The 121,896-nt window shown below is 44.0% G+C and overlaps 1 protein-coding gene across 1 annotated transcript; it reads right to left on the bottom strand.

Moving 5' to 3' along the window:
- Nucleotides 1–14,676: 14,676 nt before the first annotated feature.
- Nucleotides 14,677–71,444, bottom strand: BARD1 (BRCA1 associated RING domain 1). Its single transcript, XM_044303735.1, is given in 13 exon segments — nt 14,677–15,249; nt 17,479–17,576; nt 19,944–20,036; nt 20,260–20,392; nt 22,728–22,833; nt 35,003–35,175; nt 45,325–45,405; nt 55,607–55,955; nt 55,958–56,213; nt 56,267–56,644; nt 64,200–64,348; nt 67,653–67,709; nt 71,229–71,444. Coding segments are annotated over 13 exon segments (2,346 nt in total). The 5' UTR covers nt 71,366–71,444; the 3' UTR covers nt 14,677–14,913.
- Between the last annotated feature and the right edge of the window lie 50,452 nt (nt 71,445–121,896).

Genomic DNA, 121,896 nt, shown 5'->3' with positions numbered 1-121,896 from the left:
CCCGGGGTGCGCAGACCCTGCAATCATCCTTTTTCCTTGCCAACATGACTTTCTTCATCATTTGTCAAGTCATCCACAAGCACCCTGAGCAAGCTGTAATCAGGACAACCTCCCAAACTGCCATGCCGCCACCGCTAGTTACATCCCTGGTAAATAATTCAATACTCACTTAAAAGAAAACAAAACCATTACCATACTCATTACTCTTTATAGCTGCTCCTGGTTCTCAATGCAAGCGGATGGGGAGAGATGCATAAACTGTTGTACTTATTCCTATAAAGACACCTGTTATGTGTCTCTGCAGCTGGAGTCCTCGTCCGCTGCACATGGGAATGATCAAAGCAAGTAATGATCACAGCTCTCTTCTGCGGTTTTCTATGGATTAGACCATTTCTGTGGCGGTTTTATTTTTAATTCCATAGAGGCCAGATGCGCAAGTGAACAGACATGTATGTATGCACAGCCATTCAAACGCTGCATTTCTACGAATGGCACTTGTGTTAGGCTACAAGTACACGACCGCACTGTGTTTTGTGGTCCGCCCGTGTGCGTTCTTCAATGCCTATTCTTGTCCGCAAACCAGACAAGAATAAGACATTTTCTTTTCCCGGTCCCACTGAAAGGAGCAACGGATGCGAACAGCCCACGGAGTGCTGTCCGCATCTTTTGTGGCCCCATTGAAGTGAATGGGTCCGCATCCGAGCCGCAAAAAATGCGTCTCGGATGCGGAACCAAACAACGTTTGTGTCTAAGAGCCCTTAGTTGTGCAGCACGTTGATGGTGTGTTCTGTATGAGTTCTCCAGAGATGTATTATGCAGCGTATCAGCTATCCGGCTGGTGTTCCGCATAGCTTTTTCTGTGCATTTTTTTATAGTGCTTTGTGGCATAAAAATGCCAGTACTAGATGTCGCATGGGAAATATTAAATGCAAGAAAGGCTCTTTTTTCTAGTGCCATTTTTGCCATTTTGTCACCATTGAGGTGCATTTTTAGAATCAATGGCATTTACAAAAAAAAATCCAAGCATGCACTAGGTCAGGCGCGTTCTCCATATTGCCTGCATTTTCTCCCATAGACCTCCATTAGTTTGCTGTGCAATGTGTGTTGGAGGCTTTTAATGGCTTTTCTGCATGGTTTTATTATTATAATTTTTTTAAATCAATGCTTTGTTCCTCATGCAGCTCTCCAGAGTAAGTGACATGACGAGATGCTGGGGGCGTGGGGTGAACACTTTCCTCTAAACCAGGAGTGCACAACCTGCGGCCTGGGGGCCACATGCTGCCCTCGATACCATTCTGTGTGGCCCCCAACCATCTAGTAACAGACATATATGTCTATGTCTTGTATGTTTCATGTATTCTTCCATTAGATGGGAGTCCTAGAAGTGTAACAAGACATTCATGATATATACTGTGTGTTCAATATGCCATAAATACAGTATTTCAGTTGGTAATACCCCTTTAGGTTTTATTTTAGGCCCTTGGAATTGGTTCAGGCTGACAATGTTGCCCCCAACCAGAAAAGGTTGTGCACCCCTGCTCTAAAAGATTGGCATGCAGGTAAGCGCTCATGCACACGACCGTATGTATTTTGCAGGTCCGTAAAACACTGGATACGTAAAAAATACGGATGATGTCTGTGTGCATTCCGCATTTTTCAGAACGGAACAGCTGGCCCCTAATAGAACAGTCCTATCCTTGTCCGTAATGTGGACAATAATAGGACATGTTCTATTCTTTTGCGGAAAAGACATACGGAAACGGAATGCACACGGAGTAACTTCAGTTTTATTAAATTTTTTGTGGACCCATTGAAATAAATGGCTCCGCATACGGTCTGCAAAAAAACGGACACGGATAGAAAATACGTTTGTGTGTATGAGCCCTAATGCCTAAAAGAAACATCAGGTGCCAAAACACACTGGGGGAAATGTATTAAAACTGGTGTAAAGGTAAACTGGTTTAGTTGTCCATAGCAACCAATCAGATTCCAACATTTATTTTCCAAAGAAGCTCTGATAACTGAAAGGCGGAGTCTGATTGGTTGCTATGGGCAACTAAGCCACTTTACCTCTAGACCAGTTTGATAAATTTCCTCCATTATATGGGCAAAAACACCTCAAAAATCACTGATCAAGCTTGGCTGTTTTTAGGCTTTTTGGGTCACAAAAAAAAAAAAAAAAAAAACAAACGGGTGAGGACAGACAAAAAAAAAGTCGCACTTTACTACTCAAAACAGATGAAGAAAAGTAGACCAGCTCTGGAGGGGAGTAGAGATTAGACTATTTTTGCAAAAAATTGCGCACCTCCATGAATAGATAAAAAAAAAGTCACAAAAGTTAGAAAACTTCTGAATTAGTCAAAAAAAAAAAAAAATCTAAATAGGAGAATGAGGCGCAACTAAATGCTACAATTTATTTTTGACTGTCTAAAGCCTTATTCACACTTCAGTGTTTTACGGACGTGTGCGGTACATGTTCTCCACGGAAAGCACACGTCCCCATTCATTTTGATGTGTGTATTCAGACATCAGTGTTTTAGCACGGTCCGTGAGTCCGTGTTTTCAGCGCGGATGCATGGTCTATTTTGTCTGTGTTCACAGATCAATCACGTCCATTATAGTCTATGGGTCCGTGAAAACCACAGATGCAACACAGAAGCCATCCGTGTTTCACGGATCATTAAGAAGAGATGCTTTGAAAAAAAAAATTCAGCTGTTCAGTGTCAGTGAAACATGGACAGCATAAAACGGACACACGGACCCAACACGGATCCTTCACGGACAGCTTCATGGATGCATCACTGACCACCTGCTCACGGATTGGAGCACGGATACGAACGTGCGAATGAGGCTTTAGTCTGGGTTCACACGTGACTGATTAACTGCAGAATTGCTATTGTGGATTTTCGCGCAGTAAATTCGCAGCGTTGTACAGTACCAGCAGTGGATGAGAATTTCATAATTCTCATCCACATGCTACATAAAAAATGCAGCAAAAAAGCTGCGATATTGCGGATTTTAAATCTGCAACGTGTCAAATTATACTGCAGATTTAACCCTTTGCAATAGAAAGAATAAAACTGCGTCTAACGCTACATTCACACGAACGTATTTTGTTTTCGTGTCCGTTCCGTGTTCTTTGCGGCTAGGATGTGGACCCGATCAATTCAATGGGTCCGCAAAAAATGTGGACAACACAGCGTGCTATCCGTATCCATATGTCCATTCTGTAGCCCCGCAAAAAAAATAAAAAACAGAACATGCCCTATTCTTGTCCATTTTGCGGACAAGGATAGACATTGTTACAATGGATCTGCAAAAAAAACTGATGCTATACGGACGTCATCCTTTTTTTTACGGACCGCAAAACAAATACTTTCTTGTGAATGTAGCCTAATCTGCAGCTTTTCTGCAACAAAATCTGTAGCATGTGCACGCGGTCCGTGGTATCCTGGCCTGGCATCCTGCTGACAGCAGGAGCACACGGCGTCATTGGTTGCTATGACGCCGTTCGCTTCATGCCGCCGCTGCACTACAGTAATACACTCGTATGATCTATACCAGTGCATTACTGTAGTGCAGCGGCGGTATGAAGCACAATCAATGACGCTGTGCGCTCCTGCTGTCAGCAGGATGCCAGGCCGGGATACCACGGACCGCTTACGTCCGGGTTCCACGGCCATGTGCATTCGGCCTTAGAAGCAGAAATGCTGCAGAAAATCCACAGCTAATCAATCAGGTGTGAACCCAGACTAAGGGCTCATGCACACAGTGCAGTTCTGACATGCATTCAGGATGCAGTTTTCAATTTAGCCAGTTTAGCTGCCTTGTTAACCCCTGGTGTTCTGCATTGTGGGAACGATTTAAGTAATTTCAGCTAGCAACAATAAAAAACTGCATCCTGACTGCATGTCAGAACTGCACTGTGTGCCAGCACCCTTACCCTGGGTTCACACCTGAGCGTTCCTCAAACGCGCGTTTTACGCGCGTTTTTGTCGCGCGTTTTTATGCGCGTTTTTTGTAATAGTAAACGCGCGTTTGACGCGCGTTTGTGTCATTGACTGCAGTGTCCTATGGCCACAAACGCGCGTCAAAACGCCCCAAAGAAGCTCAAGTACTTGTTTGAGCGTCAGGCGTTTTACAGCGCGTTCGTACGCGCTGTAAAACGCCCAGGTGTGAACCCTTCCCCATAGGGGAAGCATTGGTTTTCATGTCTTAAGCGTTTTACAGCGCGTTTGAACGCGCTGTAAAACGCTCAGGTGTGAACCCAGGGTTAGGCCTCATGCACACAAGCGTGACAGATTGGCTCTGGATGCGTTCAGTGAAACTCGCACCATTTTGCAAGCAAGTTCAGTCAGTTTTGTCTGCGATTGCGTTCAGTTTTTTCTGCGCGGGTGCAATGCGTTTTGATGTGTTTTTCACGCGCGTGATAAAAAACTGAAGGTTTACAAACAACATCTCTAAACAACCATCAGTTCCGCAATTGCTTGCGGATGCAATACGTTTTTCCCTGAAGCCCCATTCACTTCTATGGGGCCAGGGCTGCGTCAAAAACGGGGAATATAGAACATGCTGCGTTTTTCACGCAACACAGAACTCATTGAAATGAATGGGTCAGGATTCAGTGCGGGTGCAATGCGTTCACGTCACGCTTTGCACCCGCACGGAAAACTTGCTCGTGTGAAAGGGGCCTAACTCTTCCAATTTGCCAATTACGTAGCAATATGACTCAGATCGAACTGCTGCACCCGCTTCTGGGAAATCTAAAGATTTCTATTAGGCCACTAAGTGCACACCAAAAGCTTAGGGCACATGTAGAATGTTTGAGCGCTGCCAAGTTCACCAGATACAAACTATACATAAGTTACTGTGGAATACTGGACAGTCATAGAAAAAGTATAATAAATGTAACTGTTATAGTAAAAGTAACCATCATCTTATACCAATACTGATTGTAGGAGTTGTGAATTGTTAGTCCGTGATATCGATAAATTAAAATGTGTAAGGCCATCATGTTTTTTGCCCGGATAAGATGCGGGTGCGTTGCGGGAAAATGCACGATTTTTCCGCGCAAGTGCAAAACATTGTAATGCGTTTTGCATGGGCGTGAGAAAAATCGGCATGTTTGGTACCCAAACCCGAACTTCTTCACAGAAGTTTGCGTTTGGGTTAGGTGTTCTGTAGATTGTATTATTTTCCCTTATAAGGGAAAATAATAGCATCCTTAATACAGAATGCTTGGTAAAATAGTGCTGGAGGGGTTAAAAAAAATTAAAAATAATTAAACTCACCTTAATTCACTTGATGGCGCAGCCCGGCATCTCTTCTGTCTACTTCTTTGCTGTGCACAGGAATAGGACCTTTGATGACGTCACTGTGCTCATCACATGGTCCATTACCATGGTGAGGGATCATGTGATGTGACGTCACCACAGGTCCTAAGCCGGCAGCTCAACATTACAGAAGAAGACAGAGATCCACAACTATGCGATCAGGTGGACTCGGTGAGTTATTTTTTAACCCCTCCATCACTATTTAACTTTGCATTCTGTATTCAGAATGCTATTATTTTCCCTTATAACCATGTTATAAGGGAAAATAATACAGATCGGGTCCCCATCCCGATCGTCACCTAGCAACTATGCGTGAAAATCGCACCGCATCTGCACTTGCTTACGGATGCTTGCGATTTTCACGCGGCCCCATTCACTTCTATGGGGCCTGCGTTACTGTGAAAAACGCAGAATATAGAGCTTGCTGCGATTTTCACACAACGCACAAGTGATGCGTGAAAATCACAGCCCATGTGCACAGCCCCATAGAAATGAATGGGTCCGGATTCAGTGCGGGTGCAATGCGTTCACATCATGCATTGCACCCGCGTGGAAATCTCGCCCGTGTGAAAGGGGCCTATAGGATCCCTAAATGAGCAAATTTCAGCTTATAAAATCAAATATTGGTATTCTGAAACACTGTAACCTGCATAAAAGACAATGCAACATCACAGACCAGTGAATAAAAGACCTTTGATTTCTCTCATTAAAAGCTCAATCTGTTCAGAACATCTTAAGGCGTTCACAATCCAATGATAAATGGTTATTGATTCCATGCTAATCGTTTGGAAATTTTTTCCCAAGTATGCCAAGGAATTTAGTTTATGTAAAAAAAAAAAACAAGCAAAGCAATGCCAACAGGTGCCAAAAAGACATGGAACTTTCCAAGTGCCACAAACACAGCAGATCTAACGACTGATCGTCACCAATGGAGAAACTACCACTGTAGTGGGTGCTACAGGAAACACAGTGGCAGGGGGCACACATAGTAAGGGTTCATGCACACGGCCACAAATCGCGGATCCACAAAACACGGATCCTGGCCAAGTACAAGGCACCATTTTTTGTCCGAAAAATGGACAAGAATAGGACATGTTCTATTTTTTTGCAGGGCAGTGGAACGGACGTGTGGACGCAGACAGCCTGTTCACATCTTTTGCGGTGCCATTCAGATGAATGGGTCTGCATTCCAATCAAAGCAAAAACCAAGGAGCGGATGCGACCAAAATTACGGCTGCGTGCATAAACCCTAATAATGATTACTTTGTGTGTGTGCTGGCAGGCGAAGGCAGAGCTGTAATTTATGTCTGTCATTCACTCCGGCCAGGACAACATTTCCCAGCCTGTGCTCTCCCATGCATTATTGTGCCCGATGGGCTGAGTAGAAGAGCGCACAGGCCGAGGATCATTCCTTGACATGTCCTTGGTCTGTGCACTCTCGGACTCGGCCCAGCATGCGCAGCAATGTCACTGCACTGTGCCTGCTGCTGGAGAAAGCATAATGTGCTTGATTCATCAGGGGAACGGGGCTAGGCGAGTATTAGTTTTTTTATTTACACCACAGGGGCTTCACTAATGTAAGAGGTGCACTGCTGTGTAAGGCATTAAGGGGTCATGACTACTGTATTGGGTGGGAATTAAGAGAGCATAACTACTGTGGGAGAGCACTATGGGTGCATAAAGCTGTGTGGGGGGCACTAAGAGGGCATAACTACTGTGTGGCGGCACTAAGGAGGAATAACTACATGAATACTAAGTGGAAAATAACTACTATGTGGGGGGCACTAAAGGGGTACAACTACTGTGTTAGGCTCAAGGAGGACATTCTACTGTGTGGGGACACAACTATTGAGTGGGTGGGGGATTGTATGTAAAGCGTGGGTGGTTTTGACTAGGTCCAGGTGGGGGTGTGGGGGAAGTTGCAGAGAAGTTGCTATAGGGCCCAGCCTTTTCTACTTATGCTCTGATGCGCACAGTGACGTACTTCCTCCAATCAGGTATCAGCGGCTAATCCGACTGAAAAACAAACAAGAGAATTGTGTCTTTATTTTTTGCGACCCATTTTATTGAGGGCTGTACCCTTGTCAGTTATATTTGGCCATAGTAGAATACCAATGTAAAAAAAAAAGGTATGAGTTTTAAGGGGTAGTCCAGAGGCATTAAATCTATTATATATGGTTCTCAGCAAGTTAAAAATAAAAAAATGAGGCATCCTCACATTCACTGGTCTGTTGCTTCTGCCATTCCAAAGATGCTCCGATCCCCGTTGCTCTCCACTTTCTGTTCCTGGCTCGACACACACAGGAAATGCCGGATCAGCCAATCACTGGTCAAAGCTGTAATCCACCTCGGCCAGTGACCGGCTGACCAGGCCTTTCCGGCATGTGAAGCCAAGAGCAGCAGGAAGGGGATCAATGAGTATGGGTTGTTATTTATTTTTAACCCACTGTTAGCCATATATAATATGCATAACCCCTTTAATTTTCAATTTTGTTCCCCCATGTAACATTTTTCTTTTTTTTAATCTTTTTTTTCAGATCCTTGATGAGAATATTGAGTCTGATGTTGGCTACTTCCAAAGCAGTTCTATGGACAAGGCAGCATCAGATGGAAAAGTTCACCATCTTCGATAACGTCTGTTACTCTCAGAGGTGGAGGAAACTGTGCAGGGACAAAAACTCTAGTGCAAACTCAATTTATCTTAGCCCATGTCCTCACATAGGTAATCAAAGGAAAGACTACTTCATCTTACAACACTAGGGAGGCTGAAGGTGTCAACCTCAAGGGAGACACAAAAACCACCTGGAGTGCCTGAATTGAGACCTACATACAAATTCACCGACTCCATATCCCTTTAGGCCCCTTTCACACGGGGGAGTATTCCGCGCGGGTGCAATGCGTGACGGGAACGCATTGCACCCGCACTGAATCCGGACCCATTCACTTCAATAGGGCTGTGTACACGAGCGTTGTTTTTCACGCATCACTTGTGCGTTGCGTGTAAATCACAGCAGGTTCTATATTCTACGTTTTTCACGCAACACAGGTCCCATAAAAATGAATGGGGCTGCGTGAAAATTGCGTAGCTTCAGCAAGCAAGTGCGGATGCGGTGCGATTTTCACTCATGGTTGCTAGGAGATGATGTTAGTAAATAGGGATGAGCAACCCCAGACCCCATTAAAGTCAATTAACTGTATTATTTTCCCTTCTAACATGGTTATAAGTGAAAATAATAGCATTCTTTATACAGAATGCTAACTAAAATGTCCATTGAGGGGTTAAAAAAATAAAAATAAAATAAACTCGCCTCATCCACTTGATCGCGCAGCCGGGATCCTCTTCTTTGTTCTTCTTGAAGGACCTGCAAAAGGACCTGTGCTGATGTTATCGTGCTCACCACGTGATGTCACAGTAGGTCCTTTTGCAGGTCCTTCAAGAAAAACAAATAAGAGGATCCCGGCTGCGCGATCAAGTGGATAAGGTGAGTTAATTATTTATTTATTTTTAACCCCTCAATGGACATTTTAGTTACCATTCTGTATTAAGGAATGCTATTATTTTCCATTATAACCATGTTAAAAGGGAAAATGATAAAATCTACAGAACACCTAACCCAAACCCGAACTTCAGTGAAGAAGTCCGGGTTCGGGTCTGGGTACCACATTCAGTTTTTTATCATGCGTGCGCAAAACGCATTGCACTCGTGCGGAAAAAACTGAACGGAACGCAATCGCAGACAAAACTGACTGAAATTGCGTTCCTACTCGGGCAGGTTTTCCGCAATGCACCCGCAACGCATCTGGACAAAATCTGTGATGCCCATGTGAAAGAGGCTTTAGAGCTAGTACTTTCTAAGGGCTCATGCACATGACCCTTGCCGTTTTTGCGTTCCGCAAATGGCATTTTGCAGAACGGAACGTCTGGTCCATAATAGAACAGTCCATATGCAAAAGTAGAAAAATGCAACGCTCACCTGTATTCGCTTAATGGGATGCACGGATCAGGGCCCGGATCTGGCTATACCAATATGAAAAAAAAAAAAGAGGAGAAATCCAGCGTCCCATACAAAACGATTTCTTTATTTCTTCAGCGGTAAAAACATATTCATGACACCAATAGTCTACGCGTTTCGGACATTAAAATCTTAGTCCTTAATCATGACATAATAGAACAGTCCTATACTTAGTAACACGGACAAGAATAGTACATGTTCTATATTTTTGGAGGCCCAAGGAAGTGCTGGAATGGAACGGCCAGCCCCTAATAGAACAGTGCTGTGTTCTATTCTTTTGCAGAACAGCCACGCGGAGAATGCACATGGAGTAATTTCCGCTTTTTTGCAGCCCCCTTGAAGTGAATGGTTCCCACATATGGGCTGCAAAAAAACTAAACAAAAACATGGAACGGACAGAAATAGGTTTGTGTGCATGTACTTAAGCCCTTCTGTCACCACTCATTAAACTGTTCCTGGTGCCTGTTTTGACATACACAGTATCCTAAACTTACCTTTATGTCTGATCGTTTATATTCTGAGCCCCTGGAAAACGTAGGTCCATATGCAAATTAGTTAAGAAAAGCCCAAGAGGTGGTCCCCAGCTCCTCCACTTGGTGCCTTATTGCCGCCTCTTCTGATTCCAATGTCATTGAGCCACCGGTTGTAATTTCGTGCAGGTGCACAGTTCACCTCTGTTTATGCCTTCAGTGCCCTTCTGTGGGAAGCAGCGACATCAGGTTCATTGCATTGACTGCAAAGATTTCCACCACCCCACTGGACCTTCACAGGTTCAGCGGTGGGGGTTAGAGGCCATGGTCTGTGCATTTATAAAAGTCAATCCTGGAATACCCCTTTAAACCACGTCCTGATGGTGTAAGCTATGGCTAAATTAAGAGATGCATGCTTCTTAAAGGGGTTGTCTCATGAAAAATATTCTACAATTTTCAAATCAGCACCTGGATCAGAATATTTTTGCAATTGCATGTAAATAAAAATGTAGTATAGCCACCGAGTTATTCCCTGAAATCTATCTGTATAGCGTCACCTGCGGTCCAGCTCACTGAGGTTGACCTACATGCTCAGTTCCGTCTTTCACGTGCCCCCTGAGCTGCCATTTTGAAAAAAATGTAGCAGAGCAACTGCAGCAATGAATGGGGAGATCTCTGGACCCATGTGAGGTACAGGGCTGGTTCTAGCTTTGTTAGAAAGAGGTTACCATGTACTGTATGATGTCTGATTTTTTATTTTTTACATTAGTCATGGGATATCCCCTTTAATAAATTTGGCACATCTTTTCCCTGTCCAGACAAAAACAAAAATGCAGGCAAAGATTCCAGCTATTATGTAGGCCGTGTGACAAATTCTAGTAAATCTGCAGTTTCCCACTTCTCTCATTGCTTGTTAAAAGCAGTGATGGTCAGTTCGCAGTGTTCGCCAGCGAACACATGCGGGCTGCCATCTTGACTCACCCGTCCGGCGATGCACAGGTAAGCCCTTACCTGTGCCAGTCTGAAATTAAATGCGGTCACCGGGAGCAGGCAGTTCCGAGAACAGCCGCCGGGGGCCTTCATCGGGCTGTTCTCAGAACTGCCTGCTCCCGGTGACCGCATTTATTTCAGACCGGCTCCCGGCACAGGTAAGGGCTTACCTGTGCATCGTCGGACGGGTGAGTCAAGATGGGAGCCCGCATGTGTTTGCTGGCGAACTGACCATCACTGGTGAAAAGCCTCAACAGAAGTGTAAAAAAATGCAAAAAGTAACTTTTTTTGATCAAATGTGGCAGCAAGATTTGCGACTTTTTCACACTAGTAAACTAGCGTAAATCTGATGCTACATTCCTCCTGTGTGTTTTCAGTCAAACGTCAGTGGCGATTATGAAAATAAGGCTACATGCACACGACCGCGTGCCTCCTGTGGCGGTATTGCGGCCCGCATACAGCGTGTCTGCAATACACGGGCACCAGCCATGTGCATTCCACATCACGGATTGCGGACCCATTCACTTGAACGGGTCCGAAATCATGGAGATGCGGAACGGAGGCACGGATCGGAACCCCACAGAAGCACTACGGAGTGCTTCTGTGGTGTTTTTGGGCGTGCCTCAGCACCGCAAAAAAGAAGCGCATGCACTACTTTTTTGGGGTGTGGACTGTCGGATGCAGATCGCGGACTCCATTCAAGTGAATGGGTCTGCGATGCGCATGCGGCTGCCCCGCGGTGTGTCCGTGCAATACGGAGCGCAATTTGCGGTCCGCAGCACGGGCATGGAGCCCTAACGTTCGTGTGCATGTAGCCTAAAAATGACAGTACGCCTATTCTTACCTTTAATGGAAGCAGAATTTACCAGCAGAAAACCCTAACCCCCTATTTAGTATGCATATCACTCTCCCTGTTTGCACACAATCACGAAGGCCATATTTCTCTAATAAAGGAAATTAGTTGTAGTTTTGGCTAATAATGTGCTAGTGATAATGAGTACCAATAATATACTACACACAAAGGTTCATCTTGCAATTTAAATTCTTTTTACCTAATGTCTGGATTGGGTCTAAGACGCCAGGCTAAACGCAGAAATAGCTAATTACATCACATTTAGAGATTCATAAATCAGTGCGTATTTTGCTGTGCTACAATACATATAAAGGGGTGACATGGAAAGGTGGAGTAGGAAAAAAATCAGATTGCTTGTTGCCTTGCATTAGTTTTGATAAAAAAAATCTCACCGTGTCCATCATATTTACGTACATTTTGTATTTTTGAGCATGTTTCCCAGCGTCTCTTTCTCCAATAAAATAAACGGTAATGTGACAATGTTTTGCAGCCTGTTGTCTTGTTTTAACCAATTCTTTGGGAGCTTAAGGCCCCTTGCAGACGAATGAGTATTCCGTGCGGTTGCAATGTGTGATACGAACGCGTTGCGCCCGCACGGAATCCGGACCCATTTATTTCAAGGGAGCTGTGTACATGTGCGTTGGTTTTCACGCGTCACTTGTGCGTTGCAAGAAAATCGCAGCATGTTCTATGGCCCCATAGAAGTGAATAGGGCTGTGTGAAAATCGCATCGCATCCGCAAGCAAGTGTGTTTTTCACGGATGGTTGCTAAGAGATGTTGTTTGTGTACCTTCAGTTTTTTATCACGCGCGTGCAAGACGCATTAAATCGCATTGCACCCGCGCAATAAAAACTGAACGTGATCGCAATTTTTACCGCACTTGGTGGGTTCACTTGTAGTGATGGATTTATTTTCATTATCTACACTGTGTCTGTTCTTTGAGAAATAGGAGTTAAATGCTATGGTCACCATTGCACTGATTTAATTTATTTTTTTATTGTTCATTTGCTTCCTAAAAGCTAAATTAAGCAACTTTCTAAACATTCATTAAAGATGCCCTACCATTATGCGACTGCAGAAGGGAATCTGTAAGTGGATTTGTACCTATGACACTGGCTGACCTGTTACATGTGCGCTTGGCAGGTGAAGGCATCTGTGTTGGTCCCGTGTTCATATGTGCCTGCATTGCTGAGAAAAATTATGTTTTAATATATGCAAATGAGCCTCTAGGAGCAACAAGGGCGTTGCTGTTACACCTAGAGGCTCTGCTCTCTCTGCAAATACTGCGCCCTCTGCACTTTGACAGGGCCAGACATGATAATGTTTTCACTACCTGGTCCTGTCAATCAAAGTACAGAAGGCTCGGCAGGTGCAGAGAGAGCTGAGGCTCTAGGTGTAATGACAACGCCCCCATTGCTCCTAGAGGCTCATTTGCATATATTAACACATCATTTTTCTCAGCAATGCAACACGGAACAACACAGATGTCTTCAGCCGCCAAGTGCACATATAACAGGTCAGCCAGTGTCATAGGTACAAAACTACTGACAGATGCCCTTTAACCAAGCTACTAATGCTCCCGAATCGGACATAAATCCAGTTCTGTCAGTGCTCGAGATACAACATTCTGCTATGTTGAAAGGGGATAGAGAATCAAGGAGGGCAGCTCATAAGGGCTGTAGACGGGAAGGAAGCACACAGGAGGAAGGCAGCAGGATCCTGGACACACAGATCCAGCATATATTACTTGGGGGGGGGGGGGGGGGGATGTCCACATGAGAAAAGTCTAAAACTAGGAGCATGGGGGCCCTGAAAACGAATGAATAAATGAAGATTGCAGGAATATGTGCAATTTATTTTACACTTAAGATAAACATTTTCACAGATTTGCCCGATCGCTCTGAATGAAGCTTGCAGAGATCCCAGCACATGCTGCAGCGCCATTCACATTCATGGAAGTGATTTTCCAGCCACAGGAAATTTCGGAAATCAAAATGCCCCATGTGAACAAACGTTCAACGTATTTCTGTAATGTACTAATTTGTGTAACTTTTTCTCAGTCCAAGTTGTTTCTATTGATATAGTCATGTGAAAAAGTAAAGGCACCTCCCGTTAAGTCGTTTTTTGTATTTTTATATATATTTTTTTAACATATGCAGAAATATCAGTATTTAATCTTCATTTAAAGGGAATCTGTCACCAGCGACCTCCCTATCCAGCTGTTCCCATAGACCAGGGGTCAGCAACCTTTCGTCACTCCAGCTGTGGTGAAACTACAACTCCCAGCATGCTCCATTTCCTTTCTTTACTGGATTTAGGAGAACAGCCAAGCAAGTGTGCATGCTGGGAGTCGTAGTTTCACCACAGCTGGAGTGCCAAAGCTAGCAGTGGTTCACCTGAGGGCATCACCGTTTCTCTTGTTGCGCCTAAGCTCTGGGGCCAACCCTTCCTTGGCTGCTTTACCACTGTCACTCAAAGCCACAGAAAGGAGAGGATCTTGGGTGCAACAAGGGCAATGCTGATGCCCTCATTGCACCAAAGGCCTAATTTGCATATTAAGAAAAAGTATCATAACTCGGGAACGGAGCCTTGGATCAACAAAAGAAAAATAGCGCTTTAATCAGGTGAACGACATCTATGTGCTATGCAAACTGTTGGATACAGATGACGCTGGTGACAGATTTCCATTAAACAGTATAGAAAGATAAATGTGATATAAAATACAATAAATTGACGGGAATGTTCTAGGTAATAAATTAGAAATAAAGTACACCTGTACTACCTGATGTCGGCTCTTGTGATAGAAACAACCTCTACCAGGCATGGGAGACCTTTAGGTTTCACATATCCTCCGATCGCTTCCGATCTCATAAGGAGGTTTTTCTAATCGATTCTGAATGTGTATATAAAATATATGAATCAGTTTGACCCCCACTGATCAGACACTGATGGCATATCCTAGTGACAATGTCTGTAATCATTCAATCCTCTAAAGACAATGGTTCATATACTTGCACATAGGCACGTTTTATTTTATTGTTAACAAACGATAGTTGGAGACAAGAATGGACAGACAACAAATGGTAGGCATTTGAAAGAGAACAGAAAAACGGAAAAACACGTCAAATGAGGGAAAAAAAGCAGCTCTGTTAATGAAGATAAAAGAATAATACAGCCAACTAAAGCATATAGAATGGCAGCAGGTCTAAACAAATGCTGTATCTTCAGGATATCTTGAATGTCCCAGGATATATTACGTTTGAGGCACTGGCAGCAGGTGAAAGCTGGTGATACATTCAATCAGCCAACTTGAGGGGGCAAACCAAACTTTCCCTTGGCGCACCCTGCCCGGGATGAATTTGGAAGACTTATCGTAGATGATGTATTGTGTACAGAATCTCTGGTCAGACTCGGCATCTGCATGGTATGCTACGGTGTTGATAGTTTGCGTCACATCACTATCCGGTTTTGGTTGGCGAATTAGGATTTGGCCGCCAGCAGCTTTGACCAGTTCAATTAGGTCTTCCTTTCTGTGTTCTTTGAAACATCCAAGGAAATAAAAATGACATCCGTCCAACAGGCTTGGCAGCTAAGTAAGACACAACATAAACCAAAGATGTAATGAAATCACTCAGACACCTACTGAGAGGAGAATCCATGGGCAGTGGGGAACACTGAACCGTGGGGCTGTGCTAAGAAATGAGGGTGCTTGGGGTTGGCCATGCTAAAGCCCGTAGATTTATGAAATTGGCCATCCCCTTTAAGTCTGCTTCTAAAGATAGCCACATTTGGATGAGGGCCTTCAACCCGCCATTCTGTTTAATCACCTGCCTACCGCCGCACAACTTTCTACGTCGCAGCGGTAGGCTCTTATCAGTAACCCGATGTATAAAAGAGTCGGGTTACATTGCGATCTGCTGGCGGCCCGGGCTGCCGCAGATCACTGTGACCACGCTGTCACAGGGAGGTGTGCCGTGGCCAGCTAGTACGGTCAGGCAGTAATACACACTTGAAGCACTCTGCTACACGCGTGTATTACATTGCAGAACCTGAAAGCCGTTAGGGGGCGCTTTTTCTTATGTAAGAGCGCCACCTGCTGGCTTTAAAAATGAAATTTCCCCAAGATGAATAACATACAAAAAGTCACTTTTGAAGGGACTTGTAGCATTTGGTCGCTGTACAAGATTTTTCTGGCAGGACGGTGCTATAGAACCAGCAATAGAAAAATAGGCCGCCAAAATCCAAAATGCGCTCCAGTCAAGTCTTGCGGCGGGCCCAACCAGTGAATAAATTACATTAATAGCGTCCATTTTCAGGGTACAAGCGTACGGGAATGGTTTCAGAAATGTTTTGTCTTGAAACCGTTTGTCATAGTTAGAAGAAAAAATTTATAAGAAACAGAAAAAAAAAAAAATCGTAATTTTCAAAATATATATTTTTTATATTATATTAATTATCTAATGGAACAAAAGAAAGGTCTAAGGTGTCCCAAGAAAAATAACATCAAATACATGTAGGCTGGCTCACAAATTCATCAGTTATTTGCAGTTAGATAGACGCATTGCTACAACTGAAAAACTGGCCTGGTAAGGAAGGGGAATAAACACTCCGGTAATTAAGTGGTTAATCAGACCTGCCCGGATTTGTTTGATTTATTACAGTTTGGACAAACAGTTAGCACATGGAGGGTTGTTGTTTTTCTAATATAGGGCAACCCCAAGCATCCCTAACACAGCATATGGACAGGGGGTTCTCCAACTCAAAAATATACCTACACTTATAGGAAATTTGAAGAGCAGCCCACCCCTTCAGTAAATTGCTAACTCATTCACAACACTGGGAGCAAGGAATTGTGCAAGGTCTTAAAGGGCATCTGTCAGCAGATTTGTAGCTATGACACTGGCTGACCTGTTACATGTGCACTTGGCAGCTGAAGGCATCTGTGTTGGTCCCATGTTCCTACATGTCCGCATTGCTGGGGAAAATGACATTTTAATGTATGCAAATGATCCTCTAAGAGCAACGGGGGCGTTACTGTTGTTACTCAAGGTTCAGCTCTCTCAACAACTATCACGCCCTCTGCACTTTGATTGACAGTGCCAGACATAATTACGTTTACACTGCCTGGTCCTGTCAAAGTGCAGAGGACACAGCAGTTGCAGAGAGAGCAGAGCCTCTAGGTGTAACAGTAACGCCCCCGTTGCTCCTAGAGGATCATTTGCATATATTAAAAGTTCATTTTTATAATCAATGCGGCACATATGTACATGAGACCAACACAGATGCCTTTAGCTGCCAAGTGCACATGTAACAGGTCAGCCAGCTCCATAGGGACAAATCTGCCGACAGATGCCCTTTAACTCTGTAATGGTTAGCAGGGACCACATGTAAATTAAGGAAGTTCAGAAGTTCTTATTTTATTGTTATATGTCTATCTGCCATGTAGGTTACAGGCGGTTATTATGGCATACCCAACTATGCTCTAACCACATGAATTAGGAAAATATAGCCCTGGGGTCCTTCAATCAATCCCGAATTGCCTTCCTAAATAAAGAGATGGACACAAATTATATCACACAGTTGTCCTGTGATGTGATCAAAGGGTTAGGGATCAACACTGTAGTGTGGTTATAGTCCGCAGTCACGCTTCCATGATCACTCCTGGTGTATTACTGTGCAGTTGTGCCCATATGATCTCAGTACCGCAATAGTAATACCGAAGCCAGCAGGAACACTCTCGACTTACAGAAAAGATTACATTTCCCCTCTCAAGTAAGAGTTTCTGATTTTAGAGACGTGAATGAGACTAAAAATTTACCATCTGTTCTCTGTTGAGCCGAGCTCGGTGAGGCCCGCCGGCTACTTCATGAAGTTCTTCTGGCTCTCGTCTCTTTGTCTCCAGGCATGTCTTTAGCCCTGAAACACAAGAGGCACAGTTTATGAATCGTGTAATGTTCTTACAAAATGCAAATACAGGAGTATACAGGTGAAACTCAAAAAATTTGAATATCGTGCAAAGTTCATTTATTTCAGTAATCCAACTTAAAAGGTGAAACTAACATATGAGATAGACTCATTATATGCAAGGCGAGATATTTCAAGCCTTTATTTGTTATAATTTGGATGATTATGGCTTATAGCTTATGACACCCCAAAGTCACAATTTTGAGGTCCCCTTTGCTCAGGGGGTATGGACTAATCAGCTGACTAGAGTGTGACACTTTGATTTGAGAATAGTGAACCTTTTCACAAAATTCGAATTTTAAGCGGCATTAATGCAATTCCTTTTAAGTTGCATTACTGAAATAAATGGACTTTTGCACGATATTCGAATTTTTAGAGTTTCACCTGTATACGCCAGTGTCTGAGCATGCCACATATACCAAACAAGGAGATCAGGATTCAACACACACACTAAGCGTGAACTGGGATACTGTGTGCTGAAAACCTACAAGTGATTAAAACACAGCATTGTACCCAGCTAATGTGTTGGCTTTAAGCATTTTGCATAAATATACGGGTAGTTAATGGTTCTCTACTGGGCTCCATTTAGAGGTACGGAGTCTCCAAAGTCATTAAAACTTAGCAGTATATCCTGAAGTAATTGAGATCCCCACAGTCAGAGCGCTCATTTGAGAAGCTGACTGCACTGTGAACATTTAGCTAGCTGTTACTGGATAGACAAGTATGATCCTGCTCTAGTGTAAGTACTATCTCAGGTAACATGAATCTATAAAACTGCCTAATACACAATCAGTGGAAATACTAATGAACAGAGACTGGCGAGATGCTGCATTCTTAAAGGGGTTCTCATACGATAGACATTTATGCAACATCCAGTGGATGATCAGAGGAAAATCGACAGAGCGCATTTCTGTACAGGCATCTGTGTACAGTAAGAAGTAATCAAGAGGACCTTGTATTAGGAGGTGTAAATGCCACACTTTGTTCACTTAGCAATCTACAAGTACGAAACCTATTTTATTGCAATGTAGCTTATGTACACTTAAAGACTATTTTTATGTTTGCATTCTACTAATTTTAGGCTAAAAATCTTTTTTTCATAAGGTCTTTATTAAAAATTTTCAGCCGTTTTTGAGTTACAGGGTTTAAAAATCAGTCTGTTTGCAGAGTTTCACTTTTCATGAGCCGTCAGCTGACGGGAATGAGAAGTCTTATCTCTGATCTCCTGACCTCATAAAACATTTAGAATAGGTTAACTCTTATAAAACTGATAATAATAATGAGGTCAGGAGATTAGAGATAAGAGCTACATGTGAGCTGTCAGATGAAAGGACTGAGAAGTGATATAGGGTTAAAAATCTGTTTGTTTGAACAGCATCTCAAAAATGGTTGAAAATTAAATAAATAAAAATGTTTAGCCCAAAAGGAGTAAGATGCAATCCTAAAGAATATGGACCCGAAGGGGACCATAGCCTTTAAACAGAAGCGCTAGCAGGAGTTGATCCAAAGACATCTGTATGCTTCCTTAGAGTATATGGACATCATAGAGGAGAACCCCCATCTGAGAAGAACCCCTAAGTAGGAGCAGCCACCATATTACGGGAGCTTCTGCTGGCACAACAGCTGATTTCTGGGGGTGGCAGAGGCAGTCATCTTTTAAATTTCATGCTCCGATGCTCTCCCTTGCCCTGCGCTGGATCGCACAGGGCAAGGGATCTTCCGCCCAGCAGTGTGTTCGGTGATGTCACCGGCTCTGATGGGCGGGCTTTAGCGCTGCCCTAGCCGCTAAAGCCCGCCCATCAGTGCCGGTGACGTCACCGGGCTCACTGCTGGGCGGAAGCTTCCGCCTGCCAGCCCTAAGGAGAGCCCGGTTCGTCACCTGAACTTCAGAAAAAGCCTTTGCCCTGGAAAATGGCTGCCGATGCTCTTGTCAGGGGGGCTGCCTGGGTGAAAATGGGGATAGTGTCCAGGTTCAGCTCTGAACCCGGTCAACCCCATTAAGAAAAGGTTGTCTTTGCCATACCAGCCTAGTAGGACCCACTAGGTCACTAATGGATTTGGCTGCCTGGTGGTCTGGATTTAGGCCTCAATCAGATGACCGTATTTTTGGTCCACATCCGATCTGCATTGTTTGTGTATTGATGTGGACTCATTCATTTCAATGATGGCCCCCCACCCCAATATGACATAGTGAAAGTCACAAGGATGCTAGAAGATACAAATGGCAATTGGGTTATTGTATGTCTAGAAATACGCTGCACATCATGCCACACGCTACTTCACAATTATTCTCACTGGGGTGTAGGACTTCACACTTACAAGCACATCGGAGGATCCAGCATCCAGATAATATTCCCATCATGCACTTCATGGTACGTAGCATAGGTTCTTCTCCAACTATAATGTGAGTAACTAATAATCAAGGAGACAAGCAACAGTTTTAGGATTTAGCAAAACTAATCTTTTCTGGACCTACTATTGAAGGATAGGGTTCCATGCTCACCACATTACACTACTACTTTCTCAAATCTAAAACAGATACCTGCCAATGTACAGCACAAAGCAATGAAAATAAATTACTTCAAGTAAAATGAGGAATGATCTTCTGCTACTATAACACATGCCGGGCACCTACCTGAGCTGCTGTAGTTGGTACAAATTTCTGCCTTGAATAATGACACAAGCTTGTTGAGATCAGTTCTCTGAGAGGTAGACAAACCGCTTGCTAAAATGATGAGGGATCCTTCTCTGCACTGGGCTACCTTTGGCTGTGAAGTAGAGAACGTAAAAATACACCATTATAATCACATGGCTTCCTGTAAGATAACCACCAATCCACCAAAAAATCATGGTAAACAAAAAAAAAAAAAAAAAAAAAAAAAGCACATTAGCACATCATTTATAGGAGGAGCTCCCGACTCCCCATGACTGGTTGTGTTGGGGAAGAGAAAGATCTGGTAAATAGATTTTTTTGCCCAATCATTTTGTTCTCCTTGGAGATAATCCATGGAGTCTGGCAGTGACTTTCTCCTCTCTGGTGCCTCTCTCCCACTTTGGCACCAGAGTTTTTTCATTTCATAGCGCCCCTCCTGCCTAATGGAGCCATGCTTCAGCTGCTCTGTGCATAGAAACTGCAGAAAACGGCTTCCCATGCTTCGATCTCATGATCAGCTGGTCCCAGAGGTAAGACCCCCTCTCATCATAAAGCGACTGAAGATCCGTGGAGTATGGCATCACTTCTTAAAGCAGAACTCTCATTTTATAAGGTTATAGGGGTTACCCAGGAAATGATAATGATAACCTATCCTCAGGATATTATTACATCGGCGGGTGTCCGAGTCCCAGAAGCCCTACCAATCAGCTGTTTCAGGAAGCCTGCGGTGCTCACCAGAACTCTGGCGAGTGTGACGGGCTCCCGGAAGCTCACCAAGTTCAGCACCGTAAATCGTATAGTGGTTGTGCTTGGTATTGCAGCTCAGCCCCATACATTTTAAAGGGGCTGAGCTGCAACTAGACCATGTACCGCGAAAATGAAAATATAGAAGATACAGCGGCTCACCCCCTTCCTATATGGATAAGGTGCACACCCCCTGGTCCCACCCTCAGGACAGAGTGTAAAATTGCGTCTATAAAACAGGTGTGGGGGGGGCACACTTCAAAAGGAAACACTAAATGGGATAGTGATGATACACTTTATTATATAAAAATTATATTTAAGAACATACCCCTAAAACATACATAAAATATGGTACATCAATCAATATGAACCAAGTAAGTGCACACTCAGTTGCAAAAATGAAAAAATTTAATATAACCGCCAAGTGGCTGTTAGTTGCAATTTCTGTTGTTATACACAATCAGCGGTGCTGTCCACAATAATATCCAGCAAATGTCCAGCAACTATTGTCAGTTGAAATGAATTGTGTCCCACAAGTATATAGAACGGATGTATACGTTTGCGTCCACTAGCCCACCAAGCTGTAAATGGGCCTATTCAGTCCAGTACGCTTCTGGTATACTGCCCGTGGTTATGAGCTCAATACCGCTTTTGTATAATAATATTTGTGCTCCAAAACGAGCCCGGTCTTACCCGTCACCGCTGCTGTAGCGTTGGTCCAGGAGGCCGCACACCTGCAGCGTCCCACGTGGTGTGCTTCTGCCTGTACGCGGCGTCCCACGTGACCTGGTAACCAAGGGGACCGGATGCAAGCTCGTATGACGTCAGTCTTGTGCGTCCACTTTCAATCAATGCTGCTTTATCTGCGTCTATTTCTTTCCTTGCCGGCTTTTCTTTACTATTAGGTGGATCAACGCTCACTCTAGACAACCGCCAGACGCGTTTCGGGGTCTCAAGCCCCCCAGGCCACTGAGGAAGGGGCTTGAGACCCCGAAACGCGTCTGGCGGTTGTCTAGAGTGTGCACTTACTTGGTTCATATTGATTGATGTACCATATTTTATGTATGTTTTAGGGGTATGTTCTTAAATATAATTTTTATATAATAAAGTGTATCATCACTATCCCATTTAGTGTTTTCTTTTGAAGTGTGCCCCCCCCCTCACACCTGTTTTATAGACCATGTACCGGTGGACGGTGATGTCAGATGGCCACATATCTCACAGAGTGCTCAGCCTCTTCTAACAGCTGATCGGCAGGGGTCCTGGGAGTAGGACCCCCGCTGATCTGATATTAATTACCTATCCTGAGGATAGGTCATCAATATTACCAAGACCTACTGCTAGGATATGCCATCACTTTATCATCGGTCAGACCGGTAGGACCACAACACTGGTGTAACGCTGCATCCTCTCCATTGTTTTCCCTGACAGTGGAGCGGTGAAGGGAACTGCAGTGCAGACTCTTTCAAGTGTGTGGTGCTCCTTGCCTCCCAAAGGTCTGGCTACCATCAAGTGATGGCATATCCTGGCGACAGGCCATGACTTTATAGAATGGGAAAAAGCCCCTTTAAGGGCATAGATTTCATTCACCACAAAGCGGAAACCCTTTAATAATTGTTTGTTTTTAGAATTAAAAAGGTCAAATAGCATCAAATTATGAACTACTAGATGTACAATGACAGTGATGAGGCAGATTCACTACTTACCGCAGGGCCCGGACTGTGCAGCTTCTTGTCTGTCCGTGTTTGCAGCAAAGCCGACTTGATCTCCTCTGTTTCGGCATAGTCTACCGGCTGCAGACCGAATATATTACTGGTAAAACAAGCACAGATGGGTTTTAAGTAAATACAATATGTGACTAGACTCCTAACTAGGTACATTAGCGAGAATCAAGTTTTATTTCCCGTGTCTTGTTTCTCTGTAGATTGGACTTTCAACACATACACAAAAACATAAGCCTTGGAATTGCAGGCAAGACAGATGGACCGCAGGCGGACAAGCTGCTGCATCAAAGACAGAAGCCAACGTCTCTCTCCTATCACAGCAATGTCTTCTGTTTTCTGGTGATACATGAACCAAGCAGCCTTAGGAAACCCTCCTGCCCACAGCCAAGCAAACGGCTCAAGTTTCCATTTCACAGAGCAAATCTCACAACGTAAAGTTTTGTATTCTCTCTTCCAAAAGGTTCAGTCACGGTCCAGCCCTAGAAAATCCAGTATTTTAGGGGATTTCGTTTTCACCGTCTATTCCTCATTAGACTACAACTACATCAAGAATCCAGAAACCACAGAAATGACATCTTTCCTTAGGCTGGCGACCCGCTGTCCTGCCGCTCCACTCTCCCTGTGTGTATTGGGACTAGTGCTCAGTGAATGTCCTTTCAGCACTGCGAGAGTTAAGCCTCATTCACACGTCAGTGTTCGGTCAGTGATTTCCATTTCCAATCTTATTTACGCATGTACTCAGCCTGCCCGACCTTGGACTGTATTCAGACTACATCTTTTGCCTAGTCCCTTGAGGCTTTTATTGGGGTCTCTGACCTCCGTGGGTCAGCAGCCAACTACGCCAGGACTACTCCACAAGGTATCGGCCTGGTTGGTTACCTACAGCGAAGTCCTGATCCCTGTACAGGGGTAAAGGGTGAAAACCAGGGAACCACCAGGACAACACCCTGGCAACAATGTGTCCACATCCGCTGTCTTTTACATTACCAGAACTGAACGTACAAGTTTTGTTTTTTGCATAAAATAGATCAAAATTGGGCGTACCCATGAGAACTGTTGGCCAACAACTTTCTCCCTCGGTCCTCCCATACATATGCACGATTGTCTAAGCATGCACATGTAGTCAATGGGCAGAGAGCAAAAAAAAAAAAAAAGGATCAAGCAGTGGAAATCCAACATGCCTAACCTCCTCCCATACCTATCAGCCATTGGGAGAACTCTGTAGTGCTTCTGTGGCTTTTCTGTCTGTGCCTTTTTTTTTTGTAGTGCGGACAGAACACGGACCCAATCAAGATGGATGCATCTTCCTGCGCCAGCCACAACGACTGTGCCAATGCATTGGGGACCGCAATTTGGGGTCCACAATGCACAGAACGGGCGGCACATGTTTGTGTGCATCAGCCCTTAGACATTAAATCCAGTTGTTAGGTGCACATTTAGCTGGTGTATCCAAGCCAGCAGCAAACAAAGGAACTTTTGGATCAGCTCTTTCTGGGACACCCTGATTAATTTTGCACTAATAGAAGTCCCCGGTTCTCTTGCATTAATAATGTGCTGGAAGCTGGCACTTTACAAATGCTCCAGATTAACGGATAATTGGTTCAGCCTCAGCGCGGCATCCGGGGAGTTCCAGCCCATTAAATACTGTCACGCTGCTCTGTTCTGGCATGCATCAAAGGGGCAGGTATTTGGTCCTTCAAAAAGCCAGCAACGTTCTTAGGTACACTGTACGGTCTAGGCTGGGTGAAAAAAAATGTATCCTATACATACACTATATATGTCAATTTTTGTTCATGCAACCTATAGTCTGCAGTCAGGGTGGTCCACTTTTCATTAGAAAAATAATGTTAAAAATATATTTTCTAATTTCCTCCTGTCTAAACCTGGGGGTGTCTTAGGGTCAAGTGCGTCTTAGGCCCCTTTCACACGAGCAAGTTTTCGGTACGGGTGCAATGCGTGAATTGAACGCACTGAACCCGCACGGAATCCTGACCCATTCATTTCTATGGGTCTGTGTACTTGAGCTTTGTTTTTTTACGCATCATTTCTTCGTCAAGTGAAAATCGCAGCATGTTCTATATTCTGCGTTTTTCACGTAGCCCTGGCCACATAGAAGTGAATGGGGCTTCTGTGAAAAACACATCGTGTCCGGATATAAAGTCTTTTTCACTTATGGTTACTAGGAGATGTTGTTTGTAATGCTACAGTTTTATTACATGTAAGTGGAAAACGCATCAAAACTCACTGCACCTGTGCGGAAAAAAACGGAAACACTGAAAGCAATCGCAGACAAAGCTGACTCCACTTGCGTGCAAAACCCATCAGATTTTCCTGAACAGATCCAGATACAATCCGTATCGCTAGACTGAAAGGGGTACACACAGACTTCACAATACTTCTGAAGGTGTCCTATCTGACACAAATAAGCAGCATATCCCTTAATTCTTGTAAGCTGAGGGGCGCCCGCTGTTTTTGGCACCTTATATGTTAATTTAGAGTATCGGTACAGGGAGGAGGAGACAGCTGGGTTTCTCAATGGGTGTCTTCCTGCCTGTAGTGCGGTCTAATTGCATCGGAGAGCGTCATAGCCAGGAAGAAAAAAAACCTTCCCCCTCGGTTGTGACGGAACGGGAGGGGTATTTAAAAAAATAAATAAAAAAATACTAGTTTCTAACATATAAACCCATATCATGGCAGATCAGTGTGCATGCAGAAACTCACTACTCTGGAGAAGATTAGGTGTTGATGAGAGGTACAGTATTTTTTGCTCTGTAAGACACACCCGATGATAAGACGCACCCCAGATTTTAGAGGAGGAAAATAAGAAAAAATTTTTTTTTTCATTAGACCTCATATCAGACCCCCATAAATATCAGGACATCACATCAGACCCCCATATCAGCCCTCCATGTCAGACCCCAAACAGACCTCAGATCAGCCCTTTTCTTTTAGGCGCCCATGAGCCCTTTTCTTTCAAACCCCCATCAGACCTCAGATCAGCCCTTTGCTTTCAGACCCCCATCAGACCTCAGATCAGCCCCTTTCTTTTGGGCCCCCCATCAGCCCTTTTCTTTCAAACCCCCATCAAACCTCAGATCAGCACTTTTCTTTCAGACCCCAGATCAGCCCTTTTCTTTCAGACCTCCATCAGACCTCAGATCAGCCCTTTTCTTTTAGACCCTTATCAGACCTCAGATCAGCCCTTTTCTTTTAGACCCCCATCAGACCTCAGATCAGCCCTTTTCTTTTAGACCCTTATCAGACCTCAGATCAGCCTTTTTCTTTCAGACCCCTATCAGACTAAAATAAAAAAAACTCCTCTTACCTCTCCTTCGCCACAGCTCCTCTATCTCCGGCAGCGCTCCCCTGTCCTCTCTGGCCTGACTGCGTGCAGTGTCAGGTCCTAGTGTGCGCACTACGTCCTGACGCTGTACGGGGCCCTAGCAAGAAGACCAGGGAGGGTGAGTATCGGAAGCGCTTGCACCGCTTCTTCCCTGCTCCCGACACCTAATGCATACTAGAGAGCGCTTCCATAATGTAAGCGCTCACTAGTATTCGCTTTATAAGACGCATGGCCATTTTCCCCCTACTTTGAAGGAGGAGTCTATCTTATAAGGCAAAAATGTTTACTACTACTACTAACCTCAAGATGATCTAAGTATACAGTACATTCCAGAATAGGATATGAACAGATATTATGAATGTTTTATGCAGTTACATGCAAAGTACAGTTCCACAAATTTTAATGGGATGCTACAGTACCCAGAAAAGTTTGTCAAAATTAGGGTTAGTCACTTTAGAAAAAAGACGACTGAGGGGAGATCTAACAACTATGTATAAATATATCAGTGGTCAGTACAAAGATATCTCCCATCATCTGTTTATCCCCAGGACTGTGACGGGGACATCCTCTGCGTCTGGAGGAAAAAAGGTTTGCACACAAACATAGAAGAGGATTCTTTACGGTAAGAGCAGTGAGACTATGGAACTCTCTGCCTGAGGAGGTGGGGATGGTGAGTAGTAATGAGCAGCAGGAGCAATATTCGAATTCGCGATATTTTGCGAATATTCGCCATATATTTGAGAATTTGTGATCTCCAGGCATTATTTTCTTGATTGCGAAAATTTCGCCTAAAAATCGCATAAACATTTGCACGAACTGGTATTTTAAAAAAATATTCGCGATTAGGAATATATTTTGCGATATTCTAAATATTCGCGAATTCTCGAAGTGCCGATATTTACGATTAAAATTCGCAATTCGAATATTCGTGATCAACACTAATGGTGAGTACACTGAAAGAGTTCAAGAGGGGCCTGGATGTATTTCTGGAGTGTAATAATATTACAGGCTATAGCTACTAGAGACGGGTCGTTTATCCAGGGAGTTTTTCTGGTTGCCTGATTGGAGTCGGGAAGGAATTATTTTCCCCCTAAAGTGAGGAAATGTGGCTTCTACCTCACAGGGTTTTTTTTTTTGTCTTCCTCTGGATCAACTTGCGGGATGACAGGCCGAACTGGATGGACAGACCATAACTTATTCTGCATCGCTCGTCCAACCCAACTTGCTGATTAGTCTGCAGCATGTCAGGCCGAGGTGCACATAGGTGCAGAATACAGTAGTAGGTACCCTCCAATTTATATACCTTCCTTTTTTTTTACCACAGCCTCCATTATAAAGGATATAGACGGAAAACAAACCTTTCTTCTCAATTTCAGAGAAAATGTGACGGATAAAGAACTGAAAATCGCAGGCCCTTAGATATGAAGTGCTTGATGCAAAGCTCCAATTTGTGTGGAATAAGTAAATCCCGACACACACACCTACCAGAATTTCATATCCTTAGTGAAAAGTGGAGAATGGAAACAGCTTTTGCTAATACTGGTCCTGCTGGGCATGAAAAGCAGGCAGGACAGTCCATTTCAGCTGAAGTGTTTATGAACAACTGTGAAATTGCAAAATGTGCAGATCTAATTTGTCAATGACTTGGCTGGCTGTGCCTAGGCCAGGAGGAGGCGCAGGAACTGGAGACTGTACACGAAGAAAAGCCGCTATAAAAATATAAATTAGTTCTGTGCAGAAGATTAACTTAAGGGAAAAAAATTAACTAGACCAGCGGGGCAATTAATAGGTCCAATGGTCCAGATCACATTTTCCATTTGCAGTTTGCTATCTTGCCTACACAGGGGGAATGCTTTGAAAGGAGGGGAGAGCAGCGGAGCTGTGGAATCTTAGAGATTTCAGACTTGGCACCTGAAGAGGACACCTCCTCGTCTCTTATGTGAAGATCTACACACAAAACATATCTAGACATACTTTTCATTAAGAAAGCCAAAGCAATTTCAGAAGACTAACGTTAGAGAATGCCATTAAGTGCTTAATTGAAACCTGCCGCAGAACAGATTTTATGCTGTCGGATTTACCTAAATTGAAGCTTTCCTAATTGTTTAAAGACAACCGCTCTCTCCTGATGATGATCCTGATGTTATGATTTTGCTTGCTTTTTCATGCATTGCTGTTTGTCACACCCAGTATTAGAAGTGGTATGAATAAAAGCTTTTGGATGACCCCCCCCCCTACATTCTTGATCTGTACAATCTCACTTTTACACCCAAAGGGCCAAAATCTAGGTTAACCCAGAGAACCATGACAGTTGTGCCCAACCTGTCGTTTCAGGGGTTTGGCCAAGGACAAAACAATGACCCCGTTGTCCTACCGAAGGGAACTGCTTTTTATTTAAATTGATTTCTAAGAATGAGTCGTTCCACAAAGTGTTCTCTTTTCTGAAAGTTTTTATGGAAAGCCCAAGAAATTTAAAAAGGGTTGGCCACTTTCTGGCTACTTGTGACCAATGTGTAGGCAAGATGACTATATGGCACTTACTAATATAGTCTTTGTTGATATTCTGAGCTGTTCGCTATACTTCATAAGCCATGCCCACTTGTTAGGCAACTCTTCTGTGCTGTCACATAGAGGTCCTGTCCATAAGATGGCTGCTGATGGAGGGTCATGTGACCAAACACACCAATCAGCCTCCTCCATTCTGACACCATGCAGCTGCACTAAACTGCTAACAGTTCAAGTGCAGCTGGATATTTGCCTGGTCAAATGACCCTCCATCAGCATCCATGTTATGGACAAGACCATGGGTGGACAGCACAAAAGAGCTGGCCAACAAGAAGGCATCTATTATAAAATATAGAAAATGGTGCCAATTTTTTTAAAAAAAGGCTATATTAGTAAGTGCCATATAGTTATCTTACAAATGCACTGGTTAACAGTAACCAGAATGTGGCCAACCCTTTTAAGGGCCACCTCTACTCAAATCCAAAGCTTGATAACAAGGTATATGGTTGAGGAGGGGGAACAGCCAGAATGAATAAAATAAATAAGATGCAGAAGAAATGATGGTACTCACCAATCCCCCGCTGCGCCTGATGCTTCTGGGTCCCCGGCCGATCTCTACTCTCTTGTTTTTCTCAACACACAGGAAGTCACTGCTCAGCCAATCCCTTGCGGAGGTGGATCACCACTACAGCCAGTAATTGGATGAGCGGTGATTTTCTGCACGTCAATTGAGACCAGGAAGTACAGACCAGCTGAGACCCATGAAGAACTGAAGGGGCAGACTGGGAATTTAAAGTGGCCGTGGGGAAAAGTAAATGTAGCCCCCGATGTTGTAGGCAGGTCTAAATTGATAGAAGTCGGGCCAAGACAAGTAGATGGGGACAACACAAGTAGGAGAGGTCGGCAATACCATAGTACAGAAAAAATACAGCTCCATCAGAACTAATACAGTGCAGCACTAGATACTGTCCCAGAAGCAGTCCCTCGTTGTGGCCATCAATAGCTGCACGTTCTGTCCTCCTCCAGTTGTCTCTAAACAAGATATGGAGCCATCATCAACCATGCCCCACTGCAGAATTCAATTGTATCACCGTCCTCAGGACAGCCATACAGTTGACTTCGGGAGGACATCTGCAGCCGCCGGCCGGATACATGAGTGCCTGTTAATTACCGCTGAGAGAATCACATCATTTTGTACTTGGCCAGAGGCCAATGGCAGGCGGTGACGGGAATAATGACCCCTCCACCCCCGGACACGAAGAAGCAGCAGCGGTGGTGGTGCGGGGACCAAGAGCGGCGCAGGGAGCCAGGTAAGTAGAATCAGCGAGCAGTGATGGTCAGTTCGCAGTGTTCGCCAGCGAACACATGCGGGCTGCCATCTTTATTAAGGTAGACTCACCCGTCCGGCGATGCCCAGGTAAGTCTGAAATCAAATGCAGTCACAGGGAGCAGACAGTTCCGAGAACAGCCCGATGAAGGCCCCCGGCGGCTGTTCTCGGAATCACTCCCGGTGACTGCATTTGATTTCAGACCGGCTCCCGACACAGGTAAGGGCATCGCCGGAAGGGTGAGTCTACCTTACTAAAGATGGCAGCCCGCATGTGTTCGCTAGCGAACACTGCGAACTGACCATCACTGTCAGTGAGGACCCGGCATATGGGGGAGCATTTGTTAGTGTCAGATAACCCCTTTAATACAGGATGGGGGCAGAGATGTGACACCGCCTCAGTGTTTTCTGTAATTATGGCAATAATTGAGACAATATAAGCAGTGTGGCAGCAAAATGGGTCACATCAGTGTGTGATATTTCGCCTTCACAGGTAAAGCAACTAGAGCGATATTTAGTGTAAGGTTACTGATACAAATATTAAAATATTCACACCATTTTTTTTTATAATAGTTACCCCGATTAAGCGGGAAGAATGAAGAGTAATTATGTGACATGTATGCATCTGTAGTTACAAAGAATTCTTATAATCATCATCCATGGTGCTTATGCTTGGTTCAGTCCAGCATTACATCGTGAATCTACGAGTGAATAAAGCTGCAACTGAAAACAAAGGAATCTGCATCATAATTATGGTCCTGATTAGCAAAAACCAAGTCAGTTATAAATGCTAGACCAGATAGATGCAGCTCCTGCTCCATGTCAAATCAAGGTAACTGGACTTTGTCTTCTTGAAGACCTTTGTTATTCATCAGACTGGCGTTCTCAATTAGAATAACTTGTACAAAGAATCTCCAACATTAAATACTAGTGACTGATGTTTCCATCAGCACATTCTGCTCATCACAATACATGAAATTAAGGACCTCATGGAGGTAATGCTGGATTTACACGGCCCAATATTAGGGCTGGTGATCGTAAACAAATGTTCCTACAAACACTTGTTCCCATTAATCTGCCCATCTAAAGGTGCCGCAGATCACCTGCTCTTTCATCGGGTGAAATGATCTCAGGTGTGGACAACTCAACAATCATTCCTGGGCAGCAGATTGTGGTGTCAAAACAGGATTCTGCTGCCCAGGAGCATTGATTTTGTACGGGGACGGGCACTAGCAGTAGTGATCACTCGTCCGCATATTGTGGAGATGATCGCTGGATGTAAATGCAGTGCTTCATCTTCACAAGCAGCTGATTGTCGGGAGGAATGCTGCCTTCACGGCAACCGGCTGCTTGTTGGATAGTGTAAATGTGCCTTAAGATGCTGATGATCATGACGTGTGCCAAGGACCTCCATGAGATACTTGACCTTGGGTTGATTATGATAATGCTGACTGAAGACTGAGTCATCAGTATTTAATACTGGAGAATCTACAGTCAGATGACTAGCAGAACGTCTTCAAGAAAAAAAATGGTTTAGTTGGTTTGACTACACATATACCATGACCTGGATGAATGAGAACCTTTACCGACACTCCTGCTCCTTATTTACCGACGACAAACCCAGCAATGTGCGAGGTAAGAGTCAGGAATGATTACAGTCACTGTCCCTTGCAGGATTCTCCTGAAAACTGGAGCAGATCAGGACTATTCAGCTTATTAGACGTTCCCAAAACGGCATTTTCTCACAGCTTGCACAGCCATGTCACTAAGAGAGGGAGCAGACGGACAGGACATTGCTCCACAGGGATGCTTTCTGAGCTCTGAACTTGCAGGTTCACATGCATGCATGCAAAATTTGCCAGCAACATAATGTAACCCACATGGTACACAAATACATGGTTTTTCTTTCCTCTTTACTAAACATAAATCATGTATCAGTATCATTAAAATTACTTTTTTTTGCAATGTCAAAGCAATTGCAAAACATGTAATAAAATAGAAATGAAACCAGCATACAATACACGTAAATGTGGAAATCTAGTAAGCAAGGGAGAGGAATGGACAGATAAGGCTACTTTCACACTCGCGTTTTGGCTTTCCGTTTGTGAGATCCGTTCAGGGCTCTCAAAAGTGTTCTAAAACGGATCAGTTTTGCCCTAATGCATTCTGATTGGAAAAGGATCCGCTCAGAATGCATCAGTTTGCCTCCGATCAGTCTCCATTCCGCTCTGGAGGCGGAAACCAAAACGCTGTCTGCAGCGTTTTGCTGTCCGCCTGACAAAGCGGAGCCGTCCTGGCACACGATGTAAGTCAATGGGGACGGATCTGTTTTCTCTGACACAATAGAAAATGGATCCGTCCCCCATTGACTTTCAATGGAGTTCAAGGCGGATCCGTCATGGCTATAGAAGACATAATACAACCGGATCTCTTCACGACGAATGCATGCGGTTGTATTATTGTAACGGAAGCGTTTTTGCAGATCCATGACGGATCCGCCCAAAATGGGAGTGTGAAAGTAGCCTTACATAATAATCAAGCATTCCAAAGTGTGCAGATCTCAGGTAAATCACAGTAACTTCCCATCAGTTTTTGGGTAATTTATACACACTTCTTTCCATTATTACAAACCCGCTTATGACACAGGGCTATATGGTTATATTTGAAGGAAATGTGTCACCGTGTTATCTATATAGATGTGTCATTCTAACATGCCTGGACTGCTAAGCAGATGCCTCTTTCACACTTGCGTTGTCCGGATCCGGCGTGTACTCCACTTGCCGGAATTACACGCCGGATCCGGAAAAACGCAAGTGTACTGAAAGCATTTGAAGACGGATCCGTCTTCAAAATGCTTTCAGTGTTACTATGGCAGCCAGGACGCTATTAAAGTCCTAGTTGCCATAGTAGGAGCGGGGGAGCGGTATACTTACAGTCCGTGCGGCTCCCGGGGCGCTCCAGAGTGACGTCAGAGCGCCCCATACGCATGGATGACGTGCCATGCGATCACGCCATCTATATGCGTGGGGCGCCCTGACGTCACTCTGGAGCGCCCCGGGAGCCGCACGGATGGTAAGTATGCTGCTCCTCCGCTCCCCGCTACACTTTACCATGGCTGCCAGGACTTTAGCGTCCCGGCAGCCATGGTAACCATTCAGAAAAAGCTAAACGTCGGATCCGGCAATGCGCCGAAACGACGTTTAGCTTAAGGCCGGATCCGGATCAATGCCTTTCAATGGGCATTAATTCCGGATCCGGCCTTGCGGCAAGTCTTCAGGATTTTTGGCCGGAGCAAAAGGCGCAGCATGCTGCAGTATTTTCTCCGGCCAAAAAACGTTCCGGTCCGGAACTGAAGACATCCTAATGCATCCTGAACGGATTTCACTCCATTCAGAATGCATTAGGATAAAACTGATCAGGATTCTTCCGGCATAGAGCCCCGATGATGGAACTCTATGCCGGAAGAAAAGAACGCAGGTGTGAAAGAGCCCTTAGCGGCCAGTGCAAAAACTGCAGAATGTTTTTTGTATATATATATATATATATAGATATATATATATATATATATATATATATATATATATATATCTGACATGGAAAATTTTCTAATAAAAGGGGATAAACACTTTTTGGCGTATATCTGTTGCAGATTGGGACGCAAAAGTTATTTGCGCCGCAATCTGCGACTTTTCCCTATTTATGCCAGGTCTAAAAAAAGGTGGTGTGGCATGCGCAGGGAAGGGGGGGGGGGGGGTGGCGTGGAAGGGAAGGGGTGTGGCATAAGCAGGGAAGGGGGGGGGGCGTGGGCGGGGAAGGAGCAGACCAGCAAGCCAGTCTCATTTATCATTTTCTATTTAGGCGCAGAAAATGGTCTAAGAGTTAGACAGGCGGTAGATACAACAAAGTTACGTAGAGGCCAGCACCTCTACAAAAATTTGGCGCATCCACTGCTAGCTAAAGGGGTATTAGGATCTAAAACGCTGGTCTTAATTAATGACCCCCAAAATTATTTTAGTATATTTTTAACATAAAATGTGATTGTTTCAATCAGTCATTTTCTGATGACACATTCCCTTTAACAGCCCATGATTGTATTAATGCTCCCAGCAGAAAACACTATAAGTTCACAGATGCCGGGGCCAATGCTTCACTGATGCGTTACTTAGGCTAGGGTCTCCCAGTACGAGACTGAAAGTAGTAAGAAATAATATTCAAAACACCATTTTTTTTTTCTTGATCTATAAGAAACAAGGATACATAGGAAGAAATGCAGGAGCAGTGAGATACGGCCGAGCAGAAAGCGCTGCTCACTATTGCCTCGCGCAGTCACACTGCAGTAGAGTCTGCAGCAGCCAAGTGACGGTACACCAGCTGCATACCTAAGCAGCAACACAGATCAGCCAGCAATCTACAGGGCACACCGGGTGACAATGGCCATGAAATTACACTTTGCTCCAAAATGCACACTCGTCTTCTCCAGGATGATGAGGGATGTGTGCCCCCCTCTCCCTGCATTAGCTCGCCCATATAGAAATCAATCATGCCCTGGATAAAGAAACTGTTGCAGGTGGTGGTATCTCTATATCATGCAGCGGGATCACTACTATTATTTCTTCTTCTATGTGAATACAGCATCTGACAATTTTATGTTTGCATGACATGAATGCAAGAAATGTAATAATGTGTGCGATACCCTTGGGACAAGAGACTTCACGGAAACAATAATCCTTTTTCCTAGGAAACCTACTCAAGTATTTTGCATTTCGCCACTTCTTCAACTTGCCGCAGAGACGAACCTTATTTTCAAGAGACAATTATGGCAAGAAACTAATGATTAAATCAATTTATGTTCAACTGTACGGTAAAAGTACAGAACAATTATGAACGCTTTCACGTCTCCGACAGTTTTAAAAACACGTTTTCTGATATAATTGCACAGAAGGAAGTCTAATTACCTGATAAGTATGTGTCTTTACGCATACAGAAATCTCACAAGCTGTGCAAACTAGATCAATCCTACCTACGACAGGCGCGCAACTGGCAACCCTATGTAATCAGGCTGGAGGATTTCGGTATACTTACACCGCATCTTGTAGAGCCCCGTGCTGGAGAAGAAGCCGGACGATGGCTACGTGACCGTTCTTTACAGCGTCATGAAGAGGCGTGTCGTTCTGGTACCCCGTAGTGTTCACTAGGGCATGGTGTCGAAGCAGCACCTCTACCACATTAGTGTGCCCGTGGTTACAGGCTTCATGCTAGATGCAAAAAAAAAATATATATATGGGATCATCAAAAATTTGCCTTGAGGCATTAAGGAATACACTACGTGCAGAATTATTAGGCAAATGAGTATTTTGACCACATCATCCTCTTTATGCATGTTGTCTTACTCCAAGCTGTATAGGCTCGAAAGCCTACTACCAATTAAGCATATTAGGTGATGTGCATCTCTGTAATGAGAAGGGGTGTGGTCTAATGACATCAACACCCTATATCAGGTGTGCATAATTATTAGGCAACTTCCTTTCCTTTGGCAAAATGGGTCAAAAGAAGGACTTGACAGGCTCAGAAAAGTCAAAAATAGTGAGATATCTTGCAGAGGGATGCAGCACTCTTAAAATTGCAAAGCTTCTGAAGCGTGATCATCGAACAATCAAGCGTTTCATTCAAAATAGTCAACAGGGTCGCAAGAAGCGTGTGGAAAAACCAAGGCGCAAAATAACTGCCCATGAACTGAGAAAAGTCAAGCGTGCAGCTGCCAAGGTGCAATACTCAGAGACATGGCCAAGGTAAGAAAGGCTGAAAGACGACCACCACTGAACAAGACACACAAGCTGAAACGTCAAGACTGGGCCAAGAAATATCTCAAGACTGATTTTTCTAAGGTTTTATGGACTGATGAAATGAGAGTGAGTCTTGATGGGCCAGATGGCTGGATTGGTAAAGGGCAGAGAGCTCCAGTCCGACTCAGATGCCAGCAAGGTGGAGGTGGAGTACTGGTTTGGGCTGGTATCATCAAAGATGAGCTTGTGGGGCCTTTTTGGGTTGAGGATGGAGTCAAGCTCAACTCCCAGTCCTACTGCCAGTTTCTGGAAGACACCTTCTTCAAGCAGTGGTACAGGAAGAAGTCTGCATCCTTCAAGAAAAACATGATTTTCATGCAGGACAATGCTCCATGACACGCGTCCAAGTACTCCACAGCGTGGCTGGCAAGAAAGGGTATAAAAGAAGAAAATCTAATGACATGGCCTCCTTGTTCACCTGATCTGAACCCCATTGAGAACCTGTGGTCCATCATCAAATGTGAGATTTACAAGGAGGGAAAACAGTCCACCTCTCTGAACAGTGTCTGGGAGGCTGTGGTTGCTGCTGCACGCAATGTTGATGGTGAACAGATCAAAACACTGACAGAATCCATGGATGGCAGGCTTTTGAGTGTCCTTGCAAAGAAAGGTGGCTATATTGGTCACTGATTTGTTTTTGTTTTGTTTTTGAATGTCAGAAATGTATATTTGTGAATGTTGAGATGTTATATTGGTTTCACTGGTAAAAATAAATAATTGAAATGGGTATATATTTGTTTTTTGTTAAGTTGCCTAATAATTATTCACAGTAATAGTCACCTGCACACACAGATATCCCCCTAAAATAGCTAAAACTAAAAACTACTTCCAAAAATATTCAGCTTTGATATTAACCCCATAGGGACACAGCCTTATTTCACCTTAAGGACCAGGCCATTTTTTGCAAATCTGACCAGTGTCACTTTAAGTGCACATAACTTTAAAACGCTTTGACTTATCCAGGCCGTTCTGAGATTGTTTTTTCGTCACATATTGTACTTCATGACAGTGGTAAAATGAAGTCAAAAAAATTATTTTTTTTGCACAAAATAATACCTAATTTACCCCAAAATTTCAAAAATTAGCAAATTTCAAAGTTTCAGTTTCTCTACTTCTGTAATACATAGTAATACCCCCAAAAATTGTGATGACTTTACATTCCCCATATGTCTACTTCATGTTTGTAGCATTTTGGGAATGATATTTTATTTTTTGGGGATGTTACAAGGCTTAGAAGTTTAGAAGCAAATTTTGAAATTTTTCAGAAATCTTCAAAATCCCACTTTTTATGGACCAGTTCAGGTTTGAAGTCATATTGTGAGGCTTAGATAATAGAAACCTCCCAAAAATGACCCCATCTAAGAAACTACACCCCTCAAGGTATTCAAAACTGATTTTACATACGTCGTTAACCCTTTAGGTGTTGCACAAGAGTTATTGGCAAATGGGGAAGAAATTTGAGAATTTCATTTTTTTGTCTAATTTTCCATTTTAACCCATTTTTTCCACTAACAAAGCAAGGGTTAACAGCCAAACAAGACTGTATCTTTATTGCCCTGACTCTGCCGTTTACAGAAACACCCAATATGTGGCCGTAAACTACTGTACGGCCACACAGCGGGGCGTAGAGTGAAAGGTGCGCCGTATGGTTTTTGGAAGGCTGATTTTTATGGACTGGTTTATTTACACCATGTCCCATTTGAAGCCCCCTGATGCACCCCTGGAGTAGAAACTCCCTAAAAGTGACCCCATCTAAGAAAGTACACCCCTCAAGGTATTCAAAACTGATTTTATATACGTCGTTAACCCTTTAGTTGTTGCGCAAGAGTTATTGACAAATGGGGATGAAATTTGAGAATTAGATTTTTTTGTCTAATTTTCCATTTTAACCCATTTTTTCCACTAACAAAGCAAGGGTTAACAGCCAAACAAGACTGTATCTTTATTGCCCTGACTCTGCCGTTTACAGAAACACCCAATATGTGGCCGTAAACTACTGTACGGCCACACAGCGGGGCGTAGAGGGAAAGGTGCGCCGTTTGGTTTTTGGAGGGCTGATTTTTATGGACCGGTTTATTTACAACCCCCCTGATGCACCCCTGGAGTAGAAACTCCCTAAAAGTGACCCCATTTTGGAAACTATGGGATAAGGTGGCATTATTTGGGGGACTATTTTTAGGGTACATATGATTTTTGGTTGCTCTATATTACATTTTTGTGAGGCAAGGTTACCAAAAATTGAGATTCTGAAATTTCATCTCCATTTGCCATTAACTGTTGAGGAACACCTAAAGGGTTAATAAAGTTTGTATAATCAGTTTTGAATACCTTGAGGGGTGTAGTTTCTTAGATGGGGTCACTTTTAGGGAGTTTTTACTCTAGGGGGGCATCAGGGGGGCTTCAAAAGGGACATGGTGTCAATAAAAAAGGCCATCAAAATCGGCCTTCCAGAAACCATGTCGGTCCTTTCCTTTTGCGGCCTCCCTTTTACTGATACAGCAGTTTACGACCACAAATGTGGCATTTCTGTAAACTGCAGTATCAGGGTAATAAATATTAACTTTTGTTTGGTTGTTAACCCTTGTTTTGTTACCGAAAAAAAACGGATTGAAATGAAAAAGTGCCAAAAATGGAGTTTTTGGCACCGTTTTCATTTTTTTTTTTTAACCGTGTTAATCTGGGGGGTTGGGTCATGGGATATTTTTATAGAGGAGATTCTTACGGACGCGGCGATACCTAATAAGTCTACTTTTTTTTTATAATTATTTAGGTTTTTGACTATATTATCCTTTTTGATACCCAAACATTTTTTTGGTATCTCTAAAGTCTAGGTGTCATTTTTTTTATTTATTTTTTATCTGATTATCTTATGTGGGGGCTCATTTTTTGCGGGACGAGCGGACGGTTTTTCTGGCACTATTTTGGGGGCTATATGACTTTTTGATCGCTTGCTATTAAATTTTTTGTTATGTTTGGTGACAAAAAAAAATCTTTTTTTGCACTTTTTTTTTTTTTTTTGGACCGTGTTAATCTGGGGGGGTTGGATCATGGGGTATTTTTATAGAGAGATTATTACCGACGCGGCGATACCTAATATGTCTACTTTTAATAAATTATAGTTTTTTTGGGTGTCTCAAGTCTGAGAACCCTTTTTTTTTTTATCCCATGTCAGTCCTAAATTGGGATATAAATTTAGTACTCCATGGAAGTGTGATACTCCCTGAAGCAACCAATAATGCAGAGGCCCGGATGATCGGGGCACGTGTCACATTGAGTTGTGGTGTCCTTCCGTATCCCCCTCCTGTGACACACTCTGCACCTTTTTTGGGTTCGTCCCTTCTTTCCAGTATGGGGGACCACACCTGGAAAGTGTTGGCCAGGGACGATCCGGGCGCCTCCAGTTCCCGAGGTACTCCGGCCTGCTCTTTCCCGGTCCGAAAAGATCAGGTCTTTGAGGACTGCCTCATAGAATTGGAGGAATGTCCCTGTGCTGCCAGCGCTTCGGGATAGTACAAAAGAGTTGTACATGGCAACCTGCACCAAGTAGACCGCAACTTTTTTGTACCATGCCCGGGTTTTGCGCATGGCGTTATATGGCTTGAGGACTTGATCAGAGAGATCAACTCCTCCCATATACCGATTGTAGGCGACGATACAATCGGGCTTGAGGACCGTTGCCGCGGTACCTCGCACAGGGACAGGGGTGATGCCGTTACCATGAATTGTGGACAGCATAAGGACATCCCTCTTGTCCTTATACCTGACCAGCAACAGGTTTCCAGTGGTAAGGGCACGGGTCTCACCCCTGGGGATAGGTACCTGGAGGGGGAGGGCAGGGAGGCCGCGTTGATTATTCCGCACGGTCCCACAAGCGAACGTGGATCTGGCGGCAAGGGACTGGAACAAGGGGATACTGGTATAAAAGTTATCCACGTAAAGGTGGTAACCCTTATCCAGCAGTGGGAACATAAGGTCCCACACAAGTTTCCCGGTAACACCCAGAGTGAGGGGACATTCTGGGGGTTGAATCCGGGAATCTCGCCCCTCGTATATACGAAATTTGTAAGTGTACCCTGAGGTACTCTCACAAATTTTGTATAGCTTCACGCCATACCTCGCTCGCTTGGTGGGCACATACTGGCGGAAAATGAGTCTCCCCTTGAACGCAATGAGAGACTCATCAACCGCGACCTCTCTTCCAGGTACATAGGCCTCCATGAATTTGGCCCCAAAGTGATCGATGACCGGCCGTATCTTGTACAGACGGTCATGGGCAGGATCACCTCGGGGGGGACATGCTGCATTATCGGAATAATGCAGACATTTCCGAATGGCCTCAAACCGGGAGCGTGTCATGGCTGTACTGTAAAGTGGGGTCTGGTATAGGACGTCCCCACTCCAGTACAGCCTGACACTGGGTTTCTTGACCAGGCCCATATGCAGCACGAGGCCCCAAAATGTCCTCATTTCGGCTGCACTGACCGGCGTCCAGCCACCGGGCCTGGCCAAAAAGGAGCCCGGGTGTTGAGCGACGAACTGTTGGGCGTACAGATTCGTCTGCTCCACCATCAGATTTACCAGTGGGTCACTGAAAAAATGACGAAAAAAGTCATATTCAGTGTAGCCCACTGTGGAAATCTGGATTCCTGATTGGCCTACAAAATCAGGAATCACGGGCTCGTATCGCTCTGGGCTACACCAGACAAATTCACCGGCAGGGTGCTCCGGTGGATTTAACTGGTGGGCCGGGAAACCAGTACGAGCCCCAGAGCTGCTCGTACTAGGCTGGGCCACAGGGTCCCTAACATGGCGGTCCCCTTGCTCCGCCTGGCGGCGTCTCCGCCGCCTTGGGGGCTCATCATCATCGCTAGATGATGAGGAGGATGCGGATGACAACAGGAATGTGGGGTCATCCTCATCCTCACTGGGACTCTCGGATTCGGAGGCAAGCTGGGCGTATGCCTCCTCGGCCGAGAACGTCCGGCGGGCCATAGGGGAGTGTGTGTCTGCGTGTATATGTGCGTGTGTGTAACTCTTTATTTTGTGTGCGTGTGTGTGGGGGCACGGGTGTTCACGAACTCACCCTAAAACTAAAAAAATAAAAAAATAAACTGACTAAAAAAAAGGCCAAAAAATGTGGAAAAAAAAATTCAAAACCGCTGATCAACCGTCCGAAGTTGATCAGCGGTGGGGTGTGCGATGCGCTAACAGTGGCCGGACACTAAGAGTGCCGGCCACAGTCAGCGTACACAAAAAAAAAAAAAAAAATCCTGCACCACAAAAAAGTGTGGGGGGGGGGGGGAGGGGGGGCAGGGGGGGGGGGGCAAGTGGCAGCACCCCTGGGGGGTCTAGGGTCACACAGCTGTGCTGTGGACCCCAGACACCCTAACTAGGGTGATGCAATGAAAAGTGAAAAAAACTAACTTTCCCTTTTTTTCCCTGCCTAACCCAAACTTTCCCTAGCTGTCCCTATGTACCTGATGGGGGGTGCTGGTGGCAGAGATCGGGTCCTGGGGGCACAGATCGGGTGCAGGCAGCGGCAGCAGACACGTGCAGGCAGCTCCTCTCTCCTCCGGCTCCGGAACACAAAAGGAGGAGGAGAGGAGCGCCTGCCTCTTTTGAATCTGCCGCCGGACCGCCCACTGACCAATCAGAAAGCGATCCTGAGTGGTGATGTCACCATCACCACTCAGGATCGCTGGATGGTGATTGGTGGAGTGAAATCACACGACCATCACCATCCTGTTCCGGGTTATCGGGTCTTCAGAGACCCGAATAACCCGGAAACGCAGAAAACCGCAGGTCTGAATTGACCTGCGGTTTTCTGCGATCGCCGACATGGGGGGGTCACAGGACCCCCCGGCGCATTTGCCCCAGGTGCCTGCTCAATGATTTGAGCAGGCACCGGGTTCCGATCACCGCCCGCCGAGCGGCGGTGATCGGAACCATTCATGACGTACCGGTACGTCATATGTCCTTAAGTACCAGGACATCATGACGTACCGGTACGTCATGTGTCCTTAAGAGGTTAATGAGTTTTTTGGGTTCATTGAGAACATGGTTGTTGTTCAATAATAAAATTAATCCTCAAAAATACAACTTGCCTAATAATTCTGCACTCCCTGTAGATCTACAATATAAGATCATATAAGTGCCTGAAAAGGCGTTGTCCCACGAAAAATATTCTACGGTTTTGAAACCAGCACTTTGATCTGAATGCTTTTATAATTGCATGTAATTAAAAATGTATTCTAGCTACCGAGTTTTTGAATGAAATCTCTCTGTATAGCGCCAGCTGCTGTTAGCACGTTATCCAATTTCTCTGTCCTGCTCATTGAAACGGAAGCAAGTGCTCAGTTCCGTTGATCAACTGCCACCAGCTGCAGCATAAAGGACATGCCCCCCAAGCTGCCAGCTTGAAATAAGTCCAGCAGAGCAATTGGAACAAGGAATGTGGAGATCTCTGGATCCATGTGAGGTGCAGGGCTGGTTCTAGCTGTGTTAGAAAGAGATGGTCATGTACTGTATGAAGTCTGGTTTAATGGTATACATCATCTGATTTCCAAAATAACCCTTTTACTTGTGGAACAAAGTCCATCGTTTTGAGATCATTGAGAATAAGAACTGATGTAAGGGCTCTTTCACACTTGCGTTCTTTTCTTCCGGCATAGAGTTCCGTCGTCTGGGCTCTATGCCGGAAGAATCCTGATCAGTTTTATCCTAATGCATTCTGAACGGAGTGAAATCCGTTCAGGATGCATCAGGATGTCTTCAGTTCCGGAACGGAACGTTTTTTGGCCGGAGAAAATACCGCAGCATGCTGCGCTTTTTGCTCCGGCCAAAAATCCTGAAGACTTGCCGCAAGGCCGGATCCGGAATTAATGCCCATTGAAAGGCATTGATCCGGATCCGGCCTTAAGCTAAACGTCGTTTCGGCGCATTGCCGGATCCGACGTTTAGCTTTTTCTGAATGGTTACCATGGCTGTAAGTATACCGCTCCCTGCTCCTACTATGGCAACCAGGACTTTAATAGCGTCCTGGCTGCCATAGTAACACTGAAAGCATTTTGAAGACGGATCCGTCTTCAAATGCTTTCAGTACAATTGCGTTTTTCCGGATCCGGCGTGTAATTCCGGCAAGTGGAGTACACGCCGGATCTGGACAACGCAAGTGTGAAAGAGGCCTAAGATGAGGACCGCTGCAGCAGAACCAAAAAAAAAATCTATGTTTCAGTGTACGTAGTTTTCCTAGAAAGTAATATTTCATGGCAGGTTTGGTCATACATGGTCCTCAGAAAGTAAGATCCAGTTGCGATCACTTCTCCTACATTCAGTTGTATAGACTCATAATCCCAAAACTGCTGTCAGTGAAGAGACTGTATAGCTGTAATAAGGTAGGTACTCATGGACAACCCCGATCTTCCCTATAGGTCACAAAGACAACAACATACCAAGCATATAAGGACTCTGTCATTATTACACTATGTTCACACCGTTTTGAGGAGCACAGTATATGTCTAGCGTAGCACACGGTCTTCACAATGCTCTGCACGCTACTGTAGGGCATACAGCCACATATACAGTACAGACCAAAAGTTTGGACACACCTTCTCATTCAAAGAGTTTTCTTTATTTTCATGACTATGGAAATTGTAGATTCACACTGAAGGCATCAAAACTATGAATTAACACATGTGGAATTATATACATAACAAAAAATTGTGAAACAACTGAAAATATGTCATATTGTAGGTTCTTCAAAGTAGCCACCTTTTGCTTTGATTACTGCTTTGCACACTCTTGGCATTCTCTTGATGAGCTTCAAGAGGTAGTCCCCTGAAATGGTTTTCACTTCACAGGTGTGCCCTGTCAGGTTTAATAAGTGGGATTTCTTGCCTTATAAATGGGGTTGGGACCATCAGTTGCGTGTGGAGAAGTCAGGTGGATACACAGCTGATAGTCCTACTGAATAGACTGTTAGAATTTGTATTATGGCAAGAAAAAAGCAGCTAAGTAAAGAAAAACGAGTGGCCATCATTACTTTAAGAAATGAAGGTCAGTCAGTCCGAAAAATTGGGAAAACTTAGAAAGTGTCCCCAAGTGCAGTCACAAAAACCATCAAGCGCTACAAAGAAACTGGCTCACATGCGGACCACCCCAGGAAAGGAAGACCAAGAGTCACCTCTGCTGCGGAGGATAAGTTCATCCGAGTCACCAGCCTCAGAAATCGCAGGTTAACAGCAGCTCAGATTAGAGACCAGGTCAATGCCACACAGAGTTCTAGCAGCAGACACATCTCTAGAACAACTGTTAAGAGGAGACTGTGTGAATCAGGCCTTCATGGTAGAATATCTGCTAGGAAACCACTGCTAAGGACAGGCAACAAGCAGAAGAGACTTGTTTGGGCTAAAGAACACAAGGAATGGACATTAGACCAGTGGAAATCTGTGCTTTGGTCTGAGTCTAAATTTGAGATCTTTGGTTCCAACCACTGTGTCTTTGTGCGATGCAGAAAAGGTGAACAGATGGACTCTACATGCCTGGTTCCCACCGTGAAGCATGGAGGAGGAGGTGTGATGGTGCTTTGCTGGTGACACTGTTGGGGATTTATTCAAAATTGAAGGCATACTGAACCAGCATGGCTACCACAGCATCTTGCAGCGGCATGCTATTCCATCCGGTTTGCGTTTGGACCATCATTTTTCAACAGGACAATGACCCCAAACACACCTCCAGGCTGTGTAAGGGCTATTTGACCATGAAGGAGAGTGATGGGGTGCTGCGCCAGATGACCTGGCCTCCACAGTCACCGAACCTGAACCCAATCGAGATGCTTTGGGGTGAGCTGGACCGAAGAGTGAAGGCAAAAGGGCCAACAAGTGCTAAGCATCTCTGGGAACTCCTTAAAGACTGTTGGAAGACCATTTCAGGTGACTACCTCTTGAAGCTCATCAAGAGAATGCCAAGAGTGTGCAAAGCAGTAATCAAAGCAAAAGGTGGCTACTTTGAAGAACCTAGAATATGACATATTTTCAGTTGTTTCACACTTTTTTGTTATGTATATAATTCCACATGTGTTAATTCATAGTTTTGATGCCTTCAGTGTGAATCTACAAATTTCATAGTCATGAAAATAAAGAAAACTCTTTGAATGAGAAGGTGTGTCCAAACTTTTGGTCTGAACTGTATATGTTCACCATATATGACAAGCATAACCATAAAGAAACAAAGTAATAATCGGGCACATTCCCCATTTTTCCAAGTAGATATTGTATAGATAAGGGGTCAGCAGCACCCTGCACTTGAGCTGTTGTGAAACTACAACTCCCAGCATGCTCCATTCATTTGTATGCGAGTTCTGAGACCAGCCAAGAAAGTGTGCATGCTGGGAGTCGTAGTTTCACCACAGCTAATGATCACTATAGCTAGCTGATGGCAGTACAGCATCCATACATCTACTGGCCCCTATGAACACATGGTAGAGGTTTCTGTGGAGCTGCCCTCTGACATATGGTTAGTTTCTTAATACCAAGATGAAAATGTAAAAGAAACAAGAGTTACCAAAGGAGTCCATCCAGCATTGTCTTTAATATTGGGGTTAGCGCCACTCTTCAGGAGCTCCTCCACCGTGTGCACCTCACCCTGTGTGCAGTTAAAAGACACATTAATCACCTTCGAAACAGAGGAAAAACAAGAATTCTAGCCAAAAAGGACATGGACATTTAGTAGCATCCAAGCAACACTTAGACAGTATTATATAAAACGCATGGATTTACCGGTATCAAAACACTGTACAGAAATGGGTCATAGTGAGAGAGAGATAAAATGGATGCTCATTGATCATGTTCCAATGCCGAGAAGAGGTGGTAACAGAGGCTTACTACCTAAAAACTGAGAAATCCTCTGGATTATGAAATTAAATACATTGAGACCAGAAGGGTTGAATGTTGAGTTCAGACCTTGGATATGTACGTAGTTGGCTGCTGCCCTCTGGGTGTTACCCTTTGCCCGGCTATGTCTACCTGCTAACTATATGTGGGGTGCCATTTATATTTTCTAAATAGTTTCCTTTGTTTTACTTACAGATGATGTACAGTTGGGCGTTGGGATGATAAGAAATAGTGATTGGGATCCCCGCAACACATGAAGAGGCTGGACAACTGCTATATATGAATGTAATGCCAACTGTATGGCATTGACAAGATCATACACATAATAACATTTTCTATATATGGAATCTTGGACTTAATTCTGTACGGTTTGTACCTAGTTCTGACTGGGATGAGTGGCAGACAATTACTATAGTAATAGGTGGATGTAAATTAAGTTGGCAGGAGCTACTAGCAATGGGAGCCTTGCGTACTTTAGACAGTTTGCGATAAGGCCGCCTGGTATCCGCGCTGACCTTGTTCAGAGGAATTGATATGGGGGCAAATCCGCAATGTTCTTACAGTTTAACCCAGCTCTTTTATAGGGGGTTGGCAGGCACGACGATACCTGCGCTTGGGGATAAGTGCGGTATGGCCTGAGCCGCCTACTGATACAACTGATGGCGTCTAGCGATGTCTTCCGATGTTGAAGACCCCTTTAGTGCAAATTTGTGATCTGCCACTCACACTCTGTCATCAGGTCATAAGCACTCAACTATTGTTTTTAATTATGTATGTACATGATCACCTGGGTATTGTTGAATACCTTAATTAGAATGAAATATGATTTAGAGTTGTATTTTTGTCCAAAATATGTTTTGGGATATATACTTGTGTCACATACAGATTACACATGTATCACAATGATTTTTGAATCATGTTTATCTGGCTTTACACATGAATTTATGAAATGCATCATGCTTTATACTTAATAGTGTTCACTAATTAATTGAGATGTAACATGCTATATATACACACTATATGCACCTCCACTTTTTGTATCACTGATTGAGAAAGGTTCCAGTGTGCGAACCGAAACTTTGCTGTTTGGTGAATAAATTACTTATTTTACGTAAGGAAGTGCCGTGGATTTTCTTTAATTTATATAATATATATATATATATATATATATATATATATATATATATATATACACATATACATATACACACACACACACACACACACACACACACAGCCTGTCCAAAAAAAAGATTACGGCACGCATTCGCTGTGGCATTGTTTCGATAAGCTTCTGCAATGTCCCAAGATTAATTTCCATCCAGTGTTGCATTCATTTTTCACCAAGATCTTGCATTGATGATGGTAGAGTCTGACCGCTGCACAAAGCCTTCTCCAGCACATCCCAAAGATTCTCAATGGGGTTAAGGTCTGGACTCTGTGGTGGCCAATCCATGTGTGAAAATTATGTCTCGTGCTCCCTGAAACACTCTTTCACAATTTGAGCCCGATGAATCCTGGCATGGTCATCTTGGAATATGCCCGTGCCATCAGGGAAGAAAAAATCCATTGATGGAATAACCTGGTCATTCAGTATGTTCAGGTAGTCAGCTGACCTCATTCTTGGAGCACATACTGTTGCTGAACCTAGACCTGACCAACTCCAGCAACCCCAGATCATAGCACTGCCCCCACAGGCTTGTACAGTAGGCACTAGGCATGATGGGTGCATCACTTCATCTGCCTCTCTTCTTACCCTGATGCGCCCATCACTCTGGAACAGGGTAAATCTGGACTTATCAGACCACATGAGCTTCTTCCATTGCTCCAGAGTCCAATCTTTATGCTCCCTAGCAAAATGAAGACTTATTTTCTGGTTTGCCTCACTGATTCATGGTGGTCTTACAGCTACACAGCTGTTCAGTCCCAATCCCTTGAGTTCCCTTCATATTGTCTGTGTGGAAATGCTCTTACTTCCACTATTAAACATAGCCCTGAGTTCTACTGTTGTTTTTCTTCGATTTGATTTCACCAAATGTCTAAGTGATCGCCGATCATTCAGGATTTTTTTTTTCCACCACATTTCTTTCTCGAATACGATGGGTCCCCACTATCATTCCAGTTTTTAATAATGGACAATTCTTAACCCAACTTTAGCAGTTTCTGCAATCTCCTTAGATGTTTTCTCTGCTTGATGCATGCCAATGATTTGACCCCTCTCAAACAGACTAATGTCTTTTCAACGACCACGAGAGGTGTCTTTCGACATGGTAAAGATATGAGAAGCAACGCATTGCACCAGTTGTGGTTAAATAACTTATTGCCAGCTGAAAGATAATCGCCCATGCAGTAATTATCCAATAGGAGGCTCATAACTATTTGCTTAGTTAAATTCAGGTGGCCACACACACACACACACACACATGTTTTTCTGTCCGACTGCTGATTCACAGACTGAAGCACTTTACAAATGTAATGACTAAGGGCTCATGCACACAAATGTATGTTTTTTTTACAGACTGTATACGGGCCCATTCATTTCAATAAGTCCGCAAAAAAAACTGAAGGTACTCCATGTGCATTCCGTTTGCCTGCATTTCCGTTCCGCAAAAAAAATAGAACATGTACTATTATTGTCCGCATTACAGACAAGAATAGTACTGTTCTATTAGGGGCTAGCTGTTCCATTCCGCAATATACAGAATGCACACGGATGTCATCCCTATTTTTTGCGGATCCATTTTTTGTGGACCGCAAAATACATACGGCCGTGTGCACGAGGCCTAACCCCCATGTTTTTATGTTCTTTCTTCTGCAGTCTGTATTGGAGGTGTGGATGACTCCATTGGTCGTGCACTCCTAACTAACCTGTCTGTTCCATAGGCTGATTTTAATTAGTGGAAATATAAAGCTGTAGTCTGCTCTCTCTGCATTTATTGGAGGCCAAAATACAGAGTGGGCTCAGCATGATGTGGAGCCTGCACTCCCTGAATTTAATGGAGGCCTGTATGGCACCAGAGGAGGTAGTATTTAGTGTAGGTTCCTGTCCTAAAGAGATCACCTTGCCCTTGACGGACAGGCACAAATAGTTTTGTACAAAATGTATTTGCCAAGAATCTCACATTTCTAACGTAGCATTAGCATTATAAGTACATTGGAATGATTGTATTTACTGTATTATTTGTGTTTGCAGAGTGCTGTTGTATTGTGTTTGCTTTTGTGCTTCCAGCCATAGCGATGTGCACCTGCACACTGGGATGTGCTGACTAATCCCCATTTCTTTCTTTGCATTAGTGAATATGGTGCATTAAAAGAAAGACATTGGGCGACATTTATCAAGACTGACGTTTAACCCCTTAGGCTACATGCACACGACCGTGTGTGTTTTGCGGTCCGCAAATTGCAGTTCCGCAAAAAAAAACGGATGACATTCCGTATGGCATCCGTTTTTTTTGCGGATCCATTGTAATAATGCCTATCCTTGTCCGCAAACTAGAAAAAAATAGGACATGCACTATTTTTTTAGCGGAGCAACGGAACGGACATACTGATGCGGACAGCACACTGTGTGCTGTCCTTGTTTTTTGCGGACCCATTGAAATAAATGGGTCCGCATCCTATCCGCAAAAAAAACGGATCGGACACTGAAACAAAATACGGTCGTGTGCATGTAGCCTTAGTGACCAGCCTGTTTTGGGCCTTACGCTGGGTTCAGACCTGAGCATTCTGAAAGGAGCGCTCTGTATGCGTGATTGTACTGACGTTTGCAATCGCGCATACAGAGACAAGCGAACGCCCATTGTCGCACGTTCCCGAAAGTCTATGTACGGGAACGCACGACAAGATGCCCCAAAGAAGCTCATGTACTTCTTGGGGCGTCGGGCATTTTACAGCGCAATCGTACGCGCTGTAAAACGCCCAGGTGTGAACCATTCCCATAGGGAATCATTGGTTTCTCCTTGTTGAGCGTTTTACAGCGTAGGAACGCGCTGTAAAACGCTCAGGTGTGAACCCAGCCTTACTGACCAAGCATTTTTCTTCCTTTCTTCATCTTTTCCTTCCCAGAGCTATAACCTTATTATATTTCCGTCTTTATAGCTGTATGAGGTCATGTTTTTTGTGGGAAAAGTTGTAGTTTTTAATAGTGCCATTTTGGGGTACACATAACTTTATGATTAACTTTTATTAACTCTTACTGGGAGGGAGATGGGGAAAAACAGCAAAACTGCCAGTGTTTTTAAGTTCTACATTTTACTGAGTTAATTTTTCGGTAAAAATAACATAATATCTTTATTCTCTGGGTCAGTACGATTACAGTGATACCAAATAATTTTTTATTTTATTTTTTAACGTTTTACTACTTTTTTGCAATAAAACACCTTTTTCTAAAAGGAAAAAAATAGTTTTGCATTGCCGCTTCCCAAGACCCATAACTTTATTATTTTTCTTTCTATGGAGTTGTGTGGGGGCTTTTTTTTTTCTACGGAGTTCACCGTAGGGGATAATATACATGATATTTATGTAGTCTGGGGGACAAACTATCACAAGAGTGATCACTCGTCCCTGTACAGAGGAAAAGATTGCTGCCTGCAAATGCCGCTCTCATCTCTTCTGATGAGCAGGCAATTATCAGGAATTAACAGTTCATGCCCAATAACTGCTGAGTTGGCGCATGTAAACGGGCCTTTAGTCCGATATTGGGAGGTTGAGCCAATGTACATCCAATGTGTAGTGCAGCTTTACTCCTTTTACCACACCAGGGTCCATTCACGTGTCCCAAAAATGGGTCCGCATCCGTTTCGCAATTTTTCGGAACAGGTGCGCACCCATAAATTTTCAATGGGGCAGGAATGTGTTATCCGCATCTGCATTTACGGATCCATACAAAAAAAATAGAACATGTCCTATTCTTCTCCGCAACTGCAGACAAGAAAAGGCATTTTCTAAGACTGTGCCGGTGATGTGCGGTCTGCAAAATGCGGAATGCACATTGACGGTGGCTGTGTGTTTTGCGGATCTGCAAAACCCATACGGACGTGTGAATGGACCCTAAAGGTCCCTTTACACTAGATGACACAGTAGCAGGTTGTCAGGAAGGAAGCGTTTTTTCCCCAAAAAAAAAATCACGATCGAGAGAATCAGCAATCTCCTCCACAGTATGCGGAGGAGCGATCGGTAATGTCATTATTCGTCCCCATAGAGACTCATTGTTTGCCGGCAGCAGAGCGCTGATTACACAGTATTGTCTGCTGTCAGCAAACGATTTTTGTGTCTGCATGAATAGCAGCACTTTTACACCGCCAGATAAACGCTAATCAGCGTTCCTATGTATGCTCATTAGTGATTATATTGCAGAATCTCAGCCCGGGGACCCGGAGCGGCACAGGGAGCAGGGCAAGTATAATCAGTGGGGGGTAGGAGGCTTTTTATACTTTTTAAGACCGATCACCGTCTTGCTTCATATTACATTTTTTTGTAGCCAAAAGCCAACCAAGATCACTGGTTATGATTACTAGAATGTGCACGAAAGAGTCAAAGCCAAAAACACTCATCCGACTTTCTGTGAATTTTCCGAGATGAGAAATTACTGCACCTTTTTTAGGTAAGATACCCTTTGCCAACATATATTTCTGGTGACTGGCTATAAATAAGATGTGGCATTTGCAAGCGGGGAGCAGGTATTTTTGCAACTGAAATCAGTTTTTTTTTTTTGCCAAAAGCAAGGTCTTTGCTAAGAAAAGATTATTAAATGAGATTTCAAACAGTCTGCACGGAAATGCTCTTGTGGGCCAGGTTATCAACTTTCATTCATCTTTCTTGCACGGTTATTGTCAGTCACACAATAGTGGCAGATAGCTTAATTGCGGCAGCTTAACATTTTTAGTATTCTCCTGGAGACTCTGAGCAGTTCCAGACCAATTTTCTTACCAATGGAGCATTTCCTGGAAATCGCGCAATAATCAAGCACAGCTCCCATCGCCTTCCAAAAGATTAAATTAACTCAAATCAGACGCCAAAAATGGAACTAATAGGCATCCAAGAACGGTCATAAAACGTGATAACTATTGCCGCACATAAAAGAACTTTAGATCCGACAGCTGGGAATAACTGCAGCACTAAAGCTCTGCGATAAAAACTTCATTGGGGATTTTTTGTTTAACCCGTTGTGATCTATAGAAACAATCAGATTCACATTTGCAGGATATCACTGAAAAGCGAAGCCTCACCGAGAAAGGGAAAGCCTAATGCCTCATTCACACGTCAGTGTTTGGTCAGTGATTTTGAGCCAAAACCAGGCGCGGCTCTAAACACAGAACAGGTGCAGATATTTCCTTTATACCTTATGTCTGTGGAGGCTCCAATCCTGGTTTTGGCTTCCAATCACTGACCGAACACTGACTGTGTGAATGAGGACTAAGGCCCCTTGCAGACGAGCGTGTCCGGATTTCTATCTTCATTCAGCAGGACCTGTGCCGATGTCACCACGTGGTGAGCGCGATTACCTCAAAGGTCCTTTGGCAGGTCCTGAAAGAAGAAGATGCCGGCTGTGCGAACAACAGGATGAGGCGAGTTAATAATTTTTTAGCCCCTAAAGCCGCATTTTAGTAAGCATTCTGTGTTAAGAATGCTATTACTTTCCTTTATAACCATGTTATAAGGGAAAATAATACAGTAAATTGACTTTTATCAATTTACTTCATCTTCTAGCAACCATGCGTGAAAAATCGCACCGCATCTGCACCTGCTTGCGATTTTCACGCAGACCCATTGATTTCTATGGGGCCTGCGTTGCGTGAAAAACGCAGAATATAAAACATGCTGCGATTTTCACGCAACGCACAAGTAATGCGTGAAAACCACCGCTCGTGTGCACAGCCCCATAGAAATGAATGGGTCCGGACCTCTTGCATTGCACCCGCATGGAATTCATCGGACTGTTCTCGGAACTGCCTGCTCCCGGTGACCGCCTTTGATTTCAGACCGGCTCCCGACACAGGCAAGGGCTTACCTGTGCATCGCTGAACGGGTGAGTCTACCTTACTAAAGATGGCAGCCCGCATGGGTTCGCTGGCGAGCACTGCGAACTGACCATCACATTACAGGGGTCCTCCCTAAACTGAATGATTACCCAATTAAAGGTTATGAAATGGTATGCAACTTTATAATATGCTTTAGGTTCTAAATCTTCACCATTGCAAGATCTCTGCTGTGTGTGAATAGGAACATTCTTGGTTACAGGAAGAAGAGGAAAACCTGTATAGACCCAATGCTAAAAGTTTGTTACAACTGTACCAAGTCCCAGCAATCCTCTGTGAGGGTACAGTCCCGTGTTTTTTTATGCAGTTTTTGAAGCCCAAACCAAGAGTGAATTCAAAAAAAGAGAAATTTTATCCATTCTTAAAGGGGTATTTCAGCTGAACACTGATGGCCTATCGCTAGGATATGCCATCAGTATCATAGGAGTGGGTCCCACATGTATCTCCAGAACAGGACGCCCAAAGTGAATAGAATGGACACCCACCCTCTCTATCCAGCACTATGGGCATTTGGAAAATAGCTGAGCACTGGCTCAGCTATTTTCGGCAGTCCCATAGAGGCGAACGCAGAGGTGGCGGTTTCCATTCACCGCTATAGGTCTCCCGAAAATAGTCGTGCACGCTCACCTGTAGAGTGCAGTGTGCTCCTCTTCACTTTGGGGGACCCTGTTCTCTAGAGGTGGAACCTGCACCTCTCTGACACGGATGGCATAGCCTAGCGACTGATGCGCCACGTTGTTGAGGTCACTTTCTGAGAGCATTTCTAAATGTTTACAGGCAGAACACATCTACCTGCATGGCCAGCTGCAGGCTCATCTCCACTGGTGCGTCAACAAAAAAAAACCCAATTATGAACACTACTACTCAACTGCAAGAAATAACAATATATTTATTGAACAGAAAAATATATTAAAAGCACTGCCGGTAACAGCCCCACAAATACAAATAGCACAAAGGACATTTAAAACCATAGCACCAATAATAAGCAGGGGGGACACAGCAGGAAAAAACTAATGTTCCATATTTAAAGGGGTTATACTATGACTAATGGAAAATCAGACATCATCTATTACATGACAATCTCTCTCTTACAAAGCTAGAACCAGCCCTGTACCTCACACGGATCCAGAGATCTCCTCATTCATTGCTCTGCTAAATTTATATTAAAGGGGTTCTGCACTTTGTTTAACTGATGATCTATCCTCTGGATAGATCATCAGCATCTGATCGGCGGGGGTCCGACACCCGGGACCCCCGCCGATCAGCTGTTTGAGAAGGGAGCGGCGCTCCAGCAGCACCGCGGTCTTCTCAATGTTTACCGCTGGCCGAGTGACGTCACGACTAGCATCAACTGGCCTTTCAAGGGAACAAAGCTTAGCCCTGCCCAGGCCAGTTGATACAAGTCGTGACGTCACTCGGCCGGCGTTAAACAGTGAGAAGGCAGCGGCGCTGTTGGAGCGCCGCTGCCTTTTCAAACAGCTGGGACCCCCGCCGATCAGAAGCTGATGATCTGTCCAGAGGATAGATCATTAGTTTAAACAAAGTGGAGAACCCCTTTAAGCTGACAGCTCAAGGGTAGTGCCTTTTCTGCTGCAGCTCAGGGGCGTGTCCATGCTCTCCCTATCACAGCTCAGGAGGCTATTAAAGGAAGAAACTGAGCATGTGCGGCCACCTCAGTGAGCAGGGACAAAGAAATAAGAAAATAAAAAAAACAGTAGGTGGCGCTATACAGATATATTTTATTGAATAAGCTCAGAGGCTATGCTAAATTTTACTTATATGCAATTACAAGAGTTTTCAGATTTGGGTGCTGGTTTTAAAACTGTAGAATATTTTTTGTGGGACAACCCCTTTAAGCCAAAGTGGACAAGGCCATAACAAGCACCACATTAAGAGCTCATTCACCATATTATGTGTCCGCCTCCATTACATGGCCCCACAATTGCAGACAAGAACAGGCATTTCTATCCTATGGCTTGGCGTGTGCGTTCCGAAAAAGGAGGAATGCACATGGCCGATATCAGTAGTTTTGCTGATCCGCAATTTGCAGACCACAAAACACATACTGGTCATCTGAAAGAGCCTTAAAGGGGTTATCCCATCTTAGACAATGGGGGAATATCGCTAGGGACCCGCACCTACAACGAGAACGGAGCCGGGGAGAGATGTGGCTGAAGGACCCCGGGTTTCCCAGGGTCCGTCCACCACCAGGCACAGCTCCCCACCTCTCCCATCAAAGTGAATGGGAGCGCACCGCGCATGCCCGGCCACCGCTCCCATTCCTTTCAATGGGGCCGACGGAAATAGCCGAGCCAGCGCTCGGCTATTTTCGGCAGCTCCATAGAAATGAATAGAGGGCGGCTGCGCCCTCCTCCGCTTTCTCCGCTCCGTTCTCCTTGTAGGTGCACCTATCAGACAATGGGAGCATATCCTAGCGATATACCCCCATTGTCTAAGATGGGATAACCCCTTTAAAGCTAATACGTGTACTCAATCTCACAAAAACAAGTCTCATGCCTAGAAAATGAATATATAGGTTGTATATACAGACCTGAATTGTCCATATATCAATGTAGTTCCTGCCGCAGCTCCACACCGCACCATCCAACACATGATTCACCAGTGCTTTTAATATATTTTTCTATTCAATAAATATATTATTTCTTGCAATTGAGTAGTAGTGTTCATTTAGTAGTAGTAGTGTTTTTTTGTGGTTGACACATTTATGAGCACCCTGTCATGTGGTTTAATGACTGTGTCTATATTATATACGTATTGGCCGTAGATCAATGTAGCTTTGTCATCTCCACTGGCCAGTGCACCACAGGAACAAGAACCAGCCCCAACTATCACAAAACTCAAAAAACAAAAACACAAACAACGTCAAGGTATACCTATACAGGAAAATTTTTTTACCTTTATGGAAGCAACATGTAGCATTGTCTCACCCTTATGGTTCTTCTTTGTAAACTGATAATCACTTGGGGATGTCTGAAGATTGGTTCCAGGTTGGCTCTTTCTTCTGGGTGTTGAAAAGGGCTTAGGTTTTGGCTCTGCTTTTGGAGAATTTTTTACTTCCTTGTTTCGGACTTTTCCAAGACCTGTATGATCTTCTGACTTGGAATCATCAGCCAGCTTTTCTTTTTTGGGGCATTTTGAGGCACGGGAATTAGGAGATGGAGTTGGGTGAGGTTTGCGTTTTAGAGGAGTTCTTCTTCGCTTGGTTTTTCCAGAAGATTCATTCTTTAGCTGTGTACACAATTTTTAGGACTGGGTCGATCTTCCACAGTTTCCTCTAGCTGACTTTTATTTTGTCCATTTTCTTGTGGTTTCGGTTCAAAGCTGTAGTCATTTTCTTGCCCAGCACCAGAAGCAGACTCGCCAGACTTCAGAATATCATTTTCTTTCGAGGTGTTGTTCTCAATAGTGTTTATTTCCCCATGATTTTCTAACCCCAGCTCCATCTTCTCTGGGCTATTATTTTCTAACCCCAGCTCCATCTTCTCCGGGCTATTTTCAATCAGTTCATTACATTCATCACTGCTTCTAGTACTTTATCAGGCGTCTGAAGAATATGTGGAGGGCTGCAAAAGGACACCGATCTATTGGATTCCTGGTTATTCACCTTGAAGCTATCAGTATTTTCACTAGGTGTCCCAATCCCCCATTTTTGGTTTATGTCCTCCAGTTGCTTCTTCTTCGTTTTCCCACGTTTCACAGTCTTCTTTTTCGCATGCTCCACAATGGGTGAAGAAGAGACAAAATCATAACTTGACAACATTGGCGCCTGTTCGCAGTTTGATGGAATCTGTTGGTTGTTTTCTTCACGTTCCAAGACATACCTCACCTTGCCTCTCCGGGGGCTAAACCACATCTTTATCTGTTTTTTCTTAGATTCTCCTTCTGCGGTGTTCTCTTTGAGTGATGCATGTTGACATAAATCCACTTTACTTCCTACAAGAGAAGTGAAAATTATAAGTCAGTCTCTGCGGTTTATGCAAGCACCATTAGTCCCTAATAGAAGCAATTGTTTTGAAATGTTACTCTTTTTAAATGGTGGCAAAATAGGGCACTCACGGGAATATATTTTACCTGCTAGGAGAGGATTGTCTTGATTTGGCAATTTTCAAGTACGGTTGTAGAACTTTATGGAGTATTAAAACAGAAAAAGCACATGGTACAAGACAGAGGACACTCAAACAGTGGCGCAAGGAAGTGGTCCTCCATATTTATGTGTAAACTTTAAAAAGGACATCCGTCAGCAGATCTGTACCTATCAAACTGGCTGACCTGTTAAATGTGTGCTTGGCAGCTGCAGGCATCTGTGTGTAGGCAGATGGCATACCATGTTCATATGTGCCCACACTGCTGAAAAATAGGATGTTTTAATATATGCAAATAAGCCTCTAGGAGCAACGGAGCTCTCTCTCTCTGCACCCCCACTTTCAAAGACTTAAAGGGGTTCTCCAAGAGTATAAAAATGTCCCCTCATGTGCCGGGCACCCCACGTGGAATATACTTACCCCGATCCCCACTCCTGGCACCACACCTGGTTACCGCACCGCCGCTTCTCCCTGCACACGGATGAAAACATCTGGTGTCGGGGGGAAGCAGCAAATGGCAGGCGGGGATGAGCCTCCCTAGCATCGCCGGTGACGCTACAGAGGGTCGTCCCCATCCCTGGCCTACCATTGGCTGCTCCTCCCCCGACAACGGATGTGCAGGGAGAAGCAACAGCGGCGGTGCGGGGAGCCGGGGACCAGGATAAGTATATTCCATGTGGGGTGCCCGGCACATGAAAGGACATTTTATACTCTTGTAGAACCCCTTTGAGGAGAATTCAAGGCCAGGCGTGATGACATTTACACTGCCTTGCCCTGTCCAAGTGCAGAGGGAGTGGTCGTTGCAGAGAGGGCTGATCCTCTAGGAGTAACGGCAACGCCCCCATTGCTCCTAGAGGCTCATTTGCATATATTAAAACAGCATTTTTCTCAGCAGTGCGAGCACATATGAACCTGAGATCAATATACATACCTTCAGCTGACAAGCGCACATGTAACAGGTCAGTCACTTTCATATGTGCAAATTTGTCCTTTAAAGGGGTTTCCTGGGAGAAGAATACTAATGACTTGTCCTCCGGATAGGAGAAACAGCCCAGCACTCTATTGTTAATGAAACATGCTTCCTCTTTATTGTCAGATGCGTTTCGGCTCAATCCGCCCCTTTTTACAAATATATATATATATATATATATACACACACACACACACGTTTGAAAAAGCCTCGGATTGAGCCAAAACGCATCCCAGATTTGTCACTAATGTGACAATAAAGAAGAAGCATATTTCATTAACAAATGAGTGTTGGTCTGTTTCTCCATTACTGTACGGGATGCCAACCCTAGACTCGCGCACCACGCTACAGACAAAGTGCCGACTGAGGAATATATGACTCTCCTCCGGATAGGTCATCAATATCTGATCAGTGGGGTCCAACACCCAGTATCGCCACCGATCAGCTTCTTGAGGGGGGTTACAATGCTCTGCTGAGGGCTGTGTCCTCCTCATAGCTTACCAAGCACAGTGCCATTCATTTTATTGATAAAGCCTGGACAACCCCTTTAAGCCATGTAGCCAATACATAAGTCACTGTGCTATACTCATTGCATTTTGAATCGTAACCTACTTTTCGCTGCCCATGCCGAAATTTAATTGTCCATCCCTAGAAAAAAATTTTTGCATATGTTGGAAGACACAACCATATGTCCTCCTGCTTAGAAATGATGCTGAGTGTGCACCCGTCACTTTGTTGGCGGCACTAGGTCTCTGAGCACACTACCTGCCAGGTAGGGGAGGCCGCTGGCTCCGTAAAGACCCACATCAGCTGTTATTGGCAGAAATGGATTAATATTTAAATACATGTTTTGCTTCTGACTGGACCCCATATGTGCGTGCCGGTTAGAGGAGAATCTGTGCTGTATGAAATATTAATATTGTTGCACAGTTATTGAAGTGTCCCGTGTGACCTTCCCATAGAGCTACAGCAGGAAAGGCAGACTGGCACAAAGAATCCGTTTAAAGGGTTTCTACCACTTTGAATTCACATAATTAGGTGTCAGACACTAGCGATCCGCTAGTGTCTGCTCTGCCAAACTATCCTGCTATAATAGCTTTTGGGGCAGCCGTTTACCTAAAAAAAGAACTTATATTGATATGTAAATGACCCTCTAGGTGCTATGGGGGCGTCATTAGCACCTAGAGGATCAGTCTACCTTCTCAAGATGCCGCCGCCCAGCGCCTCCCTCCAGCCCGCCCATCTGCTTCGGAATGCATCAAACGGACGACTTCACGCGCATGCGCCGTGCGCGGCTGTATTCGGCGCATGCGCAGTGAATGTCCGACCGCTTCCCTGCTCAGACATCTCCACTGCGCCTGCGCCGATGGAGCACTATGATGTCGTCGGCGCAGGCGCAGTGGAGATGTCTGAGCAGGGAAGCGGTCGGACATTCACTGCGCATGTGCCGAATACAGCCGCGCACGGCGCATGCTGGTGAAGTCGTCCGTTTGATCGCATTCCGAAGCAGATGGGCGGGCTGGAGGGAGGCGCTGGGCGGCGGCATCTTGAGAAGGTAGACCGATCCTCTAGGTGCTAATGACGCCCCCATACTACCTAGAGGGTCATTAACACATCAATTTAGGTAAACGGCTGCCCCAAAAGCTATTATAGCAGGATAGTTTGGCAGAGCAGACACTAGCGGATCGCTAGTGTCTGACACCTAATTATGTGAAACCGAAGTGGTAGAAACCCTTTAAGCGGCTTCTATAAGGTAATACAGAACACGGCACAAAGACACAAGTCAAAATCAAGTTTGGCCCCCTGTGAGCTGGATAGGTCATCAGTATCTGATCGGTGGGGGTCCGACGCCCAGGATCCCTGCAAATCAGCTGCTTGAGAAAACACTGCCTTCTCTCTGCTCACCAAGCACAGTGCGGTACATTGCTGGTCATCACAGCTCAGCCCTATTCACCTAGGCCTAGGCCACGTGACCGATGAACATGACGTCATATGGCCTAGACTAAGCCGAGATGGCCGCGGCCCTACTTCAGCTGTTTGAGAAGGCAATGGCGCTCGATCAGTAGAGGTGCCGGGTGTAGAACCCCCACCAATCAGTAGTAAAGTCTCAAAAAAACCTTTAAGACAAAAGTGGTCACATGGTATGTATTGTGTTAATTAGTTTTAATTTGAAATTTCCAATTTTTAGGAAAATCATACACACTTAATAAAGCCAGAGACATAAAACAGCAGTCCCATTTTCAAGACCAAAGGATTTTCCCTCAGAATTGGCAGACATCCAAACCTCTCCTTCATGTATGTAAAATCTATAAGACTGAAGCGGCGTTCTCCTACCATCTTAATGTTACAAAAACTCGACGGCAAAATGAAGCAATTACAAAACGCTGCTTTAGCTGCCATTAATCTGCATCAAAGAAATATAATGATCCACGTTGTGTGCCTTTCAAATTATTTCCCATTACCAACAGAAGTTGAGAAATCTCTTTGATAAACGCGTCTCTTATTAAAAAAAAAAATCAAAGGGAAATGGTTCGGTGCCATCTGGGTAACAATTTTAGCCTTCGCTGTGGAATGATTACTTTGCTTTACAGAAGAAAAGAAAAAGGCAGCCGTTTAAAAACTCGTCTTTGGCCATTATGTGAAATGCTGCACAAGGAAAACAAGCTGTACATAACCACGCACATGTTCATGATTGCCCTCTATATGAGCAGCGGGCGCTACGGCCTTCGCAGCTAGCTGGACTCCTCTTCTTCCATCACCTTGTATAACAATGTATTATCGGCTGCCACTGTAAGGTCCATTCACACATCAGTGTGTGTTTTGCGGATCCATGAATCCGCAAAACACGGACACCGGCAATGTGTGTTCCGGCACTAATAGAATATGCAATTGCGGACAAGAATAAGGCATGTTCTATTTTTTGGGGGATTGGAATTGCGGACCCATAGAAATGAATGGGTCCGCATTTCCGGATCCGGGCCGCACATCGTGCAGCCCCATAGAAATGAATGGGTCCGCAATTCCGTTCTGCAAAATGCGGAACGGAATTGCGGACGTGTAAATGGAGCCTAGGACGGACAGGTTGTGCCCGGGTGCGATCAGGACAGGGGGAGTTCCCCCTGCCTATAACTGCCTAATGTAGTGGTTGACAGTGGGATCTAGAGGATAAAAAAATAAAATAAAATAAAAAAGAGGTAAAATATTGAAGACCTATCTTCAGGTGGTTGGTGGATGTCGGACTCCCAGCACCACTGACGATCAGCTGTCTGAAGAGGCCACGGCGATCCAGCGGGTTCATTGATCATACGTCACATCACAAGTCCCATTCAATGAACGATCCTGGGCTGCAATACCATGCTCAGCCACGCTCCAATGAACAGCGCTGTGTATGGTATGTTGTGAGGAGCCTGCAGGGCTCATCAAACAGCTGACTGGTGGGGGTGCTGGGTGTCGGAACCCCACCGGTCAGATACTGATGATCTATCCTCAAGGTAAGTCATCAATATTTTACTCCCAGAAAATGCCTTTAAACGTTCAGGATCTGTTACCGCCAATTCCAGAAACAGTCGGCCGGTCCCATGGTGTTTGTGCTGCACGATTATACCCGTATGCAGTGGCAGGGATAAAACTCTATTTCATTATTCTGATGAGAATTAGAATCGCCCTTCACTGAAACGGCAAATGAATCAAATTAATTGCCCAGCCCTAACGGAGCCCTATAGATACATTTGTTGTTCCCAGCACATATGCTGAATGTACGTCATCAGTGCAATCTGAAGGCAGCAGAGACATTTCACTGAAGTTATTGGTTTGATAGGAGATGCATGCGCTGTAGAAAATAAGGAGGATAAAAAGTAAAACACGCTCGCCAAATAATGTCCTCCCGCCTGCTGGCCGGTTATCTGTCTCTCCAAATCACAGAAAGGACCCTTAGATCTCGTGTGGATTTATCCAAACACAAAGCAACATTCATTACGGGAGAGAATGCCCATCGAAAAGAGATAAGTAAAGCCATAATAATTACCATCTAAGCACATTTTTACTCAACGCCTTAATTACCTTCTTGTGAGTAAATGAAGTGTAACAAGAGGTACTGCCGAGCCGGGCGCTGCGCACTTCTCCATTATAGTAATTACAATCAGACACGAACCTTCGCTTCTTCTGAAGGTTTTCACTTGTGGATGGCAGCATTTTATTTACTTGTTATAACTGACACCACAACGTGCATGCTGCCATACAGGCATCAAACGCAGCCAGGTCTTTGATGCCCTTCATCTCCCAGAGGAAGAAAGAATCAGCCGTACTGAAATCACAGCATGCTCCATCCTCCATACACATAAAAGGGTCGTCTCACCCCAGACATTGGTGGCAGATCGCTAGGATATACCACCAATGTCAGAGAGGTGCAGGACCCGCACCTATCTCTGGTGAAAGCATCTGCGGCTCGCTCTCTGTTCCCTTCAATGGAACTTCCAAAAATAGCTCAGCCATTTCCAGTAGTCCCATCGAAGTCAATGGAGAGGTGGCTGTGCTTGCGCAGCTTGCTCTCCATTCATCTCTATGGAAATTTTGAAAATCGCAGAGGGGGGGTGCGCACTCTCTCTCTTTGGGGGCTTTGTTCTAGAGAAAGGTATCCTAGCGATATGTCACCATGTGTGAGGTGACACAACCCCTTTATCAGTCAGGAGATTTGTACCCATGAAACGGGCTCACCTGTTGCATGTGGGCTTGGAAGCCGAAGGCAAATTATATTTTAATATATGCAAATGAGCCTCTAAGTCATTACACCTAGAGGTTCATTTGCATATAATAAAACATCATTTTTCCCAGCAATGAGAGTACATATGAACACGGGACCAACACAGACGCCTTCAGCTGCCAAGCGCACATGTAACAGGTCAGCCAGTGTCATAGGGACAAATCTGCTGACAGGGGCCCTTTAATTATCATTGGGGGAGGTGTCATTTATCTACTGTGTATCGGCATCTTTAAAAGGGCTGCCTGGGAGTTTAAGGAGTTAATACCAGTAAATGTAATAAAGAAAAAATAAAATAAATAACACAACCATTACTCAACCGTTCTTGTGGTCTGTTCCAGCAGTGACAACATGCTGTTTATCCACGTCATTACGGCAACCAGTCATTGGCCACAGTGGTCTTGAGTCGTACATGGTAGCATCACCACTAAGGCGACCCATGGAGGCGATGTAACAGGCGAGTTATGGTTATTGTATTGCTAGGTTCACTAAAACTCCTGGACAACCCTTTAAAGGGGTTTTCTGCGACTCAAATACCGATGACCTAGCCATAGGATAGGCCATCAACATCAGCTGTAGTTCCAATAGTAAGGCTACTTTCACACAAGCGTTTATGCTGGATCTGTCATGGATCAGCAAAAAAAGTTTCCGTTCTGATAAGGCTACTTTCACATTAGCGGCACAGCCTGCCAGATCCACGCTGCCTCTAGTGCATGCGTGTCGCCGGAAGTCCGCTCCGGCCCCATTCACTATAATGGGGGCGGGCAGGATGTCCAGCCGCAGCACGGCAAACATGCCGAGAGGCGGCCGGAATAAAACGACAACATGTGAAAAGTAGCCTAATACAACCGCCTGCATCCGTTATGAACATAGCCAGGACTGATTGGTCTTGAACACCACTGAAAGTCAATGGGGGACGGATACGCTTTTTATTGTGTCAGAGAAAACAGATCCAGCACCATTGACTTACATTGTGTGTCAGGACGGATCCGTCTTGCTCCGCACCACATCGCGGACAGAAAAAAGCTGCTTGCAGTGTTATTTTGTCTGCGACGGGGACGCAACCAAATGGAACGGAATGCATTCTGGTGACTCAGTTTCATTCAGTTCAGTTTTGTCCCCAATGACAATGAATGGGGACAAAACGGAAGCGGAATGACGGATCTCAATAGTGGAAAGGGAAAGTGCAAGTGTGAAAGTAGCCTAAACCGAGCCGGAACACCACAGCTCCATGCACCGTGTAGTGACAGTTCTCGGGTACTGCGGCTCCACTCCTATTCAAGTGAATGGCAGCCAAGAACAGCCACTGCATGGTATTCAGAGCTGTGGTGTTCTGCCTCTGTGCACTGTTTTCTTCCGAAACTGCTAATCGGTGGGGGTGTTGGACCCCCTCCTATCCTACGGTCATCAATATGTTGGTCCCGGGAAAAGCCCTTTAAGAGTATTTTACTGCAATGCTATAGTGCAGGGATGCTCAACCTGCGGCCCTTCAGCTGTTGTAAAACTACAACAATACTACAACTAGAGTATTAACATAGTAATTCATGGAGGGCCATGAGCTGATAGGACTTCTTTTGACACATGGTGCTGAGGAGTGTGCACTAGCAATGCATTCTCATTAATATGTATGCTCTGCTGTGTAGGTCATCGTAATTAACAGACAATTAACAGATCACTTACCATTATGCTTCCCTTTATCCAGTAAGTTATGCAGCTGACTGCAAAGCTGAATCATGGTATCAAGCTGACGGTTGATCTGCACATCCTTTACCCAGGCTGGTGTGTGGCATACAGGGCATTCATTACCCACACTCCCATCTACACATGTCCTTAGAAATAAAAGAGAAAAGAAAAAAAAAAGGAAAAGAGGAAATAATTTTAATAAAATGCTTCAAAAAGGGAACTGTTAGCACGTATTCATTTCACATATCTGGCTCAGTGGGCAAGGTACATAAAGCAGAAAAAAGGAAACATGGTCAGTTTGAAGGTATATAACCATTCAGTTTCTTAGTAAGGATTAGAGACAATAAAGTGTGAGCAAATCCGTCTAGTCTGCGTATAGCAGTCTGCTTCCCTCTGAAACGGAGAACAATTTAGCCAAACTGCGTTTACCCCTCTGATTCTCCCCAGAGGTTTAGATGTTGCAAACTGCATATCAGGTCTTTAAAAAGGGACGCAAGAATGAAGATTGCTAGACAATGGGGGCATCTCACTAGTATATGCCCCCATTGTCTGATAGGTGCGGGTCCCACCTCTTGGATCTCAAACACAGCCATTAAAATGAAGGAGGGCGCACCGCGCATGCATGGTTGCCCTTCATTCATTTCTATGGGGACGCCAAAAATAGCCGAGGGCTGGCTCGGCTATTTCTGTCGGCCCCATAGAAGTAAATGCAAGCGCGGTGCGCTCCGATTCATTTCTACAGAGATTCTGAAAGTAGCCAAGAGAGCCGCTTGCCTATTTGGGCAGGCCAATAGGAACCATTAGTGGTAGACGGACCCAGCACTGCTGGCCACCGCTCTGCCGGCTTTTTTTCCGGCTGTATTTAAAAGATAGGTGCGGGTTCCACCTCTTAGCGATATGCCTCCATTGTCTGAGATGGGAATAGCCTTTTAAGGTTAGGTTGCAATCTTAATTCCTACATTCTTTTTCAAAGACCTGATATGCAGTTTGTAACCTGCTTCAAATTCAGGCTTTTTCTCACCTACATGTGTCCCTTATGTGCTAGATCTGTGCGTCCAGGATGCTACTGCCTTCTCTAGCTCTCATGCATCAACAAAGCTGGATTGATTTTCCCTTCTACAGTTCCTCTCACTTGTTCTGGCAGTTAATTATACTGAGGAGTGTCTGATCCCCCCCCTCCCCTGCAGAGTTTGCTGTGGTTGTCCTGCTTCCTCTGTACACCTGAACCGCCTTGTTTGTGCACTGCCCTATTTAGATGCTCATCTCTTCTCCACACTCTGATCTGCAGTGCAGAAAATATTTCCCTTCTCTGCTGCTTTTTCTAACATAGAAGGGAAAGGGAGAGCAGAGAGAGATGTCAGAAACATGAGCAGAGCAGGACAGGTGTATGTCAAATTCAGAAAACTCAAAAACACCAGCAGCTAGAGGAAGCCAATAAGTTAGCGGAATATTGGTCAAAATCCTCAATATCGGCCGATAATATCGGTAAAACCGATAATCGGTTGATCCCTACCTCCAACACTTTTGCATAATTAGCTAGGCTGGCAGTGACGTCAGCGGGCTCCCTGAGCAGCGGAAGAGGAAGCTTTCCTCCTCTGCAAGGCACCCGATACGTCACTGAGTGAAAGAAAACCTTCACTTCCGGCAGAGAATTTATTGGAGCAAAAGGGGGCATTAGAAGTCAGTTCATCAGGTAGGACATGGGTGTTGTTGATGTGTGTGACACTGCAGAACTATAGGACAAAGGTCCCAAATTCCGGACAACCCCTTTAAGATCAGCGTTTTAGATGCCGGTCTTAATAAACCCCTAAGTTGGCGGTGGATCCGCCGAAGTCATGAAGAGGCACCGGCCTCTTCATAACTTTTCAGTGGATCGTTAGCCAGTACTAAATGTAAGACAGCTTCCTAGCTGTCTGACATTTAGACTTTTTTCTATGCTGGAAACAGGGGCAGAAAATGGTAAAATGAGAGTGAGTGGGGCCTGGAGTGAGTGGGGCGAAGTTGCAGATTGCAGCGCAACTAGCTGTTGTGCCACAATCTGCGCCTGATATACTCTTAATAGGTGTTTCTGCTAAAAGGGGTATTCACATCACATACAATAGGGGCATATCGCTAAGATATTCCCCTATTGTCTGATAGCGTGGGACTCGCACCTACAATGAGAACGGAGCGGGGAGAGCTGTGGCTGGAGGACCCCGGGGTCCGTCCACCACCAAGCTCTTCTCCCACATAAGTGAATGGGAGTGCACCGCACACACACGGCCCCCCCTTCCATTCATTTCTATAGGGCAGATGGAAATAGCCGAGCCAGCGTTCAGCTATTTTCGGCGGCCCCATAGAAATGAATGGAGGGGGACTGCGCACGCATGCACAGTGCACCCTCCGTTCATTTCCCTGCTCCGTTCTCATTGTAGGTGCCGGTCCCAGAGGTGGGACCCGCACCTATCAGACAACGGGGGCATAGCCTAGCAATATGCACCCATTTTCTGAGATGGCAAAACCCCTTTAATAATTGACCCCATTAGGTTTACTGGAATCTGTGCTTCTGTCTTTCATTTTCACGTAAATCCACTTTTTGTATTATGCAAATTAGGAAGTAAGGTGCCCAGAGGGGCGTTATTATCGTTCAAAGGTGCCCAGGAAGGCCCCCCCCTCCAGTGCCCAGATAAATCTTGCGCAGGGGCAGTACTGCGGACTGCCTGTGCGAGATTTCTCGGCGTTCGATGAGCAACATGTGGGGAGTTGTAGGAGGCACATGTGTGCAGCGTTACATCACCCCACTACGTCATGGAGGTGGCTAACAGTGCTGGTGTAGGCGTTTAGTTTTGGCCCTGGAGAGGCGTGCTTGGGCTCTGATGGAGGGAGGGCTGGGCACTGGAGAGGGGCCTTCCTGGGCACTTTGGAACCATAATAACGCCCCTCTGGGCACCTTACTCCCTAATTTGCATAATACAAAAAGTGGATTTACGCGAAAATGAAAGCCAGAAGCACAGAATGAAGGGTACATCAAGAAATATGGTATTTTTTTCTACATGGCAACAGTTGCACTTTTACATTGGTAATCCATGTGACAGATTTCCTATAAAGAAGAATTGAGCATCATTATTGAGTGCCGCAATATGTTTCTAACCTCATTGATGGCCTATCCTCAGGACGTGTCATCAATATATGTAAGTCCCAGAGAACCCCTTCAAAAAACAGAATAACAGAAAACAAATATATCTTTGGGTGACCCTAAAAACTGAATGGTCACATATCATTCAGCATCAGCGTCCCGGTATTTCGGTGTTTGAGAAGTCAGAGCATTATAGATCATTATGATGCTGTGAGGTCGGCTCGGGAAACGCGGCCGTCGAGTGGACCTCATTTCCCGGACAGCAAACAGCCATGCGAATGAGGCCTAAGACATGCACTTGGTCACGTAAGTGGGATTGCAGAGCCGATACTCACCTACAGAACACGTGCTCACAGCCGCCCAAACACACCGGGCCCCTTAAAAGTGACAAACTGCAAGAAAAAAAAAGAATAAATGCATGTGAATCATGTAATGAGAGAGATAAACAGCGGGGCGGATAACAAAAGACGTCGCGTTAAACCCGCTCTCTAAATCAGCGTCGGTGAAGCTCATTTGTGCTCTTTTTTCCCCATCATCTCTACAAAAGAGAGAAACATATTCATTTGCCAATTTGCGGAGCTTCTTGACAAAACACATCTGACACTCTCAGCGCCTCGCCATCAATTTTCATTTGTCCATATTGTGCTTGAAGAGAATTTACCAAGAAAGCAGGTATGGAAGATGCAGAAGAGATTACCGCCATGCACTCTACGTGTCCTACTCTTTCAGCACAAGAAGGGACATTTAATAAGCAATTCAATCGCAGAACTGAACACGTGATCGCGGACAGCAGCAGCAGACGTGATACTCGCTGTCACACCAGACGCTTGTCCTACTGAGACCAAGCTCACCAGCAACACCTCTAGGAAGGTCCTCTTCCTTGGGAGATGCCTCTTCGTACATTTTTTCCCCATGGAGCATTGCCAATAAGTCTCCATACCCTGGGGTACGTCCAGGACCGGTCTCATTAAAGGCATCTGTCAGCAGATTTGTACCTGTTCCATGTGCACTTAGCAGCTGAAGGCATCTGTGTTGGTCCCATGTTCGTATGTGCCCGCACTGCTGAGAAAAATGTGGTCTTAATATATGCAAATAAGCCTCTAGGAGCAACGGGGGCGTTGCCATTACACTCTCTGCACTTCGATTGACAGGGCCAGGTATGATGACTTTTTCACTTCCTGGCCCTAACAATCAAAGGGCAGAGGGTGCGGCAGTTTCAGAGAGACCAGAGTCTCTAGGTGTAATGGCAACGCCCCCGTTGTTCCTAGAGGCTCATTTGCATTTATTAAAATATAATTTTTCTCAGTAATGTGGGCACATAGGAACATGGAACCAACTCAGATGCCTTTGACTGCCAAACGCACATGTAACAGGTACAAATCTGCACACAGATGCTCTTCAATGGCTATGGACACCTTTGGGTTCACTTTTTGTTTTATTATTGCATTGTACTAATTTTGACCTAAAAATTATTTTTTTAATTGGTCTTTATTAAAAATTTTGAACCACTGTTTTTGTGCAGCCTTCAGTTTTTCTAGTAGCAGGATTTTTTGCGGATAGGATGCAAACCCATTCATTTCAATGGGTCCGCAAAAAATGCGGTCATTACACTGTGTGCTGTCTGCATCCGTATGTAATAGAATACATAGAACATGTCTAGGACAGGCATTCTTACAATGGATCCGGAAAAAAACAAAGCAATGCAATACGGATGTCACATGGACATCATCCGTATTTTTGGTGGACCTGTGTTTTGCGGACTGCAAAATACATACGATTGTGTGCATGAGCCCTTGAAATAAGTGTTTAAAACCTTTTAGTAATTTAGAGATAAGGTTTATTAGACGACCACATAGTGAAAGTAAAATAGTAAAAAATGCAAAATGCACGCTGCTTTTTTTGGTGTTTTATTTTGCGCGGTATTGAGTATCGCAATACTTTTTTATGGTGACGAAAGCAAATCAAAATTTTGGTATCAAAACAACCCTACACCGATCTGATCGGCGTAGTGTTGTCACGATACCAAAATTTTGATTCGGTTTCAATTTGGCGACTAAAAATATGATTTGGCTCCTAAATTTTTCAGTTCAGGAGCCAATGGCTACTAGGTATTTTTTTTTAGTCCGGAGCACTGCCTTAGGCCTCTTTCACACGACAGTATGTCCATTTCAGTGTTTTGCGGTCCGTTTTTCCCGGATCCGTTGTTCCGTTTTTTGCTTCCGTTGTGGTTCCGTTTCCGTTCCGTTTTTCCGTATGGCAAGTACAGTATACAGTAATAACGGATACGGAAGACATACGGATGCATTTCCGTATGCATTCCGTTTTTTTGCGGACCCATAGATTTTAATGGAGCCACGGAACGTGATTTGCGGCCAAATATAGGACATGTTCTATCTTTCAACGGAACGGAAAAACGGAAATGGAATGCATACGGAACACATTCCGTTTTTTTGCGGAACCATTGAAATGAATGGTTCCGTATACGGACCGTATACGGACCGCAAAAAACGGTCCGCAAAACGGGAAACAAAAAACGGTCGCGTGAAAGAGGCCTTAGCCTGTGACACTGACAGCCGGGACCCTGCTGTATCCGCCGGCATCGCTGTAAAACACCAGCATCGCTGTTAACCCCTTATATGCCGCAATCAACGCGGCATATAAGAGCATCGCAGAGGGAGGGGGCTGCAGTAACAGGGGGCTGATTGTTGCCACAGCCTCAGGGTCTGCCATGTACAGAAGCCTGTGAGGCCTAGCCCCCAGGTACACTGTCAGTGAATGTAGCACAGCACAGCATGTATTGTACTACACTGAAACAGCAATCAGACCCTGAAGTGTTAAAGTGTCTGTACTGGAAGAAAAATAAAAAGTGAAAAAAGAAAGTGAAAAGAAAAAGTTTACAGTATTAAAAAAAATAAAAAGGTGCCCCTTTCCCTTCATCAAGCAATTTTTTATAAAAAAATAAAACAAAGCATTAGATATCGCCATGTCAGTAACTGGCAGCTCTATAAAAATATCACATGACCTTACCCCTCAGGTGAATGCCGGTCACCTTGCCCCCCAAAAAGTACAATATTGAATGATCCAAAAATATTGGTACGGAATTCCATTGAAAATGGCCAGGAATGAAAATCCTTGCAGAAAAGGCACCCAAAACCACGTTAGAAAACATCAGAAAAAACAAAAAAACAACTGATGCAAATTCCTCATCAGGTTTGTTCCTCACCCAAAATACTGTGTGAACCCAGCCTAAGGGCTCATGCACAAGAACGGATTTTCTTTCCGTGTCCGTTCAATTTTATGAGGAACCATTCATTCCAAAAGGTCCGCAAAAAAAAAAAAATAATAATAATTTACTCCATGTGCATTGCGTTTCGCAAAAAAATAGAACATGTCCTATTGTTCGCATTACGGACAAGGATAGGACTGTTCTATTAGGGGCCAGCTGTTCCGTTCCACGAAATACGGCATGCACACGGACGTCATTCGTATTTTCTGCGGATCCTTTTTTTGCGGACCGGAAAATACATACGGTTGTGTGCATGAGGCCTAATACTGACATTTTCTGGGAAGTGTCTCCGGGTGCCACCCTGGTCACATGACCTTCACTCATTACTGATCACATGACAGACTTTGTGACACCCCAGAGCCCTCTCCATTTACACCACATCTTAGTCTTGTCTCCGCCTCCACATTAGCATGCAGCCCTGACCCCGCCTCCAAATTACCATACAGTAAAGACAACCCCCCCTCCTAAATTTCCAAGCAGCCATGGCCCCGCCTACCACCGTATACTCCTCCCCCACATATGTATACCGGTGCAGTAATAAGGAGGATAGTCACGTGACGCTTCGTGGCCCTTAGTACACACGGATACCGGATACCGCCGTGTCCCCGCCGCAGCGCATACTCACCATACTGAGCAGCGCAGTCTCCCCTCCATTTCCAGCAGCGCCGTTCGCGTCCGGTTCCAGTCCGGCAGCTCCTTCTTCATCGTAGAGTCGGCCGCGGTGTCTGCGGGACGGTTTCCCGAGCGCACCCTCAGTGGCATGGTGGGAAGGAAAACAGGAGCCTGAAGTTCTGAGATCCGGGCGGGAACTCAAAAATGGCGCCAGAGAGATGTAGGCGCGGCCCGGTCTAATGTAGGGAGGAGGATAGAGCAGGTCATACAGCGTATTCATAACGGAGGGACAGGTGACTGCCGCCACCAATCACATCGCTGCTTCCATAATGTAGTCCGCGCTGTACGATGAGACCTCCATTCTGATTGGTTGGCTGTGGTCCTGTAAGCTTTCTGTGGACCTGACGCCTCAGAGATAGAAACACTAGGAGTAATTGTCTGAGGTAATAAAGGTAGGAGTGGAGCGGAGGGACTGGCACAAGGCCACAGTGTGTAGTGGTGCCGATAATGCCCACATGGGTTAAACATATGAAAGAGGGGGATTAATTGGCTCTAAAATGAGCACAGGCTATTCAATGGCAGAAGAAAGATGAAATAAAACCCTAATATTAAGTTTTATTAGAGATGTACCGTAATTATGCTAAGCAATTTGGCTATAAGAAAGCGGATAATATGGAAAATGGATGTGCTAACTCGGGAGCGTTCACATCAGCGTTATGGATTCCGTTTATGTTTTCCTTTAAGATCCACCTGGTTCTCGTTATGCAAGTCCTGTGTTATAACGGAAACCATAACGGTGATGTGAGCTCACAACAAAGTAGCCGTATGATGATCTATGGTTCTTGGAAAATCATTGAATGATTAATGAACATTAATGACTGGACATTAAAGGGGTTATCAGATCCTATAAAAAGCCCTCCAATATGCCAGGCCCCGCTCCCTGCGCCAATCCTGGTCCCCCCCACCGCCACAGCTTCTCCCTGTGCATGGATTAAAGCATCCGGTGTCGGGGGGGAGCAGCCAATGGCAGACGGGGACGAGCCTCCCTAGCGTCACCAGCGATGATGGGGAGGCTCATCTCCGCTTGCTATTGGCTGCACCCCCGACAACGGATGTTTTCGTCCGCGCACAGGGAGAAGGTTGGGGTGTGCGGGGATCCAGGTAAGTATATTCCGCTATTTGCAGACTGCACACAGCCGCAATCATAATAGAATATGCCTATTGTTCGTGATTGCGGACAACAATAGGACAAGCTCCATCTTTTCCGTGGAGCCGCTGTGTGCTGTCCGCATCTTTTGCGGCCCCATAGAAATGAATGGTTCCGCAACCAGACTCCTTCATACGGCCATCTGATTGAGCCCTTACACACCGTAAGGTGGGTGTACTGTGTCTATACCCATGAAGCGTAATCCTGTGGGGTTCCCTTTGTGTTGGATCCCTGTGTCTGGACAGTGGGGTGTCTTTTATTTGCAATGTCCTCACAAGCCTCACAGTATCCCTATGCCAAGTCTGATCTAAAGCGAAGGAAGAGCCACGCTGGATTTTTTAATTTTTTTTGCAGTTCTGGAATCTCCGTCATAGCAATTTACGAGTTAGGGTACTTTCATACTAGCGTTTTTACTTTTCTGGTATTGAGTTCCGTCACAGAGGCTCAATACCGGAAAAAAACTTTTAGGCTACTTTCACACTTGTGGCAGGACGGATCCGACAGGCTGTTCACCCTGTCTGATTCGTCCTTCCTCTATTTCGCCGGGCTGCCGCTCCGTCCCCATTGACTATAATGGGGGCGGAGCTCCGGTGCAGCATGGCGAAAGGCCGCCGGACTAAAAGTCCTGCATGTCCGACTTTTTAGTCCAGCGGACTCTTACCGCAAACTGCTGTACTGCGCCGGAGATCCGCCCCGTCCCCATGGCAAAATGGCGGAAGGACGGATCCGACAGGGTGAACAGCCTGTCAGATATGTCCTGCCGCAAGTGTGAAAGTACCCTTATCCTAATGCATTCTGAATGGAGAGCAATCCGTTCAGGATGCATCAGTTCAGTCCCTCTTAGGTTTTTTGGCCGGAGAAATTACCGCAGCATTCTGCAGTTTTCTCTCCGGACAAAAATACTGATCACTTGTATTAATGCCGGATCCGGTACTAAGTGTCATCCTGAAAAATAAATACCGGATAAGTTTTTTCCGGATGACAACCGGAAAGACGGATCTGGTATTGCAATGCATTTGTCAGACGGATCCGCATCCAGATCTGTCTCACAAATGCGTCCGGATTGCTGGAAATGCCTGCCTGAATCCTCTGCCGCAAGTGTGAAAGTACCCTTACGCTAGGACCCCTTTCAGTTTGATGGCTGCGCTGCTATTCAAGAATCATTGGTCACACAACGAGGGGGGCCCCAGCCATAGTGCACAAACACTGCAGGCACCGGTAACTGGAGCATTGAAAAAACTAAATCACTGTTTTCACGTTATTTTGTACACTAAAACACATTTTAGATATTAATTCTAGTTCTTTAATATTTAAATGGGTAATTCTCCCATGTATAGGCAAACTATAGCGTAATATGATTAATATTTAATACGGTAAGTCCCGTAACTGCCAACTACATACCTTTCGCTGCCAAGCATTCCTGCTGAAAAATACTGCTCCGGCAGCCAAGCCATTCAGTTGCATTATGCTCAAAAATATCTTAATGAAGTAGAAAACAAAGTGGATGTATATATCTCAGTTACGTCCTGGATCCTTTTTGTCTTCTGCTTTTAATCCCTTGATCAGGCCTGAAAAGGTTGTATAGGATTTGTATATAGATGGTCTATCCTCAGGGCAGGTTACTGGATGGAGTGCTGCTGCAATAACCAGGAGCTGTGAAGTTTCAGCTGATCAGCATGATAGACCCTCAGTATAAAAATGCTAGAAGACCTCATTAGTGATTAGATACTTTGGGGGTCATTTACTATATTGAAATACGCCTCAATTAGCCAAATTTCAGGCGTAGATAGTGGCGCACCGGTTAGGCCCCTTTCACACGGGCGAGTTTTCCGTGCGGGTGCGATGCTTGCGGTGAACGCACTGCACCCGCACTGAATCCTGACCCATTCATTTCTATGAGACTGTGCACACGAGCGGTGATTTTCACGCATCACTTGTGCGTTGCGTGAAAATCGCAGCATGCTCCTCTTTGTGCGTTTTTCACGTAACGCAGGCCCTATAGAAATGAATGGGGTTGCGTGAAAATCGCATGCATCCGCAAGCAAGTGCGGATGCGGTGCGATTTTCACGCATGGGTTCTAGGTGACAGTCTATTCACTGTATTATTTTCCCTTATAACATGGTTATAAGGGAAAATAATAGCATTCTGAATACAGAATGCTTAGTATAATAGTGCTGGAAGGGTTAAATAATAAAAAAGTTTAACTCACCTTCTCCTCTTGTTCGCGTAGATGCCGGTCTGTTCTTTATCTGTGGCTAAAGGACCTGTGGTGACGTCAGATCACATGCTCCATCACCATGGTGATGGACCATGTGATTGGAGCATGTGATCTGACATCACCTCAGGTCATTCAGCCCACAGCTAAAGAACAGACCGGCATCTACGCGAACAAGAGGAGAAGGTGAGTTAACTTTTTTATTATTTTTAACCCTTCCAGCACTATTATACTAAGCATTCTGTATTCAGAATGCTATTATTTTCCCTTATAACCATGTTATAAGGGAAAATAATACAATCTTCAGAACATCAATCCCAAGCCCGAACTTCTGTGAAGAAGTTCAGGTTTGGGTACCAAACATGCGTGATTTTTCTCACGCGAGTGCAAAACGCATGACAATGTTTTGCACTCGCGCTGAAAAATCGCGCATTTTCCTGCAACGCACCCGCCTCTTATCCGGGCAAAAAACATGACGCCCGTGTGAAAGAGGCCTTAGTTGTGCCGTTAGCTACGACTTCCCCCTGCTCGCGCCAGGTCTAAATATGTGGGCGGGGAAGGGGACGGGCCGGCAGGTGTAAAAATGCTCTAAATGCAAGACAACAAAGCATCGAAAACACCAGTCTTGGGGAGCATTCACACGACCATGTGAAGCCCGTACCTGTGTGAAGTTGGCACCCCATGTTCTTAAATTTCAAAAATAAATACACCATTGGTTTGTGCCGCAAAAATGAACGTTTGTGCCGGTTCGGTTCCTGAGATATTGCGCGTTAGATTTTTATGAAGCCCCGCCCATTTTCCACCCCATGTTCTTAAATTTCAAAAAGAAATACACCATTCGTTTGTGCCGCAAAAATTAACGTTTGCGCCGCTTTGGTTTCCGAGATATTGCGCGCTTGATTCGCTGAAACCCCGCCCACTTTCCACCCCATGTTTTTAAATTTCAAAAAGAAATACACCATTCGTTTGTGCCGCAAAAATTAACATTTGCGCCGCTTTGGTTTCCGAGATATTGCGCGCTTGATTCGCTGAAACCCCGCCCACTTTCCACCCCATGTTCTTAAATTTCAAAAAGAAATACACCATTAGTTTGTCCTGGTTTGTGCTGTAAAAATTAACGTTTGCGCCGCTTTGGTTTCCGAGATATTGCGCTTGATTCGCTGAAACCCCGCCCACTTTCCACCCCATGTTTTTAAATTTCAAAAAGAAATACACCATTCGTTTGTGCTGCAAAAATGAACGTCTGCGCCGCTTTGGTTTCCGAGATATTGCGTGCTTGATTTGAAGAAACCCCTCCCACTTTCCACCCCATGTTTTTAACCCTGACTCTAGACCCCCCAGGTGTGCTGCAGCTTGCCCCCCCACCCCCCACAACTTTTTTTTGGGACACAAGCATATTATATATTTTTTTTCTGCGTACGCTGACTGTGGCCGGGACTCTTAGCGTCCGGCCACTGTTAGCGCATCGCACACCCCACCGCTGATCAACTTTTTTTTTTGTCTGTTAGGTTTAGGGTAAGTTCCCGAACACCCGTCCCCCCACACACACGCACACCAAATAAAGTTTATCACACACACACACACACACACACTCCCCTATGGCCCGCCGAATGTTCTAGGCGGCATATGCCCAGCTTGCCTCCGAGTCCAAGAGCCCCAGTGAGGACGAGGATGACCCCACTTTCCTTTTGTCATCCGCGTCCTCCTCATCATCTAGGGATGATGATGAGACCCCAAGGCGGCGGAGACGCCGCCCGGTGGAGCAAGGAGACCGCCATGCTAGGGACCCTGTGGCCCACACTAGTACGAGAAGCTCTGGGGCTCGTACTAGTTTTCCGGCCCACCAGTTAAGTCCACCAGAGCCCCCTACCGGTGAACTTGTCTGGTATACCCCAGAGCGTTTTGAGCCCGTGATTCCTGATTTTGTAGGCCAACCAGGAATCCAGATTTCCACAGTGGGCTTCACTGAATGCGACTACTTTAGTCTTTTTTTCAGTGACCCCTTTGTGAATCTGATGTTGGAGCAGACGAACCTGTATGCCCCACAGTTCATTGCTCAACATCCGGGCTCCTTTTTGGCTAGGCCAGGTGGCTGGACTCTGGTCTGTGCAGCCAAGATGTGGACGTTTTGGGGCCTCGTGCTGCATATGGGCCTAGTTAAGTAACCTAGTGTCAGGCATTACTGGAGTGGGGACGTCCTCTACCAGACCCCACTTTACAATTATGCAGATAATGCAGCATGTCCCCCCAAGGTGATCCTGCCTATGACCGCCTGTACAAAATCAGGCCGGTCATCGATCACTTTGGGGCCAAATTTGTGCAGGTCTATGTACCTGTAAGGGAGGTCACGGTTGATGAGTCTCTCATTGCTTTCAAGGGGAGACTCATCCGCCAGTATGTTCCCTTTAAGCGGGCGAGGTATGGCGTGAAGCTGTACAAACTTTGTGAGAGTACCTCAGGGTGCACTTGCAAGTTTCGTGTGTACGAGGGGTGAGATTCCCGTATTCAACCCCCAGAATGTTCCCCCACTCTGGGTGTTAGCGGGAAACTTGTGTGGGACCTTATGCACCCACTGCTAGATAAGGGTTACCACCTTTGCGTGGATAACTTTTATACTAGTAACCCCTTGTTCCAGTCTCTCGCCGCCAGATCCACGTTCGCTTGTGGGACCGTGCAGAAAAATCAACGCAGCCTCCCTACCCACCCCTTCCAGGTACCTATCCCTAGGGGTGCGACCCGTGCACTTACCAGTGGAAACCTGTTGCTGGTCAGATATAAGGACAAGAGGGATGTCCTTGTACTGTCCACAATTCACGGTAACGGCACCACCCCCATCTCTGTGCGAGGTACCGCAGCAATGGTCCTCAAGCCTGATTGCATCGTCGACTACAATCGGTATATGGGAGGAGTTGATCTCCCTGATCAAGTCCTCGAGCCATATAACGCCATGCGCAAAACCCGGGCATGGTATAAAAAAGTTGCGGTCTGCTTGGTGCAGGTTACCTTGTACAACTCTTTTGTGCTGTCCCAGAGCGCTGGCAACACAGGGACATTCCTTCAGTTCTATGAGGCAGTCCTCAAGGACCTGATCTTTTCTGACCGGGAAAGAGCAGGCCAGAGTACCTCGGGAACTGGAGGCGTCCGGATCGTCCCTGGCCAACACTTTCCAGGTGTGGTCCCCCATACTGGAAAGAAGGGCGGACCCAAAAAAGGTGTAGAGTGTGTCACAGGAGGGGGATACGGAAGGACACCACTACTCAATGTGACACGTGCCCCGATCATCCGGGCCTCTGCATTATTGGTTGCTTCAGGGAGTACCACACTTCCATGGAGTACTAAATTTATGTTCCCCTTCCCCATTTTAGCCACTGACAATTGGATATAAAACTATGGGGATAATGGTATAAAAGTTATCCATGTACAGGTGGTAACCCTTATCTAGCAGTGGGTGCATAAGGTTCCACACAAGTTTCCCGCTAACACCCAGAGTGGGGGAACATTCTGGGGGTTGAATACGGGAATTTCTCCCCTCGTACACACAAAACTTGTAAGTGCACCCTGAGGTACTCTCACAAAGTTTGTACAGCTTCACGCCATACCTCCCCCGCTTAGAGAGAACATACTGGCGGATAATGAGTCTCCCCTTGAAAGCAATGAGAGACTCATCAACCGCGACTTCCCTTCCAGGTACATAGACCTGCACAAATTTGGCCCCAAAGTGATCGATGACCGGCCTGATTTTGTACAGGCAGTCATAGGCAGGATCACCTTGGGGGGGGGGACATGCTGCATTATCTGCATAATTGTAAAGTGGAGTCTGGTAGAGGACGTCCCCACTCCAGTAATGCCTGACACTAGGTTTCTTGACTAGGCCCATATGCAGCACGAGGCCTAAAACGTCCACATCTTGGCTGCACAGACCGGAGTCCAGCCACCTGGCCTAGCCAAAAAGGAGCCCGGATGTTGAGCAATGAACTGTGGGGCGTACAGGTTCGTCTGCTCCAACATCAGATTCACAAAGGGGTCACTGAAAAAAAGACTAAAGTAGTCACATTCAGTGAAGCCCACTGTGGAAATCTGGATTCCTGGTTGGCCTACAAAATCAGGAATCACGGGCTCAAAACGCTCTGGGGTATACCAGACAAGTTCACCGGTAGGGGGCTCTGGTGGACTTAACTGGTGGGCCGGAAAACTAGTACGAGCCCCAGAGCTTCTCGTACTAGTGTGGGCCACAGGGTCCCTAGCATGGCGGTCTCCTTGCTCCACCTGGCGGCGTCTCCGTCGCCTTGGGGTCCCATTATCATCGCAAGATGATGAGGAGGACGCGGATGACAAAAGGAAAGTGGGGTCATCCTCGTCCTCACTGGGGCTCTTGGACTCGGAGGCAAGCTGGGCATATGCCGCCTAGAACATTCTGCGGGCCATAGGGGAGTGTGTGTGATAAACTTTATTTGGTGTGCGTGTGTGTGGGGGGACGGGTGTTCGGGAACTTACCCTAAACCTAACAGACAAAAAAATAAAAATGTGATTATTTTTTTAATTCAAACTCGCTGATCAACCGTCCGAAGTTGATCAGCGGTGGGGTGTGCGATGCGCTAACAGTGGCCGGACGCTAAGAGTCCCGGCCACAGTCAGCGTACGCAGAAAAAAAATATATAATATGCTTGTGCCCCAAAAAAAGTTGTGGGGGGAGGGGGGCAAGCTGCAGCACACCTGGGGGGTCTAGAGTCAGGGTTAAAAACATGGGGTGGAAAGTGGGAGGGGTTTCATCAAATCAAGCACGCAATATCTCGGAAACCAAAGCGGCGCAAACGTTCATTTTTGCTGCACAAACGAATGGTGTATTTCTTTTTGAAATTTAAAAACATGGGGTGGAAAGTGGGTGGGGTTTCAGCAAATCAAGTGCGCAATATCTCGGAAACCAAAGCGGCTCAAACGTTCATTTTTCCAGCACAAACGCAGCACAAATGAATGGTGTATTTATTTTTGAAATTTAAGAACATGAGGTGGAAAATGGGCGGGGTTTGAGAAAATCAAGTGCGCAATATCTCAGAAACCAAAGCGGCGCAAACGTTCATTTTTTGCAGCACAAACGCATCACAAACGAATGGTGTATTTATTTTTGAAATTTAAGAACATGGGGTGCCAACTTCACACAGGTGAAGCACGTGCTGTGGACCGCAAAGTGCAGATCACGGGCTGTTGCAAAGCAGCCCCGCCTCCTGGTGCTCCAATTGTTCTTTTGCATATAAATACAAACATATCTCTGCAACTGTTTAGCATACAGATAGAAAGAAAGATATAGGGCCAGATTTATCATTAGCTCAAGTCAAAATAATGGAGTGAAAAAGTCGCAAATATTTGCGCAATCGCTAAAACTGCACAAAATTGTGTGACTTTTATTGGCTCTGCGCTAGGCTCGCCAGTTTTCTGAAAGTGGGCATGTTTTCTTATGTAAATTAATCTCTAGACAGATTTACTATTGCAACTATTTAAAAAGTCACCAAAACTTGCACTAGTTCATTCCAGTGAGGACCATGCTTATCTTATGCGACTTTTTAATATAACATGAGACTATTTCTTAAAGACGTGCGACTTTTGTAAAGCCGCTTACTGAAGGATAAACTGCTACCCTCAAACCACATTTATCACAGTATTAAAGGACCGTTAATAAATCTGACTTAGCCAAAAGTGACTTTGGACATATGTAAAAGTGGAGTAAGATGTAAGTGTAATGATAAATCTGGCCCAAAGTGCTAATCAGCATGATGAGCTCTACCAGGCAGTAGGGTCTGGTTTATTAGGGTTGATCCTGATGACATAACTGCTTTAAAAGGATCTTACGCCGATCCTCTCCTTGCTTTTGTTACTAGATATTCTATCGTGGTCAAATCACAAGTTATCCATGCAACCCATGTGAACTTATGAGGGAGGGCTGACCCCAGAAATGACTGGAGCTTGGGTGCAACAAGAGCAATGGTTCTTGGCTCGTTGCACCAAAGGCCTAATCTGAACCACTTTTAGGGTCAGGCCACATGGTCAGGTTTCCTGATGCAGTTTTGGAAGCCAAAACCAGGAATGAATTAACAAAAATTAGAGGAGAATTTGTACCTGTCCTTTATACTTCCCTTTTATGAGTCACTCCTAATTTGATATTGGCTTTTGTAAATTGAATCAGAAAGAGCCCAGTCAAGTCTTCCACGTCTTAACTTCCCTTGTCCCAGCAAATGGCTCAGTAGAATACACAACATTTGAACGACTCTGCAAATATAGAGCCTTGGAGAGGCGTATTCTTTCCCTTCTTTGTTCAATTTTAAAACACCACTTTCTGACACCAAGCTGGCTTTTATGCATGGCTGGGAGGTGGATTTGGGTGAGACCCTTACACTGGAGCAATGACATGAATGCTGTATGGCAGTCAGCAAAGGGAGCTGGCAAGTTACCTTAAAGGGGTTGTTTCATAACAGACAATGGGGGCATATTGCTAGGATATGCCCACATTGTCTTATATGTGCGGGTCCCACCGCTGGGACCCACACCTATATCGAGAACGGAGCCGCAAAAGTGAAGGAGGGCGCACTGCGCATGTTCAGCTGCCCTCCATTCATTTCCTAAGGGGCCAGGCGAAAATAGCCGAGCTCTGGCTCAGCTATATCCGTCAGGCCCATAGAAGTGAATGGGAGCGGTGGCCAGTCATGCACGGTGCGCTCCCATTCACTTCTATGGGGAGCCGGCTGGTGGTGGCCGGACCGGAGTCCTACAAGCCACTACCTTGCGGGGCTCAGTTTTCGATATAGGTGTGGATCCCAGCGGTGGGACCCGCACCTATAAGACAATGGGGGCATATCCTAGCGATATGCACCCATTGTCTATGACGAGACAACCCCTTTAAGGGGGTTATCCCACCTTCTCTTTTCCATGCCGTGGCTGTTCTCTCATGTTCGCTAAACTGCTCAGTCAGGGGGCGTTTAGATTTCTTATGACTGACAGCAGGTTCAGCGGTCTGCTGATCTACAGACTCCGCCTACTTGCCTGGCGTGCGCGCTCCCGTGTGAGCAGAAAATCATTCGCGCAGGAGAACTAACAAGCACGCAGGCGCAGAGAGTTCTATTTTTTTTAAAAAGGGCGAATGACAGGAATCCAACGCGCATGCGCGAAAATGCACAAGCCCAAGAGTCAGGTCGGGCTGCGTAGAAAAAAAAGAAGAGGATAGTGCGCAAGTGCGGCCAATGCTCCGATGTCGCTGGGGTGGCTGTAACCAATAACAACCGGCTGTAAACAATGCTAAAAAAGAATGTCAAATATATAAGGGTACTTCCACACTAGCGTTTTTCTTTTCCGACGCTGAGTTCTGTCCTAGGGGCTCAAATCCGGAAAAGAACTGATCAGTTTTATCCTAATGCATTCTGAATGGAGAGTCCGTCCATCAGGATGTCTTCTGTTCAGTCTTTTTGACTGATCAGGCTTTTCAGAAAAACGTAGCATGCAGTATTTTTACCTCCGGCCAAAAATCCTGAACACTTTGACTGAACGCCGGATCAGGCCTTTTTCCCATTGACTTGCATTAACGCCGGATCCGGCGCTGTGTGTTCAGTCAAACCGGATCCGGCTTTTGCATGTTAAACCAGAAAAATGGGAAAAAAAAGTTAAAGTCCATAAATGGCGGATCCGTTTTTTCCAATGCATTTTTACATTGTGATCAAAATCCTGATCAGGATTCAAATGTAATCCGTTTTCACACGTTTTTCCAGATCCGGCGGGCAGTTCCGGTGTCGGAATTGAACGCCGGATTTAAACAACGCTAGTGTGAAAGTAGCCTAAGAAGGGAGGACTAATCGGTAATCACTTATATTGGGTAAGTTGATACTTGTGTCAAAAACTACACAATTAAGCAGACATCAAAAGATGGGATAACCCTGGAGATATATTTAAAGATGCTTCACAGAGTATATATGGTACCTTCTAGATTACACCTTATTTATCCAATGGTTTCCTCTTTTATGCTTTAGTGGTTGCCAAGAAATTTGTAGCATCCTTCATGTTTTCTGGACCTGTCCCACAGCGAGACGTTTCTGGACCAACATCAAAAGAGGATTATTTGAAGTGTTTGGCAGAGATCTCCGTTTGTCAGCACCTGTATATTTGCTGGGGCTTAAACCACCGACATTTTTTAACACTGCATATAAGCCTCTACAATATATCCTGATGTCCGCGAGGATTCATCTTGCATCCAGGTGGAGGTCCCCCTCACTTTCTGTATCGGCAGTTAATTCATAGGGTTAAAGTGTAACTGCAGTCGTCGTCGTCCCCCCTGTAATGGTATAGTACAACCTGCTGTATAAGTGCTTTTGTGCTTTAAAATTTGATCATTTGCAGTTTTACCTGCTAATAACTCCCACAGATGCATGCTACTTTCCTATTTAGCAGCTATCATCTCGCAGCGTTGCCATGTGCAGTCCGTCTTCTCAGTATTATAACAAGAGACGGATGAGCTCAGCCTGGAGCTGGGCTGAGGTAGAAAGTGGAGGGGGAAGGGCTGCTTTAGATGATGATATCTTCTCAATGGTAGCAGCTGGAAATGGTATGCAACTGGTCTTGTTTGAAAGCTGACAGTCCAGGCTTTCATACAAGACCAGCTCTAGTCCAAGCAACAGAGGAGAAATCACTGTTAGAAATAGAGTTGGGAATAATCGTGGGTAAAATCTGCTTTTACTTTCAGCTTCATTCACAGCATCCCGATGTCAGCTTTCAGACAATACAGAGCCCATATTTCTAGCTGCTACCAAACCAGAGATATAAGCAGCTAAAGTATCTCTCCCCCCCTCTTTGTCAGTCTGGAAGAGAATGAGGGACAGCTAGCTGGTTATTTAGAGGTTAAAATAAATGCTTACTGATTTAATGTATTTGCAGGGCTTGTCTATGGTTAGCTGTATGTTAGGATACACACTGCTCTGGGTACTGTGGGAAGTTATCTGCGTTCTGATTGGTCCTGCTAGTTCATGTGAGGAGAACAAGGGCTTATGGGAAGTGAGGGAATTAAAGGATGGCCTCAAGGAAGGGCACAGATCATTACAAGAAGAGCAGCAGAGGCCATCTTAGGAAGTTGCTGAAATAGAGGCACAGAGAAATATGGTTGCTAAGGGCCGAATACAGACATCAGAAAGGTAAAATTAGCTTAAAAATGCAGCTTCATGAATAGCTTCCCTTCAGCATCACATATGTTAGGAATTTCATTTTTGGTAGTAAAATGGCAGTTACACTTTAATCACATTGGATTATATGAGAAACTTAATGCCACTTAAAGTGATTCCAGGGAACGATGCTCAAAACTGGTAATCGGTGGTTAAACTGCCAATTCTCCTAACTACATTCTCCTTCTCTACATTGGCCCATTGAAGATTTGATAGCTCGCTCCCCCCTCATTCTTTTTCAGGCCGGGAGAGTCGCAAGAGTTGAGCCTTTTTCTTTTCATACTGGCTGCAGACGCCACAAACGTAAGTTTACTTTGGGCAGTCGGAAAAGGGTTAAAACTGGTCACAGAGACAGCATATTCTATACAGTGCTTTGCAAAAGTATTCACCCCCCTTGTATTTTGGTGCCTCACAACCTGGAATTAAGATGGATTGTTTGAGGATTTGCATAATTTAATTTACAGAACATGCCCACAACTTTTGAGATGTTTTTGCTTTTTTTAATTGTGAAGCAAACAACAAATAGGACAAAATAACTGAAAAAGTAAATGTGCATAACTATTCACCCCCTAAAGTCAATACTTTGTAGAGCCACCTTTTGCGGCAATCACAGCTCCAAGTCGCTTTGGATAAGTCGCTATGAGCTTGTCCACATCTTACCACTGGGATTTTTGCTCATTCCTTCTTGCAAAACTGCTCCAGCTCCTTCAGGTTGGATGGTTTGCGCTTGTGAACAGCAATCTTTGACCACAACTTTTCTATTGGATTGAGATCTGGGCTTTGACTAGGCCATTCCAACACATTTACATGTTTCCCCATAAACCACTCAAGTGTTGCTTTAGCAGTGTGTTTGGGGTCATTGTCCTGCTGGAAGGTGAACCTCCGTCCTAGCCTCAAATCACACAAGAATATCCCTGTATTCAGCACCATCCATCTTTCCCCTGACTCTGACCAGTTTCCCAGTCCCTGGCTGCTGAAACACCTCCACACAGCATGATGCTGCCACCACCCTGTGTCACTGTGGAGATGGTGTTCTTTGGGTGATTTAATGTGTTAGGGTTGCGCCAGACATAGCGTTTTCTTTGATGGCTGAAAAGTTCAATTTTAGTCTCATCAGATCAGAGCACCTTCCTCCATACATTTTGGGAGTCTTCCACATGCCTTTTCGCAAACTCGCAACGTGCTTTTTTGTTTTTTGCTGAAAGTCATGGCTTTCTTCTGGCCACTCTGCCATAAAGCCTAACTCTATGGAGCGTACGGCTTATTGTCGTCCTATGTACAGATACTCCAATGTCTGCTGTGGAACTCTGCACCTCCTCCTTGCCCGGTCCGTGAGTTTTGGTGGATGGCCGTCTCTTGGCAGGTTTTCTGTTGTGCCATGTTCTTTCCTATTTGGTTATGATAGATTTGATGGTGCCCCTGGGGATCATCAAAGATTTGGATATTTTTTTATAACCTAACCCTGACTTGTACATCTCAACAATATTGTCCCTTACTTGTTTGGAGGGTTCCTTGGTCTTCATTGCAGTGTTTGGTTAGTGATGCCTCTTGCTTAGGTGTTGCAGCCTCTGGGGCCTTTCAAAAAAGGTGTGTATATGTAATGCCAGATCATGTGACACTTAGATTGTACACAGGTGGACATCATGTCACTAATTATGTGACTTCTGAATTGGCTGCACCAGAGCTTTTTATGGTCTTCCTAACATAGGGGGTGAATACAGACGCACATGCCAATTTTCTATTTTCAATTTCTAAACAATAGTTTTATTTATATATTTTTCTCATTTCACTTCACCAACTTAGACTATTGTGTTCTGATCCATCACATAAAATTCAGATTAATAAAACATTGAACTTAAGGCTGTAATGTAACAAAATACGAAAAAAAAGTCAAGGGGTGAATACTTTTGCAAGGCTACAATGGTTGATATACCACACAATTTGTTTTGCAGCTGAAGAAATGCTTTGCTATGTATTACTGGAGCCTGCCATCCGGCTGTTGATCAGAGGTCTTCCAAAGTGTGACACTGTCTGAATAAGATCATGAGTTTTTTTTTCTTCACAGTCTTTTCAGGTCGGGGCCATTCTAAATGAAAAAAAAACTGTTCTCATGGATGGCTGATTTCATTACTGAAGCTAGGAGGGGCTGTATATAACGAGAAATAATTTTAATTCTTTCTTTAAAAGCTTACTAGAGTATTCCCATAGTTCACCAGCCTGTGGTAAAAGGTGCTGTCTTCACTATTAATGCCTCTGAGGTGAATGAAATGTCTATATGGCATGGCTCCAGCCTGAGCCACTGTGATACATTTGGTGTAGGTCTAGACAGCCTGTCTAAATTTAAGCCATCTACAGGATTAGTAAATCTGGACTAAAGTCTATAAATCTCAAAAACAACTTCATGTATTGATCAAAGGGATTATTGTCTGTAAAAATATAGGTATCCTCAAAAACTGCTAAAAATATATTGGCATATGTGCATGCATCGGGGGTACCATTCTTCAGGGGAAAAAAAAAATCTTGTCTCCGTATTTAGGTGCATAATGTGTTAAAATGCAAAGCATGACATACAAAACCAAGAACTTTCTGGATTCATAAAGTAAAAACCAGCACCATTCTTAAAGAGGACATTTCATGGGTTTGTAGTAGGTGAGATAAATATCTGTACCTGCGGGGTACCCCCCGCTGATGCTGCCACCCTGCCTGTTTTTTTTTTTTTAAATAGCGCTCCTGTGCCCCGTTATGGCCCCCCCACACATTTCAGGCTAAGTATGCTAATACTGAGCATCGGAGCAATGAGGAGGAGACGCAGTCTTTCACTGTGGGCGTCACCTTCTCCCTGTCCAATCGCAGAGCATCACAGCCAGGGAGAAAAAAACCTCCCTGCGATTGGACAGTGCTACAGCCAGGGAGGAGACGCCCACAATGAAAGACTGCGTCTCCTCCTCATTGCTCCGATGCTCAGTATTAGCATACTGAGCGTGAAATTTGCGGGGGGGCCATAACGGGGCGCAGGAGTGCTATTTAAAAAAAAACAGGCAGCATCAGCGGGGGGTACCCCGCAGGTACAGATATTTATCTCGCCAACTACCCATGAAAGGTCCTCTTTAAAAGCTGTGACGATAGTTTATTCTTAAGTACAACAAGATACAAAATTATGTTTGGCGTAAAAAGGGCACATCATTTCATGAAAAGAACACTTCTCCAACCATTAAACATGAGAATGGATCATTCATGCTTGTGGTTGTGTTGCAGCCAATGGCACGGGGGAACATTTTAAGGGTAGAGGGAAGAATTCTGGAAGCAAACATAACACCAACTGTAAAAAAGCTGAGTTGTGAAAAGAGGATGGCTTCAAATGATCCTAAATTCACCTCAAACTCCACAATAAACTACCTCAAAAGGCACAAGCTGAAGGTTTTACCCCCCTTATTATTATATCATTGGTGGTGCAGTGCGCTCTCCCGCCCCCCCCCCCCTATTATTAGTATCCTTGGTGGCGCAGTGGCCACAACCACCTTCCCCCCCCCCCCCCCATTGTTATATGGTGGCCACAGGGTCCCCTCTCTATTGGTGACAGATTACACTGCTGGGGCGCCAATCGGTTACCATGGCAGCTAGGACGCTACTGAAGCCCTGGGTGCCATGGTCATCTTCCTGCTGCTGTGTGTACAAAGCACAGGGCAGCAGGGAGAGTGTGAAGTCCTAGTCACCCTAATACAGCTCTATCGGGGTGAATAGTACAAGGGATCCCAGGTTTTGGTCCCTAAGGGGGAAAATAGTTATTAAATAAAAAGTTTAAAAAACACTAAAATACTAAAAGTTTTAAACGCCCCCTTTCCCAATTTTACATTTAAAATTTACAAACAAACAAAAAATAAACATATTACATATCGCCACATCCGAAAAAGTGTGAGCTATTAAAATATAAAAAAATATTTCCGCTGTGGTGAAGGCCGTAACAGAAAAAAATATTAAAATTCCATGATATGCTTTCACCACAGCAGCAAGTAAACAGTTCACAAACTGCGCAGTTCCAGAAATACTGGCACCCTTGGCCTGAAAGCCAATAATCATCCCTTTTTTCAACTCTGATAAATCACCCCTTTTATCCATCACAGCAGTGAGCGATATGTGTGGAGACCATCCATCATGCACCTTATATACCCACCAAGCCAGCTCATGATATGTAACTTCCTTCATGAGCTACACATTATCGACATCAAAAGAAGGAAGTGGTCATAATAATGTGACTCAACTATGTGTGTATATCTACAGTACAGACCAAAAGTTTGGACACACCTTCTCATTCAAAGAGTTATCTTTATTTTCATGACTATGAAAATTGTAGATTCACACTGAAGGCATCAAAACTATGAATTAACACATGTGGAATTATATACATAACAAAAAAGTGTGAAACAACTGAAAATATGTCATATTCCAGTTTCTTCAAAGTAGCCACCTTTTGCTTTGATTACTGCTTTGCACACTCTTGGCATTCTCTTGATGAGCTTCAAGAGGTAGTCACCTGAAATGGTCTTCCAACAGTCTTGAAGGAGTTCCCAGAGATGCTTAGCACTTGTTGGCCCTTTTGCCTTCACTCTGCGGTCCAGCTCACACCAAACCATCTCGATTGGGTTCAGGTCCAGTGACTGGAGGCCAGGTCATCTGGTGCAGCACCCCATCACTCTCCTTCATGGTCAAATAGCCCTTACGCAGCCTGGAGGTGTGTTTGGGGTCATTGTCCTGTTGAAAAATAAATGAGAACGGATGGACTCTACATGCCTGGTTCCCACCGTGAAGCATGGAGGAGGAGGTGTGATGGTGCTTTGCTGGTGACACTGTTGTGGATTTATTCAAAATTGAAGGCATACTGAACGAGCATGGCTACCACAGCATCTTGCAGCGGCATGCTATTCCATCCGGTTTGCGTTTAGTTGGACCATCATTTATTTTTCAACAGGACAATGACCCCAAACACACCTCCAGGCTGCGTAAGGGCTATTTGACCATGAAGGAGAGTGATGGGGTGCTGCACCAGATGACCTGGCCTCCAGTCACTGGACCTGAACCCAATCGAGATGGTTTGGTGTAAGCTGGACCGCAGAGTGAAGGCAAAAGGGCCAACAAGTGCTAAGCATCTCTGGGAACTCCTTCAAGACTGTTGGAAGACCATTTCAGGTGACTACCTCTTGAAGCTCATCAAGAGAATGCCAAGGGTGTGCAAAGCAGTAATCAAAGCAAAAGGTGGCTACTTTGAAGAACCTAGAATATGACATATTTTCAGTTGTTTCACACTTTTTTGTTATGTATATAATTCCACATGTGTTAATTCATAGTTTTGATGCCTTCAGTGTGAATCTACACAGTCATGAAAATAAAGAAAACTCTTTGAATGAGAAGGTGTGTCCAAACTTTTGGTCTGTACTGTATGTATGTGTGTGTGTGTGTGTGTGTGTATATATATATATATATATATATATATATATACACTCACCTAAAGAATTATTAGGAACACCTGTCCTATTTCTCATTAATGCGATTATCTAGTCAACCATTCACATGGCAGTTGCTTCAATGCATGTAGGGTTGTGGTCCTGGTCAAGACAATCTCCTGAACTCCAAACTGAATGTCCGAATGGGAAAGAAAGGAGATTTAAGCAATTTTGAGCGTGGCATGGTTGTTGGTGCCAGACAGGCCGGTCTGAGTATTTCACAATCTTCTCAGTTACTGGGATTTTCACGCACAACCATTTCTAGGGTTTACAAAGAATGGTGCGAAAATGGAAAAACATCCAGTATGCGGCAGTCCTGTGGGCAAAAATGCCTTGTTGATGCTAGAGGTCAGAGGAGAATGGGCCGACTGATTCAAGCTGATAGAAGAGCAACGTTGACTGAAATAACCACTCGTTACAACCGAGGTATGCAGCAAAGCATTTGTGAAGCCACAACACGCACAACCTTGAGGCGGATGGGCTACAACAGCAGAGAACCCCACCGGGTACCACTCATCTCCACTACAAATGGGAAAAAGAGGTTACAATTTGCACGAGCTCCCCAAAATTGGACTGTTGAAGACCGGAAAAATGTTGCCTGGTCTGATGAGTCTCGATTTCTGTTAAGACATTCAAATGGTAGAGTCCGAATTTGGCGTTAACAGAATGAGAAAATGTATCCATCATGCCTTGTTACCACTGTGCAGGCTGGTGGTGGTGGTGTAATGGTGTGGGGGATGTTTTCTGGGCACACTTTAGGCCCCTTAGTGCCAATTGGCCATCGTTTAAATGCCACGGGCTACCTGAGCATTGTTTCTGACCATGTCCATCCCTTCATGACCACCATGTACCCATCCTCTGATGGCTACTTCCAGCAGGATAATGCACCATGTCACAAAGCTCGAATCATTTCAAATTGGTTTCTTGAACATGATAATGAGTTCACTGTACTAAAACGGCCCCCACAGTCACCAGATCTCAACCCAATAGAGCATCTTTGGGATGTGGTGGAACGGGAGTGTCACGGAAGGTGTACAGGAAAAAGACAATGCAACATGAATATATGACTCACTGGATCCAAAGCTAAGGAACAAAAGGGAGACCCCTGCATAAGACCTGGCTCTCTCCCTCTCTGCTCAGCCTATGCAAAAATCCCAAAGGTGGATGATCGCATATCCGCGTACCTCGACTATATAACACCTGAACACCCTACAATAGTGAGGGGACATGACCACCGGCTCCCTACACCAGACACGGAGGGAGTCAGGGTCACCTGGGATCCAGCAAACAGAAAATAACTAATAAATGTACAGCACTTAACTTTGTAGCAGACTGGGAAATAGGATCAGCATGCACACACACTCCAGGAAGTTGTATAAGCCGCCCAGTAATGCATTATGGGGAGGAATTTAAATGGATGCAATCAGTCCAACTACATGAAGCTGAGAGAGGCTAACGAGATGAGGAACTGAACACCACAACAAAGAAAACTCAAGGAGGAGGTTCTAAAAGGCTTCTGTCAGAGCTTCTCAGCTGTCTGGTTGTGACAGTACCCCTCCCTCTACGAGTGGACTCCGGACACTCAGAGCCCACCTTCTCAGGATGGGACCTATGGAAAGCCCTGATGAGACGAGAGGCCTTAATGTCCGTCACTGGGACCCACATCCTCTCCTCAGGACCATAACCCTCCCAATGAACAAGGTACTGGAGAGAACCGCGGGCAAGACGAGAATCCACAATCCTAGAGACCTGAAATTCAAGATTCCCATCAACTATAATCGGAGGAGGAGGCAAAGGCGAGGGTACAATGGGTTGAACATAAAGTTTCAATAAGGACTTATGAAAAACATTATGGATTTTCCAAGTCTGAGGAAGATCAAGACGGTAGGCAACAGGATTGATGACAGACAGGATTTTGTAAGGCCCAATAAACCTAGGACCCAACTTCCAGGAGGGAACCTTCAATTTGATATTCTTGGTAGACAACCACACCAGATCACCAACATTCAGGTCCGGACCAAGCACACGTCTCTTATCTGCCACACGCTTATATCTCTCACTCATGCTCTTTAGATTATCCTGAATCTTTTGCCAAATAGATGACAAAGACGAGGAGAATCTGTCCTCATCAGGTAAACCAGAAGACCCCTCTCCCGAGAAAGTCCCAAACTGCGGATGAAACCCATATGCACCATAAAATAGTGACTTATCAGAGGACTCCTGACGACGGTTATTTAAAGCAAAGTCAGCAAGGGACAAAAAAAGAACACCAATCCTCCTGATTCTCCGCCACAAAACAGCGCAGATATGTCTCCAGATTCTGATTGACGCGCTCCGTCTGGCCATTTGACTGCGGGCGGAAAGCAGAAGAGAATGACAACCGAACCCCCAAGCAAGAACAGAAAGTCTTCCAGAATCTGGAAACAAACTGCGTGCCCCTATCAGAGACTATGTCTGAAGGAATACCGTGCAATTTGACAATGTGATCAATAAATGCCTGCGCCAGCGTCTTAGCATTGGGCAAACCAGGAAAAGGGATAAAATGCACCATTTTGCTAAAACGGTCCACCACCACCACCAGAATCACAGTCTTCCCCGAGGAACGAGGCAGATCCGTTATGAAGTCCATGGACAGATGTGTCCAAGGACGGGAAGGAATGGGTAAGGGAAGGAGAGGACCTGATGGCCGTGAATGAGGGACTTTGGCACGAGCGCAAGTCTCGCAGGCTGCCACAAAACCCTCAACCGACTTACGAAGCGCAGGCCACCAGAATCTCCGAGCGATGAGATCCAGTGTGGCTCTTGCCCCCGGGTGCCCAGCAAGGACCGTATCGTGGTGTTCCTTAAAAATCTTGTGTCTTAAAGTGAGAGGCACAAACAACCTCCCAGGAGGACAAAGATCAGGAGCCTCTGACTGGGCTGCCTGCACCTCTGCCTCTAATTCAGAAAAAAGAGGAGAGACCACCACACCTTCAGCCAAAATGGGACCCGGGTCTTGAAAATTCCCACCTCCCGGAAAACAACGTGACAGGGCATCTGCCTTCACATTCTTAACCCCAGGGCGGAACGTGACAACAAAATTAAACCTTGAAAAGAACAAAGGCCATCTGGCCTGTCTCGGGTTCAGACGCTTGGCTGACTCCAAGTAGGCCAGATTTTTATGGTCAGTAAACACGGTAATAGGGTGTCTGGCCCCCTTTAGCCAATGGCGCCATTCCTCAAAAGCCAACTTGATGGCCAACAATTCCCTATCTCACACATCGTAATTTCTCTCTGCGGAGGAGAGTTTTTTCGAGAAAAAGGCACACGGTCGCCATTTGGCAGGAGAGAAACCCTGAGACAAGACCGCACCCACACCCACCTCAGAAGCATCAACCTCAACTATGAAGGGTAAAGAAATATCAGGTTGCACCAAGATGGGAGCGGAAGCAAAACTCTCCTTGATATTAGAAAAAGCCTTACGCGCCTCTACCGACCAAGAAGAAAAATCTACCCCCTTTCTGGTCATATCAGTGAGTGGTTTAACAATAGAGGAATAATTCAAAATAAATTTCCTGTAATAATTGGCAAAGCCCAAAAAACGCATCAGCGCCTTCTGATTCTCAGGAAGCTCCCACTCAAGCACAGCGCGGACCTTCTCGGGGTCTATGCGAAAACCAGAAGCGGAGAGAAGAAACCCCAGAAATTGAATTTCTGGATCCGCAAACACACATTTTTCCAGTCTCGCATATAATTTATTCTCCCGCAGGATGAGCAAGACCTGACGTAAATGTTCCTTATGAGTTTTGAAATCAGGAGAAAAAATCAAGATGTCATCCAAATACACTAATACAAATTTTCCCATCAAATGATAAAAAATGCTGTTCACGAAATGCTGAAAAACGGCTGGGGCATTCATCAAACCAAAAGGCATAACCAAATTCTCAAAATGGCCCTCAGGGGTATTGAAGGCCGTCTTCCATTCATCTTCTTCTCTGACCCTGACCAGGTTGTATGCCCCTCTTAGATCTAATTTGGAAAAGACTTTAGCCCCAACAACCTGGTTAAACAGGTCCGGGATCAGAGGAAGCGGATACGGGTCACGAATAGTTATACTGTTCAGCTCCCTGACATCCAGACAAGGTCTTAAAGAACCATCTTTTTTCTTAACAAAGAAAAAAACAGCGGCAACAGGTGACTTCGAGGGTCGTATGTGTCTTTTTCTCAGACTCTCAGAGATATAAGCACGCATAGCGACCCTTTCAGGTTGGGAGAGGTTGTATAAACGAGATTTAGGCAGCTTGGCGCCTGGGATGAGATTAATAGGGAAATCGTACTCCCTGTGCGGGGGCAAATCCTGAACTCCACTCTCAGAGAAGACATCTGAAAATTCAGAGAGAAAAGATGGTACAGTCTTAGTAGAAACCTCAGAAACAGATGTCGTGAGGCAATTCTCTCTGCAAAAGTCACTCCAACCATTTATTTGCCTCGCTTGCCAATCAATGGTGGGGTTATGTTTAGTGAGCCAGGGTAGCCCCAACACTAGAGGAGTAGGCAAACCGCTAAGGACGAAACATGACACATCCTCAACATGAGCATCACTCACAATTAAACGGATATTGTGAACTATGCCCTTTAATGATTTCTGAGAAAGTGGAGCGTAATCAATAGCAAAAACAGGAATATCCTTTCCCAAAGTGCACACCTGGAAACCATGAGTTATTGCAAATTGATTATCAATGAGATCGACAGCTGCTCCACTATCCACAAAAATCTCACAAAAAATGCTCTTGCTCTCTAGCGCCACCCTGGCAGGCAGGACAAAACGGGAACTACAAGCAAACGGAAAACCTTCAATTTCCGCCTCAACCCTGCCAATAGTAACAGACGGAACATTTTTAAAAGATTTTTTCCTCTTTGTTTCTTTATTACTCCCAGAAAACTGCCTGAATCTCCTAGAGGGACAAACTTTTTCCAAATGATTTATACCTCCACAACAAAAACAAACCCTCCCATGCGGGCGAATCTTCTATTGTCAGAAGCAATCAACCCCAGCTGCATGGGCTCCTGCTCAGAAGGGGCTGACAGCGACTAAGACCCCTGCGCACAGAATGAGACCGCTGCACTGTCCTGGGACTGAGTATGACAGGAAAAAGAGATCTCTCCTCTCTCTCTCTCTAAGACGCCTGTCAATACGAACGGCCTGAGACATAGCAGAGTCCAAGGAAATAGGCCTCTCATGAAAGGCAAATGCATCTTTCAATCCCTCTGAAAAACCATGGCAAAATTGACTTCGGAGTGCAGCATCATTCCAACCAGTATCAGCTGCCCATCTCCGAAATTCTGAGCAGTATATCTCTGAGGATTGTTTACCCTGGCATAATAGACGTAGTCTAGACTCAGCCAGAGCAATACGATCCGGATCATCATATATCTGACCCAGGGCTAAAAAGAATTCATCCACTGAACGGAGGGGCCGTGCCCCCTCAGGTAGCGAAAAGACCCAGGACTGAGCGTTACCCCTGAGCAGCGATATAATGATCCCCACCCTCCGTTCCTCATCACCAGAGGAATGGGGAAGAAGGCGAAAATGGAGTTTGCAAGCCTCTCTAGAACGCACAAAATTCTCACTACCCCCGGAGAACGTATCCGGGAGCGAGATCTTAGGCTCAGAACAAACTCCATGAACACAAGCTAAACCGGTCACTTGAAGCTGAGAAAAAGTCTTACGGAGATCAGCTACCTCCAATGAAAGACCCTGCAAGCGTTCAGCCAAAAGTGAAACCGGATCCATGCTTGAGACTGTTTTGGCGGCTTATAATGTCACGGAAGGTGTACAGGAAACAAGACAATGCAACATGAATATATGACTCACTGGATCCAAAGCTAAGGAACAAAAGGGAGACCCCTGCATAAGACCTGGCTCTCTCCCTCTCTGCTCAGCCTATGCAAAAATCTCAAAGGTGGATGATCGCATATCCACGTACCTCGACTATATAACACCTGAACACCCTACAATAGTGAGGGGACACGACCACCGGCTCCCTACACCAGACACGGAGGGAGTCAGGGTCACCTGGGATCCAGCAAACAGAAAATAACAAATAAATGTACAGCACTTAACTTTGTAGCAGACTGGGAAATAGGATCAGCATGCACACACACTCCAGGAAGTTGTATAAGCCGCCCAGTAATGCATTATGGGGAGGAATTTAAAGGGATGCAATCAGTCCAACTACATGACAGCTGAGAGAGGCTAACGAGATGAGGAACTGAACACCACAACAAAGAAAACTCAAGGAGGAGGTTCTGAAAGGCTTCTGTCAGAGCTTCTGGTTGTGACAGGGAGCTTCGCGCACTGGATGTGCATCCCTCAAATCTCTATCAACTGCAAGATGCTATCCTATCAATATGGGCCAACATTTCTAAAGAATGCTATCAGCACCTTGTTGAATCAATGCCACGTAGAATTAAGGCAGTTCTGAAGGCAAAAGGGGGTCCAACACCGTATTAGTATGGTGTTCCTAATAATTTTTTAGGTGAGTGTGTGTGTGTGTGTGTATATATATATATATATATATACTGAACAAAAATATAAATGCAACACTTTCGGTTTTGCTCCCATTTTGCATGAGGTGAACTGAAAGATCTGAAACATTTTCTGAATACACAAAAGACCCATTACTCTCAAATATTGTTCCCAAATCTGTCTAAATCTGTGTTAGTGAGCACTTCTCCTTTGCCGAGATAATCCATCGCACCTCACAGGTGTGGCATATCAAGGTGCTGATTAGACAGCATGAAAATTGCACAGGTGTGCCTTAGACTGCCCACAATAAAAGGCCACTCTGAAATGTGCACAGTTTTGCCTTACTGGGGGGTGGGGTCAGAAAACCAGTCAGTATCTGGTGTGGCCACCATTTGCCTCACGCAGTGCAACGCATCTCCGTCGCATAGAGTTGATCAGGTTGTTGATTGTGGCCTGTGGACTGTTGGTCCACTCCTCTTCAATAGCTGTGCGAAGTTGCAGAATATTGGCAGGAACTGGAACACGCTGTCGTATACGCCGATCCAGAGCATCCCAAACATGCTCAATGGGTGACAAGTACAAGTACATCCCGAGGTACTAAACCTTTCTGATAGAATAGACTTAACATTTTAGTTTTACCTCAAGTTTCCTTTTGAAAACATAAAATGAGTAATGAATTTAGGGACCATGAAAAATGAGATTAGGGGCCAGAGTTAGCATGGAAATAGAAGGAAATTGAAATGATAATTTCATATCAGCCTCCACTGCCAAAATGAAGCGATTATTGATCATTTTTGGTTCTCTCGACGAAGGTAAGAATTACTTTTTTTTCCCTTTTAAAATATGGCCTAGCGATAAAAGGCTGTGTTGTACTGTTGTATCTGCTCTTCGGAAGGTGAAAATGAAGAATGATACAGCAGCAAATAGATATTATGCCTTCCCTGGTATTACAAAGCCTGTCTGTGTTCTACTCTTTACTATTTCTGTCTTTGTGTGTTGTGCAGAGATTTTTCTGGTACTAGTTCCTTTGTTTCTGAGAAGTGATGAAGCGCCCTACCTCTGTGCTCCTCAGATATATTTAATGCCATTTATCACACGCTCTCCGTGGCTGATGTGTTCCTGGGCATTTTTTTTCAATCTATTCCTTTCGTTTTTATCTCAGGCTGTCTTGAAGATACCTCTCCAGGAATATTCTTTCTTTTGTGTGTGTGTGTGTGGTGCAATTACTGAAGCGCATAAAATGGTTATAAGAAAAATTTATCTCTTTCAGGTTCCGGTAGCAAAACCCCCTAACCAAACAGAAAAATGTCAGCGCCAGACACAATTTATAATACATCCTTTGACATTTTATGTCTCAGAGCAAATCAGCATCTTGCCATAAATCTAGAAGCAAATGTGATTAAGAGATCACGGTATTCTTGCAGGAACTTAAGATAAAAGACTTCAGATGCAAAGCAGTCAAAATTGCTTAACAAAACATCTGACTGTAAAGTGTTTTAACAGAATGATGTTTCTACCAAATGCAAGAGTAACCTCTGTTATTCCAGATGTGAACATAAATAAACCTAACAAAAAAGTATGCCCCTTGCTGCAATTAAACACCCGAAGATATGATCTGCACCCTTCCCTGAGATACAAGTGACTGGTTTTCTGATATCCTTAAATGTAACCTGTCTCTGAACAGGATATTTATTACATTTCATAATAACTGAAAAGTAGCAGGTGTACTAAACAGCACCCCAAAGTGGCAGTCAGGGGGCTGCAAAATATCATCCTGTATTCGCAGACATTTTACTGATATCCTAGGGACAACATGCTCATGCATATAATTAATAGTGCAGATCCCGTTATATATATTGCTGATTATACTAGCTGTTGGGGTAATAAAATTAGAATGATTATGATGTAAATGTTGCCTGTAGGCTTTATATTCTTTATGTGATACACTGGGGTGTTACAAATGCATTTTCAGGCTGTAAGGCCTCTTTTACACAAGCAAGTTTTCCATCAGGATGCGATGCGTGAAGCAAACCCATAGCATCCGGACTGAATCCTGACCCATTCATTTCAATGGGTCTGTGTACATGACTGTTGTTTTTCATGCATTATTTTTGCATTCGGGAAAAATCGCAGCATGTTCTATGTTCTGCATTTTTTACTCGCTCCATGGGGCTTGCATGAAAAACAGACTGCATCCAGATGCAATGCGTTTTTCACTAATGGTTGCAAGGAGATGTAGTTTGTAATTCTTCCGGTTTTTTTTTCCACGCGGTGAAAAATGCATAAAAATTTATTGCACCCACACAGAAAAAACTGAAACACTGAATACAGTCATCGACAAAACTGACTGATCTTACATGTAAACCTTTAGTTTTTCCCTGAACATATCCTGACACAATCTGTATCGCTCGTGTGAAAGAGGCCTAAGTGTTCATAGAGCTTCTTCATGATAGTGAACCTCAGCATGAGCTCACAACAAGAGAAATTCGTACTCGCTCCTGGCCCTGAGGTTTTGCGGCAGCGTGTTCTGCACACGATCTGTACATGGATGAAGTGTCAGGCAGTCTGCATCCCTGTACATCACATGCGCCGAACTTGTTGCCACAAGGCTACAGGTCCAGGCATGAGTACTTCTTCACTGCCTTGCCCTGTCAGTCAAAGTGGTGGGAGCATGGCAGGGAATTAAATGGGAAGTTGAGCTTCGAGAGCAAAGAGCTGCAACCTGCAGTGTCCCACTCCATATCAGTAGTGGGGCCCTGTATGTTTAAGGAAATTTGCAGAATGGCATTCTACGCTCTGTATGTATATTGCTGTAATTCCTTCTAACAGGCTGTTTACACGTTGCATGTAATTACAGACAATCACCCCTAGGTGGTGCTGGCACCACATAGATATATATATATATATATGTAGAGCAGGGGGATAGGGAAGTTAGTCTAGCATGTAGAGGAAAGGAAGACTGAAGTACAAGCTGTATTTAGAGCCATATTCCTCTATGGACAGTTTGGACAATTCTTATGGAAATTGTGAATGAGCCAGGAAGGCAAGACATATGTATAATGGCCATGTGAAGCAGTTTATTGATGTATACTCCAGACCTGGAAGATAACCAGCCAGAAGGTACCACAGCCTGAGTGTGACCAGAGTCAGTACCTCACCTAGAGCCTGTTACTAGGATTACAGCCACAGCTAACTGTGATGTGCTTTGTATGGATTAAGATACAACTGCCTCTTCCATGTCAATGAATCTGTACATCTACCTCAAGGCAACTGATTAGCAGTAAATATTCCATTTATTTATACGAACTGACTACTCTTAATTTCCACACCTCATTTACACCTAAGGGTACTGGCATCACAAACATTATGGACCGTGCCTTCCCTGTACCTAAAACCCTGTACCATCAAGGGCACCCCAACCAACATCTGGCAGGAGATCCCCCAACACCAGAGTGTGCCCTGAAGGAATCTGGTGCCTTCCTTCCTGTCACTGCATGCCGGCCTATGGAGCTGCAGAAATGTGAGTACTAACTGCTACACCCATCAGGCCACCACACTAACATATTGCACCCCAGGATAGGGGATAACTGTTAGATTGGTGAGGGTCCTACTGCTGGGAACCCCACTAAACACAAGAACTGGGGCCTCCTGAAATGAACAGAGTGACCGGTCGGGTATGCACACAGCCATGCTATTCATTTATATAGTTTAAATACTATAGCTCTCAGCTATATCTGGAACACCCATAGAAATCAGTGGGGCAGCTGCACGCATGCCCGACCAGCCACTCTTTCTTTCTCTTATTTCTGGTGACTCAGTGGGGTATGGGGTCCCCATTCTCGTCATTGGTGGCCGTCCAGTGGTAGAACCCCCACCAATATAATAGTTATCCCCTAGCCCAGTGATGGCTAACCTTGGCACTCCAGCTGTGGTGAAACTACGACTCCCAGCATGCTCCATTTATTTCTTTAGAGTTCTGAGAGCAGCCAAGCAAGGGCGGCATCTTGGGAGTTGTAGTTTTACCACAGCTGGAGTGCCAAGGTTAGCCATCACTGCCCTAGACTGTAGTACATCTTCACTGCATGGTCCTGCCAGCCAAAGTGGTGGGGACATGGCACGGAATAGAAAGGAACTTAAGGTGCAATGAGCTTGGCCAGACCTATAAAGGAAAGATGACTTACCTGCTTCCTGGTGCTGGCTCCCTGCTCCTTCTCCACCAGGCCTTTGATCCTCTGCTGGGCTCCCTCGATGTCAACATCTGGTTTGGCATTGCTGCGTTCAATCTCTGGCTGCGGTGCCATTTTCTCCCCTTACATCATAACAAATGGTCACATGACACAAGGGCATCCTGCCTCCACCACGGCCTTTGATTGGCTGCGGCATGTCGAACCGGATGTAGACTGAGGGAGCCCAACAAAGCAACAAAGGCCTGGAGGAGAAGGATGGATTTTATTAAGTGTTCTTGCATGGCAAGGCCACTTACTGTTATCTCACATATATATTCTTATTATTATAGCCAAATTTACCACCCTAACTCCTCCCACAGTTTTTACACTACATAGACAGTAATATACTGAAACGTGCAGATTATTCCCTATTGGTGTGCTATTACTTTGTGGATCGTTTCGCCAAATGGTTCACAAAATATCTGCGTTTTTGTGGCGAAATTGGTCCCAGAGGAATGAATGGCGGAATGTTCAAAACTAGAGTGGGAGCTGACAAAAGCTAGAGTGCGAGCTGAAAAATCAGGACATGATTTCTAAACTGCCATCACTACCTCATTTTTAAGACCACCTACACAAATCTTATATCGAAACGTTCAGCTATCCCTGCTAAGCCATTGATTGAAACTCCACTCTAGCCACCTCAAATTTGAAGGACAATATTACAGTATTGGCCAATTCTTTACTAACCTGCTAGGCCTCTTGAAATCTTTGGAAAGAATGGATTGCCAACCTATAATAGTTTGTGGAGATTTCAATGAAGATTTTCTGTCCAGAGCAAAGCCAATATCTGACTTTGTTCACTCAAGAGGATATACCCAACTGGTCTGGGCAGCCGCCACAGAAAAAACACACTGTTGGATCACATTTACATCTCCAGGGTGCAGCACTGTCTCCAGTCAGGAGTACTGCACAGTTATTACAGCTATCATGATCCTGTGTATTGTGTTTTGAGCAGTGGTTGTGAACACGCTTAGAGCCTGCATGAACGGAGCGTTGCCAGGAAGCAGTGGTTGTGAACACTGATTATCATCAAACAGAAAGTTCACCTTCATTCTACGTCGAGATGCTGAGACCTCCCCAAATGCACGTAGTCATACCTTCATCTGCTAGGCTGCTAATGTTTTTATAAATGTATGTTTTAATGTAACTGTGAAGCACTTTGGGCAACAACATTGCAATTAAATGTGCTATATAAATAAATAAAAGTTGAAATTCATTTCTCACTCTATCAAGCTTGCCATGTGTACTTTTTAAATTTGATCAATCAATTGGTTAGTGTAATGTTTACTATCTTTACTCACTCCAAACACTCCACACAGTTACTCTGCCCATTCCAGAAAGTTACTCTGTCCAGTCCAACCTTTCCAGTTACTCCAGCCACTCCAACCACACAACAGTTACTCAAACCACTCCACCCAGTTAATCAACCCACTCCAGTTGTAGACTACTGGTGGAGGCAAGAACACTTCACACAATTTCCCCAGAAATTGTAGCTTTTCTAGTTGATGTTGCTATGTTTGTGTCGGCACTGATGTTATCTTTATCAGAGCCTAGCTGAATTCCTGTACATACTGTACTGTAATATTTCCTACTAATGAAGTTACACCTCTGATATGATGATATATACCTACCAAGGAAAGTAGGCTGACCAGCAGTGCAAATTATCTTCCTCTCCTCATTTAACTACACTTTCAGAATTTATGGCAGAAATGTATCATCTATCAGTCAATAGGTCAACAGCTGGTCTGTGACCCAGAAAAACTGCAAGGTCACTGAGTGCTCTTCTTGGAAACTATTTAACACTATAAGGGCTCATTCAGACGGCCGTATGCTGTCCGCAAAAATACTGAATGCTATCAGTTTTTTTGCGAATCCGCAAAAAAACAGATAGCATTCAGTATTTTTGCTGACCCATAGACTTCAATAGGGCCATGTCCTGATTTTCACGGACAAGTATAGGACATGTTTCATTTATTTTGCGGAACCTTGGAATAGAAAAGGGCCCCATAGAAGTGAATAGGTCAGCATCTAATCCGCAAAAAAACGGATCCTGCATTTTTGCGGATAGCATACGGCCGTCTGAATGAGCCCTAAGAAATATGTTAGAGACTTAAAAAGATTCTACAGAAGTAATGTTTATTCTGAACCAGGAGAAGCGAACTCCTTTCTTTATATGCATCCTCTCTATAGATCCACTCCTACAGCTTTGGTTTAAAAAAAGACGTTAAAACACATGCCCTGTGGGATCCTGACCATAGAGTTTAAACAAGATTGTCCATAAAATGATCACAAGCACACCAAATTAAAAAACAATAAAGATTTATTGTAAACATTTTGGTTCATAAAATCACTTTTTCAGCAACAGATTTGTTACAATAGCACTGGTAACATAAATAATCAAATAACCGCCTATGTAAAAAGTTTTGTTGCAGCTCGCATAAAGATTCCTCCCATAAGCACATTTATCATTTACAAATAAAATAAAAATAATGGTTAAAATGCACGTGCATGGTTCCCTTTTCATGTCTAAAAAAAGGTTCTGATACTCTAATAAACAATTGCACTTAAATCAGGTGGTCATGCTGTGCAGCTTTTACAAAAACATCAAGGGTGGGAGAGTCTGTCCTTCCACTCTTCCGAACTAATAATAATTTATATTTTCTTTGGAAACAGTTGCAATAATATCTTGACTTACTTGAAATCTGGGTAGTCAGTATGAGTTTACAGTGCAGTGTTAGCATCTAGAATAGTGAGTAGGCATTACACATATAAGATGCTAACATTCTTCTTCTACATGCAGTTCATCAAACCATTGAAATTAACAGGCTAAAAAAAATAAACTCATACATACAACCATAAATTAAACAAGGTCTGTAGTGTAACAGTGAAACTTCATAACGTTTTTGCTAAGTAAAGCAATATTTAGAGACTATTGGCAATTAAAGGGTCCTGAGTAGAACAGAGCATAGGCAAAGAGGTTGTCTAAAGCCGACAAGATCTTCTATGGTTTCACAGTATAACATCAAGAGCAGGCATATCCTTTGTCCACCAATTTAATTTAGGGTCACAATTATTAGTCTTTCCATACAACAAAGATTAATTTGACATTTGCGCATTAATACATTAAACTACTAAGTGTAAACTTGAAGAGCATCCATTGATAGGAGGTGGACATAAAATGAGTAATTGCTTTAAAAATGGTTTTGCTTGAAAATTATTGTTTCCTTCTGTAGGTTAAAGGGGAAATTAGAAAAAAACAACAACCAGCAGGTGGCACTATACAGATAAATTTAATTGAATAACTCATTGGCTACATTAAATAATTTCACACAATTACTAAAGTATTCAGATACAGATGCTGGTTTGAAAACTGTAGAATATCTTTTTTGGGGACAACCATTTAAATGCTGTTTGCATTGTAATATGCACAGGTAATTCAGGCCTTCATAATATTCACATATATTTCCTCCTGCAGTCAAGAATAAAATTTGCAGTTTTTTTCGGCGTAGTACTGAACGTTACAGAGGCATGCGCACACACAGCTATAGAGAACGGAACTTAAAAAGCAGCTTTAGTGGTTGCCAGCACATAGTGAAATGTGTTCATTACATTTATTAATATATTAAATGTGCATAAACATACATTACCTTTTTTGTCTTGCAGCAAGGTCTTGTGTTAATAGTCTTCAGAATTTAGGGTTTAGCTAATTTTTTTTTAAACTATGTTTTGGCCACTGAAAATTCTAAATTCATACTAAATGTGGATTCGGCATCTTGCATGCTCGGTGCAAGCATTGTGTGTGTGTTTGAATATGTTTGGGTGTCGTTTGCATATGGCACTATCATAGAATGAATTGCTACTCATATTATCTATGGTAGTTTCAGTAAATAAAAAAAACATCACAGACCTATTCAACCTACTTTATAACTATGAGGTATAAAAGTGCAAGAAGTACAAGTATCACTTGTTTTGCTTGTTGACACAATGTGTTGACCGTCGTGTCGATGTTGTACAGTATATAGTCCCCTTTCAAGTAACCAGGTATTCAAAAGTGCTTGGAACTGAAGAAACAATAAAGCAAAGGCAAATTCTTTAGATAACAACCAGTTGTGGAGTTTCTTGACCACTTTCCCTGGAGTTGTCAGGACTTGATTGAGATTGGGCAAAGTTGATGAAAACCTGGAGAAGAAGCACAGCACAATCTCAATAATACTGCTGTTTAATTAGAAAAGAAGGCAAAATTTAGCAAAACCACATAGTACAGTACTTAGATACTATTAAAGAACTTGTGTCATGATTTTATTATAATTGAATCTAGAAATCATTGGGGGAGCTGCCCACTCAGAAGCCCTGTCTATTAGCCAGGACACAGAGCCATTATACAAGAGTGTCTTCTGCAGAAAAACGTATAGCCAGATGGACAAACACATACACTGGCAAGCAAAAGGGTAACAATATTTTAAACTTTTGACTTTCAAGCTCCACTACAGCTTCGAACGTGAGACTACCATCAATTTATAGACAATCATCTTGGTTATCTCATACATAAATTGGACTTGCAGCTATTTAGCATATGACCAGTTTTGCTGATCCTTTTCATGTAACTGCATTGTTACTGTTTTGCTCCTAAATTTCTACATCAGATTCAAGCATGTCTCAACTGAAATCTGTTCCCAGGTCTCTTCTACATCTGTTAAACAGATTCTTGTCATGTAACTGCATTGTTACTGTTTTGCTCCTGGTGGTGGAACAATCTTTTTCTTCTTGTATACTACAAATTCCAACCTGTTCTCATTCCCTAATTGCTCAATGTCTTATTAGGTTGATTCCCAAGAGAAAGGTCACTGGTTTGAATTCAGCAGCAGTCATTACTAAGATTTTCCAAGAAAAGGGAACAGCATCATCCAGCACATCAATAGCGTATTCTCGGCCAAGAGGAATAGCCAAACTTCATCATGTGAGTGCCATGACAGTTGGAAGAATCCGAAATAAAGTCCTATCCATTCATTCCAAAGCCAAGAGGTGGACGTCCAGACAAAATATCTGAATCAACCAGTCAGCTGATCAGGTCTATGAGTTCTGGTGTGACAAACACGGCTGTGGATGTGGCCTGTATGCTTCGTAATAGTGAGATCACAGACGTTCATGCAAGCACTGTGCGACGCACGTTACAAAAGCCTGGAATGGTGGCCCAAAAAAAGGTGAATAAACCTCAACTTCAATATCGCCATAAGAAGCTTCAGCTCGAGTTTGCAAAAAAAAACACTGTGGACAGTAGAAGATTGGAAATGGGTGATTCGGAGTGATTAAATGGGCCTGGAAGAAACAAGGGAAAAGGGGGCTAACAGATTGAGAACTTGAACGAACTGTCAAGTTCGGTGGGGGACGCCTGATTATATGGGGTTGCTTCATAGCCAAAGGCATTGGATACTTGACCAGGATCAATGGTGGTCTCAATGTTGAGCTATATGTGAATATCCTACAAGACGAGTTACTTGGTACACTCAAGTACTATGAAAAGGATGACATAGTGTTCCAGCAAGACAAAAACCTGAAGCATACGTCGAGATTGGCGAAGAAATGGTTAAATGAAGTAGAAGTGCTCGATTGGCCCCCACAATCCCCAGACCTCCACCCAATCGAACACTTGTGAGTCGACCAGTATGCACCAATATTAGATGTAGAAGAGACCTGGGAACAGATTTCAGTTGAGACATGCTTGAACCTGAAAACAGTAACAATGCAGTTACATAAAAAGGATCAGCAAAACTGGTCATATGCTAAATAGTTGCAAGTCCAATTTATGTAATGAGATAACCAAGATGATTGTCTATAAAATGATGGTAGTCTCACGTTCGAAACTGTAGTGGATGAGATATGGAGCCTGAAAGTCAAAAGTTAAAAATATTGTTATCCTTTTGCTCGTCATTGTATTCATTACAGTCATAACGATGGAGATAATGCAAGTAAAAAGATATTCCCATTTGGGACATTTATGACATATCAATAGGATATGCGATAAATGTCCTATAAGTGTGGGTCCCAATTCTAGGACCCAATCCTATGTCAATAACAGGGCCCACAAGTGTAATGGAGAACACGCTGTCATGTCTGGTCACCCTCCATTCACCGCTATGGGGCTTCCAAAAACACCTGAGCACTGGGTCAGCTATTTTTTAGATCTCCTATAGCAGTGAATGAAGATGACGCTGCACATAGGCAGTGTGATCACTGTTCTCCATTCTTCAGATAGGAATAGGTCCAAGAGGTGGGACTTGCATCTATCGGACTTTGGTCGCATACCCCTTTCAGGCCAATAAAGCGTTAAAAAAATGTCAAAATCTTTTTTAGTACCTCATCAAGAGTCGTCTGACTGACTGAAAAGTGAATGATATTCAAGTGCTTCTTCTGAGATTCAAGCAGGTCAAATATACTGGCAACTCCTCCAGCAGAAACAGGAACGTGGTATTCTGCCATAGTGAAATGCTGCTCCTGTAAAGGAATATTATAGATGAGTATTCAGTGTACTTGTGTTAGTAGAGCTAAGATATGACCTTAAACAGTTTCAATTGACAAATAGATTTCAATAATGGGCCCTATTTTTTTTCAAGTTCTAGTCCATAGGTCATTCAGCTTCATTTGGGTCACTTTTGAGATTTTGTATTGTGAAATGCTTCACAGTGTTCTATAGGCAGAGAAATACACAGTAAACATAAAAAAAACAGAATACTTGTTAAAGGGATTTTATCCTTTTAGCAACTCAACTTTCACAGTTAAAAGGCATTGAAAATGCATATTATACACAATATAGAAATAGACCTACCGATGTAGGATATACCCAAGGCAGCGGTCTACTTTACAGCAGGAGGAGCTGAGAAGATTGATATATCGTTCTGTGGGCAGATTAAGCAACTTGTAACTGATATATAGTTCTGTGGGAAAAGATTCAGCAACTTGTATTTCATTCATTTAGATCCCTGCTCATTCTGGGCTTTGAAGTCCAGGAGGCGGTCCTATCAGTGATTGACGGCTATCTCTGTATACACAGTCATAGATGGAAGGCTGTCAATCACTGATAGGACCGTCTCCTGGACTTCAAAGCCCAGAATGAGCAGGGATCTAAATGAATGAAATACAAGTTGCTGAATCTTTTCCCACAGAACTATATATCAGTTACAAGTTGCTTAATCTGCCCACAGAACGATATATCAATCTTCTCAGCTCCTCCTGCTGTAAAGTAGACCGCTGCCTTGGGTATATCCTACATCGGTAGGTCTACTTCTATATTGTGTATTGGAAATGGAGAAACAGCTTTGCCGCATGTGAATCAGACTGAGCTACAAAACCAGGCACAGCCACGGGCATGAGTGACACTGCTTCTGGATGAAAGCAGCCATGTTTTTCTAATCTCATGCAATCCATTTAAAGTGAACCTGTCATCAAAGTTTCGCTGACCTCACTGAGGGCAGCATAAAATAGTGACAGAAATGCTGATATCAGCGGTGTGTCACTCATCAGCTAAAGGTAAGTGGTTGCTGAGAACCAGCATCAAATTCATTATAGCACAGGCCTTAAAAAGAGTCAAATCTAGTTAAGAAGAGTCCTGGTTATTATAATCTCCTGCCCTCTCGCCCATCTGCTGATGACTGGCAGTTCTCTCCTAGAGAGAAAGGGAGAAAACTAGATAGAAGCCGGTCAGTCATCAGCAGGTGGGCAGGAGAGCAGGAACTCATGAATAACCAGGACTCTTCTCAGGTGGCCGTGACTCTTTTCCAGGCCCAGTCTGCAATGATTGTGATGTTGGTTCTCAGCAACCACTTACTTTTAACATTAAGGCTACTTTCACACTAGCTTTTTGGCTTTCCGTTTGTGAGATCCATCATGGGCTCTCACAGTCGGTCCAAAATGGATCAGTTTTGCCCCAATGCATTCTGAATGGATAAGGATCCGCTCAGAATGCATCAGTTTGCCTCCGATCAGTCTCCATTCTGCTCTGGAGGCGGACACCAAAACATTGCCTGCAGCGTTTTGGTTTCCGCTTGCCGAAACTGAGCCAAGCGGATCCGTCCTGGCACACAATGTAAGTCAATGGGGACGGATCCGTTTTCTCTGACACAATAGAAAATGGATCCGTCTCCCATTGACTTTCAATGGAGTTCATGACGGATCCGTATTGGCTATGTTACAGATAATGCAAACGGATCCGTTCATGATGGATGCATGCAGTTGTATTATTGTAACGGATCCGTTTTTTCAGGATCCGCCCAAAACGCGAGTGTGAAAGTAGTGTTAAATGACAGACCGCTAAAATCAACCCAACTGTCTCTACTTTATTCTGCCGTTAGTATGGGCAGCACAAAGTTGATGACTGGTTCCCTTTAAGTATATATGATGATATGTATGTAGGGCAACTTCAAACCAGGCTGAAAAGTTACATGAACCCTATACACTTTGTGAAAGTATTAAAACCCTTCACAGCAAGAAGACTTTTAGGGTAGGAGTCCCCAACCCATGGATTGTGTGGCCCTCTTCTATGGCTCTGGGCTGTTTGATAGAGCAGAACATTTGTGGTGGTCTAGTAGACAGCTGACACACATTTAGTGTGAGAGAAGGCAGCAGATGACATGAGAACAGGAGGAACCATTAAATGATGTTACTCCCTCCTCCTCCAGCCTAACATCCGCTCTTCGCTCCTGTCCTGAAGAGGCCATCCTACCTACTTCAAGCTCCTCGGTATATGCATTATCATCTGCTCCTCATCTCTCCCCCAGATCAGTTACCTGCCCTCCTCCATGATCGCCAGTAATGTTATGTAAAGTGTCAGATGAGGGTTGTTTCTAGGTCTGGTAAGGAGATGAGGAGCCATGCCCGTGTCTAAGAAGGGCAAGTAGAAATGCCCTTATATTAAAACTTAAAGGGATTGTCCAGAGTCTTTCCCTCATTTCCAATCTGACGTTAGACATAGAGAGATGCTGCTGAAGCAGCTATCTAATGCCCAGCAGTACCACTGCCCTAGAAGTGCAAACAAGCTGCATTGGGTGGTTAAGAACTGGGCTTTATTGATCCTTTTTCAGAGAAAAGTGCATTAGATGCAGCTAGAGGGACCACTCCAAATAAATGTCATTTTTCCTTTCAGCTCCATCTCATATACTCTGCTCTCACAGTCCACTGCTTTACACACAATCGAGCATCTTCCATACAAATGTTATTTACACAGCAGAGAATCAGTACGCTTAAAGCAAACAGTCATCTTTTATTCTCAATAATCCATTTGCATTGCCAGGATTCACAACCCTATACTTTCCCATTTTTACATTCAGAACATTGAAATGTTACTCTTTTTCAACTTGTTTCCTTCCAGGACTTTTAGTCCTTGAAAATGGAGACCGACCCACCAGCAGAAAAAAAAAAAAAAAAAGCTTCACTAATTCTGAAGCATAACGTTTCAAAAGAGTAATTGTAAGATGTTGTTTCCCAAAAAATAAATGTTACAATTCTCTTTTTCTATAATGAATCATTTAACCGCATGGGGCCCGATATCCAAGAGTTCTCCTGAATGTTAATAGGTATATAAAGCAAATAAAACCACATCAGGGGTGATTAATTAAGCGATCAGCTTTTGACACTAGAAAATCTATCCAGAATTATTAAGATGTATCACAGCAGAGGGTTTTTTCACTTTGCTCTTTTGCTGCACAGAAACAGCCCTAGGCGATAGCAAAGTAGGATATTTGTTTTGGCCGCAAGTGCTTGGAGAGCATCAATACGAGAAGTAGCTAAACAAAAGCGCTGAGCAGTCTAACATCCTAGCGGTATCTGGCTATTGTTGGGCTGTAACTCCCATGATCCTGTGCCAGATGAGCGCTTGGGGACTTGTAACTGACCAGATAAGAGTAAATATTTATAATCTAGTGTTAAAATTGTTACGGGAAGTGGGTGTGGAATTACAGCGCCAACCAAGCGGTTTAACTTTGGGCTAGACCTAAGGGTGTTACAGGAATCTGAACTTTACTACAGGGGAGCCACCAGGCTGCTGCTTCTTGGAATAGTCTTGGTGTACTGAGAGATCAGTCAGAACTCATAGTCAGGAAACAGAGAGGCTCTGCAGCTCCCATCTCTCCCGTCCTGTGGATCGTGCAAATAGAAGAAAAAGACAAGAGGCAGCGCCTCATGTGTGGTGCTGTTTCATTTAGAAGGATAACATAAAATAAGTTACGCTTACCAACTTTAGTCATGACACGTCACAACGGCTGTGGTGAGCTTGGCTGATATTGCCCGATCAGCATTCGGGGTACCTGCGCTGCTGCCTTGGTTCCTACTCATGCTATGGATGTGGTCGTCGGGATGAATTTATCCGTGAAGAAGGAGAAGAAGAAAAGGGAACCTCTATATCGGCGCTGTCAGCAGGAGTCAGATACCAGGTACGTTTTGGTAAAAGCAAATAGTAATTTTTAAATTTTTTCGATGTGTTTCAAGGGCAGGACTGTCCTGATGAAGAGGGCACTCCGCCCTTTAAACGCGTCGACTGTAAATAAAAATTACAATTTGCTTTTACCAAAACTTACCTGGTATCTGACTCCTGCTGACAGTGCCGATATAGAGGTTCCCTTTTCTTCTCGGATCCCGTGGATCGTGGGCACATGAACGTTGCAGCTAATCACTGAACGTAGCAGGGACCTGTCACCCATGTAGCATGTCACTGGGTCATGTGCCAGTGACATGTCACTGTTGCGACCAGTGATTGGCTGCAGCGGTCCCGTTCCCCCCGTTGGCAGGATGTTAATGCCAAGAGAGTTGGGAACTGCATAGCCGGCGGTGGAATGATAATGCCGGAGCCCAGCAGCAGGGACCAAGTATGATCACCACCATTACTCTATGAGGTCTGAAAAAAAATTGGGCTAACCCCTTTACTTATATGTATAATTACAACATATTACAGCGATTTATATTTTGAGCATTTTGACATAGCCAATTAAACACAGTAAACAAATAAAATATAAGCCAAAGTATGAAGTTTGCTTAAACTCTACCTTTAAAAACGTGTTTGGAAAGTGTGAGTGCATAAAGCTCGTAATTGTCTCAATGCTGATGGAGGAGTCCTTCAAATGCATCTTCACCGTGAACCCACTTCCAAACCTGAAAATATAATAAGAGGATCATCGGATTGTACCATATCAAAGCATGCACTATTCAGTCGTTCTTATAGCTGCCTGAGCTTTCTGTAGCTAGGAAACAAGTCCAGTCCTGTAGAGAGAACTGAGTGACGGGAACGTCACAGCCACAATTGAAAATGTCAAGAGTTCACATAATGGTCACAGTGCAATCCCTAATAACGTCATATTGTGCAAGTCTACTGCCTCCAGCATTTTACTAAGTTGCGCAATACATCCACAACCATTTAGCAGTATTGGATTTGTGGTTTATGAACAATAAATTCCTAGATTGAAAAGCAAGTGTGATGGGACAACTCCATGAGGCCAGGTTCACACAGATTTTTGCTGGAGTTTTTCTGCACTGTAGAGTTTTTTGTTGCGCTTTTTGCAATAAAAATGCCAGCTCCAGATGTTAGCTGAAGGTTTATGGAAAATATGGGACCCAGGCCACACAAGTGTTTGTGGGCCCGTCTCATTCATAATTTTCTATGCCTGTTTTAGGCGTAAAAAAAAAGGTTTAAATGTAGGACCGCTCAGATGTGGTCTTAAATTTAGAATGGCGCTGGATGCGCCAAAGTTATGGAGAGGCCAGCACCTCTTCATAACTTCGGCAGATTCACCGGCAGTTTAGGGCTTTATTAAAACCGGCATCTAAAACGCCGGTCTTAATAAATGTGCCCCTATGTTTTCTCTGAAATGCTGCAGCTCTTGTAGCGCGGGAGGATGTTGGGATTTCATGCTTCCATGATTTGGGCAGCAAGAAACTGATTAAAATTTCCACATATACAACATTTTGCAACATATACAATTGTAGCATTTTTTAGGGCAGTGGTGTTTTTTGAATGCAACATGCTTATTTTTATGGAATATTTTTGCTTGTATCATATATATATACAGACGTGGACAAAATTGTTGGTACCCTTTGGTCAATGAAAGAAAAAGTCACAATGGTCACAGAAATAACTTTAATCTGACAAAAGTAATAATAAATTAAAATTCTATAAATGTTAACCAATGAAAGTCAGACATTGTTTTTCAACCATGCTTCAACAGAATTATGTAAAAAAATAAACTCATGAAACAGGCATGGACAAAAATGATGGTACCCCTAACTTAATATTTTGTTGCGCAACCTTTTGAGGCAATCACTGCAATCAAACGCTTCCTGTAACTGTCAATGAGACATCTGCACCTCTCAGCAGGTATTTTGGCCCACTCCTCATGAGCAAACTGCTCCAGTTGTGTCCGGTTTGAAGGGTGCCTTTTCCAGACTGCATGTTTCAGCTCCTTCCAAAGATGCTCAATAGGATTGAGGTCAGGGCTCATAGAAGGCCACTTTAGAATAGTCCAATTTTTTCCTCTTAGCCATTCTTGGGTGTTTTTAGCGGTGTGTTTTGGGTCATTGTCCTGTTGCAAGACCCATGACCTGCGACTGAGACCAAGCTTTCTGACACTGGCTAGTACATTTCTCTCTAGAATTCCTTGATAGTCTTGAGATTTCATTGTACCCTGCACAGATTCAAGACACCCTGTGCCAGACGCAGCAAAGCAGCCCCAGAACATAACAGAGCCTCCTCCATGTTTCACAGTAGGGACAGTGTTCTTTTCTTGATATGCTTCATTTTTTCGTCTGTGAACATACAGCTGATGTGCCTTGGCAAAAACTTCGATTTTTGTCTCATCTGTCCACAGGACATTCTCCCAGAAGCTTTGTGGCTTGTCAACATGTAGTTTGGCATATTCCAGTCTTGCTTTTTTATGATTCGTTTTCAACAATGGTGTCCTCCTTAGTCGTCTCCCATGTAGTCCACTTTGGCTCAAACAACGACGGATGGTGCGATCTGACACTGATGTTCCTTGAGCATGAAGTTCACCTTGAATCTCTTTAGAAGTCTTTCTAGGCTCTTTTGTTACCATTCGGATTATCCGTCTCTTAGATTTGTCATCAATTTTCCTCCTGCGGCCACGTCCAGGGAGGTTGGCTACAGTCCCATGGATCTTAAACTTATGAATAATATGTGCAACTGTACTCACAGGAACATCTAGTTGCTTGGAGATGGTCTTATAGCCTTTACCTTTAACATGCTTGTCTATAATTTTCTTTCTGATCTCTTGAGACAGCTCTTTCCTTTGCTTCCTCTGGTCCATGTCGAGTGTGGTACACACCATATCACCAAACAACACAGTGATTACCTGGAGCCATATATAGGCCCAATGGCTGATTACAAGGTTGTAGACACCTGTGATGCTAATTAGTGGACACACCTTGAATTAACATGTCCCTTTGGTCACATTATGTTCTGTGTTTTCTAGGGGTACCATCATTTTTGTCCATGCCTGTTTCATGAGTTTATTTTTTTACATAATTCTGTTGAAGCATGGTTGAAAAACAATGTCTGACTTTCATTGGTTAACATTTATAGAATTTTAATTTATTATTACTTTTGTCAGATTAAAGTTATTTCTGTGACCATTGTGACTTTTTCTTTCATTGACCAAAGGGTACCAACAATTTTGTCCACGTCTGTATATAAAAAAAATCATTGAAATTCGTGTCATTATTTTACACTACTTTTAAAGTGCTGAAAAAAAAACCCATCAAGGCATCCTTAGGCTAGAATCACACCTGCAATTTTTGATGCAGTTTTTTGACTCAACACACAGGAGTAGATACAAAAGCAAGACCTGTTAGTCCTTCTTTTATATTTTTCCTTCTTTTTGTATTTATTCCTGTGTTTGGCTAAACAAAACAAAAAAATATAATAATAACTGAATGCGTGATTCCCACACAAAAAAAACACAAAAAATAGGCAATTGAATTTTGCTGAAATCTTAAAATCTTAAAATTAAATTACTGAATGATCAAAATCATGTCTTTTTCTTGTGTTTTCAATTTGAGACCTTCACAGATGCCTAATTCAGGTTGAAAAGTTTGATAGTAGAAAAAAAAAAAAAGATGAAGAATTTCCTGGATATCCTTGTGAGTGAAATACTGTAACATCCAGCACTTCATCATAAATAGGAATTTAAGCTACTGTGACCTCTACAAAGCCCCGCACACTCTTGCCGTGAATCGTAGCTAGCTTTGTTATGTGGATTATGAAGACTTCTCACTAGCATAATAAGTGGGCAGTATATTTGCATGTCATTGAAAAGTTACTTGCTCACAGTGGATGCTAATGTTTTAAATGTATTGTACGGATCGAATGCTGCATGAATTTTCCACAAAAAACTTTTTCTACATTTGGCCCAAAAATGTCTAAGGCCTCTTTCACACATCAGTGAATCACAGACGTGTACTGTCCATGTTCTCCGTAGAGAGCACATGTACCCATTGACTTTGATGTGTGTATTCTCACATCCGTGATTTTCCACGGACCATAGGTTCATAGTGACACCACGAAAGCATGACCTATTTTGTCAGTGACCATGTGTCCCTCACCCACATTACAGTCTATGGGTCCATTGAAACCACAAACACAACACAGATGCCGTCCGTGTTTGGTTTGTGGTTTTCACGGACAATTGGTAAGAGATGCTCTGGAAAAAAAATTCATTTGTCCATGGAATCAGTGTCCATGGAATACAGATGACACACGGAGGGCAAATAACGGACACAAGGACCAAACACGGCTTTCTCTGACACCAGATGACATCATGTATGTGTGAAGGAGGCCTAACTGAGAGCATGCTTTACCCCTTTAGGGTGCTGCCTAGTTTGGCTCTTAAGGCATGACAATTATTTTTTTGTTTCCAAAAGCCAAAACTTTTTTTTTTTGCCCCCCATCAATATAGCTGTATCAGGACTTGATTTTATCAGGACAAGTTGTTTTGTTAATAGCACCATTTTGGGGTATATCTTTTTTTGGAGTGGGAAGAACAGCAATTCTACCATTGTTTTTATTGGTGTTTGAGTTTTATTTTTATGGCATTCACTATGCAGTATAAGTAACATGAAAATTGCATTCTGTGGGTCATTACGTGTACGCCAATACAACATTTTTATACTTTTTTCTGTTTCTCTACTTTTGCAAAAACTTTTTCTTGAAAGTTGATTTATTTTGCGTTGCTGCATTTAAAAAGCCATAACATTTTTTTTTTTCATCAATGGAGCTGTATGAGGGCTTATGGTCGTAGTGTTTATTTGGGCCATTTTACGATACATATGAACTTTTGATAACTTTTTATTGCCAGGTGGAATGAGCAACAGCAATTTTGGCATTTTGTTAACATTTTACATTTCTTTTTTTTTTTTTACGTTGTTTACTATACGGGTCATTACAGATGAGACCATACCAATTATGTATGGTTTTGAATATATTTTTACTTACATAAATATGTTTTCAAGCTTCGAAAATACAACTTTGTTTATTTTCACTTTTTTATTTTACCAAACACTTTTTTTAAAATGATTCTTTGTGTCCAACTAGGGAATTTGGACATACAATCCTTTCATCGCTCATATCATACACAGCAATACTTTTGTGTATTGTGTCAGTTACAGGAAGACTGAAATAATACCTGTTTGGCATGGCATGCATAGCATCCATACATGGCAGTCATAGCTGTGATTTTTAGGATCCTAGCTGCCATAGCAAACCCTCTGTTTCGATTGCAGGCGGTACTATGGGGTGAGAGAGGGAGCCCCCTCTCTTTATCCACTTGAAAGCATTGTCAGCAGTATCTAAGGACCTAAACTGCCAGGATCTTAGTTAACTCCAATCCTGGCAGTGAGAAAAGGATGCCAAGTGTATAATCAAAATGGCACCTTCAAGTGATGGGCGGACACACCTCCTAAGCCCAAACCATCACAGCTCTGTAATTTTATGCTACTAAGCATTAACTTACTACACTCAGTGACATAATAGTAGTGTGCTGAGCATAAAGAGGTTAGAAAGACTTCTGAAGTCATCTGATTCATGTCTAAACCAAATGTAACATACTTAAACACTAACCCAAGTAATGGCAGTTCTGTGTTAGCTCCCATCGTAGAAGGGTCCATGTTACACATCCATTGCCCATTTTCACTGAATATAGCACTTAGACAAAGTTTTATAGCATTGCTAACATTATCAAATGGCAATTATGCCTAAACTAAATCTATATTGCGACTGTAAAATAAGCTTAAAAGACACTGACCTGCTCTTTATGTGTTGCAATGAGCCAATGCATTGAAACTTTCCTTTCACCATGATTGCCAGTCTGGTGCACAGAGCTTCACACTCCTCCATGCTGGGAATACATAATAGAAAGTAAATTAGTATTTGCAATATGTTATTACATTTTGGATTGAGTTACATTAGTAAGATTTAAAAAAAAACGACCATCACAAACTGTCTAATATATAATAGACATATAACCAGTGGTGGATTATAATAGAGCATTTTGGGCGGCTGCCTGGGGCCCGAGGCTCCTAAAGAGCCCATGGCTGCCCAAAGCATCCATCAATGTTCCTGGGCCCTGCATCTCAATACAGCGGCAGGGTTTGGGAGTCAATGGCTTAAAGCCAATAAGACACTAGAGACGCTCAAGCAGTCACATTGCCTGTGGGCTCCGTGGCAACTCATGCCGCATGCCGGAAGAAGCCCGTGGCCTGCATTGCAGATGGTGGCATAGGACTGGAGGGAAGTGAGTATTTAGATTTTTTTAATCACCACTAGTGGGGGCACAAACTAACTACTGGCAACTTATTATAACAGCTACTGGGGGCATATTATAACAGCTACTGAGGCCACTATAGAGGGGCCTTATCAGTACTGGCGGTACTGTGGGGCATTATTAATAGTGGACACAATATGGAGGGCACTGCTAACAGGGTCACTCTTGGAGAGAATTATCACTGTAGTGGACACTATTACTAAAGAAGCCATTCTGGGAGAGAATGACTATTAATCGGACTTATGGAAACACTATTTCTATGGGGGGACTATCTATATGACACTATTATTTCTACAGTATAGTATTTGAGGCCATTGGGGTGCACAGCAGGCACAGTTTTGGGAGTAGCAGCAGGAAACCTAAGATGTCTGTGTGATAAACCCTGCAGAGAATAGACGTGATTGATGTCGTCTTTATGGTCTGATCCCAATGAAGAAGGTATGGAACGTCTAAATCAGAGGAGAAATCACTGGATGCAACAGGGATGCATGTAGTGTTTTCTCCTGGATTTGTGATAGCGCTGAATGTAATGTCCATCTAACTACAATATGTCTTCAGCATTAGCAGCAGGGCTGGGGGGTGTACTGCGTAGTATACATTTTTTTACCTGTGGGGCCCAAGGTTTAAGAACAGCCCAGGGCCTTTGGGCCATTTAATCTCCCCATGCATATAACTATCTTATGCACATGAAAACCATTGAAATACAGTATATAAGTGTATACAGCATATAGATATTTTACAGTAGCCGCCCACCCTTGAAGAGCATATTTTGTTTCTTAATTTCAATATGGCCAAAATTTTGTGTTGATACATTTTAATAAACATAGAGTTAAATGATACAAATCTAATAGTATACATGATCTCTGGGGGTCCAACAACCAGACTAAAATGAGACTGCCAAATCTAGTGCTCGGCTATCTCAGTCCTATAGAAGTGAATGGAGTGATGGTCTCGCATGCGCACTACTATTCCATTCAAACAGGGGAGTCGGAGACCCCCAATCTCATGATCAGTGCGCATTCCAAGGGCTGGACATACAGCGATCATACATTCATCACCTATCCTGTGGATAGGTAATAAATATTGTTTGTGGGCCAACTCCTTTAATAATGACTACTCCTTTAATAACGCACTAAGGAGGGGAAATTATCATTTGCAGTGGTTTTGGTGTCTGTCTTTGGTTTGTGTTGCTGCACTAAATTTATGAAGTGGTGCTCGGTTTTATTAAATTTGGCACAAGTGTGATGCGGTTTCCCCACTGTCAGTGAAAATACTCCATTGGGTTGCCTGGTATGGAGGTACTTTTGCTAAAGTGGCACATAGTAAATGCGCCATAAAAATGATCTAAACACTAAACTTGTCCTTAAAAATACACCACACTTATGTGGAAATTAGAAGGCTATCTACGGCAGTCCCATAGAAGTGAATGAGGTGGTGGCGACGCTTGCACAGTGTGCTCTCTATTCACTTCTATGGAACCTCCAAAAATTGGCCCGTTCTGCTGTTTTTGGAACTCCCATAGGCCTCTTTCACACGGGCGTCATGATTTTTGCCCGGATAAGAGGCGGGTGCGTTGCGGGAAAATGCGCGATTTTTCCGCGCGAGTGCAAAACATTGTCATGCGTTTTGCACTTGCGTGAGAAAAATCTCGCATGTTTGGTACCCAGACCCGAACTTCTTCACAGAAGTTCGGGCTTGGGATTGATGTTCTGAAGATTGTATTATTTTCCCTTATAACATGGTTATAAGGGAAAATAATAGCATTCTGACTACAGAATGCATAGTATAATAGTGCTGGAAGGGTTAAAAATAATAAAAAAGTTAACTCACCTTCTCCTCTTGTTCGCGCAGATGCCGGACTGTTCTTTAGCTGTGGACTGAATGACCTGAGGTGACGTCAGATCACATGCTCCAATCACATGGTCCATCACCATGGTGATGGAGCATGTGATCTGACGTCATCAAAGGTCCTTTAGCCCACAGATAAAGAACAGACCGGCATCTGCGCTAACAAGAGGAGAAGGTGAGTTAACTTTTTTATTATTTTTAACCCCTCCAGCCCTATTATACTAAGCATTCTGTATTCAGAATGCTATTATTTTCCCTTATAACCATGTTATAAGGGAAAATAATACAGTGAATAGACTGTCACCTAGAACCCATGCGTGAAAATCGCACTGCATCCGCACTTGCTTGCGGATGCATGCGATTTTCACGCAACCCCATTCATTTCTATAGGGCCTGCGTTACGTGAAAAACGCACAAAGAGGAGCATGCTGCGATTTTCACGCAACGCACAAGTGATGCGTGAAAATCACCGCTCGTGTGCACAGTCTCATAGAAATGAATGGGTCAGGATTCAGTGCGGGTGCAATGCGTTCACCGCACGCATCGCACCCGCACGGAAAACTCGCCCGTGTGAAAGGGGCCATAGAAAAGAATCGAAAGCGCACCGTGCATGCACTCTTCTTCACTTTCGGGGACCCATCCTGGAGATAGGTGCAGGTCCCAGAGGTGGGACTCGCACCTATCTGGCACTGGATATGCCAAAAAAGTTAAAGATTAGACAAGCCCTTTAACCATAGGCTTGTATATTTCTATCTGTTAGATGCACGATTCTGGAGATGAGCATTGTGCATTCATCAGTGAACTTGCCGACCTACTACTTGGAGAGCACAGATTTTACCTAAAGACTATTCCAGAAAAGAACACTTTATTTGCACCAAAAAAAAATTGTGTTTGCCCATATATTTCTATTTTGTCTGTACAACACTGCCTCCATAAACAATCCCTTAACCCCTCTCTTATTTCTTCATGGCCGTTTCACATATCCTATTCTTTCACATTTTTAAAACCAATTACCCTGCCTATTGCCCCATGTTATGAGAGGCTATTACAGTGCACACAGTCTCGTATTCTCCCTTGTGCCGTAGCCCTCACCTCCGATCAAAGAATTGCTCTCCCACCTATTCTCTCATACGCAGAATAAAAAGCAAATTGAAGCAAACCTCTTAATTTATTGACACAGCCTAGCGATGCCTTCCTGCTTCACTTTTCAATTTCTTAAGCTTGACATGTGCACCTCAATATGTCATATTATAGTAAAGAGCAAGAGGGATTTTATATGGCGCACAAAATACTGGGAAAACTAAGACATGTGCAGTCATTATGTGATGGAATCACAGCACTAAATCAAACAGAGCTGGTGCGCTGGGTCCATCTGATTTATTATCACTTGTACATACTCTTCCATATCCTCTCAGAAGACATCGGCTATGCAATCCCAGATCTTTAATTTCAGATTCTGGAGAGGCTTATTAGGTGATAAAATGAAAATCAAGAGATAAGAAAAAGCGAGAAGCAGCTGAATCAGAACCATATAGAAAAGATTAACAAAGAAATATACTTTTAAAAAAAATGGTATTATTTCGTTTCCACTGCTTCCACAGTTCTCACAATAACTAATAATGTTAAGATCTGAAACAAAACCACTGATGCATCATTGTACTGTATCAATGGCACGTCTTCATAAATAGCTGCACTGTTTGTTTTAAAAATATCCCCATTCACCGCGTGCCGTGCGTATTGCTTGCACAGCTAGTAATCAGATGGTTGCTATTTGATATGGATGCATTCATTATTGTGGCACGTATCTGGAAAAGTTCTTTTTAAAGTTTTATGCTTGGGTATTGCAACAGCAGACTTCATTAAAGGGATGACTAGGGATAGAAAATTCTTTAGACTAGGGCTCAAAGCAGGATAAAAAAAATTACAAAAGAAGGGGGTACTCTTACAGATCCCCCCGCCTCTTCCGTTCTCTCTGTTCTCTGCTTCCTGATCTGCTCTAGACACATAGGAAATGCCTGGAGATGCCTGCTCAGCCGATCCCTGGCTGAGGCGGGGCACCACAATGATTGGCTGAGCAAGCATCTCCAGGGACTTCCTGTGTGTTGAGACGGGAACAGGAAGTAGAGGCCAGCAGGGAGCCAGTATGCTTTCGAACAGGAGAGACAGGGGGATCAGTGAGGTCCAATATCCCTTCTTTGAGCCCTTTCTAATGATTTTTACTCGACAAGGCAACCCCTTTAAAGTCAGGCCTTCTAGGATTTCCAGAAATGGATCTGGTATAGCTGTCATGAATTGCTAGGATAACTACCCCTTTATCGAATAACAAATTGCGCTAAATTCAAGATACAAATATGTTTGGGTCGTTGGAGTACCCTAACATAATGGTGAGACATAATGGTGTCTACCGATATGTACCACCAGCACTCGGACATGGCTACAGCTCCTCAGCTCTGTAAAGTGATTGTTAGATATTTTATTTTTGGCAGGGGGAAAGGAGGTCAAATCAATCCTGAGAGAACCTGACTAATATTTTTAAAGTGGATTACATTGCTCAAGTTTTTTATGTTATGGTACCATCTATCAGCCAAAATGATGTATACTGGAAGTAATTGTAGATATCTCTACATATCTTATAAGTTCATCAGTGAGGCCAGGTCAATTATTCATATTTTTCCTATGGGTCTATTTATTGCAAATAATGATTCTTTTGACAAAAGCTATATGTAGGACTTGTACACATATATGGCTTCTTACCTGTGAGATGTCAGTATGACTGCACATTTGTCCCGGACTTCTTCAGAGATAATTTTCCATAGATGTCTTTTTGTTTTTGGGTCCATTCCTGAACTTGGCTCATCCTGGGGACAATAAAAAACAACTATGTAAGTTTTTTAAATTAATTTTAAAAGTCATTTGCAGTACTGAAAAGATACTAAAACTAACTAAGTTTTGTGCTCCGGTCCTGTAAGCTTGAACATATGCAGCTCCATTATATATATGAGATTTAATATATAAAAACGAAGCAGCACTCAGCAGAATCAGATGAACTGTAGATTTATTCAGCCATGTTCTTATGGGTACATCTTTGCCTTGATTGTGTAGAATGCTGCTTCTTTTTATATGGTATATTCGATCTAAAGGAAAGGAACTTAGTCTAGCCATGAAAGAATTTTGCA

The sequence above is a fragment of the Bufo gargarizans genome, chromosome 8 (assembly GCF_014858855.1).
Source record: "Bufo gargarizans isolate SCDJY-AF-19 chromosome 8, ASM1485885v1, whole genome shotgun sequence".
Lineage (NCBI taxonomy): Eukaryota > Metazoa > Chordata > Amphibia > Anura > Bufonidae > Bufo > Bufo gargarizans.
The sequence above is the reverse complement of the archived record's forward strand: the minus strand, read 5'-3'. Positions and strand labels throughout refer to the sequence as shown.